The following is a 144,179-nucleotide window of genomic DNA, read 5'->3' as shown; positions in this document are numbered from 1 at the left end:
CTTCAGAGAGTTTAAATCTCACTAAGGGAGCCCTTTCATTTAAGAGACAATATCTGATTGCCTGTAAAGCAAAGATCAGTGTTGATAGTAGTTAAGAAATTCGAATTTCCACATCAATACTTGAGCCATATCAGCCTATGACTGGCATAATAAATGATATTACAGGCATGTATTTTTTGTTAGACAAAGATGCCATCTTGTGGCAGAATGTCGGAAGTTGTATCAAACAGTTTTAATTTTAAAGGAGAAACGAAGTCAGATTTTTAGCAATATTTCCATTATTGTTTGTTGTACCATCATGCATTGAACTATGATCCTTAAATACATACATATTGAAGATATCTGATAAGTTAGCAAGTGAATATTAAGTCCTTAAGAGAAGGCACTTATGACAAATGCCTGATGGCAAAAAGTGTTCAGCATTGGGAAAAGTGTGATAATTCTTTCCTCTAATAAGAAGTCAGCTTACAATTAAAAGACCCTCTTTATTAAAAAAAAAAAAAGGAAAGGATGTTTGTTACATTTCATTCTCAGAGAGGGGGTTAAATTACTCATAGATTTGTCTTACATCTAAAAACTGATAATAACATAAGATGAGACATTAGTGACTACAGGAATCAAACTAATTATTACTATTCCTATTTATCTTTTCTTTTACCATGCAGTTTTCTCATTTACAGTAGCAATTTGTAAATGTTGCAAATATATGTCCTCCATAAATACACAGACTGTGTATCACAATTAAAATTTGCTAGCAAGATATACAGGTTTTCTAAACAGCCTAAAAATGAATAAAGTTATATCAATAATGTTTTGATTGACATTAATATTTAGATTTTATATGATTAAAGGAGAGGTGAAAAAGGAAAATAATTGGTGCATCGAATAGGTATCAGAAGAATAACAGTAATTAATTGTGCACAGGTGGACTTGAAGAAAGATGCATCTGTCACACATTTCTGAAGCAGTAGGGAAGTCACACAGATATGACAGCCTGTGTAATCACAATATGAGTAACTACCAAGGAGTCATCTTGCTCTCAGAAGTGTTTTTCACTGAGTCTTGCCAGCTACTTTTTTGCCTTTAACAGAAAACAGTTTAGTGTTTAGATAAATGTTTGGTGTGTTTTATGAGGTGGATTGCAATTCAGAAGTAAATGACAGAAGATGGTAAATTAAATATTATTTCAGTAGAAACACCATTAGAGAACACCAACTTTACTCTTGCTCTGACTTAAAAATCAGGTTAGTCCTACTAAGAATTTTGGAAAGAAATGAGTTTTTAGAGATTGAAAACATTAATAAGGAATGGCACAAATACTTGTGGTTTACTATCTGTACCTTCAAGAACTTAGTATAACAAACAAAATGTCAAAGCCATACATTTTAGAATTTTTATGAAGAAATAGTTCTTTTTCTGTATTAGATGGTAACCTAAAAGACTCCATTACAATGACAGTTTAAAGTGAGGCAACAAGTCTCATAAATTCAGGAAAGAGATTACATATTCAGATGAGCTAACAGTGAAATCTTGTATGATATTCACAAGGATGAAAAATATTCATGGAGAATATAAAAGCAGAATTAATTACTAACAAATCTGAAAGTAAGAAGAAGTTACCTCTGTCTGTACATTAGGCTATAATCTGAAGAATTTGGTAGTTATTAAAACTGGTCATAGAGTAATCCCTATGTTATGGAATTCTTCATATGATTTTGAGATAATGAATCATTTCTAATGTTTAAGGTATGTAAAAATATTGTGTTGACTGTGTATGACATGCAAACAGTTAAAGTCCTCAGAAATCTATGCAGATCAGTCTGTAATTATTCATATCTATATTTTCAATATCTGACTTTTCCATATAAGAAATGCTCACTTTTATCAAGCAAGGACATGGCTATTATACTTTGCTTTAGTAAAGAGGTTGCAAAGTAACAAATAGTCTTCTCCTGACTGATATCCCTGTCACTTGTTCATCTAGAAGTATCATGGGAATATTCATACACTTCAACAAGAAAGAAGAGAAATTGGGCTGTGAGTTGCCAGTGATTCTGTCAGGTGAGCACCTTATTTTGCCACTTTAAACTAAGTTCTTTTGAAAGATCACTTCTGCCACTCTTCTGCAAATAGCGAGACAAGAGCTGCTGTTTATCAGCTGACTTTGGAAGAGTCTTTTTCCAGCAGCAAAGCAGCTCATAGATCTGGTTTGTTAAATTATCAGGACACTTCAGCCTAACAAGCTGAAGCACACTCCGTCGAACAGGTAAATATAAAGCAAACAATGATGTATTATCTTCTGCAAGCTCTTCTGCAAGCCAGAACAGCAACTTGTCCCACAGGGCCTCTGAAGGGCAAAAATTAGTGAAGTAAGAATAAATCTTCCTTTTTTTTTGAAAAGCTTTTTAAAGATGGAGGCTCGGTGGTAAACTCCCTGGCTAAATAGGAGGTGTTTTATACTTTGGTGGAAACATCATCCCCTCTCATTTCCAATGCCATTTTTGGTAACTGCTCTGCAGTATGAATTGAATCTAGTCAAGAGCAGATTCAGCCATGATGTATAATTTTTGGAAGTGGATGGGGAAAGTTAGCAATGAAATAGAAGGGTTTTAGTATTTACTGCAACTGATTCATCAGTTATACTGGAGCTTTCCAGTACAAACTGGATTTCCTTATACACAAAATTATATGCTCTTAAAGCATCCCAACACAACAGTATCTTACAAGAGCTGTTGCATTTCCTGGTAAACAGATCTCTTTTCCTTTGATTACCTCTTAACACATTAACTATTTCCTTTCTGAATACAGCCTTTTCAAGAGTCAGTAACAGCTGAAACAAACCCTGGAATTAAAAAAAAAATAGCAAGCATGGGTCTTTTTAATATTGATATTAATTTAATTGTTGTTTTCTTACCTGATGAATCAGAAAAAATTCTTTTTGTGCTTCGCGGACAGTGGATCAATTTTTCATGCTATTAAAGAAGTTGTGATGAGGAAGGAGAAATGATGATGAGTAAGAGGTGAGGCATATGATTTGGGAGTGGATTGCAGTAAAATCTTGGGGATTTAACTCTTAGCATTTAAAATTACTTCTACTTAAATAGAATATTTTTGTCATTATTAAAAACCAATTAACACCAGCAGCAGGTATAAAACAGTATATAGCTATTAAAATAAATTAATAAAATTTTCATTTATTAAATGGGTGTTTATTGTCTCTTATAAAAATTTCATCCTTTATTCTTGTTTCATTATCTTGGGAGCACAGAATGAAAAAGTCAGGGTTTTTTGTAATTATGAGCAACAAATCTAGGAGCAGGTTAATGGTTAAAAATTGATGATTTCTTAACACTACTACTTTCCACTTATTTGTAAACATGGAACTAAATATTTTAGTGAATGAAATTTTGTTAAATTATTCAAACATTACCTTTCTAAATGCTCATTTAGTTCAAAAGATACAAGCCTGTACTGTGCATTCTGGATAATAACATCATCAAAGACCTTCCACCCCTCTTCTTTGATTCCATGACCTAATAATTTCAAAGTATCACTGAGATTGTCCCCACTTTTTCTCACAGAAGTGCTCACAGCCCTGGAAAGCCAAATAATTATAGAAAAAATAATATTAAAATAGTTCTTCAGAAAGAGTAAGCTTGTATTTGTAGCCGTTTTCCCCTCTGCTGTCCTTGATGACTTTTTCTGGTTTACCCACCTTGCTTACAATCTGTATCTGGAAAGATACTCCAGAGTATGTGAATGATATAATTATTTCGAGATTTTTTTTCTTCAATTCTCCATAAACTGCTGAAACATAGAGATTTTTTTTTTCTCAGGGGTCTCCGTATTTTAATGCTTTTTTAAGACATGCCAAAAAGCCTAAGTTTTAAAAATATTGTACTGCAAACTTTGGAAAAATCTGGACTTTTATCTAGTGCATAAAACTGACCTACCATAAACCATTGTGCCATGCATTTTGATTCAGGCAACCATTGGAATGTGTGGAAGTAAAAATGAGAAAATTCAAAGGTCAGACTCAAATCAACTTGGTGTGTTATGAACACATCAGCTTTAAGTCATGTCTATTCTTTTGTGTTCAATTTTTGACTTTGGTGAAAATGCCTGAATATTTATTGGTGAAAAAACCTCACAGTCTTCATTCTGACTCTTGCTAGAAATGTAGTGGACAGCATATTTAAAGAATAACTTTTCTGGTGAAACTATAGCATGAAAATTTTGAGGGTTTGCTCTAGTGTTTCTAATAAAGCTCATAGGTATTGCAGTCTATATTAAAGAACAAACACATTTTTAATACGAGAAATTATAAACCAACAACTATTAAAATTCATTGATTTTGATGTTTTAAAAATGGTGAATTTGAAGTGAGGTTCTTACCGGGGATGGTATGCTGCAGCAACCCTCTTTACTGTAGCACTAATGACTCTTGCATGTTCTGTCTCATCTCCTTGCCTTTTTTTGTCTGGTTGAGAGGACAGGGTAGAGTAATAGTGACTGAGCTGTTAAAAGGTTGGGCTGAAGGATGCTGGACATGAACCAGTGTACTAGTAGATATCACTAAGTGATACAAATCATGTCTTGCTTTCAATGCTGACACCAATGATGGCTCAATTGGCTGAATCTAAATATAGAAAGAAATTGTATAATCAACTTGCAAAAAAAAAAATCTTCCATTACATGCCTGGATTTTTTTACAAATTGGTTTATCTTTTGGAGTTGGCTAGGCTATCACAGAAGAGTCAAGCTCCTCTCTTTAACCCAAGAAGAACCTTACCCAAGTAACAGCACTTTATACAAAGCTCGGAAAAATACTTGAAAGTCATCAAAAACTGGAACTTCTATTGCCTAAAATATTTACATTGTTTTGTTCCTGATGTGAATTCAAGTTTTGAAACTTATGAACTTCCTCAGATTTTGAAAAATTTCTGACATTTTTCTAATCTGTATTTTTTCATAATTTTAGTTTCTTCATACTTCCAAATTAACATCTTAATGGAGAAAGGGAGAAACATAACTGAAGTACAGCTTAAGACTATACTCAGCCTAAGAGTGATACATGATAAAAACCTTTTGTTGCACTTGCTGGCACCAAGGAGAAAAATGGTGAGAGGAATGAGTCAGGTGAGAGAAATGGTTCCATTAACTTGACCACTGGGCCAAGCAAAGTTTTGAGATGACACATCTTCATTGAAAATGACTATATTTTCTGAACTATATCAAACAAAGGTAGATAGGTATTTTTTATCTAAAGATACCCCTGACATGTGGTTTTAACAAAGCTAACAGGAAATCTGCATGTACAGGATGTGAAGCTGCAACCACTTTTTGTAGATTTCTGATATTGGAAGAGATTGCACTTTAACATCATTAGCATACTCCAGGACTGATCAGATAACAGGTTTATGGAACAAATATCACATATTTCAAGCTTACCTTTAACTGCATATGTGCTGGAGAACTGAATGCTTCTGGATGGTAACAGAAAGAGATTCTAGAATCCACATTCAGCTTTTGCAAGAGTCCTACCTTTGGAACAGTAAATGTTTCCTTCTTTAAGCATGACAACACAGAAAAAAAACAGATGATAAATTTTCACTTCTGCAAAGCTTTCCTGAATAAAGAGAAAATGAGGTTAGAGTATTGGAGGGAAAGGAAACTGTGTTTCACAGTTTGAGAAGGCAACATTCTCTATAGAGCAAAGTATGAAATGAAAATAAATTGATTATTATTGACACCTGTATGCCCAAGTACCTGGTGATCTCTAGTCATCATGTGACGTTATTCATATTCCAGTGTATGATTGGAGTGAAATGAAATAGACTTATAAACTGGTTGTTGTATTGGTCCAATACAACACTTCTGCATTTAAAAAAAGAGAACCATCCTGTGTTCATTTGATATAGAGTTTGTACTTATTTATACTCATGGAACTGTGTTACTTTGTTGCAATCTAAAAGGACAGAAATTCCCCCTAAGTTTTACTTTTATCAAATAATGCAATGCATTGCACTTATTTACAATAATTATGAAACATTTTTCAACCATTAGTATTGTGGGATCAAGCATTTGCTTAACACTGTAAGTGAAAAAAGAATGCTATTAAATACTAGTTTTCAAATAGTATTAGTGCTTGAGAGAGTAGAAAGAAAAGTTCTGTTTAACCACACATAGTGGACAATATAATTTAATAATGACAACTCCAGAGCTAATGAAATAATTTAATAATGAAAACTCCAGAGACTTAACTGGGAACCTCAGATGATGCTTTTGCAATACTTTGATGAGAGTTATTCACCTTATGGTTTCCTTGGTATCGTTGCAAAGAAATAGGAGTTACATAGTTTGACTGTAAGTTGGTATCTGTCACCTTCACCATAAGCTCCTGATAATTTCCTCTGAAGCATGATGCTAATGGGATGGCAAAATTGATAGGGAAAAGTAGATTTTCATAATCATAACATTCAATACTGATGACATTGCAGACCAGCTCCTCCGAATCATCCACCACCAAGGAACTAGTGTCATTGAGTATATTACACTTCAGATTCTCCAGAACAGTTGCGGGGGCTTTAATAAAACAGCCTATTTCCTGGGGATTTTTTCCACTCCCTTTGACTAGATATCGATTAGAAAAAAATTTGTATTTCCAGTGGAATAGCATCTTGTATTTTTAATTAAATACTTCAATGTAATTATGTGCTATAATAAAGCATAAGAATATAATGCAGAAAAATATTTTTAAGAATAAATTAGAAAATCATAAAAAATTTTCTGTTTAGCCTGTTTCAGAACAGCTTATATGAACAGCTTGATGAATTGTGGTCCTTTCCTACTCATTTCCAACAACTTGAGGATTATTGACTTTACTGGCTGTGACTCAGTCCCTCTCTGCCATCAAAAAAAAAAATGCAAATAGAAACTTAGGGTTTACTTTAGACCAGAGGGAAAGATCCTTATTGCACGTGTTCAAATTGGAAACTGCTGTTTTGTGCACGACCAGCATGTGTTCAGTACATGTATATTGAGTTTCTGCACTCACACGTTTATAAGTTAATAAGCAATAATTATGTACATCTGTTCTTAAAAAAAGGAAGAATATGTGCTTACTCTTTGTTCATTCAGTATCTAGATTTTTGTACTTCTTCTGAATCACTCACAGAAGGATTCACATCAGGAAGATCATAGGTTTGTGCTGAAGATGTGAAGATACTTATGTAATTTCTAAAAATATCATTATTTTTTTCCATTTTACTGTCTTCCATTTTCTCTGTCAGTTTGTGGTCTTCACTTTCTAGCCCTTTTAAATTGTCCTTGACTACTTCCTTTTTCTCCTGTTCAAAATGATTTGTGATGCTTCTGTCATAAATGTCCTTCAATGTCCCAGACAGAATGTCTTCCTCACTGCTTGTAAGAGCATCCTGAAAAGCCAGTTCTGGAGGCTTTTCAGTAACAGAGCTACCTCCATGAAGCTTATCCTTTCCACTGCACTCTTTTTTCTCTCTAAAAGAGACAGTCAGGAATTGGTGTTCACCATCTTCCTTTTTCATTGGAGATTCTCTGCTGGTGTCCTGTTCTTGAGCAGATTTGTTTACAGCTAAGGATGCAATTTTCCCACAGTTTTAATTTCAGTTGTGTGGGTTTGATTAACATTTTGACTTTCTGTCTTGTTCAAAGAAGGAGTTCTTTGGAATTGCTGACTGGAACTGGAAGATGCTTGCACAGAGTCTGTTGCTTCTCCTTCCAAACAACACACATCTGTTTGTCCAGAAGCAATTTCACCAATCTGGTTCTGACAATCACCATTTTGTCTGCAGCTTTTGGCATAAAATACATTTTCTGCCTCTTGAAGGTATAAGATTCTAATTATCAAATCCTCCTTCACTTTCTGCAGATAATCTATAACTCCATTGTATTCTGAGGCAAAAAATAAATAACCAATTACATTTTGCTATGAAAGCTAAACAAAAAGGTGAAAACTATTACACACATATTTATTGAATTCCATATAATCCCATAGTACCATTCAATACACGAAGCACACTCTATTTTCTGGCTTCCATTTAATGTTTTTGCATATATTGCTATTCAGGTGAAGTCAATTTCTAAAGAAATGAAAATAGACAAGTACATTTTTGTACTTGTCTAAGAACAACTGTGTGTTTATTTGTCAAAATTTTACTCTGGCAACTCTAATGAACACTTTTCTAATGATCAGACACTAGCTAAATTCTTAATGAAGGTCAATCCAAAGCATGGTATTGATAAAATATAGTCAAATCAATTTGGGAAGATCTTTAAAACTAAAGATTATATTTCCTGAAATTGAATCCTGTAAGATTCTAATGCATAGGTCTCTAGCAAGGCTGTTATACATGGACCTAATTTTAAATTCAGACCATAGAAGCTCTGAATTTTTGCTATGAAGAATAGATGATAACACAAAACCACCAGCCCACATATAATACAAGGTCAGCAGTTTGTAATATCCAGTTACAGGAATGGTGAAGATTGCCCTTGCATTTAATTAAAACCACTTTGTGAAGAAGAATGCACAAAAAGCACACAATCCCCATGTGCCATTCATGTAAGATTTTAACTAACATATTTTATGATCCCTTATTTTTCTTATCTTGAATCTTTTCTTAGAATTTTTTCTAGATATTCTCTCCAAGGATTTAAAATATATTACTTAGAGCTCTTCCTGCATCTTACGCTGTCAGCCTCTATAACTGCAGAGATATCTTCACTAGTTAGATATATTGCAAACCTTGGAAAATTTTTTGCTTATTTCTGTTTGCGGCATAAGATCCTGGATAATTTTGTTTTTCAGGTTAAATCTTGTGAAAATCAATACAAATAAGACAATAGTACCACACAGTATGGTGTGCTCTCCACTTCCAATGTACAAATACAAGGAAAGGAAAACACAAAGGGCTGATACAAGTCCTACAGGAAGCCTTTGACTTAACATTTGCTTTTTTAATAATGTCATATGACATAAATACCTCAAGGTTTTCAACTTGGAAAATAATTTTATTACGAATGCCATCACATATCAGTGAGTGATATTATGTGATCTAGATAGGCCTCTCATCTCTATTTACATCTGATTCATTTAAACCTACAAAAAGTACAGCTCAGAAGAGATTTTTTTTTCTTATTTAACTTGGTCTGAAAAATATTCCTTTCTAATACTTCCTCAGTTTCCAAGTGACTTATTAGACTTTGACTATATTTGAAAAAAAAAAAAAAAGAAAAAGGAAGCAAATACATTTTTAAAGTTTTGTTTACACTGGTAGTTTCAAAAAAGAAATATTATTTTACTGTTTTTCCACAGGCACTTTTACAGTAGTGAAGAAATTCTATAAAGTTTAACAGGACTGAGAAATAAAAGGATTGGAAATAACAGAGCTTTGTTTGCAGAAGGGGTTGTAAAAGACCACTTTCCAGTTTCACTATAAGGCAAAGTTCAAGCTTAGGCAAAACTGTCAAAATTTACATTTCCCCCCCTGAATTTTACATTTTCTAAACAAAAAAAAAAAAAATCCTCAAGCAAATTGTACAGCCCTTTAAACTTCCCTAAAATCAAATTTGAAGATAAGAGGGTAATTCAAAGCAATGGCATTTTCCTATGCTGTAAATGTGACTTTTCTAATATGGGCAAGAAAAGATATGGCCTTGTAACCTTATACTATCCAATTGTGTCACATGGAAAGACACTTTTTCCATTCAGTTACAAGGTTAACCATGAAATAAGTCTTCTTTTGTGGTTTTCCCCTTCCCCCATTTCTTTCCTAACACTTTGTTTTCTGTGCTTTTTCTGATGTTTGATAACACAGCTTTAGAAATACAGAGGTCATTTATATGCAACTGTCTCCAAACATCTTTGCTGAGTGTTTTAAGGGAATGTTTCAGGTGAGGAATAGCAGTTTTTTGGAAGGAAAATGATTCTTGGAAACCTGACAAAAGATGAACTTTTAAAAAATCACATAAACCATGAGGCCAACAGGACAGTTAGATTGCTTGGAACCTAGAAAGAGGCTTTTTAAACCCAAATATTTTGTTATTATTACAGACTTTATAAATCTGTAGGTTAAAACTCAAAACGACAAGCATAGCTAAACATTTCTGTCTGTAATCTCTTTCCTTCTCTCTCTTTGCATCACAGAATCATTGTAGAATGACAGAATAGTTTGGATTGGAATGAGATGATCTTTAAAGCTCTTTCCAACCTTCCTTCTTGTCATAGGCAGAGACACCTTCTAGTAGACCAGGTTGCTCAAAGCCTCATCCAGCCTGGCCTTGAACACTTTCAGGAATGGGACATTCACAAATTCTCTGCCTACTTCTCCCTCTTCTCATTACTCTCTAAGTAAAGAATTTCTTCCTAACATCTAATCTAAATCTCTCTTCTTTTAGTTTAAAACTGTTCCCTCCTATTTTCACATGATATGTAATAGTGTCCATGTAAAAAAATCACTCTTCCTCTTTTTTTAAAAGGCCCTTTTAAGAATTAGGAGGATGCAATAAGGTATCCCCAGAGCCTTCTCTTCTTCAGCCTGAACAACCTGAACTCTCCCAACCTCTCTTAAAAGGACAGATGCCCTGATCCCTCTGATCATCTTCATGGCCTTCCTCTGGACCTGCTCCAACAAATCCATATCTTTGTGCTGGAGACTCCAGACCTTTATGCAGTACTTCAGGTGAGGACTCACTAGGGTGGAGTAGAGAGGGAGAATCACCTCCCTTGGCTGTTGGATACTCTTCTTTTGAGGTTTAATGCTGATAGACCTTTGATAGAAATTTTAGTTTTCTCTTCTTCTTTGATAAATGCTGTTAATGTGTTGAAAATTGAGGACTGAGGAAAAAAAGTGTGAGAATTGGCCCTGCAAACAAGGTCAGAGAAGAAGGAAAAGAAGGTACTGCAGACATGGGGCAGAAATTCCCTTGCAGCCCACGGGAGACCAGACTGGAGCAGATATCCTGCAGCGTGAGGAGGACCCAATGCCAAGGAACGTAGATATTCCCTGAAAGAACTGCAGTCTGTTTAAAATCCAGTTTTTCCTGACAGGAAATGCAGACCATGGGAAGGACCCACAGTGGAGCATGGAAAAGAATAAGCAGGAAGGAGTGTACAGGGAACTGTTATGGACAGACTGCTGCCCTCGTTTGCCATTGCTGTGCACTCCTCAGGAAGGTGAGGAGGTAAAGTAATTGGGAATGAAGAAGTGAAGTTCAGCAAGGAAAAAAGAAGGGGTGGAGGAAAGGACTTGTTTCAGTGTTTTGCCTTTGCTTCTCACTATCCAGATCTATTTAAATTGACAATAAGTTAAATTAATTTATTCCCTAAATTAAGCCTATTTTGCCTATGATGGTAATTTCAAGTGATTTTATCTACATCAACTCAGGATTTTTTTCCATCTTATTTTCTTTCCTTTTCCTGTTGAAGAGGGGGTAGTAAGTTACTGGGTTGGCATCTGGTGTCTGGCCAAGATAATCCAAATAAAGTATAGTAAACATAAAACTTCGAACAATTCTGTTTAGTTAATTTTACTTTAGTAATTTTTTTGGTCGCATAATGAGAATTATGAGTCTCATATTGAATCTCATGGAATGGACTCAAAACCCATGTGATACAACTGTGGGAATATGAATTAATTTGGTCTAATGAACTACCAAGCACTGAAATATTAACAAATAAAAGTTAAGGTCCCCCAGCATCGTCAGACAGAACTCAGCATCTGATATACCCAGTGTGCCTGCTTACAGATAAGTCTTTCCATACTTGCCTGGACTTCCAGTCTATTCCTTGTGTTTATCATGGAGAGCACTCAGCAAGTGGCAGGTGTCTTGAATAATTTCTGTAACATTCTCCAGCTGCTGGCTGAGAGATCTGCTCAGGTCTTTTGCTAAAGAGGTGAGTCCAAGCACATACTCTTCCAAACTTCCTTTATCCAGATCACTTTTCAGAAGCACATCTCTTGCTTGAAAGTTCAGGTAAGAGATTTTTCCTAGGACTTGTCCTGATTTCCCTGCAAGTGTAATCTTACTTTCAGCTATATCCATTTTATGTTCAGAATATGCTACTACAAATTTTTTTTTCGCTCAAACTCTTCTACAAGTTGTCCTTGGTTCAGGCTACTACACTGTTTAGCATTTCTAGCCTAAACTAAGTACTGTACTCCACAAAAGTGCTGTATTCCACAAACCAAACGCTAGCTGAGAAACTCTGAGCTGATGTTGAGTATTGAAAAGTTACTAGGTGACAGGAAAGAGTGGCTTCCTGTCACTCCTAACCACAGGCAAGGATTGCCAGGAGACACCAATGTACACCATGCACCTTTAAGAGAGGTTATGTAACTCAGTTATGTAGCAGTGACTTCAAATTTCAGGATATCTGAGCAATTTCTTACTTTGGTGTCTACAAATGATTAGCACTTACGAAATCAAGTTTAATTGGTTATTTACAATTATATACTTGCCAACAATGAAACACAGACACACAGAATCACTAGGTTGGAAGAGACCTTTAAGATCATCGAGGTGTTTAGGCCATTTAAGGTGTTAGGCCATGCTCTAACACCTCAACTAAACCATGGTACTGAGTTCCACACCCAGTTTTTTTTAAAACACATCCAAGGATGGTGACTCCACCACCTGCCTGGGCAGGCCATTCCAGTATTTGATCACTCTTTGTGTAAAAAACTTTTTCCTAATATCCAACCTATATTGGCTTTGCTGCAGCTTAAGGCTGTGTCCTCTGATTCTGTCAGTTGCTGCCTGGAGAAAGAGACCAACCCCTACTTGACTGCAACCACCTGTCAGGGAGTTGTAGAGAGTGATAAGGTCACCCCTGAGTCTCCTTTTCTCCAGGCTAAACACCTCCAGCTCCCTCAGTTGTTCCTCACAGGGCTTGTGTTCCAAGCCCCTCACCAGCCTCGTTGCTCCTCTGGACGCGCTCGAGCATCTCAACTTCCTTCCCAAACTGAGGGACCAGAACTGGACACAGCACTCGAGGTGTGGCCTCAGCAGTGCTGAGTACAGGGGGAGAATGACCTCCCTGCTCCTGCTGGCCACACTACTCCTGATACAGGCCAGGATGTCGTTGGACTTCTTAGCCACCAGGGCACACTGCTGGCTCATGTTCAGTCAGCTGTTCACCAGTACCCCCAGATATTTCATTTTTAAACACAGGATTCTATACCAGATCTCATGACAGCAAATGAGGCAGTAATGGCCACTTAAATTACAGTTGACTCTTCCAGGTTTTTTACTCTTCAGCAGTCTTAAAGGGAATGTATATTTAGACTGTTTGGTGATCTGATGATCAGCATTTGAAGGTCTCTAAATTCAGTGATTCATATAGGAAAACCATTGTTTTAGTTAAAAAAAATAGACCCCACATCCTATCTTTATTTCAGTGCCAGTGCTGGACTAAGAAAACCTATTTACTATATTTTGCTATCAATTCACTGTTTCTCCTTAGCTGAAGAATGGTGATAAATTATGTAAATGGAATTTCTTAATCTTTGGTGCCATTCACTGAATAGTCTTATAATTTAAGGCTCGTGTTTATGTACCATATTGACAGGTAATGTAACCTGTCAGTGTAATGTAATGTAATGTAATGTAACTATATGTTATGTAACCATGATAATGTAAATATAGTCTTTGGGAACAGTTATGTGTTTTTTACTTGACACAAACTCTTGTCCAAAGAGAAACAGTTGCTGCAGTAGTAGTTTCCAGGGCTCTGCATGTCCCTGTGGAGTTTCATGGTCCAGATCAGCCCCACCTGGTGAGTGCAGGTGATTAGCTATGACATGCTTTGAGGCTTTCTGAACACTACAGATTGCAAAAGAATATGTTGCTACAATTAGTAGCAACAGTTTCTGTAATTGGAAGACAGGAAAGGTAAATAAAGTAGGCAACACAATGTACTACAGTGTATATTCTCTGAAAATATATGACTGCATATTAATATATAGTATAGAGTACACTCAAGAAAATAATGTAATATCACACGTGAAATCAATGCAACATGATAAAGAATTTAGTATAAAGGTTTTTAGATAAAATAAAAATTATATCATACAGTAAATGCTGGAGTCACTTTAATCTTGTACATTTGTGAAGTTAATTCAGCCTGGATTAGGTACTCAGATGATGTACAGTGCAGCTCACCAGTTATAATGAGGACGTTGAGACTTTAGGAATAAGCAGACTTGATAAGTACATTATTACTCAATTCTCCAGCAGTCAAGTTTAACAGTGAAACTGTAGTTTGTTCTTTCAGCCTTTACTGCAGAAAATCGGAGCAGAGGAAAAAAGACACAGGTACAAAGAGACACAAAAAGCCACTCCAGGGATATCTGATCAGAAGTATCTCTAAGATTTGGCCACTGCTGGGTTTCAGCCTCGCTGGAAATCCCTGCCTGAAATACATCCTTTAACTGAGAAAGAATCAGGCCCACAGTGGTAGGATGAAGACACAAGCTGTCATGTTATCCACTGCCCATGGACATGAGTTAATTACTATTACAACAACAGACACAAGAAGAGACATGGGTGTCCAGCAACCCAACTGTTAAAGTAGGGCCCTATGTCCAGGGGGTAATGTAATGCAAAAGGAAGAAAAGGAATATCATTTGAATATCATATATGTAAGAAATAAAAGTTCAAAACTAATTGTGATAAATATAGCATTGTTACTAGATTTTGTTTCTTTCAGGTCTTGTGATATTATTTATTTATTTATTTATCTATTTATTTCATGTGAAAGAACTAATAACAAAAGACCTGTGCACTCATTCTCCAAGTTTAGTTATCCACTGAAATTTCATTTTTTAAGGAGTGATCTTCAGCAAACCTACATCAGCAGGAAAAAAAAACCCAACAAATTGGAAAAAATTGCTTTGTGCTTGATTTTGTTTTAAAACAATTCCTATTCCTGAGTTACATCCACATTTAACTATATCCTCTAAGTATTTGAAACATCCTTTTAAAAAAGAGCTTTTTCATCCATATTAAATAATAGCCTTGGATATAGGAAGAACAAAATATCCAATTTAGAAAAATAAGGATCAAATCATACAGTCAAATTAAATTACCCTTTAGCAGATGTTCATGTTCTTTTCAAAATCTTAGAAGTGTTGCATAGCTGATAACAAAGGAAGTGGACTTTTTTCTGCTAGGAAAAGAGATTGGAGTGTATGGTGCAGATCCAGAAAGTTCTGCCTAAATACTCATATAATTCAAAGTTCAGTATGTGACAATGAATGTATTTTGGTGTGTCTATTAAAATTTGAAAATATGTGTAATGGTTATTCTTCCCATCTCTGGTATTCCAAGGCCCAAGTTAAAAAGCAATAGTAGTATAAGAAAAACTAAGAAAGTGCTACAGATGCACTGTGCTGTAGAATTTTTATCATATGTTCACGTGAATACTTCATTTAGCTTTCTATTACAGTGACCAGTGCTGGTCACTGACATAATCCCTTTGAAATACATAACTATGAAGTAATTAAAAAAGGTATCTCTCTTTGAGTGCAGTCACAAGACTTGACTTTAAGCAATCTTAACTACAAATCAGGTGTTGAACAGCCTCACATTAGGAAAAGCAAAACTCCAGAGTTGAGGAGGGAAGGAAATCTGAGCTACCTACAAAATATAATGAGAATGAAGGAGAAGATAAAAATATCAGTACATAATCAAATCCATAAACTGCATTATCCTATTTACAGTCTTCTACAGGAAAGAATCTTGGAAATCCATCTGAAAATCTACTCTGCCTGAAATCCCTCTTGAACTGTAAAATGCATAAGTATTACCCTAATTATAAGCTTTAAGAAAAAACTAATTCTTTAAAGAAAAATGCCTTTTTCATGTGATCAGCAATAGTATTTTGTAGTTATTAAACATACAAAAACTGTAAGCTTTTCTCTCCAATATTGAAATAACACTTCTTTAATTGCAATCTTAATTAAATTTTAGAAAGGGAGAGGCTAATGAAACATTACATGAAAGTGTTGTTTTTTACTTGACAATGTTTCTTTCTTTAATGAGAAAGTCGCAGTCCATTATAGTGCTGTCCTCAATACTGGAGTTAAACCTTCATTGCTCTTAAGAGATACCTTTGGTACAAAGAAACGTTTGAAGGAAGCATGACATTTTCTGTACAGAATAAGGTGAAAAAGATAGAAACAACTATCTAGATATAGAATGTTGTGCTATCATCAATTTCAGTAGATTAATATAAGCTGAGTATTTGAATGAGATTTCTTAAATGACAATCTAATTCAAAATTGTAGGCAGAATACTTATGCCATCATTTGTTTATCTAAAATAACAAAGGTTGCTGGTAGTTTCGGTACTAACTGGTACTACCCAGGTAGCTTGTCTACTTTAAACAGCTGGAATTTTACCTTTGAGGCCGTTGCTCAATTTGCTATTTAGAAAAGTGACAGAAAACCAAGGAAACTGTTTGTGAAATGGGATGTATACAGTAAAACGTCAAGGACTTGACACCACTCAGCTTCTGACTTAACCTAGTAACTTAACAAGAAATTATTCATGGACAGATGAGGTACCTTCACTTTGAGTTTTCTATTCAAGTGTTATGTGTATACACAGTAAACTTCCAGTTTAGCATCAGAATGCTGGGAAGTGAGTCAGCTGTCATGAGTTGCTTTCTTTGGTTGGGCAGAGAGCAGTGAGGAAAAGAGAAAACAGAAGAGAGCGAACAGGTTGTCCAGGGAAGTTATTCCAGAGAACACTATCGTTGGAAGTGTTCAAGGCCAGTTTGGATGGAGCTCTGAGCAACCTAGTCTAATGAAAGGTTCTCCTGCCCATGGCAAGGGGTTAGGACTAGATGGTCTTTGAAGTCCCTTCCAACTCAGGCCATTCTACAATTCTATGATTCTATGATAATGTGTTTCATCAGACCTAAATAGGAGTGTGAAACTGTATTTAACTATAGACAATTTCAATTCTAATTGTACTACAGAATTTTTTTCCTCTAGAAATAGTGCTGTCTATCATATTTCATTACTTTCCATAACAAATTTGCTTAAGCAACAAGTAAAATGAAAGAGAGAAGCAAGTGCCTGAAATGGTGACCTTTAAATCTAATAACATTGTTAAAAGTGTCAATTGTGGTTTCTGTTGAGTTTGAATAAGCCAGTGCTGTGGAGATAAAATCTTAATGATGTGTGATTCATCACAATTCAATGAACTGTGCAAAAGATAAATACGGGAAAAAATTTAGCACTTTGATGTGCAAGAAATTTCCTCAGAGGGATTTATTTTCAAATAAGTTAAAGAATGCTCCATTAAACTTCTGAAACATGACAGTAAGAGATGTCAAGGCAACCAAATCCCCTAAATGAGAGCAATAGCAAAGAAATAAAAAAAACCTGAACATGCCACATGCTTTGAAGATGCATTTGTATTCAAAAACAACTTGAAAACCTTTAAATATAAATGAGAGACAAAAGAGCTGGAATAAGGTCCCACTTGGAACACAGGTACTCTGAGAAAAAGTATTAAAGCCACTAGATTTAGATTTTCTTGTGACAGATTTCTTGGAGAAACCCTAGTCAGCAACTAGAAGCCTTTCATTTACAGCAGGAGCTTAACTCCCTTTCATTGCTAGAATAAATTGTCTGCTTTCATTTCTAGGCTTGTGAATTCAATAAAGGAGTACAGTTGAAAAGATTCTCAGCTTGTCTGTAGGTTAAAACATGTACCAATTCCTAGGGAAGTGGGGGATCACCAGCCCATAGGGCTGTATCCAGAGGTTTGGGTGCAGGCCTAGGATAGGACTTGGAGTGGGTTAGTCCAGGCAAGTGTCTGTCCAGTATTGTGTGCTTTGGCAAAAGCAGATAGAACCTTCTTAACTTCCTGGAACTTCATGTTGTCCCAGGGAATGTATTGTGAATTTCTATCTTTGCAGACTTGTGTTGAAAGTGAAGTCAAGTTCAATGTTTCTAATTCACCCATCACCACTATATGAGCGGTTGCTAATTAGAGTAAATTTTACTGTTGGTTTACATGTAGTTTTATGATAATTAAGAGTATGTCAATTAATCTAATAACTTTTTGAGAGAATTTTGCATGTGCAGTTGAGTGTTGTATACAATATGTAAGCCAAAAAAATCATTCGGACTTAATTGTCACCAGAATTGGTACAGGAAAAGAAAACATCAATATAGTGTAAAAGTAATTAGTAAACCGTACTCTGTGGGGTCACTTTTACACATTTGTTTCAAAAGTCATAAATCAATATCAAAATAGCAAAAGGGACTACTTCATGAGTCCATCAGTAGTTTTAAAAAAAACTTACAGAACAAAACAAAAAGCAGATGGCAAAACTGAATATCATTCTGTTATTATACCTTTATAAAATTACATTATTAGCTTATAAAATGACAGTCTAAAATCTATGATATGGTACAGGGAACTATCTTACAAAGCTTCCAGGAAATCAAACTGACTATTAATTACAATAAAATATGGGGTATCGGTCAAACTGGCTAACAGATCTGAATAAAAATGGGTATTCAGTATGACATACAAAAGTAACTGACTTATAATACATTAAGTGGCTTAGAGGAATCCCAAGGACACATATACAATTGATAAAAATGCAAAAACTGAATTTAACTCTAGTGCTTATTCTTATCTGCAGTCCTGTCATTTTTCTGAAGCTTTGTGTAATTTTGTCTTACCCTGAGTGAAATATGTTACCTCATGATAGAACCCTGCTTATGAAAATTGCAATGCATTATTTAATTTTCAAGGTTAGTTTTCCTGATATTCTATTAACAATATTATCAATGTTATACTCTAACAATAATAGTGAGGTTCAAATCATAAAAGGCCTAGATATTCACCTGCTGGTTGATTGAGGTGTAGCTAACATTTCATTTCTTATGATGCTTCATGAGCTCCAAAATCTAAATATTTAACCTTCTCAACATCTTGAGGAGACTGGTGGATGAATTTTATTACCTCTCCTTTGAAGAGGAGTAAATGAGACTGAACCAATCACAGAAGACCAAGTTCAGAATTTAGACCTTACAATATTTGAATTTGGAAAATGTCTGACTAGTTTGAAACAGTTCCACTATAAGCTTAATGAACAATTAGAAATGTGGCAAGCATCTATTCTGATGTATGACAAACCACACAGGGTGTGGAAATTTGGAATATATTTATATCCTAAGGATTAGCTGCTGTATGGTTTGATGATATTATTCCATCTTAAACACCAGCTTTCAGGGTTATTCTTATGGACTGATTTAAAAACAAAACAAAAATAAAATCAAGTTAATATCAATCACTGGAAAACAGGCTTTTTAAAGGGCTTTGTAATGATAAATATGAGCTGGAATGTATTCCTAGCATGTTTACTATGAATGACCTTCTCATATGGTTAAATGTATTTTAGGATACAAAAGCCCTAATGCCCTTCAGAGAATATGGCAGAAGTCATGCAGCTCCTATTTATAATTAATTTCTAGACTGAAATTTTGTCTTGATCTACTAAAAAAGCCTGCCTACCTAACACTTAATCATGACAGCAACACAGAAACTCAAAGGAAGAGGAAATTATCAGATAACAAAACCTCTGCAGTTTTCAGGCCTATCAGCAGATTTTTCAAAACTCAGTCTTATCAACAAGTCTTAGAGTAGTACTCTGCCTTATGTAATATCCGAATTACACCAAAATTAGTAAGATGCAATTTCCTGCTGTATTTCTGTAAGACTTATTTTTTACTGTCATGTCAGAAAGCTGCCATTCCATGCTTATCAGAGAACTAAATGCTGGAGATAAATCAGAGACTTGACAGCTTTCTTAAAAGATGATATATTTTGCTACTAGATTCCTAACAGAGTAAAACACCATATATAAAATTATACTATATTTCTAACAAAGAATAAAACGTCTTATGGGTTTGTGTGGTACCAATAATGTAACTTAGACATACAAAATGTGTAAAGAAAAGCCCCTAAACCCCTAATAGCACAACGTGACTTAAAATGATCTTGTGTATATTGCAATTTTTCTGGACATAATGCAAACAGAAGTAAGCACAGCTGGGTATGTGTTTAATGCTTATTTCTCCCATTCCTTGCCCTCTCCCCCCCAAAAAAATGCACTGAAAAAATTATCTCAGTTCTTGTGATCCAGTACTGTGGTCAAGGAAATTTAGTCAGTAAAACTCCGGCTGAAACACAGTGTGTCATGCTGCACTCTGAGGGAAGATACCTCTACTGTACAGGTATAAATAAATGTGCTGAGGGCAGTCTCTTTCAGCGAGTTCCACGTATGGGTTTGACACCCATTTTTTAAAGACAAATGCTGAGCAGACTGTTATCTATAGTCTCTGCCACTGGCTCAGTGACATGGGCAAATCACATGGGTCCCTGGAAGAGGAAGAAAAGTGGGCTTTATAGGACTTGGGAACTTCTTGACAGAGAAGAGACAAGAGCTCAAGACTTTTAATCAATGACCATACCCTTAGACTTGAGGAGAAAGAAATTCTAGCCCACCACAAACTGCTAATTAACCGAATTTTTGCAAGGTGAGGTAAGCCTTGAAAAGGAGGCCAATCTTTTGTTGTTTACAAGGCCTGAATCTTTCAAATAGTTTAAGTAACTGTGGTTAAAATTCCTTTTCAAAGTCAGTATTCATTGGCATTCCTACTGTTCTAAAAGGAAGCTAGACTTAGCTGGAAATGTTAGGCAAATCTGGGATCAGATGACTCTGTGAGTCATTAGGTTACAATCCAGAAAGGCTATATCAAAAAAGGGTGTTAGTATAATTACCTGAATCACCTCTCTGCACTCACTTGGTTTGGAAACATATCAGCCCCTTAGCAAATAATTGGGAATGACAATTCTTTGTCTGAGATAGATGCAGCAAAAGCATTAATAAAAGGATGAGCAAGAACACAATAAATTTTTTTAGACAGTCAAAAAAGGCAAGTCCAAAAATTTGCTTGCATATAAAACGTTTAGGAGGTGATTTTTTTTTTTTTTTGTACACAAATAATTACATATCTAATAGTTAGAACTTGCAACTTTGCAGCTGGATGTTCAAAAGTGCTTGGGCACTGGTGGAATTGGTACCGTAATACTGAACTGCAAACTTCTAATCTGGTAGTTTTGGAGAGTGAAAAAGCTGTTTGCATTCAAAATTGTGATCCTGAAACCTCACTTTAGTACCATGGCACCAACAGTTTTTAAGAGTCTCCCTACTAGTAAGGCTATATTTAGTGTGTAGAAGCAGTCTTAAAAAGAACCCAGGTTTACTTGCTCCTAAATTAGCACCTTTATAATTGGCCTCTTTATCTCAGTATATCTTTGATTCTGTTTTGCTTTGGTAGGCTGAGTGGCAGACCTCAGATTTCAGCTGCAACACTGCAAACCCTCTGAAACCTCCTTGGATTTAGACAAGATGAGAGTTGCCACTTCGAGAAGTGTATGTGTATATCCACATTAAAGTACTTTCTGTATCATTCTGTGTAACAAAATGCTGGTTTCATCTGAGTGGCAGTTTTTCACACACATGGGTGAGTTCCAAGAATTGGTGAATTCTTGTAAGCGCGGTGACAGAGGCGGCGCCGGGACGCCCTTTGCTCACTGGCCTGGCGGGAAGGGAAACTCGCCGCCTGCCCAGCCCGGGCTGGGTAGCAGGGGACGCCGTGGGAAGCGATGCGCCGGGGCACACAGCACGCCGAAGCCTGCCAGCCGGTTTCCCAGTGGCTCCTCAGGAAATATGTGGCCCGGCCAGAACGCCCTGAGCCAGGCGCGGAGGGCGGCGGGCGCTGCCGGCGCGCCCAGGTGCGGCCCCTCCTGCGGCAGGGAGGGAGCGAGGGAGGGAGGGAGCGAGGGAGCTCCGCGGGCGCGGCCTGCCGGGGAGCAGCGCGGGGGTGGGGTGGGGTGGGGTGTGGAGACAGCCCGGCAGGAAGGAAGGAAGGGAGAGAAAGCCATCAAGAAAGTGAGCGAGCGGGGAGCCAGCCGGTGGGAGAACTGAAAGTTGGAGCAATCTAAAGCCCTGCGCTTCCTTCTTCTGCCTCCCTGTCCCCGTCAGCCGCTGGTAAAGGTAAGGCGGGCTCGGCAGGCGGGGTGTGCGGGGTTTTGGCAGGGTCTGGCCGCTGCCGGGCCGGCCGCTGCCGGGGGTGATGCTGCGGCTGCCGGTGCCGGCGGCAGCGAGCCCCGCGCTGCTGCTGCGCGCTCGCTGGAAGCTGCCGGACAGTGCCCGGTGGCTGGGGACGGGCATGTCCCAGATGAGCGACACATACCGAAGCTGGCATCGGACTGGAAGTAGCAGGTAGAAAATAAGGCGTGTATTGCTGTTTTCTTTGTAGCTTCAATTGTTTCAAGTGTTTGTATGTAAATATCACGCCAGAGAACAGTGCTTTACTGTTGTGGATTTATTTACTCTATTAGTCGATTTTTTGAAGGCAGACGTGAACCGACCTCATGTTAGCTGCCATTATATATCTGGAAATTTTATCAGAAAACTTAAAGTCAAAGAAGCTGTACCACATGATGGAGAATACGAAGTGAAGGGTACAACACCCTCGTGCTGCCCCTGCAACTTCCCAAAGTTCCAATTCCACCCTGAGTTTGCTTATTCATGCCATGCAGTTCCGTACTCCGCGACTCTGCAAGTTGTTCCACTGGAATTTCTTGCAGTATGAGGTTTGAGTCCGAGGTAACGAAAGTTGCTGAGCCTATTTCTAGAAGGCAAGTGCTCTGAAATAAAAGAAAAAAAGAAACAAATAAACAGTTTAACAGAGGATGTGATTAAAGTTATTTTGTAATTATCCTCTAGGTTGACCTATGCTTAGTAACTTCCTTGTATTGGTAGAGGCAATAGTTCTATCGCAATTGTTGCAGTCAGTGTCCTTTTTTTTTTTTTTTTTTTTTTTTTTTTAAGCAATCTATATGCTGATTGTATAATGTAGGTTTTGGGAAAGACCTTTAATCTACAATATTTTCTATGTTAATCTTGTCAGTTTGTGTGGCGTCAGTTGCAATGTGAAGATGAAATTTACTACTTGCAGATTTCGTTCTGCTCCATGGTAAGACCTGTTGTACTGTTTGTTGGGGTTTTTTTTTTTTAATTTTTTTTTTATTTTAACATATTCATTAGAATCTTAATCTAGTACGTGGTTTAGCAGAAGTTGGGAGCAAGCCTGAACTTGCTTGTGTTTGTTGAACTGATTGCTCACAGTGTGATTATCTTGCCATGTACTTTTAAAGGTTTGACAGTTTCTTCAGGCTTGTATCTGTATTGATATTAAAAATGAAAAAAAACCCTAGTCCCACTTGAGTGTTTCTGTGTTCACCTATAACCTACTGTTCACATATTTCACTATTAAAATTTGGGTTGCTTGCTTACTTCAACAAAGATTTGTCTATCTCCCAATCAGTTTTTTCTTCAAGACTTTTCAACTTGAAAATTCAGAATGAAAGAATTTTAAAACTAGTAGATATAGCTTTACAGAATATTAGATGCAAGTGCTTACCCTCCATGTGAGGAAGGGTTCTGAGAATTATGATTGCCATTTTTCTTTGATGCTATTTAGCAGTCACTTTTAGTAAAAGAAAAGAACTGTTAGGCCACTCGAGTTTTTTTGCCACTCCTTGTCTAAGTCCCTTCCATAAGATGGGAAAAGGAAGAAATTGACAATCAGTTTGTAAGGAAAAACATCTTCTATGAAAGAATGTTGGATGATTCCATATAAGGCTTGAGATGTGCGACACACATTGCAATTCACCTGCCCCCTTTTTTCTTAGAAGAAAAGGCCAAATGCTTTTCATTGTGTTGCTTTTTTCACATAGCAGTTTAGGTGTTTTGTCCCTATTTTGATAAAATGGAATGGTCAGGTGTCTTCCAAGAAGTTTGATGTTTTACTTTTTTTTTTTTTAATAGCCATTATAGCATTTTCCTATTTTTAGTAACCATGTTAAGAATGGTGATTTTTTTCTTGATTACGCTACTTAAGAGAATATAATATCAAAACAAGAATCAGTTTTATTTAAGCATATTCAAATTCCCATTGTGTTTTTTTTTTTTTTTTTTTTTGTTTCTTTGTTGGTTTTTAGGTTTGTGGGTTTCTTTTTTTTTTGGTATTTATTTCTAAGTAGGAAAAATCTGTTTTGCCTTGCTTCTGAGAGGAGATTTGTTTTACAGAGTGTATGCAGCCATGTGCATTAATGCTGCTTACAAATGCTGAATTTGTGGTGGTAGAAATATGGATGTAAAAGAGAATGAATGTATTTGTACAAATGTGTATATGCCACTTCATTTCTAATACTGTAGATTCTTTAGGGTTTATTATAAATTACTTTGCAATCAAAGCTAAGGAGGAGATTAAATTATTTTTTAAATTGATAAAAATCATATCAATGGAATAAGGTGGTCCTTGAGTTCTGTATTCTTGAGTTCAAATGTTATAAAACATTTTAAGAAGTGATTACATATTTATGTTCTCGCCTGCAAAACGCTCACCAGTGTGTGCAGATTTGTTTAGCAGTTTGTTATGTTAATCTTTATGTAAGCAATTAAACCAGATCAGATGTCAGTATAACCCTTTGCTTAGACCCACAAAATAATATGTAATCTTAGTGGTATTTAACTAGTTGCATAGCTAGGCCAGATCTATAACATATCTTCAGAAATCTTGATGGATACACTGATAGCTTCTGCCATAGACAACTACAGAAACAGAAAGTGGCTGGGGCTTTATCTTGCAGCTCTGTTGGCATTTTGTGGTCAAAATGTCTTCTCAGCAAACAGTTTCTTCCTTCCTCTGCTACGTGCTTTGTTCATAAAATACACAGCAAAACGTAATCATTCTTATAGATTTGGACACAAAGTTTGTTCTCTGCTAGGTAACTCTTTGCAATGGTATGTGGTTTTTACAAAGATGGGTTAGAATCCAAATAGCTGGTAGCACATGCCTGTTTGAGTTCCTAAAGTAACAACACTGGAGGTGTTCCAAAGCTATTGCATGTAGAAAAAACAGTATTAAGATAGAGAAGAGAGAATGTGTGGGTATAAATATTTCTGTTTATCTATAACATATATATTTATTTAAAAATATATAGCTAAAGCTACTTTCCCAGTTGCATTTTTTGTTATTATGAAAGGTGGAAGGACTGACAAGATGATACTGTCTGAAAATGAGCATCAACACCTTAGGGAAAAAGTAGCCAAATGCTACTTGACATGCTACTTGCTATCATGAAACCCAGAACTGTCTAGGAAGGTGGAAATGGCTGACATAACCACCTGCAACTGCAACTTTAAAAGCCTTAGACTGATATGCTAACACTGTAGGGGATTTATATACTTGAATATGTGTGTGGTTTGGTTGTTTTTGGAGTTTTTTGGTGCTTTTTTGTTTGTTTTTTATTTCTTCCCCCCCCCCTTGTTTGTAGTCTTTTTTATTGTGTTTTTTATTTAATTACTGGGTATATGAAAGACTATTTTCTGGCCCAAACACTACCTGTCTGATTTTTTTTTCCTCTGGTAATTAATTTCTGTACTAATTTTTTTTCATTCTGTACTCAGAATCTGAGAATACATAGTCATCTAGTTAAGAGACTATACATTTACATTTTCCAGGGTTTAGAGATGAGTGGTGGCCATACTGTTGAATTTTATCCGTTATGACCACAGGCTGCTGTAAAAATTTTGAGGAAATGCTGAGTTTTCATTTTTTAAAGTAATTATGAAAGTTTATATAAGCATGCAGGTTAGGATGGGACAAAGGTAAATAAAAAAGTGGATTGCTAATCAGTTTAGATCAATCTAATTGAATTTAAATGACTTAAAATTTTTTTAAATGAGCTTTTTGAATTTAAATGACTTGGGACTCTTTAAGTGAGGGTTAACTCTGTAATAAAGTTAATCTCTCTTGAGAGATTGGTATCTGATTGACTTTAGAGTTGTCTCTCTAAAAGGTTTTAATTGTATCAATTTAATATTCAAGATAAGTCACTTCTCAGAATTGTGGGTAGTGAACAAAGCCAATAAAAATATATCCCAAAAAATGAAGCTTGAGACTAGGGATAATCCAGTGATATATTTTAAATAAAGGAAAATTTATAGCAATTGATACAGTAAAAATGTAGGCAATGTTTTAAGCCTGAATTCTAGATCATAAGTACTGCATTTTTTGTCATGAAATACTTTGAAGAATTAGGTATCAATGCCTGCTACCACAGACAAATTCTGGGCATAAGATTTCTCCTCTTTCTAAATGCTACTTAAATCTTAATGCTCTTCCACTGAAGCTGTTCTTTCTTTTCCAGGCTGCTTAAGGCTAGTACCTGCATGCCAGGACAGCTGTTACAGTCAGCAGGATTCCCCAAGGCCAAATTACTCTTTGTACAGAAAGAGAGAGGTGAAAAACCTGTTGAGTGTTGCTGATCTTAAACCTTCTTTGAAGAAATATGATTTCAGGCTGCTTCAAACACCTTCAGAACAGTAGTGTCTGGATTTTGTAAATTGTGAATTTAGATATGGCCCTGAAAGAAAGAATAACTCAGATGAAACTGGAGTGGAAGAGCTTAGTTGGAAAATACTAAGGAAAAATTCATGGACAGCCAGAACTTGCCTGTGGGGTCATGCCTGTTCTATTTGTGGCAAAAAGCGAGCTGCTTCCTTGTCAGAGTTGGGTTGCCTGTTTGCTGTGTTCCTGCAGGACAGTTTGTTTGAAGGGCTGGGTCTACTGTTGCAAACCATGTTATTGAGTATAGTACTTGTTCAGTTGGGTTCTCAGTGGAAGAGGGCTTGAATGCATGGTTCACATAGACAGTAATTACTCTAGACAGTAATTTTTCCTTTGTTTCATTGCAGGTGTGTGTCTATGTTAAAAGGAATTTGAGATTGGAAGATAAGGGAGTTGAAGCCCTATTCCCCAATTAATTGGTGCTAGTGTGGAAATAGGAAAGTTTTAGGTTCCAGTCGTGGTCTTGGATAACTCTTTCTTTCCCTGATATCCAAGTACTGTGTAATAAGAGAGTGTGTGTAGATAAGTGGTTCATTTCTTAACTGTTCATTTTAATGTTTAACTACTAGGAATATGTGTTTTAAGTCTGTATTACTTGTGCTGAGGCACTGATTTTGCTATTTTCTTTATATAGGCTAAGGTAAAAGGATGGGTTTATCCTTGTTGAAATTATTGGATACAAACAATTAAAAATACTACTGTTTAACTAACAGGCAGTCTTTCACAATTTTATTCAAGGTAATTGTGAGATTCAGGTGAGAATTTTTTTATTGTCCTTTTTCTTTTCCATATGCTTGCAGTCTTTAAAAAAATAATTTTGAACTGAAGAAACGTGAAGAGGTGTCGTGAGGAAACGGATATTTTCTGCTGGCTGGTGGACACCAAATTCAAGAGAGTTTTCTTGCTAGTGAACATGCATGCAACCTGACTATTTCTACATGACTGTGTGGGGCAATATACGGAATGAAGTCATGTCATCCACAGGCAATGGCACAGATATTGAAGAATTTTTGGTCAACATTAACCTTGCACAGTATCTTCCTAACTTTAAGAAATATGGCTATAACACTGTGACAGATTGTGTGGGAATCAATAACAGTGTGCTTCAGCAAATGGGAGTGTTGCCTACAGGGCATCGCAGAAGGATTCTTAAACAGTTAGACAGTCTTTCAGAAATTCAAGGAAATTCTCTTTTCCGTGAAAATTTAAAATTCAAAGACATGAAAGGTTTGGAAGAGAAGCAATATTCATCCTCAGATCAGGAGTCTCCTGTAAGCAGTTCAGGTGTAGATCGGATACCTGCAACATCATCAGAACAACTTCTTAAAAAATCTCATGTCAATAAGGAAAAGTTTGAACTTGCAGAGCAAAACTCAATGGAAGCAAATGATGATAGCTTTACAAATTTGGATTTTTCTAGTTTATACCAGAATTCAGACAGCATACTAAAAGCTGTCAGTCAAAGTGGAAATATGAAGATGAATACTCAGCATGATGCATCACTGACAGAAGCTGCTGCATACCAAGCTGATGAGCACTTGACTGACCCTTTGGTGTTCCGTGATCCTCCTTCATTTGTTCATTCATGCGAGACAAATTGCAAGGAAAATAAACAGCAGAGGTTTGCAGATGAGGGTGATTTATCTGACTGTAAACCAGATTCTCCATTCTATAAGTTTAAAGGAGAAATGATAGACAATGACTTATATGATTCCTGTACACTGAACTGCATGAAAGTATTTCCAAGAGCAAGCCGATCTTTTATCTTAAGGCATCGACCTGTACCAGAAATTCCCGAATCAAGTAAAGTTCAAGCTTCATCAAGGTAATTGCTGTTCATTACTAATGAGAAATTAGTGTTATGGGAGAACTTAAAATTTGGAGTTTCTTGATTTTTTTTTTTCTTATGTCTTTTTTTTTGGTGTGGATTTTTTAATATGTGCTGTAAATACACTGGATCTGATATGAATGTTACCAAATTAATTGAAGAAGGATTAAGCTTCAATGTACTTTAAAAGCAAAAATGAGAGTGTAATTTTAGAACAGTGTGTCCTTATAACTGCCCCAATTTTCTCTGCATCTACATATTAACAAAGAAAGGGATCTTTATTGATTTAGATATAATTCCTCAAAACCATTATATAAAGCATAAGCAAGAACTTCAAGATGGCTTTTGGGTTAATTTCTGAACTGGTAGTCGTTTAATTGTTAACTTTGGAGAATGAAGGCAACCATTTATTCATATTATGTGTTGGCTTTTGCTGGTGGTCTCATAACAACAAAACCTTAGCTTTTAATGATATTTCTAGCATAAAAATAGTTCCGAGACATTCCAGCAAGGGAAAACAGCAGTGGAAAAAGGAAGAAAAAAAAGATAATAGATGTGAAAAGTTTTTCAGAGTTTATGGAATCTTTTATTTCTAAGTATTCAGGTGATGTGACTGTGTATTTTTCTTCCTTCAAAATGGTTGAGTTCATAATTTGAATTCAGAAATTACTGAGTGGCACTTATTTCTTGAATAAGCATTAGTTGTTGTAGCTCATCTGTGAAAAATATGATAGAATGTTGAGAAAAATATCTGCTGTTGGGACTTAATTCAAGACCTATCTTAATAAAAATATAATTGTTGGAATGTTAAAAATAATAGGCTCTGAATATGTAGTCAATCACAATACAATATTACAGTCTTTAAACAAAAAATATCTCCACACAGGTTAATTTGTAATATATTTGGATGTATTTAGTAAGTTGTAGTTGTCATGCTGGTGACAGGTGTCAAGTTGACAAGTGTCTTAAACAGAAGAAGAATTAATGCAGAGGTATATGCAAAGTTTTGTCATTAGGTTGATTTTTTTTTTTTTTTTTTTTTTTTTTTTTTTTTTTTTGAACCACAACCTGTGCCTGGAAGGGACATGTCTTAAGAATGTTTTGTATCTATCTTGAGTTTTTCATCTGCATATCTCAGCAGTTAGAAACATCATCGAGTTTGTACATGCTCTAAATGCAGGGGTTTCCCAGCATTTATAAGTTTTTAGATTACTGAACGATGTCAAAATTAATCTTGTAATACAATTGTTTGAACAGGTGGAGAGGCAAAGATTCTTTGCAAAAGTTAGTGATTTTTTTGGTGTGCCTTAAAAACTGCTTCATTGGTGTCTTCTAAATTACAAAAAAATGGTGCTCATTGGAACTTAAGTATACCTGTCTTTCGGTGAGGAGCAGATTTATGTTAACTTTTGTAGAGTGATTATCCCTACTTCATTTAATAAAGCTATTCATGCTGAGACAAAATGGGATTCTTAACCTAAAAAATAATAACTACATATTAAAAGAGTACTCTCACTGTCTTTTGAGAAACAGTCATCCAGTTGAGAGAATATGCTGTATTTGTAGTCTTCCCACCATTGGAGTAAATCCTCCAGTTCCCAGTCTGTTAGTGATTGGTATGTGACTGGGTCACTAACTTCATTTCCCACTATTTTGACTTGTGAGCTCCAGTATCTTTTCTTGGTCTTTATGTTCCAGTTGTAGCAATACGGAAATCCTGAGGGACCATTCTGTCTGCCAAAGATCGAGGCTAAACAAGAACTTCACAGCAGAACTTAAACTTTGCAGAAAAATTCTTGATAACCTTTCTGACAATCTTTTCATAGGGGCAGAGAACTAATACAGAACTTTAAAATGGCATTGTGCAAACATCTTTAACTTCAGGAAAGATTGTATCTTTCTCACAGAATTGCATAGACAAGCAACCTCAGCCGGCCTTATTGGCAGATATTGGTTTCATCCTTGTTACATTGTATTAAGGCTATTCCATAGAGGCAGAGAAATCCTGCTGAAATCTGGGAAAGTCAGCATTTCCTTCTAGTCATTCATGGATATTAGTCATTAAATTTTTATGCAAGGAGTACTTTTCTCATCACCTCCTGTGTGCCTTTAGCACAAAAAGTTCTTACAGTGGGGTCTTCTTGTGCCCCGTAGTCGGGCTGTGACAGTATCATTTTTTATTACTAATAATGCACTTATCTCCCTTCCAATTTTATCTGCTTTTCTGTTCCTCACTTCTGCTCCTGGCACTTGTCTGTGACAAAGCACGCTGGCATCTGGAAAGACACCATAGCATTTTAGAAGCTGAAAATACTTTGGGTTTATTTCTGACTTGAATTATGGCACTACACTGTGGCAGCCCTGTAATACTGGGGGGAGCAGAATTAAAGAAGGATAAAAAGTGACAATTACACATTTTTCTTAATAGTGGAGTTATTGTGCAGATTTTAGTACTGGTTTTTGTTGCTCAGTATTGATGTGCAGTTATACTAGATTATATTCAGCTGGACTTTTCCTTATTGTATCATTATGAGCTCTCTCTTGTTAGAGAATTATTAAAGATCAGTCAAAAGGTGTTTAAAACCACAAAGTGAAAAACTGAAAATATTGAAAGTATTGCAATGGATGGAACTAACCATTAATGTGTCTTTAGGACAAGATTAAACATAATTAGTTTTGAAATAGTTTTAGAGGTTTTGGATACTTTGGGTAATGTCAGCTAGCAGTCACTCTTCTGTGAAATAGTTACCATTGCATCATTCCAGGAAGCAATCTGTTCAAAGAAAAAGCTGAAGGAGACTTATAACATGGTAGATCTGATTTTTATACAGAATAATACGCAGATAAAATTTCAGATAAATATTTTTTTCATGTCATCCATCTTTGCTACTTGTGTTGTGCGGTAGTGGTGTTGTTCTGATTCTTTATTAAAAGAAATAAGAAAAACTAGACCAAAATTCTGGGCAACATCCTGCATATGGGGGACAATATAAATAAGTAAAATAGATAATGGTGCTTGGCCTGAGCAGGCACCATTTTTTTTTCTGCAGCTGGCAGATGCTATAGTTGGAATTTCTTGCTTGGTGCTAATACCCTTTAGACTCCATTTCTTAACATACAAGTGGTCAAGATTGCTAATGAGGTGCCAGACTTGTGTTGCTGTGTATCTGTAGCACTTCTGTGTTCTACCACACAAAATATTTTTTTTTTTTAGGAGAAAGAAACTGCTCCCTCTCTTTTCCTGTGGTAAAGTATCATTATTACTTTACCTCTGCTAACAGTCTATGAACCCCGAAGCTTTAACACAGCATGCTAGAGCAGTTTTGATATGTTTGCATTATGGGAGGGTTAAGTCTTGAGATAGAAAAGAAAACATGTCTTGAATGAGTTTGAAAACAGAAACTTCTTTCATTTAAAGCACTCAACAGATGAATGCCAAGTAAAGACTTTGAGGCACTGACTGCTTGCACTGACCTCCTTCCCTCACTTATTTGAAAGGTGACAGGAGTATATTAAATAAACCAGCTTGATGCAAAGTTTTAGCTTTCCAGCTTTTCAGCATTTAGCAAGACCAGTCACTGCCTCATCACATCCTTTCATCCTGTTTATGCATAATATGGCGTGCTAGGGAAATGTGTGCAGCTTGAGCTGCATCCAGTACCTCTTAATATATGAAAACAGGGAGTCTCAATGACCACAGCTGTAACAAAGTCAACATTGAATAATAATTGAAATTATTATCCTGTCTTTGAAAAATTAGCACACTTTGTGTTTGGCAGACTGCTTGCACTAATCTTCCATTAAAGAGCAAAATAAAGAATATCATCAGTCTTGTGTGAGGTACTCAATTTTTTAATTGAAAAACTTCAAGAGAAGAGGTATTCACTTTCTGAAATAGCACAGAAAAAGTCATAGATTGATACAGTTAAAGATTTTTTTTTCAATTTTTTTCCTCCAACAGCTCTCTTCAGTATTTTTCCTCTCTTTTAATCCAGGTATTTAATCTGTACAACAACTAGATTACTATTCTATTAAGCATTCACAAATTATTATCATTTTATAGCTTGCACTGTAGGGTTTTTATGACACATAATCTTTCGAGTATATACTCAAAGTGAGCTCATTTCATTTATTTTCTATCTTCAGGCAGTTTTTAATTTACATAAGTTAGAAATTTGCTTTCAAAAAATGACAGGTGGGTGTATTTTTGAATGCTGGAAAAAAACATATAGTTGGTTTTTCAGCAGGATTTTGTGCCATGTATACATAAATGTAGGTGCATGATCAAAAAGAATACACAAGTCCTGAAAAGTATATGGATTAAAAAAAAAAAAAAAAGTGTGGGGTACTTTGTGTGTGTGATTTTTTGTTTTGTTTTTCTGGGGTTTTTTGGTTTTTTTTTTTTTTTTTTTTTTTTTTTTTTAATAGCTGACTTGTTATTTTTCATTACCTGGTAAAATTATCCATCCACCCTGAAACTAAGCAAATGACTCACAGTTTTATATAAGGAAAGCCTCCATAATTTTAAAAGCTCTTCAAGTCAAAGCTGTTTATCTGTAAGTCTTAATTTAGTTTAATGCTCCTAATACCCTTCAAAAGATGCCAACCTACCAGCAAAAAGTTTGATCTGTGTTGAAATGCACGAGGTTAGGCTTTGGTTTTTTTAAAGCATACTAACTTCGTACAAACACATGAAATTAGTTTGCTAATGGAGATTCAAAAAGTGTAACTACATGAATTTTAGTAAAATGTATGATGAAGCACAGACTTTTAAAGTATTTATTGTAATTATGACTCAGGAGAGTAAGCAAGTATATATGGGAACTAGGCCATGATCCACTCTCACTGGCCAAACTCACCCTATGTTTTCTAAACCCAGGATTTTATAAAGTAATCATTGGGGAACTTAGTTTATGTAACCTGAGTAACATTTGAAATGTCAAGTAACTTTGCAGGGTGTGGCTTCTATCTTGAATTTAATCTAATAAAATTTTTGAGGCAGATTTAGGTGTGGAGTAAAAATTATGTGAAATAGTGTTTCATGAATGCTTGACTTCTGTCACAAAGAAGCATCATTTTGTAGTTAGGAGTCGTTCAAGTTGGACTTGATGGGACAATAGGTCTAAAGTTCTAAATGTAGCTTATCTTAAAATAATAAAATTTCTCAATATGTTGAAAGAGGAAACAAAAGTTAGGAGATTGATATTATTAGTAGAAGACAATTGCCTTTGGCTTTAAAGGATGGAGGACCCACAAACTGTAACAAAAACCAATAAGGATCTTACATGGCATTTATAAGCCTCAGAATATTCTATAAGGATGCATGAGAACCTTCAGTACTCTTATTTTAAACAGAGAAAATGAAACTAAGAGGAAAAATTGCTAATTATGTTAATGGGGGAGTTTAGAGCTTGACTGAAAAGATCTCTAATCCAGACTGCTGGACTAGTGAAGGTGGGTTAGACATTTTCTAATTCACACATTTTTCTTCCTATGTTCTGATTATAAAGCTGTCTTGACCTGAAATAATAATAATAGCAATAATATTGCACTATACTTGAAATTACTGAAATACATGGGGCCAGCACACCACTAACAAAATGACTTTTCTGCTGTGCATGGAGATACCTTCTTACCCATGTATAAAATGTGTAGGGGTTGTCACTGGCAGTTGCAATGCAATGCCATTTTCCTCTTGGTTTTAAAACTTTGTGGGGGGATATAATTCACCTTAGAAAATCAAAACTTTACAGTAATTTCTTTTCAGTTTGGGAGCTTTTTTGGATTCTCAGGCCCCTTACAAATTTAAAGTAGATTTTCATAGTATGTCCTTTTTTAAATACAGTCATTGGTAGTCATTGTGAAGGAGAAGGGAAGGGAAATTTGGGGAAAACTCTGGGATTTCCATTCTTCAAACAATCTAAATGTTTTTAAGGTCAATTCAGAACAAAAAAAAATTTGGGATGTCTGCTAGGATCAGAGAAGTATTCAGTGTCACAAGGAGAGGAAAACATAATATTGTGTGACTTTCAAAATAAATCAGAAAATTTCCCAAGATTTAAAATCTATTGTTTCTATATTTGTATATAATTTTAATTGTTTAACTGCATGAGATGTTTTTGTTTATTTTCTGGGAAATTTCAATTAATGTTTTCATTCTGTGCTTTGTTTTGTTCAAGTTCCCTTCAGAGAAGAAGAAATATGGGCCTTATAAATATTTCTTGCACTGAGAAGCAAATTTCACAAAACAGTGAGTTAAGCATGCTGATATTTACATCTTGAATATTAAGGAAAAAAAAATTGGACTGGTTGTCTAAAATAAGTATTACTTACCTATTTAAGAAATATTGGGCATCTCAAAGGTCTAGAATAACTGATTTATGTGATAGCAGAGTATTTAATCAGTTCTGCATTTTTACTTATTTTTTGGTTGTGACCAAATAAAGTAAAAATTAGAAAATCTACTCTGTAAGCTGCATTTATTTTAATACACCTTTTTTTTAGACTACTGTTTTAAGTTTCTAATATTAGATACAGATTTTTTTTAGCAGAGTTAATTTCTTGAAAGAGATAAGTGGTGTATTCCTGACTAATGCTGCTTAATTTGTTTTTAAGTGCTCATAGCTCCTGGAAAGAACAGGAAATTTATTGTATTAAATAGTTTACTGAAGTGTTTCAAAGTCTTGTGCAGTCAGCTGGAAACTTCTTTCATATTTGAAAAATATGTCTTTTTTGAAGTTATGTGTATTTATTTTAAGCAAATACTTGGTGACAAAATGAAGATTTTGCACAAAAAAGTTGTGTGTTGGTTTACTTTTGGTATTTTTTTAAATGTCAGAATAAAGAGCTTTGGAGCTATTGCTTCTTAGACTAGACAACTGAAGGTTTTTTTATTTTAACTTGATGCAGGGTAGGAAAGAAGACAATGCCTGTATGTAAGTTACATTCAAATTACATAATAATAGTGATAATGTCTGTGGTAAAAAGAAGGTATTTGGAGTTCACGTAGAAATTGGACATTGTTTCTTGTTCCTCAAAGTTTTTTTCTGGGAAGGACAGGGAAATGACAAGCTGAAAAATCTGTGTCCCTTGTTGATTTTATTCTGACTTTAGCAGAGCATTTGTGACTCACAGTAGAGCACCGAGTGACTGTATCTATTTATTTATTTATTTATTTGCTTTAAGACACTTCCCTGGAGGAAAAGCCACCCATTATCTCTCCGTATGGGGAAACCTTTATTTGTGACAGCGCTAAAGATGCTAAAGTAAGTTGAGAAGCCTGAATGTATATAGTGTGTCTTCACTTTAATCTTCATTCTGGGTATTTCATACTGGCCTTAATTCTTTTTATTTTGTGCTCTTTTAGTTGCCAGTACTTTTTCTGTCATTTTAGGTATATGCAAGGGGTTTATGACATAAGTATATGAGGATTAATGACTTTTGTTAATCTCGAGAAACACTTTATATGTTCAATAGTAATAGGAAGCTGCAGTGTGTGTTTTGGTTGTTTCTTTTTTTCTTTTTTTAAGCCAACATAGGACAGATAACTGATTTTTTTTTTTTTTTACCCCATTGGCCAGAGCCAATTTATGTACAGTTCTTTGTACATAATTGAGGGGATGCTGTTGAAATTTGAAACCGTTAGAATTTACTAAGAAGGCTAAAAGTGGCTTTCTTCTCATCTGAGAATTGCAGATCAAGACTGGATATCTCTGCACAGACTTTTGCATATCCTGTGAAAGCAGCTTGCACATTAGGTTAGGTGATATGGTGGTTGCATTTGGCCATGCCCTTTTTCAATTCCTGTGTATGAAGGTTCTCAGGACTTTCTAGTTCCTACATTGTATTTTTCATGCATCTCCTAAATTTGCTGTATTCCCAGAAAGTCACTTTTCTTTTAGGATTCTCTGAAGTGAATGTTTTAGTTGGGGTCAGTAGTTGATGGTGTGAATGCCACACATGATATGTGGACAGACTTCTGAATCATGTGGAGGGAGATATGAGAGGTAAATTAGCTTAGTGAGGCATCTGCCAAATGCCATGAATTTCCAGCTCCTGCTTCTGTTTCAGGAAGAAGCAGACCAGAAATTGTTGATTGTGTGATTACTTATACTTTTTCCAGCCAGTTTCAAGCCACAAGAATTAAAGATAACAAAATTCTTCTGTCTTGGTCTTCAATCTAATGTTTAATTTTTAAATTACTGTAAACTATTGACTAAAATAAAAGTACTCAAATGGATGTCTAGGGTTTTTCTTTCTCTCATTCTAATTTCTTTAGAATTGATCAATAACAGCAAATGGTTCAAATTTCATCTTCTAATGAGAGTAGTTTTATAGGAAAAAAAGCAGTCTTTTCTTGATATATACTTTGTTTTGGACTATGCTTTTTAGTTGTTATTGAGCTTTTAACACAGTACACATCAAATCATGCCTTGTCTTTCCTACGTGTTCTTGTTATGTGCATGCAAAGCTTACTTTAGAGTGTTCATTTTCTTTCCTTGAATGCAATGCCTAGTCTGTGCTAATTATTGTTGTCTGTGCCAATCTCTTTAAAAATTCAAAATTTAACTTCGTTGTAGTTTTTTCAGTGGTCCAAGCTGATTTTCTAGAAAAAGTTTCTTAACCCTCTTGTTACTTCTTAGCATTATTCTGTACATTTAATTGAAACGGTTGTTTATGCAAAAGCATACCCAGAAAGGTTGTTAGCACTCTTTCTTATCTTACAAAGGCACAAAGTACAAAAATACCATGCTGTTAAACTGGATTAACGGCTTGAAACTACATTGCTGTTTTGCTGGTTGTAGAATCATGATTATTGCAGTATATTATGACATCCTTTACCTGATCTGAAGATTGGGATTTTAATATCACTTCCATGTATGTGAACAGTTTCTTGTGTTATGTTTATCGCATGCCTGCTGGAAACTTCATAGCTGATTTTAGTTCCATTGGCACTTAATTGTGGACAAAGGTCATAAAGAAGAACTGTGAAACAAACATCTTGAGATACATTTCACTTTTGACGCTGTTGAGCCAGGGACGGGCAAAATGACTCGTACGATTTCAGAAGGCAAATGAATGTTTATTCAAAAGTACATCTCTCTTTTATAGAGCACATAGTGAACCATTCCTTTGGTCTTAAAGTAAAAACATTTCACCTGATTGGTACACTGGACTTAGGTCAGTGTGGTAGAACATATCTATAAACAATATGAACAGAAAACAAGATAACAGATGGTTTACATTCCTCCCGGACTTTTTCCCAGGCTTAGCCTGGCAGAAATCTTTCTCTTTTTCTCTCTGACGGAACTGAGAATATCCATACACTTTCAGATTTTTTTCAGCAGAAGCAAATATCCTAGGAACAAATAAGAATATTTGGATAACACTGTAAAATATCTGAGATTTTAGAGCTTGTTGCTGCTGCTTCATGTTAAGTCATGAGACTATAGTTTGTCCATATAGAATAAAAGGTGTCAAGTTGTTATACATACTGACTGAAATTTTCTTCTAAGGGCTTGTACGTTACCCTTCCTTCTGTTTCACTGGTGTAAAGAAAAGGCTTCTGTAGGTTTTTATGAGGGAGTTACTGTAGAAATAGGTAATGAGTCACTACAGACTGGAAGTAAGTGAGCATGAGAGAACAGGGGAATGAGGGTTATAAAGAAAGTATGCCTTTGATATGGGTCAGGAAGAAAGATAAGCATAAAGAGAAACCTCTGAAGAGCAACCTGAAGAAGGAACTGTTTGGTTTTTTTTCAATACTGATTTAAAAACACAAAAATCCAGGTGTTTTAGCGACATTTTATTGGTGTGTCTAACTAAAAGAGTCAAGTATATTAGAATTCCTCCAGAAGAAGACTGAATTCTAATGAGTTTAGGCCTCTTAAGTGAAATACTGGCTTTATTTCTTGCTGTAGATAGACTAAATTAAACGTGCAATCTGAGCTCAGTAAATTTTGTGAGCTTCTGAGTATTGGAATTCTATGGAAGGCTGGCTGCATTGCATTTCATAAGAAAATACTTTGTATAATACCTCAGACACTTGAAGGAGGTGAGGATTTTGTCTTGTATTGAGCCTGAGCAACTTGCAGGATATTTCTGTAAATGGGACAATGCAAATGCTTGGATTTTCATTTGTTTGAAATAGATTTTTGTGAGCAAATAGAACTTCCTTTACCCACAACCTATCTTCATTTGTGAACTTTTACATTTTAAATTCTACTGACAATAGAAATGCATTTCTTAGTTATTGCTTGGAAGTTATATGGCTCTCTGAATTCACTTGCTCAAGTACTGAAGATTATGGCGTGAGCACAAGCAGGACATCAAACTGTTGTTGAAATGGTTCGTGGCAGGCAGGAAGAGGTACTACCATGTAGCTTCAGTGGGGATGGATTTCAATTGTATCCTGATAAACAAAGAAAGATAAAGGATACTGGCTATTTTTACTTTGAAGATGTTTCATGCACCATGATATTAGCCTCTTAACTATTGTGCAGAAGTGTGGCCATTTCCCCTTCTTTTGGGAGATTCCAGGCAATGCAAATACTTGATAAACAATGGGTAGATTGTTTTTGGGTTTTCTATTTAATTTCTTTACAAGGTATAGTGATGCTTTTTACTTAGTTTTTTGTAGGGTTTGTTTGGTTGGTTTTATATGTGTGGTGGAGTTTGTATTGTTTGGGGTTTTTTTGTTGGTTTTTCTTTGTTTTTGCCTGTTTAGCTCTTCAGCTACAGCATAGTACTGTGATGTGTGGGTGGTTAGGTTTTGGTGGGGTTTTATTTTTATAATGGGTCTGGTTGGCAGAGGAAGACAGTTCACCTAGATTTATTCTAGCATCTGACTGATTTCTACATTTTTGCTGCACATTTCCTCTGCTTTGAACTATGTCTTTTTTTAGTCTTTCCATGTTGCCAAGGTACAGTCCTCAAGTACAAGATTAGGTGCTGCTACTCAGAAAACAAATGGCAGTGTTGTGAAAGCTTATCCACTTTGTTTCTGCCATTGTTCAGCTTTGTTGCATACACATAAAAGCTTAAATGAGTTAATTAAAACACTTCTGTCAGAAAGCATGAAGATGTTAAATTTAGGGTTTTTTTAAGGAAGAAAGACATATTGAAAAGCTTAGTAGTGCAATATGATTGTCAGATTAAGTTTAGGAAGTGTGAAATATAATGTTCGCGAGAAGTGTTAACCTTGACATTTTGTACACTGCAAGCAGTTTACAAAGCAATGTGATAAAGAATTCTAAGCAAAAGTTAATAGATGAGCCTTTTTGGAAGAAGTTCTTGGCAAGAAACAACCCAAAAAACCCCAACTAGATATATTCAGTATATCTGAGTTCAATGTTGCTGTAGGATTTTGAATTTGCCATTATTTTATCTTTAGTGTTCTGTGAAGGCTGTACATGTATTCCAAGAAGAAATATTGTTATGAAAGATAGGCTAGCAGTGGCAAATCATAAATGGTACTTAAGTTGCATATAACAAGTGGCTCTTGAGCTTAAAAATATTCAGTTGTTTTGGTTTAACTGGGGTTAACTAGAGCAGCTGGTAACTAGAACACAGCTGCTTGCTCGTTCCCACTGCAGTGAGGAGAACTAGAAAACAAGTAGCCTCTTAGATGGTGGAATAAGACCAGTTTAATAATTACTACCAAACAAAATGCAATAATAATACTAATGCTGATAGTAACTAGTGGAAAGGAGAGAGCATGATGCTCTGTGCTGTGGAACATCCCTTAGGCCAGTTTAGATCAGCTTTCCTGGCCATGCACCCTCCTGGCTTCCTGTGCCTGTGCTTGCTGTCAGAGCATGGGAAACTATAAAGTCCTTGACTCAGAGTAAGCTGTACCCAGCAACATCAGTGTGTTATCAACATTATTCTTATTCTCAAATGCAAAGCATAACCCTGTACAGCTGCTGGGAACAAAAGAAACTCTGTCCCTGCCAAAACCAGGATGTCAGTGATGCCTCGAGAAAAATCAGAGCAGTGTTATTTCTATATACAGAATCTCTTATCTGATTTGTTTGTATCAGGTGTTTTGGGTCATGCTTAAATGTTGAAAATAACATTTCTTAGAATACATAAATCAGCTTTCAAGTGCATGTTTGAAAATGGGGGAAAGAACAGTGTTGCTAGCTAGGCTGTTTGTGTGTGATTTGTATCTACAGTAATTTAAATATCACTTACTTCTTCAGTACAAATGTTAGTTACAATATATTTCTTTTCTAGGAACTTCATGGAAATGAATCCATGGCTTGTGAAAATAAATTGGATCTAGGAATGAATGAAGAATATTCTTCCAAGAATCTATGGTATTAAATAAGAATTACTGAGAAACTCAAAGTGTAAAGAAGAAAATGCTATTTACTGATGTCACAAGTGAATCCCTGGCTCTGAGGGCACAACCATGACTATATATTTTTTCTTCTGTTTGCGGCTTTAGCCCATCCTGTTTGAGGCAAACATGGAAACTGTGGCTGTTCTGAGACTCTTTAAACTAGGTTACAGAATCTCTTGTCAATTTGGAGAGCGTCCGTGTTTTCCCCAGTTAGAATAAGGAAAACCAAGTTTCATTTTTGTGTCTCATAGCTAACTGTGTCTGACTGCTGTCATAATTTACTTTGTCATTAGAAAAAAAACAACAACCACACAATCACAAAACTAAAACACATTTACCACTCCTGTCATGAGACAGTGGCCAGTGGCTTGATGAAGTGGGAACTAATGTGCTTCTTAGTTTTCCAGTCTGCACCAGGCTCCTGTTGAGGTGGGAGAGGGAAGAGAGATGTTATAATGTAAGTCATCAAAAGTATTTAAAAGAGCAAAGCTAGTTTTCTGAGGAGGGAGAATTTATTTTTAAATTTCTGTTCATGCTTCCAAAGGAGTGTTATCTTGGTACTGTTCCTGTTGAATGGAGAAAGGAGGATTCAGGATGGTCATAGTTATAAGATAGATTGTATTTAGCAGGTCTGTGGTTCACTGTGTTTATACAAGTTATAAACATACTTATATGTTACCAGTATTTGTTCTAATTACTAATTTTATGTACTTGTGCATTGTAGTAATACATTTTAAGAGTAAAATTCACTTTTTCTTTCCAGTTACTTTAGTAATCAGAAAGAGAAGACAAAAGACTATACAAAAAATGAATCCTTGTCTCAGGAAGACCCATCATTAACACCAGAAGAATCTGAAAGTGAATCTGTATATTCTACTGTGGAACAATATTCTTTGTCTTTAAAAAAAAAGAAAAAGAAAACCAAAAGACACTCAGCATCTTGCAGTAAGATACAAAGTGGAGATTCTGATCGCTTGGCCATTGAACAAATGAATTTTGGGCAATTTGGTGGAGATCAGACTTCGATTGGAAATGAATCAATAACACCATATGCTTGCTTTTATGGACCATCAGTAAAGAAGGTTAAAGCAGGATGGCTGGATAAATTATCCCCTCAAGGGTATGGTATTTGCAGTGGTTATTGTGTAATTGTGACAATGTATGTTTGCGTGAGAGATACTAAGTTTGTATTTAGTCACTGCTAAATATTTGTAGTAGCAGGGGAAAGGGAATTGTTTTCATTGAAAGACCACCAAGCTTTTGTGAATTTAAAAGTTTTTAATGACGTTACCTATCCTAAAGGTTTTTTTAGGAGATGTGCTTAGGGAAAATATTTTTCTTAAAACTGTTGATCTCCACTCATGAGCTATAGTGGAAAAATACAGAAAGAAGTTGTGCCAGTGTTTCCAGTTGCTACATTTTTGCTGATGTTTTGTGGGCCACAAAGTAAATGAAAACAAGCTCTGATTCTGAAATACTACTTTACTAATTTGGCCATGGATTATAATTTAGTAATTAGTGTGACTGGAGGCCCTGTTGTTTTCTGCCTGTGCTACTTGAGCTTTGAGTTTAGAGTTCATCTGGGCTGAATTCCTCCTGTTTAATTTATTTTTGTGCCTAAAATTTGATGGTAGATATCTGAGCTCAAGTCTTAGGATTACAAATAATAAAGAGAAGGAACCACAATAGAAAATGAATTCTCTCACATTTGGGAATTAGATGACAACAACAACAACATATCTTATATTTGATTTGTTATAAATTCTTTGTTTTATTTTAATTGATTTTAAACTCCAGCTATCATTAGACTGTTTTTCACTAAAGAATGCTTCATTAGCAGATCTTCCATCATAAATACTTGCTAACTCTGTAGTTCTTAGAACTTCCTCCTTTTAAATTGTAGTTTTCAGTTTCCATTTTTCTTATGACTTATGTTCGTATGAATTCTGTGAATCTTTTTTTGTATTGAAAGTAGCACAATTTTACTTTTTAAGTCTATTTCTGCTCTTCATTAGGACTTAGCATCTAGAAATTGAAACTGTTATACTTGTTAGTGCTATAATACATCTACTGCACTTCTATTCAAGCCTCAGTAGATCTGCATTCTTTGTTCTTAGGACTGTATATTGAGCTGTCCTGAAAGGTATTAAAGTGTTTGGCCTTTCCTTTGATTATTTGTTGCCATAATAATCATCAGCAATATAATTCAGTATATATATTTTTTTAGTGAGAAATTTATGTTATTAAATTGTTTTGGAATACAACCTTATTTGAACTCACTGGAAGAAGCTCTGTTATACAGCAATTTCCATTTTTTTCTTGTTCCTTTCTAGTGAATCTGATTTGACATTATATCTTTTTTTATTTTGATTTTGTGTTGATACAGTGATACATTGTTGAAGGTAATTAACAAGATGGAATAATAGGTTTAATAAAACTCTTTTACCATTACAGAATTTCAATGTGCTCAAAATTATTTTCTTTCCTTTTTAAACTGTTTTGAGCGTTTGACCCACATTTATGGATCGCCATTGTTCACATTTACTAAAGAATCAAAGAATAATTATCCAGAGTGCTTCCACATTTCTTTCTTTTTTTTCAGAATTATTGGGATACTGAACACTTGGAGAGCTGCAGTTAGCTGTAACTTTTGTTTTATTTTACTTACAGGATTTTTTTTAAACACTTTTGGCAGTTAGCTAGCAGAGTGATGAAAAGTATAATTCTTGATTCCAGCTGGCTTGTCTTGCTCTATTTGAAGGGATAGAGTTGCGAACAAGTTATGAAAAATTCAAGAAAGTGTTGTGTGAGAATATATTATTTGGAAAAGATAATGAGTTAACCACAAAATCAGTAGTGGCTAGTAATGAATAGAAGAGTTGCATGGTCATTAGCCTTGATCCTCTGACAGTCCACAGCTACATTTCAAGGACTTTTTCTCAGGGGTGGTTCGGTGAATGATACATTTTTGTTTCTTTTACTTACAATACTATTTCTCAAACATCTGAAGAATTAAAAACATCCAACCAAATTTTAAAAAGAATTTTTTTTTCAAACTCACAGTCATATTTTATTTCACTTTCCATCAACAGAATATTTCCTTCTGTTCTACACCTCCCATTATTTTTATAAAGCTCCAATTTATGGACATGGAATAACTGGAGGTACCATAGCCTGTAAACAGAGATGTCCTTGTCATAAGCACAACACTGACATGGTCATTTGAGGTTCTCAGCTTTCATTTTTGGAAAGTATCTTAATAGAGCTTGTGGCACTTAGTTATTCTCTATGTTCAGAATATTCATTTGAACAGAAAGCTAAACAAGATTTGACCTTTCTATAATTTGTGATTGAGACATTCTTAAAACCAGTGTTAGCTGTATATTAATTGTGTTAATTTTTGATTCACAGCAAACGTGTGTTTCAGAAGCGCTGGGTTAAATTTGATGGACAGAGCATTTCTTACTACAACAATGAAAAGGTAAGAGACATGTTTTGGTCATGTTTGGAACAAAATGCATCTATGTAATACACAAGGTATTGTAATTAGAATCTGAATAATTAGAAATTAATATCCATCTTAGGTTAATTTTCAATTCTAAAATACTAGGGTGAGATGTAATTGAGCATTTTAAGGTGTCCTTGTCTTCATGTATTGTTCATCCTATTGTTTCCTAGAAGGGCTTGTATTACTCACCTTTCCAGGTAGATATCATCTGATTTTTTTTTTTTTACTTTAGTGAGAGACTGAAACTGCTGCTGTTTTCAGAACAGAACAGGATCATGCTAAACATTTTTAAGAGATGTTATTTTGATGGTGTTTGCAATGTGTCTTGTCATGGGAACCTAACATGCTGGAGTTTGTGAGAGCAAAATTAAAAGTAGCATGGAAGACCATTAAAAAAAAAAAAAACAACAACCCAAACCTATACCCTTGTCGACCCTTTGATTAAAAATGTTGTCTTTTTCCTGTTTGTCTTCCATGCATAATTGCATGTCATGGAACTAGGTTAGGTTTGAACTGGAATGTTCAAAAACAGTACTACAATGTATCTGGCTGGTTTTGTTTTTGTACCTGAGGACTGAATCTTGCTGAAATATTTGCAGACTTGTGAACTGCTTTGATTAAAGTAATTCACTTCTCATATGTGATACAAAAATGCATTTGTAAATCATGGTTTTTAACAAAGCGTATATTCATTGCAATTCTCTTGGAATTCCATGTAATTACCCTTCAGAGCACTACACAATTCTTTTTCTTTTGCTCTGTGGTTTACTAATTAATTTTTCCTCTTGGAAGTAGTGAAGATCTTCTTAGACTTAAAAGTGATAGATGATTGTACAATATGCATGTTAAGGGAAGCCGAGGTTCCCTTCCATGTGCATATGTGTTATTTTAAATGCTGGAAACCATTTCCTGTCAAAGATGCATATTACATTAGGAAGAAAATACAGTTTTAGATAAAAGTTCTGAAACAGTATGCTGATTGGTGGTAAGAGACCTAGAGATGGCTTACGATGGGGCGAGGATCTAAGAACTGAAGCAGGATGAGACTCTGTCTTCTGAGGGGCTGGGGAACTGAGAAAAAGCTCAAAAATTATTTAAATTGATATTTTTGTTTACTGACTGCAAACTTGAAACAATCTGTTTTACTTGCTTACTTTGCTTCACTTGCAGAAGAAGACGTGATTTTGTAGGTGAAGGGGACAATAGAATAAGGAGAATAATGTTTGGATTACAGTGACAAAAAATGGTACCCCTTTGCAGTGTATAGATCCCACAGCTTCAGAGGAGCAGAAAAACAGGGCTAATCATTAAGAAAGACTTGAAAAAATACTGCAATGGGATTTGCTTAACACTATCTGTAACATAATTAGGGAAAAAAAATGCTAATAAAGAACCTAGTCTTTTATCTGTATTGGGAATTTTTTTTCTTCCTTTTGAAAGTCACTGAAAATGTTACTTGGAGGTCAATTGTGCTGGAATAGCACTTGTTATGAGTCTGTTTGTCATAAGAGATTCCAGAAGTATTCCCTTCTGCTGAAATGAATGTTTAGAGTGTCAAATGAGATATAGGAAGCTACCAACTCTGCATCCTCTATTTAAAAGGTCTGTGTGGTAGGTTAAGCTATCAGCAGCTTGGCAAACACCTGTGTTGAAGCCTCTTTGTCTCACTTTTCCTGGAATCGGGCTCCAAGCCTCACACTGGGTATTGAAGGAGATGCTGCTTGGTCTCTGTGTATACAGTTTGACCAAATCTGGGTGTCTGACTTGTTAACTTGGTGAGTCACATACGTGAAGAAATGTTATATCTGAGAACTGCAAGGCCTGAAGCAAAGTCTGGGAACGGAGGATTTGTTGAAACTCAAAATGGTTTGCAGATAGGAGGAAAACATAGTTGGGTACCAGTATTTCTTGGTGCCCAATGAGATTGTGCTGAATGAGAAGTGGTGTCATTCAAGAAAATGAGTTTTTGGTGCAATGGTATCTGCTGGATCACTGTCTCCACACCTAGGGTGTTCGTATTTCATATAAGATGGATATCAGCATTTTCCTGCTGTTGCTTGTGTGTTGTTACCTTGACATTATAAACAGCTCTTTGCAGACCCATCAAGACCTGTGTGCAGCTTGAGCTCCTTGCATGTCCCCCTTCCTACCTACATAGCTGGCCATTTATATATTTAAATGGGGAAGTTGTTGTTTTAATTTTAGAATTTACTGGCAAGTTCTGTCTGTTCTAATCTGTGTTTGTCTTAGGACGTTCCTTCACAGACAAGCTTGTTATACTTTTGGTTTCATATAAAAATTAAAAGTAGTTCTCATACTCATCTCTCAAGTATATCATACTTGATATTTTTCTTATTATAAGCAGAGAAGGTTAGACTCAGTGGAATGGAACTGTTTATTTTACCCGGAAACACTACCAATATTAAATAGCTCTATTTGTCATTCAAATTGGGAGCTAGAGAGGAGTGAGGTTCTCAAGAAGGGGAAGTGTACTACATGGGTAATGAAGAGTGAAATAACCAGAGACTATAGAGGGAAGACACAGAGAATATTATTCCTGAAAATGCCCATATCACTGCTTCTTTGAATGATTTAAACACCAATTTTATACATATTTTTCTAACCTTGTTTTAGTTGTGTATCAACTTCTACTTGATAGAGATATCTACTTTGTATCTGCATACATGAAAAAAAGATTCAGCTTTTAACAAACAGCATCTGACCTAGGGAAAGTTTTGGGTTGAATCTGTGTTGCTGTCATTTCTTGTGTGTTCCTGGTCCTGAGAAAGCTGATGTAATCAGAGCAACATCCCATGTGGCTTTGTCTCAACAGAGTGTGGTTAACTGAAGAGGAGAAGGTAGAATTTGAGTTGCTTTTTCAGCTACCCTATATGCACAAGTTTTGCTTCAAATTTCTTCCTACTTTTCGCAGAAATCTGATGTTTTACCATGCACTTTAGAGTAAGGCAAAAACTGCTGGTTATGTTGAAGGTTTTTATTTAAAACAGCTTAGCATCCCTGACAAATGTATTAGTGATTTAGGAAAAAGATTTCACTCTTCAAGTGGAGAACTTCAATATTTTCTTGTGTCATAGTACAAGTGAACATTATAAAGAGCAAAATTCACTGCAAAACAGATGAATCACTGTCATTCTGGAAATAGGTCATACTTAATCAGTTGTGGAACTAAACCAAAATACTCCAAAATGGTATTTTCCAGGGTCCATTAGCTTGTCTCTGAATCACAACTGTCAAGGAGTGACGTGGGGCTTTACTTGAAAATTAAAGTTTCTGCTGAACCAGCTGATTTAAAAAAACCCACCCAAACATTTTGCTTTTTCCTACTTGAAATTTTTTTGTCAGAGATTTCCTAGCAGCTCTAAAACTAGTTTACACCACTCAGTAACAGGACAAATAGCTGTGAAGTTCTTGGCTGTGTTTGTTTTGGCTTGTTTTCTATATTCTTAAATAATTAACCTAATTTCTAGTCTGGAGTATTTCAAAGAGATATTGTATCTTGATCTACAAGAGTTTTGTAACAGGCTTTTTTTTTTTTTTTTGCACATGAAAGAAAAGCTGCTGCACAAGAAAGGTAGATTGAAAATTATTATGGTTTAAACTGTACTTGAAAATATGTATGCCTTGGAGAACAAAGCTTTAAAAAGGATGATGGATGATTGTTTAAATAGCAAAGCAAAACTATGCTCAGCTTAAAGGGAAATTAACTTTTTTTTTGAGCAAATGAAATAAAAGAGTTGTAATTTCCAGCAGTCTGTTATTCTCTCGCAGTAGTACCAAATACAGCCAGTAGATGCCTGCAAACACCGTAACATATTTATAACTGAACACTTAGAGAAACAGTACATGTAAAAATTTTGTTGTACCATGGAAGGATCAGTAGTTAACTTAATATCCAACCTCATTAAAAATATGTTAAAATCACTCTTTTAACAAATATAGCCATAATGAAAATAGCTATGCAATTCTATCTATGGTCGTTCTGATTATTCCTTGTGTGTAACTACAGTAACATGCTTGCTTCTGCTGTGTTTCAGTATTTCTGTTTATTTATCTGCTAAACTACGTTTGCTGACATGTATTAGCACCTCAAAGTGAAACAACAGTAGTATATTAAACTCAGTAAACAAACAAATGATGCAGTGTATCATCCGTTCCTTGAGTGCTTGTATGAAGTCTGTTATAATAGTTTGTACTTTGGGAGGGAAGTTATTACAGCACAATTTCTTTACGTGGGGATGACTCGGACTATTACTGCATCTGAATCATAAATTTTACCAGTATATCTGCGTTGTCTTGGTCAGAAAATGAATTGATGAAAGCACAGTGGAGACAAGAGCAGCGTTAACTCTGGAATCCAGAAATAATGCAGATGTATTTCTGAAGGGCATGTCTGCTTCAGCTTTCCTTCCTGTCAACCCCCACCTCAAACCCTTAGGTTAATTATTTTAAAAGGTGAGCTACTTGAAGGAAGTACTTGTAGCAGTTCCTTTTTCCCATCTTGCATTTGTGTTCCATTCAGTTGTCCTAATACCTAGTTGGAAATCTAAAAATGGAAAATTTGAAAATTTCCAATTTTCTAATTTGGAAAATTTGTGCTGACCCCAGATTATTGTGGTTTAACCTCAGCCAGCAACCACGCCCCACACCCACTCACTGTTCTCACAGTCAGGATGGTGAGAGAATCAGAGAATAAACATGAGAACTTGTGGGTTGAGATAGAGACATTTTAGGAGGTAAAGCAAAAGCCGTGCACAGGCAAACCAAGGAGTTCATCCACCACTTCTCATGGGCAGGCAGGCGTTTGGCCATCCCCAGGAAAGCAGTACTCTATTCTGCTTAATGGTTACTTGACAAGACAAACTCCATCACTGTGAGCATCCCCCAGCTTTATATACTGAACATGTGGTATGGACGTCCCTCAGGTGTGCTGGGGTCAGCTGTCCAGGCTGCATCACCTCCCATCTTCATGGGCACCCCCAGCCTCCTCGGGGCTGGGGTGGGCCAAGGAGCAGAAAAGGCTTTGATTCTGTCTCAGCACTGCTCAGCAGTAGCTGAAACATCCCTGTGTTGTGAACCCTATTTCTATCATCAAGCATAGCCCCTATCAAACTAGCTACTATGAAGGGAAATTAGCTGTATCCCAGCCAAAACCAGCACACACATATAGCAGAAAAGCACTTACCTGATCCAAGCTAGAGGATTCTTGTTAGCAGTGGCAGGACAGTGTATTTTTATTTTTCATCACAAGTGTGATGCCCTTGTTTGCGTTCAAATTTAGGGATAAAATCAGTGAATTTACTTTTCTTATTGGCTACCCACTGAAGTGGCAAACAGCAAAACAGTTTGGAATTCTCTGTCTGGATAAAGTATAATATTTTTTCCATGTCTGAGTCTATCATACAAGTATAATAATTATATATTTTAAAATTATTTTTCTGTGAGAGAGTAAATGTAATTTACTTTGGCATAAAATTGTAAATTGAAGTGTCATGCTTGGCAATGTTAATGCCATGAGATAATTTATTAAGTTGAATCTCAGATATGCACAATGTATCCCATCATGGGATTTTATTCTATTTTAGAAGGTAGTAGGTGTGCATAGATCCAGAACAGTGAAGTTGGTGATAAGTAAGTATTGAAGGGGTTAACTTAGTTATATTACGTGTGGTGAACTCCCTAAACATCATGACAAGTAGTGTTACATCAGAGAAATTTAAAATTCTATGATAATTAAATATTTTGGCTGCCTTTTTATTACAGGAAGTGTTCTCTAAAGGAATAATACTGCTCTCTGCGATAGCAACAGTAAGAATTCATGGGGAGAATAAGTTTGAAGTTGTCACATCCCACAGGACTTTTGTTTTCCGTGTGGATAAGGAAGGTAAGTAGAAGATGTGTGTTTCTAAAAATTGCCAAAAAGCCATGTCATCACTATTGATAAATTCTGTCTGTGAAATATAGCTTGTTATATTATGAAAAATATTTCTAGAATCCAGTTAGTTTAAGTTCATAAAGTGAAACTGGAGATAACTTTAAACTTTGTAAGAACAATGGAAATTGTTGTACAATAGTTTTTTTCAAATATCAAAATGATAAGATTATTTTCCTAACTCTTCTGCCTCCTCCTCCATCCTTCCCAAAGATTAATTTGTTTGAATATTTCTCAAGTCTCACTAGCAGCTCTTAGAGCCGGTGTGCTCTCAGACATCTCTGAGTCACCACTTGATAAAAAATTGACAAAGAGACAATGAATGATGCCTGGGATGTGATGCTGTGATCAAAGGAGATCTGAGATTTTCTGTCCTATACGGTATTTTTAGCCAGGTGTTGATAGAGATTACAAATGTAAATTGTAGCAAGGAAGTTAGTATGCCTTCTAATTGAATGCTTCATCAACCTACAGCTGTAATATGTGGAATCACTATCAGTGCATGTGTGATTTTTTTTATGGAAACAATCAAATAAAAATGAATGCCTAGAAAAAAAGAATTCTGCAATATGTATTTACAGCAGTACATGCCAGAGCCATTATAGCTCAGGGGTCTCTCAGCATTTCCATTATCAAATCCCATTTTTATGGGTTATAGTCGGTAGTAAACATTTGCTGCAGGCTGTAACAGGAGTGCAGCATCAGTGAACAAATCCTTCTTATCAGGTTTGGCTCAAATAATTTCAGTCATTTTTATGCTCTTAGCTGAGTTTAAAAATATGTATTTCTTTATTATTTTTGCATTTCTCTTCTACATTTATTTTAATTTTTTTTTCATAAATTATAACCATCTTGGTGCAATACGTTTTGGAGGGCTGCAATATTTTTGTAGACCTTTACCTTGGATACTGTAAAAATGTTAAAAACTTATGCTGACTTGTAAAATATATTCAGAGCAACCACTTGTTATACATGAAATTCCATTTTCATACTGTATATAACCATTTTAGGACATAGTAAGATGTCTGTAAAGCTGTTCACTTAAGGTTAGAAATGCCTATTGTATAAGGAATGTGGTCCAGAACTGGATGATGTATTCCCAGTAAAGTATGTAAATAACCCTGCTTGATTTCTGTTACATGCAAAAACAAAAACTGTTACTTGATGCTATTACTTTTGTGGATTTGTGTTTGGGAATTGTTCTGGGACTATTCAAAGCGTACTTAACTTCTTTAAAAGATTTTGAAATGGAGACTTTTATGTGTATTTTGAGATACCAGAAATGCATTTCTTTTGGATGGATTTAAAAATCTAGAGGGAAAAGCACTATATAGAATGGTTTGGAAAGTTTAGGGGCTTTTGGGGGCAAAATAAATAAGCAAACAAGGGATAGCAATGAATTACTCAGATGCAGTGAGATTTGGTTTCAGCAGAGTGAAATACCTTTGAAAAAAAAACCACTTCTAGAGTAATTTGATGCCCTCAGCTATACTAAAGTACTTTGAAAAGATTACTGGAGTATTTCAAGACAGCATATATGTATTTTAAAGCAAAATTTTTTACAGGAACACTTGGATCACATTCCCTGTGCTAATCTGTCAGGTTGCTATCTTCCTTTTCTACAAAGTATTTTATGATACCTAAATTTGTGTATTTGTTGCTGTATGTTGCACATATGCCATTTATGAAGTAAGTACGTTATTATTTCAGTGGTGCTCCCTGCAGTCTTCCACGCTAATTTTGCCAGCTTTATGCATACTGTGTATAGAACTTCCAGTCCCTCCTTTCCCCCCCTCTACCTCTCCCCCAATATATTTTGTGATCTGGCTTTCAGAGCAAACAGTAGAAGTATTCATGATATTCCAATTGCATAAACAAACTTAATTCATTTGGACTACTCAGCATTAAGGTATATTGATCTTAGTCCAGTCAAATGTCTGAACATAGTGAATGAGACTGAGAGAAACTTTATTACTTCACCTCCTTGTGTTCATGTATTTGTAAGATGTTGCATTAATAATGTATGCAAAGATGCTCAAACACACACTTTCTTAATTACTGATTACCCTTGACAATGTCAAGTTTAACCACCACACCTTAATGGAATAGATTGTAAATGACCACATATTTTTTCTTAAAAGCATGGCCAAGCATGGAATAGCACTGGTGATGATATGCCTCTTCAGTGACTGGTCATATTTAGGCTCCCTGGTTTCTGCTTACATAACTGCTGTAATTCTTTCCCATTGATCTGGCTTCCAGGAGGTGAACATGCCACCTGTCTGCCACCTCAGTCTTTAAGCTGTCTGGAAAAATGTATCTCAGAACTAGCAGTCATGATTTTAAGAATCACGATCACCAGTTTGTTTGGATTGGTGTGTTGATTGTTGGCAGTTAATTGGATGGCTGTCCTTCTGACACCTCCACTGATACAGAGTCTCATTCTTTTTATTTACACCTCCTCATCGATGTTTTCTTTTATTTGGCATAGCTGTTGCATCAACCAACATAGCAACAATGTTGTGAAAACCAATGTGTAGAGAAGAACGAAGCTGCTGCTTAACCAACTGTCTTTGATTTTTTTTTCTTATTTAGAAGAAAGAAATGACTGGGTTAATACGATGCTCAATGCCTTGAAATTGCTGTCTGATAATAACTCTCAGTCTCGAACTTCTGTCACCCCTGAGAAAAGTGGATATCTTGAGCTGAAAGGATACAAAACCAAAATCTTTATTCTACTTCAGGGGAGTACTGTATGGATCTGCAAAAATGAGCAGGTAAATTTTTCATGTGCTTTTTTGTGAATGAAAGCTTATAAAAATGGTTTAAGTAGTGAGTTGGAAATTGATGGCTCTTTGTGAACAGCTGCATTTCAATATAAATGCATATCTCTTTATATGTAGTACTTTATTGCTGAAATTCTGAGATGGCTTCACAAAGCAGGCAAAGAATCATTATGTCTGTTTTACAATAGAAAAAAGTGAATATATAGTGAGGTGAAGTGAAAAGCTCTGAGTGTCAAAACATGTTAATGTCAGGGCTGGGATTAATTCACTCTTAAAATGTGGGCCACAAGCACTCAACTTAATCAGAAGGCTTATTTTGTGCACTGGTTTCAGTGTTTTATAATACACTGCCCTGGAAAGTGTGCTATATAGAAACACATTGTGGTATTTAACTGATACTTCAGGGAAATGTTCAGAAATTATAATCTTTTTGTTTCCAAGATTAGAGACTGGCCAGATTCTGTTGTGCACTGTAATATTTTAAACAAATCCAGTATTAAAAAATGTGAAGTAGGCCTATCTTTTCAACTTCCAAAATCTAGGGCTTTTAAGTTTTGTTTTGGACATGACTACAGATTTTTGATAATATAAAGTGGAATTCTCAAGGGTGCTGTAGGCAGGGAATAAATGGGGACAGTTGAGTTCAATGAGTAATTGTGTGAACTAGTGGAAGAAAAATCGATTGCAGGGCATTAAATGGCAGGTGCTATTTCTTTGTGAGGCAATTGATTACCCTCAAGTAGCTGGAACCTGGGATGGCATTGAAGGAGGTGTTTTTACATTCTTGCCTTGTTCTGTTTCTTTCAAAGTTGTGTAGAGGCAAATCCCTGTCTCAAATGTCTCTCTTGGAGTTGATCTCACTTCCTCTCCTATTATCCTCTGTGTGAAATTATTTAGGCGTGCTTGAGGGTCCACATAATGTTTGATATAAAATCTTAGCATTCTTTCCCAGGCTATGGCAGGAAATTAGAGACTGAGAAAGACTTGTTTTTTTTCTGCTTACTGTACTTCAAGGAAGTTTTAGTTGTTAGGTACATTCTTTGAGGTCAGTCAACAGCTAAAAAATCAAGAATGTTGTTATTGGGTTTGTATGGCAAACCTGAGGAGGGAGGACCAGCAGAGACAAAGTGTGATGAACTGACTAAAACCCCCCATTCCCCATCCCTCTAAGGTGGTGAGTGGGGAGGGGCTACAGAAAATCAGGAGCAAAGTTAAGATCATTAAGAAGGGAGGGGTGGGGGAAAGGTATTTTAAGATTTCATTTTATTTCTCATTATCCTACTCTGGTTGGATGAGTAATATAGCATAAAGATTAAACCGATTTGTCCAAGTTGAGTCTACTTTGCTTGTGACAGTAATTGGTGAATGATCTCCCCCTGTCCTTACCCCATCCTTCAATATTTTTTATATTCTCTCTTCCCTGTCCAGTTGAGGGAGGGGGGAGTGATAGAGCAGCTTTGGTGGGCATCTAACATCCATCCAGGATCACCACAAACATGATACAGTTTATGGGTTTATGCTGTTCTGTAACTATAACAAAACTCCATAAATTATTTAGATATGTAATATGATACCAAAAGTGTATTTGCTGTATGTCATTTGAATTTAAACCCACAGCATATTTTGTTGAATGATCATCAAGGAGAGAAATTTGTCTTCATAGCTGAGCACAATACTCTATATATACTGAAATCTGTAGGCCTGATTATTATAATGAATAGGTGACCTATCAGTTAGTATGTTTATTTAAGTTCACAGCTCATCTTTAAGGAGGAACAAAACCAAGATGCAAACACCACCCCTCCTTTCTGAGACCCTGAATACCACTGACGTGCTCTTGCATTTAGAAAGAGTGAAATTGACTGACTTCATAGTTGTTGCTTGTGAGACTCACACCATGAGTGTGCTCAGTGTTACTCTTCTGTCATGGCACTTCCAGGTATTCTATCAGTGAGGGTCCATGGAAAGCATTCCATTCCATAAAAATCTTCTTTTTGTGGATGTTCATTGTTAACGAGCCACTTTTCCTTTCAGGACTTAGGCTTTTTGAATCTTATGCCCCTGAGTATTTTGAGTGGTCCTTGTGAATGTTCTGAGCTTTTTTGGTTGAGGAGTAAAGATATCCAGACTTGTGGAGCAATTTCTCCTCCAGAGTGATAGGTCATTTGAAATTAGTTATGTCCCTCTTGAGTGTTGCAGTACCAGGCATCAAATTTTTGCTTTTTCCCTTTGTTCTTAGTCTTCTTGAATATAACTGTTGGGAGCATTTTTCTTGCCTCCAGTAGTGCTGTGAGCTTCCTCTGTTGACATGGGGCACTCCCAGCTGTGCCCACTGTGCTGAGTCAGTTTTTCTGACTGTGTGTTGATACAAAACAGAGCCATTTACTCTTGAAGGGTTCTTGATTGCTCTTTTCTGCATTTTCAGAGTGCAGATTATATGATTCAGATACCCTAAGACTGCTCCCCTCCCCCATCACTTTGTTTTTGCAGATTTTTCTAAATTATTTTTGTATGTGCACACATGTGTGTTGGTTCTATTGCTTGTGCTGTTGTGCGGCAGGTTGTATCTGCTCTGCCCTTTCAACATAATGCATTTCAAAATTGCTTTATGTGATCATGAAAGCATATCCTTATACAGCCCTTTTACTAGATATTTATTCTATTCTACTACATGGATGCTCTGCAAAGATCACTGACTGCAGTACAGCAGAAGGCAAACTGAAATCAAGCCCTGAAACAGAATGGTTAGAAGTGCTGCCAGCCTGTTAACTCCTCCTGTGTGTATGAATATTGTAAACAATGGTGCAAAGCCATCTTCTTCCCAAAGCTTACGTATCTAACCCCCAGAAAATTAAAATGGTCCTAAGATACTTCTTTGCAGATTCTGCATTTGAACAGTACCCTTTCTTCATGCAATTTCTGGATGTTTGTGAATCAGAAGAAATACCTTCTGTCTTTAGGCTTTCAAAGTCTTTCAAAGCCAAATTCTTTGGCTTCCTCTTGTGTTTTAATTTCAAGTGGAAAACAGAATTATTTTTACTGCAGTACTGAAAAAAACCATCACAATACAGCAATAATCCATTAGAGGGCGATGTTGATCAAAAAAACCCTTCCCTGTCTCAAGTTTGCAGTTGAGCCAGTAATTATTAGGCAAATCTGTCCAGGGATGTCCTCAAATCCTGTTCATATTGGAATTCACATCCACACTAGACTCCCAGAGAGCCTTAGAGAGGTTTATTATAACTGCAGTGCTAAAAGACACCTATTTAGACTTCTTACAATGTTGAAATGAGATTGGATCGAGCTTATTCATTGATTTCTAATAAACTTGATAGAGGAGAGTCTGCTGTTACTTTAAAAAAAAAACTTCTTAAGTGTTAAAAGTGGAGAAGATCCTAAGCCAAATGCCAAATCGTAACTTTACCACCATGAACTTTGTGGAGTTCAGATTGAGATCAGAACATCATGTCTCAGGCCTCTTTCTAGTTAAAAAGTGATTGGTTTAGCTTGAACTTGTGGCAGTGATATAGTGCTAGTACAAAACCATCAATTTCTTTGACTCATGTAGTGTAAATTTCTTAAACTTCCTCTCTTGAGCAAAAGTGAAAAGTAAATCGTACTGGATCAATTTGTTCAACCTGCAGCTTGCTGAAATTCCCATTTCTGTTTCAAAGTCATTCATAATAAATAAAAACGCGTAATCTGATCATTCATGGCAGTTCAAACATTGGCTTGAAATGTCAGTCTGCAGTGGCAGTGCCAGCCTTCCCTTGGTTGCCATCAGAAGGGCTCTGACAAATGCTTGTCTGGTCTGCTTGAATATATCCCCTTTGTTAGGCTGTATTTAAGATTTACTGCTATCTAACGTCAGGGAGAGCCTAGGTGTCATAGTTTTTGTGCTAGAATTTGGCTTGGAAAAGAGGAATCAGGATATTCTTGTTACTGCTTTGGGTGGTTAGATCTATTTAGCTAGGATATTTGAGGAAACTTTGCCAAATATATAGATGGGGGACTGGTATGGCTGTGTGCCATAATAATTTGTGACAAGCTTTCTCCATGCCGGACTCCAAATTAAAGCTACAATGGTAATGAGTATTGTCTCTGTTATGTGTAAGCAATAATATACATTACTTATTAAAAATATCTTGTTTTATTTTGGGTCAATATTCCTTTGATATCAGAGGGTATTTTGTTTTGTGAAAGATTTAAATGAATTGCTCTGTGGCAGATGGAAATGTTTATTCATGTTGAATGAAGCAGAAAGGGTGCCTAGTAATTTTAATTTCATCTGTAATGCTAATGGTGCATTTAAAGCAAAACTGGACAATACCAAAGGATGCATTACGAGAAAAGATACTAACTAGGCAGAAAGTGGCAAAGGGAGGGATAATGTAGAGAACTGATACAAGGATAGCTGAAAGGGCAAGCCAAAGCTGATGCTTGAGATTGGCATCTTGAAAGAGAGGAAGTGATGTGAATGTCAGTGGAAGGAAGCAGAAGGGATGTGTGCATGAATCTCTGTCTGCATAAGAACAGAGATATGTTCTTATCTCTGTTAAAAAAATACCTGCTTAAAGTGGAGCATTTTTGAGCAGCCTGATTTAGTTTTTCAGGGGGATTGCGTTAGATAATCTTTAAAGGTCCCCTCTAACCCAAACCATTCTATGAGACTGTGAAATACAGTGCCAGAGACATCGTGGTTGGGATTCAGGGGCAGACTTGGAAGTATTTGGTATGCAGCAATGGGAATCTATAATGATACTCTGCAAAGGGGATTGTTTATTAGGAAATGTTCTGGTTTTGCCTGGAGAAAATGGAATCCTGATTAATGATCAAGAACATAGTGAATGAGAGAGAAACTCTTTTAAAAAAAAAGTGTCTCTTAAGAGCAGTCAAAAGTGTTTAACAATGAAGGTTACCAAAGAAGAACACTTAAATGGAGTCCTGAAGATGAGTACTAATGATTGGTTGTCATGCTAAAGCATCATGAGAAATTCTTTTTAATGTATGCAGATTCTTTGGTGTATCATCATGATTATATTTGTGAATATGATGAGTACAAGGTGATGGAAAGAGTAATACAAGAGAAAACTGGGGAGAGGACTTGAATGCGAGTTGAGCAGAAATGAAAATAGTTACAAGTTTTGAGATCTAATGAGGAACCCTCAGAAAAGCAAGTGAGTTTTGAAAAGGAGGCTAGGGAAAAAGGGGAGTAAAGGCAACAAAAGGAAGCAGGAGGGGGAGCAAGAAGACCATTTAGATGGCTGATAGAGAAGGAGAGAGAAGTGCCTGGTGTGTATGGGGTGTGGCAGTGGAAGGAGGGATTACTGAGAATGAGACAGCAAGAAGAAGCACAATCCTTGTAATTGTGTTTCTTCTGTTCCCCATTCTTATCCCACATCCTCATCTCCCTTGCCCCAAGAACATGTGTGCTTTTAGGGATTTTATAATGAAAAACTCTTGTTGTAATAACTGAGAAATTCTAAAGAAACTGAGATGTACTTGATTGCTAGCGCAGACCGTGATCAAACATGGTTACAAACATACAACTGAGGTTGTCCTGGAATGCCTTAAATAGGTGGAGGTAACAGAAAAACAAAAGAACGTTTGCTCTTAGTTTTTTGATTTGTTCCTGGTTTGCTCTTCCTTCATAACAATACAAATCTTAGCAAATATTAAAAAGCAAAAACAGAACAACCCAAAAATATACCAAATACATTGGAGGGGGACTTATATAAAGAAGTGTTTTAAGGCAAAATACACTGATACTTTGGTGACCTATAGTGGAATTGAATGATCCAGCCTCTTTTAAATATAGTTGTTTGCATCAAGGTGTAGTTGGGATGATAGATTAAGGTTACATCCATATTTTCTAGCAGTTCCTTGCAGAAAATGCGTTCTGATTTTCCACACACAAAAACATAGCAACGATCAGTTGCTGTGCATGACATAAAAAACAACTGAATAGGAAATAATTTGAATGGTGTAAGAAAGCTTTAAATCTTTGTTCTTGCTTGTTATTATACAAAATTAATGATTACAAGAAATTGTGCCAAGTGGGGAAGATTTGTTATTTTTATGACAATTACTTGTTCAGTTTTAAAGTAATTGCACCCCTACTTCAAAAAAGATTAAAAAATAGATTTAAAATAATATGCTGCTAAAGTGGCTCAATCAGAGAAGAAAACTGTGTCAATGACCAACTTTATAGGGAAGATCTGCATTTTACATTCAAAAATAATTTTGTGTGATGTTGTTCTAGGTTGTGGAAAATATTAAAGAACATAGAGAAGGGCATAGACAGGACTTCTGTCCAAAAAAAAAAAAAAAAAGTGGGAGTTAGTTTAAGTACTTCTACATGCAGCTGAACTTTGAGGATTTTTTCCTGCTCATTTTTTTAATGCTAAGATCTTGTTGAGATGTAAGTACACCTAAAGCAGTCATGAAACATGGTAAAAAGCCTAATGCTTCCACAATGATAAAAAGCTTCCTGATTAATCTGATTTGGAGTAAAGTTAGCAGTTTTCAGTAATGCTCCATCAAGCTTTATGGATGACTAATATATATATATATACATATAGCCACCTACCTTATTCACTAAAAAATTAACATTGAAGAAAAATGGTATTTGTTTAAATATCCTGAAGATTTTTCATAGTGGCAGAGGATATGCATAAGCAGTAGAAGAAGGTTTCAGGTCTACTTGCTATGAGGCTATAACACAATTAATGCAATGTTGGGAAATCATTTACTTCTAAGAGTATTGGAATTTCCCAAGACTGTTGTCCATTACTATATATGTTGCTCATTTTTAAGAACTGCTAGCTTGGCTTCAAATCCCATGGTAAAATAATGTATTGGTTCAAAAGCCCTAAATAGAGGAACCCAGAGCATTGTTATGGGAACTTCCTTTTATTATTGTAGACTGGGTTTGTATTTATCTTTTTATTTTAAATCCCATGAGAAAGTTATTTTTACATTCAATTAATCAGAAAGGTTGTATAATCAGCATATATCTGGATATATACACACTTAAAGTCTTTTTTTTGTATGTGTGTGCAACAAGAAAGTTTGAGGTGACAATGACACTGAAAAAGAAAGTATTTTTCAAGAGCACTTGTATCTCTCTTCTTTCAATAGCTTGATATACTGTTGAATTAAATGCAGCTAGAACACTATTTGATTTCTGTTTAATTGTAAACATATTAGTCAGCTCTCATAGGAAACATGCTGAAAAATAGTCAGTAGCTTTGGTTTGCTTTTTCTCTTTTAAATTGAAGGCAATGTAAAACAATTTTTCTACATTCCTCTGTTATTTCTATGCATTTGTCACAACTGGTTTAGTTTACTGATTACTTTTTTTTCCTCAGCCTTTTTTTCCTATACTTTATTTCAACTATTAAACTAATTGACATAGCTAAAATATTAATACTTACATAAAATTACATGGCTGTTACAGCAGTGAAGATCAGAGCATTTCAACATATCTTCACAGAAATATTTGTCCCACAAACTTAGGTACAAACATGTTAAGATCATCCTAGAATCATCATAAAATGGCTTGGGTTGGAAGGTGACCTCAAAGGTCATCTAGTTGCAGCCTCCCTGCCATGGACAGGGATACCACCCTCTGGACCAGGGTGCTCAAAGACCCAACCAACCAACCCAGCCTTTAAGACTTCCAGGGATGGGGCATCCACAGCTTCTCTGGGCAACCTCTTCCAGTGCCTCACCACTTTGACAATAAAGAATTTATTTCTAATATCTAATATAAACCTACTCTCTTTCAGTTTGGATCCATTCCCCCTTGTTCTGTCACTACATGCTATTGTTCTGTCACTACATGCTATTGTAAAAGTCCTTCTCCATTCTTCTTTAGGTACTGAAAGGCTGCAGTTAGTGTTACCCTAGAGCCTTCTCTTCTTCAGACTGAATAATCCCAGTTCTTTCAGCCTTTCCTCATAGGAGGTACTTCATCCCTCTAATCAACTTGGTGGCCCTCTTCTAACAGGTCTGTGTCCTTCCTGTGCTGGGACCCCAGAGGTGGCCGCAGCACTGCAGGTGGGGTCTCACCAGAGCAGAGCAGAGGGACAGAATCCCCTTCCTCCCCTGCTGCCCACGGGGCCCTGGATTCAGCCCAGGACACGTTTGGCTCTCTGGGCTGTGAGTGCTCATGGCTGGGTCATGTCCGGCCTCTCACCCACCAGCATCACCAAGTACTCCTTGGTAGGGCTGCTCTGGATCTGTTCATCCCACAGCCTGTGTTTATACTGGGGGTTGTCCTGACCCAGATGTAGCACCCTGCTTGATCTCATTAAACCTCGAAAGATTCCCGTGCGCCGACTTCACAAGTTTCCCCAGGCCCCTCTGGATACCATCCTGTTGCTTGAGAGTTTCAACTGCACCACTCAACTTGATGTCATCCTCAAATTTGCTTAGGGTGTATTTGATCCCTTCATCTATGTCATTAATGAAGGTATTAAGTAACGCTGGTCCCAGTATGGACCCCTGAGAGGCACCACTTTTCATTGATGTCCAGTGGGTGTCTGAGCCATCCAGTACCCTCTTGATGTGATGTTTCAACCAGTTCCTTATCTGCTGAACAGTCCACTCATCAAATCAGGGTCTCTGCAATTTTGAGAAGAGATGTTGTGGGGGACTGTGTCAAAGGCTTTACAGAAACTCAGAAAAATGACATCTGTGACTCTTCCCTTGTCCACTGATGTAGTCATTCCCTCATAGAAGGCCACTAGGTTACTTAGGCAAGACTTTCCCTTGATGAAGGCAAGCTGGCTCTCTCAAATCTCAATCTTCTCTTCATCTGTTGTCACCAGACTTCTTGATAGTGTGATTTCCATGTCATAATTGGTTAAAAATACTGTAATATGCTATTGCAAATTTTTGTTTCGTATATAAATTCTGTTACCAATCTGCCAGGTTTGAAATCCATTGTAACTCAAGTAGATGTGGTTTCTGAATTCAGTCTATACTTCCTGTGGCAGAGCTCAGACAAGTAATGTCACAGAAGGGTATTTTTCTTTTTTGGTACATTGCCTGTATGATAAAGGACTAAGTTTTATGGCTATCCTTTTGTGCAAGATAACAGGTGGGCTTATTCTTTTCTCCAGACTGAAGGGGAAAAGCAATATTGCTAAGACTAGGATTTGCCTAATCTATGACTAGTATCATCAGATGAGTGCTGGCAGTCACTTCATGATGATTAAAATTTTCTCCTTGGTTGCAAAACAAAATAAAATGGATTAGTGTGCACCAGCAGGAGACCAAAGAACATGTCTGCAATTCATTAATGTGCCCTGTAGCTAACACTGTAATGTTTAGAGCTCTAAGCACTTAAAAGCAAGTGATTGATCATAATGCATTTACCTTGCAATAGCTGATCATGTAGGAAATGCACGTGTTCATAAAGACAACAGTTTTGGAATTCATGGATTTCTGTAGTTACTCAGTGGTGATTTTCGAGATTGGGTGATCTTACTTCAATCTCTGTGGGACATCAGAGTAAGGACCATTACAACTTTTTGAAAATACCCAGAATTTGTAGTACCCTCTCCCTTTTTTCCTCTTCATACTTTTTCAGCTTCAACCCCTTTTTGTACAAATGCTTAATTCAACAATGGACACTTGCTCCAAAACTCTTCTTTTCTGCACAGTGTGGGCCAGAAATGGGAACAGTAGTTTTGGTGGCAGTGCAGAGAGAGTAGGTTGGAGTTGCTATTGGACTACTAAAATAATTAGGCCATTGGAGTTTTTGTTAGTTATGCGAAGTGAATAGTTTAAAATAAGAATTATAGAGATGATCCTTCAAATACTAAGATCCTTAAAAATACTAAGATCCTTAATATCCTTGTAGCTCAAGTGACATTTTAATATTTTTGGGCCATAAATATTTTTTTTTCATCTGTGCTGGTTTCTTGATGTTGTTCGGTGCAGTATGGTGTTGTTCAGGTAATAAACATTATTTTTGATATTCCACAATCTTATATCTACAAATTTTAATCTAAATAAATGAGCCATCCTTATAGCAAAGGAAGAGAATTTATGATTTACAGCTTAGTATGAATGTGGGGAATACCCTAGTGTGCTTTCTCAGCAATAATTTCTGTCCCTGGTTAATAAACTGCTAGGCCAAAAAATTTGAACTTAATCAACTCAGACTGAATTCTTTCTACATGAAACACTTCAGTGTCATGGTTATTAAATGAAATTCTCTCTCTCAAATATTTTGCATACAAAGTAACATCTTTTTAGGGATGGCATGTTTAAATCTCATTCATTAAAAATCAGTATCTTAGATATATTTCCAGAAAGCTTAAATCAAAAGTTACTTCCATCTCAGCACATGGGTCAGGACCCCTCAGAGATGCTTCAGAATGATTGATTGATAGCTAACGCTTTTAAAGAAACAGGTGAAAAAACTTACATGCACTGAAGAGCAGAAAAAATCAAGTTTTTTGGCCTCCACTTAGGATGGAAGGCTGTCAAAACGCTTGGCTGTGAGCATCCAGAGAACCATTTGAACAGGCCTGAACAATGGTTGAAAGAAAAATATATGGAAAGCTATGTTTCAGGAAATAAATGTAGAAATAATCTTGCTTGTATAGTGAGTCATGCCTAGTGATGTACGTTAGTATGTTCTGAACATTTAAAATAATTTTTGTTTGGTTTGCCTTGTTTTTCTTGATTCTTTTGTTCTTCTTTGTAGACCTTTTTATTGTACCTCTTTGGCATTTTCAATAAAATTACTTTGAAAAAAAAAAGCTGACCCAAATAATGCAATGGCTGAGGAATATGTTTTACTCATGGAGATAAATACTTTCATTGTTGACTTTGCTTATCCTTTTGGGGATTCTGGTATGCAGTATTTAATTATTACATTAAATAGATTTTATTTCCATTTCTTGTTTAAGGTGAGTTAGGCTATTAAAAAAATTGTACAAAAAACTCCTGCTGCTATCTGTGGATATGTCTCTTTTTCCATTATCACAAAATTATTTGTCTTGTACCAGCCAATGTTTCCTAATTGTAGATATTTCTATGCTCCGCAGGCAGGCAGAGAGGAGTCTGTATCCACTATGCTGCATTTGCCCACATTTATCCTTGTCTGTGGTTTAAGACCTTAATACTGGTCTTAAGACCAGTATTCAGACCTGTGTTAAAGATACAAGAATGAGGTTTAAAAAGGATTTGAAGCAGAGTGGCTGCATTGGTATAATAAACATGGCTTTGTGTCCTGTTTCCTGGTTCACAATCAGCCTGTCTGACACTTATTTGAGAGGCTCTGCAGGATGTTGTATGTATGATGTTTTTTCCAGCCAAGGGCTGTTATTCCTTGCCATGGGGTCATAAAGAAGTTCAAAGGCAGATAAAATGACAGCAGTCAGCAACAGCAGCTCAGTTCCTGCAACACAGGAGTAATTGCAGCCCATTATTATAATTGGCTGTCGCTTCTTTCCCCTGAAGGAACTGAGCAGCTGCCAGTTAAGTGGGCTGCAAGAAAACTGATGAGACGGGAGATGGCGGTCATAACAAAAGATGAGAAACTGATCAAGGCAAAATTCGTTAGTCCTAAGTAGCTGTAAGAGAAGAGAAGGAGACAGTGCTGTGAGTGGTCATAACCCATGCCCATGTGGGAGATGGATTCTGACTTCCAGGTTGGTTTGTTTCACCTTGCGCTTCTTTTTTCACAAAGAGAAGCAAGGGGGAGTCTATGATCTTCCATCTTATGTTGTGCAAAATAAATCAGCCACACAGCAGAAGGCAGGAACCTCTTTATGGGACTTACCTAGAAAGGGTTTATTCAGCCTGAGTAAGTGCATCAATTGCTTTTTAGTGTGTGCCTCAGCTAAAAAGGGGATGGTCTACAACTCGTTTGGTTTTGTTTAACCACAATGTGCAGTTGGATGATCCTTAGGTACTTGCTTATGGTAAATATGTACAATTAGCAGTGTGAAACTTGTGTGTCTTTAGTGGTGTTCTCAGCAATAAATGCTAATGTAGAAATGGTAGCATGACACGTAGAATGAAAGGGTTACAGCTACACAAACTGTGTCTCAGACTGTTTCTTCATCTGTCTCTCACTTATGTGGTATGGAATGTCAGTGGAGATGTAGGGGAATTTTACAGGGAGAAGAAAAAGTAAAGGTTAATAGAGTGCACTGTAGATACAAAACCAGAGGATGTTATCACAGTTCTGTGTGATTCTGTGGTGCTCTTCAGGTCTTCTAATTGTGCAGGTCTTTTATCCTCACACCTAAATTTCATTCTCCTATACTGCATATAGATCTATTTTAAAATGAACCTGAAGAGGCATGTGCAAATTTTGTTGTAGCTGCTTGTCTTTTTAAATAGAAAAGTTAAAGATGCATTGCATTTTCAGTATTTATGGGGCTGTGTAAGGAAAGCTGTTTCTTGTAGGATATATACACAAGATACCTGGGGAGAATTTCATCTATTTGAATGACAATTGCCAGCTTTTCTTTTTAGTGCAGTATTTTGTTTCATTCCTGATTCTTCTTCATCCTAGTTTCTTAAATGATGCGCTCATGCTGAGATAATATACCTTCTTGTAAGTTCAGTGTGTTTCCAGATTGCAGCTGCCCATTCCTACTAATATAGAAGGGTTTTTTGGTAGATTTCCTGTTCTTAAAAATCTCTGTAGCATGTTACAACCCTTCCCACCCACAAATGGTACAAAACGCTGCTGCTGGGTTTCTGAATATCCTAAATTGGAGTGATTTTGTAGTTCTTGTTCTATTTTTACTCTTTGTGACATTCTCTTTTATGTGTTATCTTGATCAAGTCACTGCAATTTTCATGCAACTTGTGTGTGATGAGATGCATCTGCACAGTTTCACTTATGAGCCAGAACAGCATTTTTATCACCGTGCTTCCCCATGGCATGAAGTGGGTTCGGTTTGCTGCTCTCTAGGTCAGGATGTTGCTGTATGAGCAGCCTGTAAATCAGTGCTTCTGTGTTTGCTTTGGTTACTTTTCCATTAACAAATTGCCACTACAGGTGCTGCTCTTCACCAACCACTGATTTGTAAAGGCATCTTGGCTAATCTGAACATAGCAATACGTGTTTCAGAAATTATTATTTTTTTTTATTACTGCGTGATTTTGAAGGCTATTCTAGCACAACAACTGGGAAAGAAAGAAGTTGTAGTCTAGGCCTGTTGCCCCTACCCAAGAATGTGCTCTCAGGCAAGAGTTAACATTGCTGTTGGCGAGTTTCATTTTTTCAGTTTCTCATTAAATTCAGGTGAGTGATATTTATTTCTTGCTTGTAAGGATTTGGGCATGAGTGAGAGACTCGAGAAGCGAAAAGAATGTAGTAGACAGGTGGAATCAGTATGCTACGAAGGAGCCATGCATCTGTACCTTATTTTGGGTCCTAAAAGACCTTCCTGTGTTGGTCAGTGGGTAACAACAGGAAGCTTAAAGAAACAAGCAGAAGATACTTGTGTAGAGATAATTTGTTAAAGATTTAATTCTTAGTGTTCTTTCTATTAACTGCCTGTCTAGATAGTAACTTAGAATATAAAGTTTATTTGAAAGATGTATGTGGAGGGCTTTTTTTAAGGATTTTGGTTTCCTTCTAATTTCTAATCTGTTGAAAAACATTTTTTCGAGAATGGTTTCTCTATATTTTTACAGATAATTTGTCCTTTTCTGTTAGATATTAGTCTTTGCTCCTCATTATGAAGAAAATAATTTAATTAAAAGCTTGAATTTACTTTATTTTTACATAAGGTGCTTTTAGCTCAAAATTTGTGATGGGAGGTGATATTCATAACAAAATTAAATTACATTCATTATGATGAACGCATTTTGTTTGTTTCAAAGGGTATATTAATTCTACACACAGTCCTGAAACATGAGTATAGTGCAGATATTTGGAGCTGGATCCTTCTTTAGCTGTGATAGCTGCCCGTCTTAGCTTTGATCATTGTAAAATCAAAATTTTTTTTAAAAAATCACTAAAATCAAATAGCAATGGCTTTTACATGGACTCAAAACTTATTTGCAGTGGTTTTGCTAGGAATTCAGTAATCTCTGTAAGTATTTAATACTGTAAGCACTTCAGTATTTAAGTTGTGAGAAGTAGATTGCTTATTTTAAACTGTATTGATTCTTGAAACTCTCTTTTAAATATTTACTTTTATACTAACTGTCTTTTTTAATGTGGAATCACTACCTTCATGGCATATAGCCTAGGCAACTATGAAAGGGAATAGCTGCGAAGCAGTAGCTGTATGTGTGTCCATAAGTGATTTTGCTTTACAAAATTTCAGAACAGTTTCTCTGCATTTATCTATTTTCATCTTTGTCTCTCAGAAGCAAATTAGTATGAGTGAATCTAAAGCCAGCAGAAGAAAATATTTTCTTTATAAACAAAAACCAATAAACCAATCCCTCAAACAAACAAAACCCCAAACCCACCCCACTCTATTTTTGGCAGAACTAAATTTAAGGAGGATACCTTCCCAGGAGACATAATGCTGAAATGAATGAGTGAGTTAGGAAGGATTTGGCTTATAAAAATCTGTGGTGCAGCGTTGCTGTTGTCATGACATCAGCCCTCTCTTGGTCCAGGCAGAGAAGAATGTATGGCAAAACGGTCGGTGCTGCTGTCCCTTCACTGTTTTAGAATAAGTGTCACAGAAGTGGGAAGAAGTCACAAATCATAATATGGTCTCCTTAGGTTTCTGTTTCTAAGCCTTAGTTGTATGTTTGTACTTCACGTTGGCTTCTAGTAAAGGTTTGAACTTCTCTGAATTCTGACACATTCTTCAAAGTTAATGAATATGTGTGCACATTCTCAAAATTTAGATCTACTAAATATTTAGTTATGTATTTCACAAGGAAAAACATTATCTTTTTGGTTCAGGTAGTCCAAAAATATCTGAATTTCAAATTTTAAACAAATCCAAAATTTTATGGTATTTGATGTTTCCTTCCTGCAAAGGTGAACATTTATTAAATAGATGAGAGTTTATGCTGTCTGGCCAAAAGCTTTTGTGAGGGTCTGTACTCTCCTTGGCTAATTTTTTTCCTTTTAAATTTAAGATCATAATGTCAGCTGTTAAAGTGAAACATTTTTCTTCATGGCTCATTAAGCAGGATGTGTCTAAAATCTCCCAAGCTGGAAAGAGTGGTTAGCACAGTCCAGAGCTCTCCATGTTTAATGTAATTCATTCATTTATTCTTAAGAGGTGTGTGGGCGTGTGTGTGTTTTCCATATACACCATCTCCGAAGAGTAATTCAGTTTGATAGGATCAGAAATTTAAACTGCTCATTTTATCGACATCAGCTGGAAAAATCCCATAGGGATCTAGTTATGATAAAATGGGGTATGTTTGGAATATATTCATATAGCCATAAATACAAATTTTAAAGATGTGAACATGTCTGTTATAATTAGTGCTCTTTGTATGGTACTCTAAAAATTGTCGAAACTTAAAAAAAATTAATTTCCTTTTGTAATTATTTTGAGCCATGCAGATTACTTGGAAATTTGGTTTGTGAGTAAAAAAAAAAGCTTTGGAAAACTTTCTCCATCAGGAAATCCTATTTTTGTTTGTGGTTATTGAAATATTATGAATTATGTTAGTTATTGATTATTTCTACTTGTGCAATATCACATCATAGAATTAAATTTCAATTTATTAAATAAAGAGGTAGTAAATAAAATAAGAAGTCTTCATATTTACTGTGAGGTCCGTTTGTCTTAACACCTTACTCTTGTAGTCAGTAAGTAAAAGCACTGTGCTTGGTCATTAATACTTTTTGTCAATATCATATTTGTTTATCACCATGGGCAAATTTTGGAGGAAAGCAGACACTCCATTATTTGGAGGATTTCTTGGTTCATTAGGGGAATTTTGCCAGTGGGGATGTCATAACAGTTTTTTCTCTTACCTAGTGGCAACTGTACTAAAAGGCCAATCAAAAGGTTTGTCATTTTTGCATAACAACTGTTGTAGTTTTTAAGGTATTGCAAAAATGGTCACAATCTGTCTGTCCTGTAATAGTTCAAACACTTTTTTAGCAGTTTCTCTGGATTATCAATACATAACAAGATCCTTGGTGTGTATGCAGAACTTTGGCAAGAAGATTATAAAGATACGAATTCAGAAAATCACAGCTGTATGTGGTATCTTAAAATTCACTGATCCTTCTGGTCTCCAGACAGCAGTCTTGCTAAATCTAAGAAGGTTTCCATTTGTGAAGCACTTCCAAAGAAGAGTCCAGATGGCTACTTAAAATTGTAATAGTAATATCTATGTCTAAAAATGTCCTTGTATGAACAGGAGTTGCTCTGGGTGCTTATTGCAGGGAAGTGTTTAAAATGGTGTATGAATTTGAGATGGTGATTATACAGATAGCTGCTTCAGCAAATGAAAAAAAAAAAACGGTGGAAGAGCTCTAACACTAAAACTGAGGAAAATAGAAGCATTTCCACGTAATTTTAGAATTTTCATATATTAAACTGGTATCCCTTTGGGGTGAAAAAGATGTGAATTGAATAGCAAGAAATGGGTTCTAAAATGGAATGGGTTTCTATGTGTCAGAAATTGTGCATCTTAAGGAACATGATTGCCTCTTTAAAGAAGAGACAATATTATGAATAGCTATTGGAATTAAAAGTAAAGGTGAAAGCCTTGAATATAGGCTGTACTTGCTCCTGACAGGCTTTGACTTTTATTTACATGTTTATTTAGCTGTACCATATTTATGTCATCTCATGATTTTTCATGAAGCAGCAAAAGTAAAGATCATAGCCCAGGCAGCTGCAGTGGCTTCAGCCTCTGCAGCTAGCAAGGTGCTGATTTCTGAATGAGCTCTGTGCTGCAGAGAAGCCCTGCTGGAAGGGAGTTACTGTAGTTGTTCAGACTGGAACTTTGCCTACACTTGTTTTCTGTGTGTATGGTGGGGGAGTGGGGGACATAACACAGAAAACAGGTTTCTCTCTCTTGCTTGGGTACCTGTCAGGGTATTTGGGAAGACAGCAAGGAAGGTTTTGTGTGCAGTATTGCCAGCTTGCTTTGATGCTTGGTTTTGTCTTGTATGCCTCAGATGTGAGACTGTTGCTTTCCTAGTATGTTGAGTGACAAGAAGAAGAAAGCATGTGTCTGAAGAATGGAGTATGGTCTGAATCACACTTTCTGGGATTCAGAAAGCTGAGCTCTGAATTGTGGAATAGTTGGAAGAATTCGGGTCCTTCAGTATATTTCTAAAGCAGGAATGCAAATGACTTACAGTACCTTTAAGTCAAGAAATCTACTTTCCACTGATAACTTAAACTGCTTTTGTTAAAATGTACATCTTTATGTAGAATTCAGGTTCTTATATTGAACTTGCACACGTTGTTTCTGAAGTACATAATTTGCATACAAACAAATTATTTGTAATGGCATGGTTGCAGCATGGATTGTTTCTTCCCCCTCCCTTTTAGCATGTTTCAGCACAGGTGAGAAATGTATATATATATATTTGGAATTACAATCTTTTCTCTACTTTCTATTGTCTTCTTCTCTCTTTGTTTTTGAGCATTAAGAAATAGAAGTTCTTAATTTATATGTTTGTGTTTGTGGCTGGTAACTTTGACCATCCCCTTCCAGATTGCATCATGTTGTCTCAACTCACTGTGACCATACACTAAAGCCTTTTCTAATGAGACTGGACAGTAAAGAAGAGAGGAAATGTGGACTCTGTGTTCTCTGTTCTGATCTACTTTCCTTAAGTCTTACTAAGACCTGAAGATTAATTAGCTGCTATTATGTTGAAATTGATTGAAGCCAAGGATCTGTCTAGAGTAAGAGCTTACTTGGGGTTACATGGGGAGACAGATGCTCCTGTATTATATAAACCTAATTTTTTGAAGAACTCAGCTAAAAACTTTTGATAACGTTACCTCAATTACAAATTTGTGCACCCCTCTAATCATGAGAAAACTGGTCTTATTTCTAAGACCTTAATTTCACTCGATTATAATATTGTGCAGTAGATTTCCTTTCACAGGATCACTACCTCTTTCAGTGCATTGTCTATTTAGTAATTGTTTGATAATTTTAATTTCTTTTCATGGTGTAGCCCATGCCTTTTTTGTAGCACACAGTTGAAAAGTTCCTTACATTCAAATTAACCCTTCACTGATAAAAAAATGTTCTTTGAGGAGCAATGAGGAATTTATTTTTCATTACTTCCTATAAGGTAATGGAACATGATTGTCTCCTCCATATGACCACACAGTTCTGAGAAACATTATTGAAGGATTCAAATATCCATATATTTAGCATTTTCTGTTTTTTCAGTCTTTTATGGGTGGTTGAGAAGGAATAGTTCTCTGTCAAACTATACCTGCTCAAAATACTGCTTTCTTAGGTCTTGGCTGGAGTTCCAATTGCTCAGCAGTTCTGCAAATCAAACCCTACAGCATAAAGTCAGATACCAGGAAATGAAAAACGTGCAGTGAAATGACTGTATGCTAAGGCTTTGATTTACACTGAGTAGAAACTGGAAAAGGCAAAGATAAGAGCTAACTCTCCCGTATAGTATTCAAGCACTTCAGTTATGTGATCTTCCTCACCTTTTTTTTTTTTTTTTTGTATTTTGCAGCCCATAAAGGAAGGGAGCTTTCATCTTCATGTGTCCTAGATCCATCCCATACAACAAGCAAGGCATGGGCCTGATGGTGCATAATCAAGCAATATAAAATTGTATTGATATTGCAAAATACATACACATAACTGCTGAAGTGAGGATTCTGAATGGTTCCTGTAGTAAGTGAATAGACACATCTGTAACTTAAATGAGAAGTAACATCTAAGGTTGTAACTACCTTAGAGTGTTCATCAGAAAGCATTTTTTAAAGTAATTTCTTAGTTACTCCCACTTCTTATGTATTGGCTTTCATCATAAAGCCATCTCAAAGTACAGGTATTACATTTTTTAATAAAGAAATGGTGTGGAACGGTACAGAGAGGGAAGTATTCCAGCAGTATATCCAAAATATTCCACTGCAGACAAGCTTACTATATGGCACTGAATAGAGCTAATCTAAGTGACCCTTCTTGTCTTTTGCTGTCTTCCTTCTTTGTAACCTCCAAAATTTTGGATGCCAGGTTGCCATTATAATTTTTTTTTCAAAAATAGTGTGAATCATTTTTGTTCTCTAACAGGGGAAAGAATTTTGCTTAGTTAAGTGAAGAACTTAAAACTGATGATGTGACTACCTCACATATAACAGATGAGCACCCAGCTACAGAACTGACATGCACGGACAACTGGAATTCTAGCATCTCCTTGCTCATCAGGGCTTGAGTTAGCAACCTTCATGTTCTTTTAACATTATTTTTTGAGCGTGTAATTATATACTGTATGCTTCACTGTGGTTGTATTTTTGGACTTCATTAGAAGACTGTAAGACAGAGTGCATATGTGTGGTTTGTATTACAATCCACAATATGTAACTATCACTGGAAATCTATATTTAAAGTTTTTGGGCTGTGATGGGGGATGCAGAGAAGCCTGATGAAAAATAAATGGGGGTGCTAATCTCAGTACATATAGAAGGAGGGGAAATCAATAGAAGGAGGGCAACGAGGCTGGTGAGGGGCTTGGAACACAAGCCCTATGAGGAACGTTTGAAGGAACTGGGGTTGTTTAGCCTGGAGAAGAGGAGGCTTAGAGGTGACCTTATTGCTCTCTACAACTTCCTGAAGGGAGGTTGTAGACAGGTGGGGGTCGGTCTCTTCCACTGGGCAGCCACTGACAGAACAAGAGGACACAGTCTCAAGCTACGTCAGGGAAGGTATAGGTTAGATATTAGGAAAAAAATTTTCACTGAAAGAATAATAAAGCACTGGAATTGTCTTCCCAGGGAGGTGGTAGAATCACCATCTCTGGATGTGTTTAAAAAAAGACTGGACATGGCACTTGGTGCTATAATTTAATTGAGGTGTTTGGGCATAGGTTGGACTTGATGATCTTAGAGGTCTCTTCCAACCTCATTATTCTGTGATTCTGTAATATAAACTTGTGTAAACTTAATATCATCAATGCAATTTGCATTACTAGTCACTCTTTCTTAAACTCTTTAATATGTAAAAAGGTCTTAATTTTTCATTAATATGGAAGCCAGTTTTTCCCCATATTTCTTTTGCAGAAATTAGCCCTCCTTAATAGCTGGAAAGGCTAATGCCTCCAAATAATGAGGGGAGGAAAGAAACTATGAATGCTTCATCTGAATATTCTAGTTACTGTCTTTTATTCTCTCTGGAATAATTTGGTTGTTTGGAAGGAATCAAATACCATGGGGTAAGAATGAAGGAAAAGACTAAATCATGCTAAATTGTTAAGGGAATTTTCAGATCTTGCAGGAATAGTGTAGTTGTCACAAACTTCATGGTAACCTTCCCAAGGTAAATCTAAAGAGCTGTTGCAAATTAAATGGTAAATTCAAGGAACCATGTAAGGTCTTGTTTTGGAGCTCTGATCAGAGATATTGTGATTAAAGGTCAAGAATGTTCTAAATATGGGCAGGAGGACAAGAGTCATTTTAGGAATAATAGGAATAATCTTTTTATAAATTAGTGTCAAGGTTGTCTGAAATGTACCTGTTAAAAAGGAAACAAAAAAGTGTGCATTTATAAACACATACATATACATTTGTGTGTGTAAATATATCTTTATATGTAGTGTAATGTTCTTGATTTGTTACCTCTTATCACTGTTAGGTATCTATCTGCCTGCACATGCTTAAATATTACATGTCCTCGAGATCTGACCACCAAAGACACAAAAAGCAAATGCACCATGATCTCATAATACACAGGAAGGAAACTGATGTGCAGTGAGAATACTCAGTTGATGCAGAATTTCCAAAAGTGCTGTGTTCCCACCACATATCAGTGCTATTTCTGTACTTCAGAGTTTTGTACTTCTATATTCATTTTACTTCAAAATAAACTACAAACATATATTTATATATTAAGGTATATACTCAAGTATATATATGCATGTGTGAGTATGTAGAAACATAGTCTCTTGAACTCATGTCAGCAGTTTTCCTTTTGCTCTGCTGTTGCTGTTATCCAGTTAGTCCTCTACCAAAAAAGAAAGAGATAAAAATATGGATTGATATTTCTAATATGCAAATAGTAGTTAGCTAACCTTTTATTTTCAGTATTTATTTTATTTCAGTATTTTAAGTTAGTTGACTTTTTATGTGAGGAGTATGGGTAAAGTTATAATTGTGACTGCATTTTTTTGGTTTCATTTTTCTGAGATGTTTTCTTGATGCAAAGATTTTTTTTTTTATTCAACTTCATACATTGAGGACCTAATATTAGATCCATGAAAGACAGTGCATGCAAAGACATGATAATAACTGCTGAAACAGTAAATTCTGGGGAACACAAGCAGCATCTCTAGAACTCCTGTGTTCAGATGAATTTTGGTTTGACTAAACCAGTAAGGATGCCAGCCCTAGTGTTACTGGAACAAAGCCAAGTGGAAGGAAAAAAATAGAAAGAAAAATAAATTCCAGTATACTGTCTGGGTAGGAGAAGAGCTTTTTTAAAAGTGCCATTTTCTGGAGAAAATGTGTTCACTGAGAGTCACAAGGTTCAGCCTCTGATTATAAATTTATTTATGAGTTGCATGCAGAAAAGTGCCCAAGTCTGGCTTTTTAAGACAACATACCGAAAGTTTGGTGTCCAGCAGCTCTGAAAATTTCACTTGTTCAGATATAGTTGTATGATTTTATACATATATACTTTAGTGTTCCTTAGCCTTGGTGTTTATTTCTGTCTCTGTGAAACAGTGGTGGTATGTTAGAAAAGATATGAGACTAATTTTGAATCTCCTTCAATTTCATCCAAAATAGATTTGAAAAAATGTTAGTAAAGCCTGTCACAGGGCAGCTTTTGCCTATGAAACGATAATAAAGAGGGCAGTTTTGTGCACTGAGAGGCATTTTTTAGACACATGTTAAAGGTATGTTTAAAAATAGAAGTTAAATAATTTCATGATTTATATACAGATGACAGATTTTCGTAAGTTATGTCTTTTTCAGACAGGGGTGATAATGACAGCAACACTCCTACAGTATAATCATTCACCCTTCAGGAAGGAGCAACAGCTAATCAGAAAGCCAGTGCTCTTCTTCATATTTTTAGCTTTCAGTTAACTGTGCTGTTTTGTGGATACTTTTGATCTATTATTATATCTATAAAGATTTTTTTGGGTTTTTTTAAAGTTCTTGTAAACTCATGTTTCAACCTTTATTATAATTCATGAGGATAGTATAACTAGAGACATTTAAGTCATATCTATATTTAAATTTAAAAAACCCAAAAAACCCCAGCCCTCATCTTTCTCTGTGCATTTTTGAATCTTAAACTTTTCTTTCTTTGTCAGAAAGCATCGTTCAGTTCAGTGTATCTGAAACAATGAGCTTTCAGTGGGTAGAAGCAAGACAATTCTTATTCTGAAAAGATGCTGCTTGCTTTTGCTGTCGATATTTTTTGTATAGTTCTTGAATGGCCCTATTGTCCTTCTGTGCACTCAAAAGTGAATGAATTCATCTTCCAAAGTGGTGCACTTCTTTCTTCCCCGTACCAATTCCCACTTCTGTGTCTGAAGTAGAGAAGACTGCACTCCTGAAAGCATATAATTCTGAGCACTGAAAATTAGATTCTTGTGTACCTGTCACTCACAAAGCCAGGTTTATGCCAAGTGTTGTGCAGTTACTTTAAGTAGTTTGTTTGGACCATTATGGAAATAACTTCGCTCTGGTGTACCAATGAAATTGCTTAATTGGCCACCATATTCTGTTCTGAAAAGTAGATTCTAATTTCCTCATGTTTCTGACATTCCTCACACTGGAATTCAGTATTGTAAGTTCTCATGCCATTGCTGAATGTAAAGCATAATGGGTTATTCTTTCTTTAATGGGATTGTTCAGACACTGGGCACATGTGCAAATTTTGGAGGGTTGGTGCTGCACATAAAGGTAAAGACTTTCAAATTAATGCACTTTGTTTCTAGAGTGCTTTCTTGTTTCTGTATTGTTGAATGTAGTACAGCAAAGTTTGGTGTCTGTTTTCAGAGATGCTAATGTGTGTGTGTGATCTTCATGTGGCAGGTTGCTTCCATGCAGCTTACTCCGTTTTGCTCCAAGAGAAGGAGGTACAACCAGCTAGAAGGCATTAGAAAGAGTCTGAAAGGAACATAGAATAAATATTTTCAAGAAGGAACATTATGGAATAATTAGGTGAATGAAGCTTAGTTAGAGTTTCTTTCCTCTTATGTTATGTAATGAAATTCTCAGTTGTCAGGCAAAAAATTGAAAATTCTTAGTTGTTAGGTGGGCAATATACATATACAAAATGACTTCCCTTTTTTACAACCAGTATTTGGGAAATTTATGAAGTAAGATCCTGCAGAGACCTCAAAGCATGTTTTTGTTGGGCTTTTTAATTCTTTGAGGATATGTCTGTCAGTGGTTAGTAAGTATAATTTTCTTTGCTGCAACTGTTTTTTAGGGACTTTTAAGTGCTTAGATTGCTGGAAGCTTTTTTGAGAAGATGAGCATGTACCTTTTCTTATTTGCATTATTTTTATGACTGTCAGCAGTAGGAAGTGCCTAAAGGGAAGCTACTCTACAGGGGAACTTTTGATCTGGCTCAATAAGGTAGTTATTATTTTGGTCATCTTTGTTAATCATTTACCTTCAGTGAACTTTAATCTCGACCTAGAAGTGTATTGAACACCTTTTAATCATGGCTTCTGGTGGTTTTTCAGCTGTTATTTAATAAACAAAGAATGCATTGCACTGTGCAGGTTCAGGGATGGGCTTATTACCTCTCATTTGAAAACCAGGATTTCTTAAGGCAAATTATTTTAAATAATTTGAAATATTTGAATCAACAAATGAAACTTGCAACCAATTTATATCTCAGAAGCACGAACCATTTAATTCTACAAAGGTGTTGGTTTTGGGTTGTTTTGGTTTGGTTTCTTTTTTTTTAATTTCACTTATAGAAATGAAAGTTTTGTTTTTTTCTATCCTCCGTCTTTTCATTTTTGGTATTTCTTGCTCCTCTTTTTCTCACTGGTGATGTGAAGTTAAGAATGCTTCACTGCTACAGAGGATGCTGTCAAGTTCACACTCAAAAGGAGGTGATTCTGCTCACTCTTTTCCCATAGAGGGTGAATTAGGGACGGTGTAGGCTTAACAGAACTCTGCTCTCTTCTGAGGCAGGCGTGTCAGTATGAAACCCCTTGATTTATAGGCAAATGGAGTGGGGGCTGAAGATGAGGGGAGAGAATAAAAATGTCTATATTACAGGATAAGAGGGTAGAAGAAAAGGGGAAATATTTAAACATATTTCTATTTTTTTCCTATTCTCTAAAATAAATGATATGAGGAGTGGCTAAGATAGATTAGTTATTGAAAAGCTACTTTTTATAAAGGTCTGTGTCGAAATTCCCACCTAGTTCCCCACTGTTACTGTCAAAGGTAATGACATGTTAAAAAAACCCCAAAAATAAATTCTTAATAAGAAATCTCGCAAGGAAACATTAGCTAACTTATCTCACAGTATATTTAAGTAATAGGAATTCTGTCATTCTAAAAATCTCCTCTTATAATGGATGTTACTATGCTTTTTGGGGCATTATGCTATTCAATGCCTCGTGTGATACAATTGATACTTCTGCTTGTGCATAGACACACATGTGTATGTATCTTTTGTCAGATGTAGCCTTAGCAATCCTGGCTAAAATGATAGTTTTGTTTGTTCATACCTGAAATAGGGAAATAAAATTATAAGAGTTTTGTGAAGTATGTTCTCCATGTAGGCTTTAGTGCTCAAAAATATGTGAATCTTACAAAGAGAAACTTGTCAGTGATGCAGGTTTAAATATGTATTAACTAGAAATACAGTCCTTTCTTCAGAGGCAGGCAGTTCTGAAGCTTTTACCCTTCAGTGCTTTTATTTTTATCAGTCTGTACCCATCTACTTGTTATGTGAGCTAACAGTGAACATGTAAACGGTAAGATATGTGAATTTGGCTCTTTGCTTGGGCGATGCAGCTTGGTTTTGTTTCTGATTTATTTACTGTTTTCAAGAACTATGCTAATATTTCCAGAAATTAAACTTGTGGAAGTCACTGCCTTGAGATGAACATGTAAATAAATTTAAAGAAGGAAATGCTGATGGTGTTCCAAATACATAAGAAATAATGTATGTATTCATCTGATTCTCCAAAATCCATACATTTTGAGAGGCCCTTACAGGAGCTCAGTGTGAGCTCACATTTTATTTCCCAATCTGTCAATACAAAAGTTTTTATTTTTAGTACATTTTTCCATGCAGCAGGAAAAAAACCCTAACAATTTTACTTGGTTTAAGGCAAAAATACTTTCTTATAATTGAGTCAAAACTAACCCTCTGTCTATTTTAGCAGCTGTATAGGACTTTTTTTCAAAGGCATGTTTAGCTATGTACTACATCAGAAGCATAAATAACCAAAGGTTTAAGAAGGAATTTTATACATATTTAGTTTGTTAAAATACTCAGTTTTAAAGCATGAAAAACTGCTGTCAGTGAGAAGGATTTAGATGTATAAAGTTTATTTAGACACTTAAGCATGATTTAAGCTAGATCCTTCCAGAATTTTGCATTCACATTTTAATAATATCTATTGTTTAAACATTTTTTTTTAATTCTTTCATTTATTAATAGTTGGAGCATGCATTTTTACTCCTACCAGCAATCAGTTCTAGCAGTTGGAAACTTACTGGTTGGACAAAATTTAGTGGAGGCTTGTTTATCCATTAATAAATTAGTAATGGCTTATATGTTATGGTAAAGATGTCTATTACTGATCTTGTTTTTTCTGGACCATGAGGAAATCATTTTAGTTTACATGTTTTGTTCTTGAATGATAACCTCCTAAACTTTTATTATCTTTTTCCTAGGACTTTAAGACAGGATTTGGTATCACTTTAATCCCTATGAATGTGGCAAATGTGAAACAAGTGGATCGGGCTGCAAAGCAATCTTTTGAAATAATTACTCCTTATAAAAGCTTTAGGTAAGAACTTGAATATTTACTTTACAAAATATGCAATTAACTAAGGCACTAAAGAAATACTGGTTTTATACTGCAGTGCCATAGCTAGTTTGGATGAAAAGGTCATGTTTTTATTAAGGATGTTCAGCAGTGTTTAGAAAAATGGGAGGATTTTCTTTGATTTGTTTAGTTGTGTGCTTCATCTGTTAGCTTCTGACTAGGCATATTATGCCCACAGGTTCATACTTTTATGTAGCCTTCTTTGTTCATTCTGTGCAAGGGCAAAAGGAAAAGAAAAAGATAAATTAATTCCTCCACTTTCACAAATAGACTTCATCCTAAAGAATAATAAACTTCAATAGTGAAATAATGCCACATCCATTTAGTCTTATGCATTTTATTTGAAAAGAAGCTTTCATGTGCTATCTCTTGTAGATATTCTTGGTTGAAAGTAGTTGAAAGTTTCACTTTGGCTGATTGCTGAGACTTGTAATGATTTTTAAGAAAATGAAAGTGCATGCTAATAAAAGCCTTTTGTTAAGTGTCGTAGTGTTTCTTAAATGTTGTAATGAAGGAGGAAATTTCTTTGTTCTCCTGGGATTGCAAATGTTAGGAAATACATTCACTCTCAGTCAACTAGCAGGTAAAATAGTCTTGATCAGCAATTTGAATCTGTTTCTACTTGGTAGATAGCTAGTTCTTTGATTTTTTTTCTTAAGACATGACCATGTTGATGTTTGTTTCCTATTTAACTTTTACAAACATAAATTTAAATGAAAAGCAAGTAGTTTTTTAACTCTCAGTAATTTTTAAAATTTTCAGTAGTTTAAATTCTCAGTAGTTTTTTTATTCTCATTTATTTCTCCATGTTTCCTTATGTCATTCTATGCTTTTGTTAAAGTTCACTGTTTAAGTTTGGTAATTGGTAACATAAAAGGATTGAAATTAACTCAGTGATGTTACATTAATGTTACAAAAGCTACGTGACTTATACTAGTAGTGGTTTTGTTGAAAACGATACTAAAACAGACAGAGTTTCATTGAATTTAAAAATAAAAAATAATATATTCCATCTTAGGATTTATATCTGTGTGGAGGAAAATTTTTGACTGTGATTTCAGGTTTAAATGTAATAAATAAGGAGGCTACAGACCATGTTTAATTGGGCTTTAAAATAAAGATCAATAACACAGAAAAGTCAATTGTTTCAGCTTTACAGCAGAGTCAGAAAAAGAGAAACAAGACTGGATTGAAGCACTCCAGCAATCAATAGCAGAAACTCTATCTGATTATGAAGTAGCTGAGAAGATTTGGTTCAATGAGTCCAACAGGAGCTGCGCTGACTGTAAAGCTCCCGGTCCTGACTGGGCATCCATCAATCTTTGTGTTGTCATTTGTAAGAAGTGTGCAGGTAGAGTAATTAATGACAAGCTATGTGGGTTCTACAAAATGTCATATTTGCATATCTATGTATGTCCTTGAATTGGTGGTTATTTGTATTTTTTTTTTTTAATTTTTGAAGTGTTATTCTCATGGAAGGTTTGAGAAACAAAATTTGAGCATAACTTTTTTTTTTAATGCCAAGGTCAGCCTTATTCTAAAGCACTTCCATGCATAAATGACATGTCTGTGGTGATTGAGTTCTTTCAGTTGAATCATCCTTCATAATTAGTGGAAATTAAGACACACTAACACTTTATGGGAAAGGAATGGCTTTTGCAAGGCTAGATGCCAAAGAATAACAATTTTTAGTGTATAAATTTTGGGTGTTAATTTTGTTACATCTGTACATATTTTGCTGCCAATAGCTTTTTCAGATGCTACTCAAAATATAGTTCTGTCATGTTTTATATTGAAATATGTGCTTAAGTGGTAGATTCAAGGAAATATTTTATAATTCTAGGCTTTCTTTCAAACCAAGCTATCCCAAAAATAGTCTACATGAGACAGCCTACTTTGTTTATTCATTACTATCAACTGAAATTAACTTTTTTTTAAAAAAAGCGGTGTATTTTCGATGCTTTTATTTAATACTCAAATGTCAAACCCAACCTTTTGTAAAGATATCAAGTAGAATAAATCTGGCGTCATCACATTTTTTTGTTATCTAAGCAGAAGAGAAACCCTGTTTAAGTGCCTTAGTTAAGTAATGCTCTTGGATTTTCAGGACAACACAGATCTTTAGGACCAAGAGATTCGAAGGTCCGGAGTCTAAAAATGGATGCCAGCATTTGGAGCAATGAACTTATTGAGGTATGTTGTGATATTCTAACTCTTTTTTCCACCTTGAAACCTACTGCATGAAAAGGAGGAATTTACTGCTTTACTCACAAGAAAACTGAACATACAACTGCTAAACAATATGGTGCTGTTAAGTAAACTTGATGTTTCTGTGCATCGTGTACCTCTGTAATTCCAAATATTAACTTGTTTTGCTAACAAAATGTACAATTTCTCTTAGTATTTCTCCAAGTATCCAATATTTTGGGGGGAAAAAGAAATAAAATGCTTTTGGATAGTTCTCATGTTGAAGAAAGGGGAAAAGAGAGGAAACTTGTCACTACCAGCTTAGGTGCTTGGGATGGTAAAAAGTGGTGGTGGTAAAAAGTGGTCCTGATAGAAAGGGTTGGAGCCATCAGTGTTTTCTTTAAAACACATGCTATTCTTCTGTGAACTTTAACTAATGTTTTCTGATATATAATAAAGTGTTATAACTGATTAGCCTTGTAAAGCTTAGCTGCTGTTGATGGTAAATGATAACTGCAGGCTTTATTATTCATTTGTAGATGACCATAGGCAGTGACTGAGAGATGCTTCTGACTCCTGAAGGAAATTTTCTTTTCTTTAATAACTTTATTTTTCAACTTTTAGCAGCTGACAAGTGTTTGGGACTAGCTTCATGTCCTTCATACTGTTTTGCTAATTTATTCCCTGCATCTCATTCAGCTCTTCATCATCATTGGAAATAAGAGGGCAAACAGTTTCTGGGCTGGAAATCTTCCTCCAGGTGAAGAATTACATATTGATGACCCTGCAGAAAAAAGAATAGCATTCATTACACAAAAATATAAAGAGGGAAAATTCAGGAAAACACCTTTCCACTACAAAACCAAGGAACAGTTGAATAAGGTAATAGAGCATGATTAAGCCCTTATTGCGTTTTGGATTATATTGTATCTGTGTGCAATTTGGTCATCTTGTTAAACTGGTGGGAAATTAGTTCAGTGTCCTGAGTGACATTCTGACACAGTTGAATAAGGGTTATTTAGGAGCCTTGGCGGGAGTCATTGCATGACTACCTAGTTTGTTTTTCCTGTTAGTTTATTTGAAGAAGGTTATTGTAGTTCTTCCTATGTTTTCCTTAACCATCAAAATATGGATCTTTATTTTAATGTAACTGTAGTCTAGGGATGCAAATTTCCACTTCACTTCTTTAGATTACTTCCTATATGTTTGTCTGACATCTAACATTCAAATACAGTAGATAATTCATTGTTATCAACGGTGAAAATAGCTCATACACACTTACATAGACGCTTGTAGCTTATTGGAAATTAAAAAGCTGAAATTAATGATTGAAAATTTGTGTTCTCTACTTTTACAAAAATAAAAAATTCTTTAGAGTTGTAAAGTTATCAGAGTCACTCTAAAGTTTGATGTGCATTTGACTGAATTCTAAGATCTGATGGTTTGAGTTGTGATTTTTCAGGGTTAATAAATACAGAAGAGTTTTAATGCATTTTGCAATTTAATGCACTCAATTACATGACTCAAATTGTCTCAAAGAATATACAAAGATTGTTGGGTTTGTTTTTTGTGGGGAAGGATGTATGTCAAATAATAATTTGAATACTGGGAAAAGTTACCAAATTCTCTATAGAGACATGAAATTATGTAATAAGGCAGTCATTGCCAAGTAATTCTAGAACTTCTACTGAACTGTCTTCTCTGTTATCTTGTGCCTCCTGGGTGCTTATGTGTTTATTAGAACAGCTAAATTTTGTAGGAATAATCTTCCTATTTTGACTGACTTCTGCTTTAATCATTTAAGAAAAAGTCAATCTTTGACTAAATAACTGAAATAAATATTAAATCATAGAAATTTTAATGGTTGCTGTAATTGTGAGCTATTTTTGGTTTTAAGGTTTTAATCTTGTAGAAGAAAAAAAGTAAGTTTATCATGTTTGTGTATACAAAAAAAAGGAGACTCATGATTTAGGATGTGGTGAGATGTTTCCATTTCAAGGAAGATGAACAAGTATCAAGATACAGCTTAATAAAAAGAGTAAAAAAATCCTAATATATTTTAATCTTAATATATCTTAATAATACATCTTGATAAAAAGAGTAGTTTGCCTTATTGACTGATGGTAGTTTCTAAAAATCTACCTAGGAATTTCAATATGTGTCCTAGGAATGGAGTTTAAGAATCTAATCACATCTCTTTTGTTGATCTTCTGAGGTCTGAAATAGTAAGAGTTTTTTCTTCAGTAGTTTGATGTAAATATACAGCAAGGTTCCCCTCCAACTGTATTTACTCATGTTATCCTTCCTAAGTGGAATTTGTGAAAGCAACATTTTGCTGGGTTTGGGGTGACATTTTGGGATATTTTTGTTGCTGAATTTTTCAAGATTTAGACCATACTTCGTGGTTTCTGATACTTCTCAATGTTTATGGCCTAGCTGTATCAGAGTTGAAAGGATTTCCATCTACATTGCATATATGTCTCACCAGTAACTTTCTAATTTAAAGAGAATTCCTGTTTCCCCTCTCTGTTATAAGGCCTTGTGTGCTGCTGTAGTCAAGCAAGATGTGCTTGAAACTCTGATGTTGCTCTTCAGTGGGGCTGATGCTATGTGTGCCACTGGAGACCCTGTTTACAGCACCCCTTACTTACTGGCCAAGAAAGCTGGACAAAGACTGCAGATGGAATTCCTGTACCATAATAAGTTCTCAGGTATGATGCATTTCTTTCTTTTGATCTAATTTTTTATTCTGAAAAAGAGAAGGAAATAATTCAGAAGCAGAATTGGCTTTGCTTTGAAGAATAGTGGTATATCAGAAGGGCAGTTGTGATAGCATTAACTGTATTTTATTAGTGCCCAATTTTAATTGTGTGCAGGTTTGCTGTTTTGCTCAGACATCATGCTTAGGACTTAGACTACATCATGATAAGTCATATATCTCATACCCTTAATTATAGCACAGGAAAAAAACATCATATTCTCTGCTAATATTATCAGACTTTTACCTTGAGAAAAAAAAATGGGTACATAAATTTAACATATGTCTAAAGAATTCATCTAGCACTTTTTCCTTTCTTTAAAGAATATGTAAATTGATATCTACCCTTATTGCACACAGACCTAGCTGTTTTTTCACAAACTCTCCTCCCAAAATAAAACTCACCTCTTGAACTTGCAGTATGATCTATCCAGAAACCTCTTTTTCCCATCACAGCTTCTCTTGCAGCTTGGAGCATATGATAAGCTTTGGCTTGGAAGTGAACAATTCTGTTTGCAGTGTGTGGCTGCTATGAGGGTCTTGGAAACACAAAGCTGCTCTTTACAGTAAATATATTGAGGTGCATGGGTGCTACTGAGCTTTTCTTTTAAGAGCACTGGACAGTATCTGAAACCATCAGGGGCTGAAAGTTCACATGCAGATCTGCACTGGAAAAAGACAAAAAGACTATGTGGATGTAGTCCTGGATCAACTTTCCATTGGCTTGTGTCACTCTGCAAAGTGACACTGCATAGGCTGAAGAAAAAAAAAAGGATTAGTGGGAAACACAGGAATGAATTAAGGCTTCCAAGGGCAAACACAGTGTCTTAACTTCTGCCAGAGTACTGCTCAGGCCAGTGCCATGCACTGGATCACAGGATGTTAAGTTCAGTCAGGTGCAGACATGTATATAGGGTGGTTTTTTTGTTGCCTATGGTCTCAAGTGGTCCTAAGGTTACAGAGAGAGAAGTCTGCTTGTCTTAGTCCTGTCTTTCCTACTTTTGGCCCTCCAGCCAAGGCAGCACCATCATGTTCTTATCCTTATGGAAGGGGAGATCAGTGTATGTTGATGATTATTCCCAGAATTATTGTTTGTCTGCTGCCAGAGTTGTTGGTAAACTCTACATAAGCCCTCAAGAGGAAACAATCTCCTGTTGAAGTATGTTACACAAGGGATGAAAATCGAAGTTTGGTACATCAGAAAACGGTATTTTATATTACCTTGGCCAGCAGTGGTTGACAGTGGCGACATTGTAACAAATGTGAACCAGTTTTCTTAAATGAATATGCTTTCTAATTATAAAAATAAAACCAGTAAGTTTTATCAGTGTTGTAGTAAAGATACTGCAGAGCAACCACATATTTGCAGACCTGCATTAACTGATATAACTGAAGATCTGTATGTGTTTTACTCCTTTGTCTTTGAATAGATTTCCCAAACTATGATCCTTGTTTTGAAAGTGGCTTCTCTGAAGATTCTTCACATTCCACCTTTCTTTGTGAATTCTTGTACAAAGTTTCTTCTAATGTGGCTAAGCTTCCTACAGAGAAGAAATTAAAAGAAGGTATTTAACTTTTAATTTATGTATTTGAATAACACATGAATATGTATGATTTAGATTAATTTTATTCTTTTTAACTTCTTGCATTACTTTTTTTGAGATAAAATGTCTTTGATAAGAAATGTCTTCTTTTGATTCAGTAGACCTCTTTCAGATAAAGAAAATACTGTTTGTCTTGATCTCTTCATTCAGTAGTTGACAGAGGAAGAAAACTGAACTTCTGAAAAATTGTTCAGTTAACACTGTAATTGATAAATAAAAAACAAACAGAAACAATTCTAGCTTTAATTATATTTAGATTAGTGCCAAGAATTAATTTTCATCTAAATGATTCTATTACAGAAATCATTTACAAGTAGCACTGAATTTTTAGTACGGTATTTCTCAAACTCACAAATTTACAAAACCCTCCAAGTAGAAATGAGCATCTACAATGACTCTATGACAACTTGAGCTTTATGGGGTGATAATGCATGTATATCACAGTAGATATACATGGCCTCCTGTGCATATCAGTTTCCTATTTTTTTTTTTTTCTGAGATAGGGTGTTATCAGATAATTTTCCCCTTTTTCTTCCCATTTGCCTGCCTGTATTTTTCTTCCACCTAAACAAATAATACAAATTTTTAAAATCTGTGGTGATTTATTATTGAATTTATTGCTTCTAAAATCCTTACACAGCATCCTGCACTGGTGTGTACATATTTTTGTATGATTATGTCCGTATTCTCATGGCATATGCCTTTAAGATTCTTAGTGGACATTAAAAGCGTACTAAAGCATAGAACTCCTGTTTAAATATGCTTTTGAAGAATCTATATATTAGTGTGGCTCCAAATTCTTAAAAGCATTGGGTGATAACTGAACTAATGCCTGATCACATGCATTTCTTAGCATCTTTGCAGTTCTTAACAAACATGCCTGTTTTGACAGAGGACTGCTGCTGGATAGGACTTTATCTGGGATTGCTCTGAAATTGCTCTGAGCTTATTTGGGAAACAATGTAATAACTACAAACCTCCTTACTACTTGCTCCAAGTTCAGGCCTGATCTTCCATGCTGTGGCTATCTGTATATATACATAAAGAAGTTTATAAAAAACCCCAGACAGCAGTGCTTAGCCAAGTGGAGAGCAGATATAAGGCAATCTCTTCCGACACAATGGCATATTAGAAGTGGCATATTTGTAAATACCTGTATAGATGGAAGATTTGGCTGAAAGTACTCACAGAATGACTTCTGTAGTCCTTTTCAGGGGAGATGCACTTTGACTGAGCATTGTTAGTAGGATGTCTTAAAATTTATGAGGAAAGCCCTCAGGCAAGAAATTTTGATTGTCTTCCATTTCAAGTCTTTATTGGACAGAAATGAAGCTGCTTTGAAAGTTTATAGTCTGTTGCTTAGCATTGCAATTACTACTTGAGAGAAGATATAATAAATGGAAAGGAACCAGATTTCTGTCAGCTCAGGTTTTGTTCTCTGAAACTGTGATTGTGTCTTGAAGATTGTAGACGTTCTATTGTTTGCTTTTTTGGGTGTGGGCATTTGTTTGCTTTGTTTTTGTATTGATGTTGAATTACCCATGGGTTTGTCAGGACTGGTGTTTCTGGGATGGGCTCTTTAGAGATACATAGGAAGATAGGTTTCCTGACCATTTGCAGTTCAAGGAGACAAATGGAACAAGGGAGGGAGATGTAATGACATCCTTTAAAAAACAACAAAAACCCCTGCAGCTTTGAGAGAAACTACTCTTGCCTTAGGACTCTAATCAATCTCTGCCATGTTTAAGAAGCAGTATGACAGAAGTACTTGCTATTCAAAACATAAAATATATAATCTTTCTTTTTCTCTTCTTTCATTACATCCAGAACTGTTTCTAAATCTCACTAATATGAAGTAATACTCATATTTCAAATTACTGTAAGTGTAAATATTATTTTTCCTTCTTACTCTCTTTAAGAAGTAATTTGAGGGTTAGCGTACTGAGATGTGGGACAAAATGTTGGTTCCCTCCTCTGCCTGTAGATATTAAAATAAGATCATGTTACCTGAAAAATCTGACCTAACTATCTAGTTCTAGAAGAAAAGAAGTCCTGTTGAAGCAGTTCTGACTTGCTGTGAACTAACTGGGGCCTCTGCAGGCCAAAAAGGGAGCACCATTCTTTCACAGCATTTAGACAAATTTGGGGGCTTTTGTTTGTTTGTTTGTTAGTTTTTTAATGCTGTGTGTGGATAGGGCTCCAACTCAGAATCCCGCGAAGCTGTTTAATCATTAGAATTAAGTTCTTCTGCAGTGTTAGGAATCTCTGAGGCAGTTGACAGCCTTGCCTTCAGCACCGAGGGCTGAAAATTTAAGTGCTTGCTTATTGTCACAAGAAATTGTTACCCCTTTGTAGACTTGGCCCTAACGGTAAAAGGACTCTGAAGGAATCATTCAGTGCTGTGAATTAACCAATGTTTTATACCAACCAGGTGGAACACCTGGAAATACAGCCTTGTTTTTCATTATGTGTGTCTCAGTACAGGAGAGAGCCAACTCTGTGTGTACCGCTCATTATAGCGGCATCAGTGTTTTCAGCAGGGGTGCGTGCATTTTGAGGAGAGTTGTTGTTAATTAACAGCTGTTGATATCAGCAGGAAGAAAGCTCAAATGTTGGTGCTATTCTGATGTAGTGGATCAAAAAGTAAAGCTTAGAGATTTAGGGGCTTGAGTTTGATTTTGCTTTTGTTTCTGGTGTAAAAGGTTTTATGGAACCCTTTAAAAAGCCTCACTATTGCAAAATTGTCCTTGAGAGTTTAATAGTTTAATGAATATTGAAGTAGTGAGCTGTTTTGTAGAATAGGTTTTGGAAGATGGGGGGAGGGAAAGCTGGGGGACAAAAACCCTGAACATTCAAAACCTTAAAATTTGGTGCTCACCTCCCATAAGCTTATACGTTATCAAGCCATTTATCTTATGTTTATTTTAGTACTTAACATGTGTATTTATACAGTATCTAGATAGTACTAGATAGCAAATAGCATGATACAAAGAAATATTAATAAATAGTACTAAAATATTTATGAAATTAATATAAACCATATAGAAAACAAAAGAAAAAGCAATTGGATGAAATATCAGATAACATAGTTAGTATTTGCAAATTACAGGTGGTTTTTTGGTTTGTGTTTTGTGGATTTTTTTTGCCAGATCTGTTTTACCAAATTCTCAGAAGTACTTTGCCAGCTGTATAGTAATTTTTAGACTATGGAAAATTAAAAGAGTATTTTCTTTTAGGATTCATTCTGCAGTAGTGGAAACGGATGCACATCAGATTTTGTTCTAAGAGGTAGACATTATCTAGAATTAATTCATGATTATTTTCAGTAGCAAATAGATATTACTATGCTATGTCGTGTGTTGTATTCATATTTGAGGTCATAAGAGGAAGTAAACATTTAGTTGTAATTAAATATACCAAATGATTTATTGAAGGTGCTCTGCAGACTTTTTTCTCCATCTTGTGTGTGGCTGCTATGAGGCTCTTGGAAACAGAAAGCTACTTATTTAAAAAAAACCCCAAAACTTAAGGAAATCTGACCTTTCTATTATTTCTTTAATCACAGATTGCAACAAGAGATGGTGCACTTTGGAAAGTGGCTTTCTGAGCTACTATGAAAATGATAAAACTACCACTCCTAATGGTATGATTGACATCAATGAAGTTATCTGTCTTGTAGTGCACAAGTCAGACTTCTTTTTAAATAGAGGGTAAGCTCCTGAATTTGTATTTCAGTAAACAAACTGTTGATTTTTTCTTGAATTTTAAATAGGCAATTTAGAAAAAAAGCTGGTTTTATTTGGCTTCAAGACATTAGTGCTATGTGATATTTAAGGATTTTTTATAGTGATACAATGAAAATATTAGAGTAATTTAAAAAGACAGCTTAAATTAGATACATCTGTGTATTTTAAAATCTGCAATGCATATTCTCAGTGCTTGAAAGGTTCCATGATGATAAATTGAACAATTAATACTCATTTTTCTTTCTGGGATTGACCTCTGCCCCAAGCCAAAATTCTTGCATTGCTTCTTCCTTCTAATGCAGCAGACAAGAGCTCTCCACAGTGCTTCTGGATTTGGTCACAGAGGTATTGGTTTTTGAATTCCTTTCATTGCTCTGTAGCTGAGAATAATAGTGTAACTGATGAACATTTTTAATTGGAAGAAACCAGCTTTTTTTTCTGATGGGGTGGGAGGTCTTGTTTTTTCTTTTATAACTCTCTCACATCCCATTTGTTCATGAAAAACATCACATGGAGAGTGACCTAAATCTGATTCCAATGATACTCAATTTCTTTAGTGCAACATTTGTGCAATATGCTTTATATTTATATAATAGACTCCATAACACTTTCTTTTATTTTTGAACCTGTGTACATGCACCTAAAATAAAAATAACTTTCTATAGTATGATACTGTAATGCTTTTAGTTACAAAACAAAATTGTATGCAAAGAAAGCATAGTCTATTCAGTAGACTTCTGAAAAAGATAATGGGAGTGAAGGACTTAGACTACTACAGGGGAGAGAAATCCTGAAACATGGTGATGTCTCAATATGCTATCAATATGCTATCAAATACAGAGAAGTGACCTTCGCTATTCTGCAGTACCTCTATGATAAAGAGAAAAAATCACTTTTTTCTTCCATCTTCAAATCTAACCTATTGCTTGTTGCTTTTCCAAATGGTTCCATCTAGGGTAATAACTAAATTAAAAACCATGTTGGCTGAGTACTTCACTAATATAATAATTAACTTCCTGTTGTGCTTGATCTGTGATTGAGGAATTTTATGAGAAATTTTATTTAGATCTGGTATTTCATGTAGTGAAACAGCTGGTCCTTAAAAATGCCTATTCTTTTAGTCAGATCTAAGTGTTTATATAATTTTCAATGTGGCAATTGAAAATTATAGAAGTGACTCATGCTCAGTTCTCCACTTTTAGACAAATCTCAGTCTTCAGCATTGAAAGGAAAAAGAGTACTCCGTCCATTTGGCATCTAATGAGAGGTCACAGACAAAATCATACTATAAATTGGTGAACCAGAATTTGTAAGTTAAAGAGTGACCGACCCCAACTTCAGCACAATATTTGCTCTCCAGATTCCACACCAATTTAAACTGGTTTGCGCTTTCTTCTTATTTGTCCATTAAAAATTGAACAAATAGGGCTCATCTGCTTAAATAGGGGTATAATTTTTAAAAGGAAAAATACCCAGGAACCTCCCTTAAGAAAACTTTTATGCATTTCTTGAGCTACAGCAACTTCAAAGTATTCCTACTCTTCTTAGTGATGGCAGGTGATACAGTGACCATGCCTTTCACTCCAGCAGATTCAGGCTGACAGGAAAAGCCTCTTCAGTTAAAGGGCAGGTGGAGGGCAGGAACAGGTTGGTGACAAGAATAATACTCTCCATCTATGAGTGTTTTCAAGGCTTCTCATTGTGATAACACCTCTTTGAGCAGGAGATTAGACCAAATGACATCTAAAAGTCCCTATGAACCAACAATTCAACTTGTTTTCAGCTTCCCATTCAATAAGTTGTTATATTGTTGTTCAGCTTATATTAAAAATAGAAAAAAAATCTTCTGAATGCATCACAAAAATGTGCTTGATCAAATAACATGAGCTTGCAAAAGCAAAAAATTCCCTATGCATTTTTAATGATGATATGTAAACATTTTTATGCATTTTGGAATTATTCAAAAAAACTATTACACCATAGCCTCTAAACATGTGTTATTGACCTGCAAAGTACTTTGATCCTGTTGTATTTTAAAGTGCTTCATTATTAGCTAGGCTGTACTTGTAATATTGGAGGAGAAATGTAGATGGATTCCATTCCATACATATGAAAGAATGAAAAAATAGTGAAATAAGACACTCGTATGTCTACTCTTTTGGAAACTAAATACATCTTTGTTTCTTCTCTTACTTGCTTTAGGGACATCTTTACATTTGAAATATACTTACTGTCAGAACGTGTTTTTCTGTTTGGAGCTGAAACTACACATTCACAAAGAAAATGGACTTCAGCAATAGCTAAGGTAATACTGATAATTATCTTTTTCAGTTAGGCCAGGATCCTTGGCAGAAATAATAAAGTGCCATTGTTAGCTTAAAATCTTTGAGAAGCCATTATTGATGAATACTGATCTCTCCTGCATGTAAAGGTTTCTTGAGCAGCAGGAAGAAATAACTTTTGTGATTTAATGTTTGAAACAAGATAATAAAATAATATGTGAAAGGAATTTAAGCAGCATTTTAATGCTGATCTTAAGAATATATTAAACATGCTCCAGTATAAAGTCATGTACTCTATGAGTATATTTCAGCTAAGTTTTTTATGGTTGCAATTCTATTAAATTTATTTGCTGAAATAGAATTCATAAAGTGATGCCATATTTTATACTATTCCAAATGTTAAGACTCAAATTACTAATTAAATCAATGGTAATTTAAAAGCAACAATTTTTGAATTGTAGAGCATGAATGGAAAAAATGTTAAGTTTGATTTTATATTTGAAATTTAGTGTATCTATTGGATTATGAATGTGGGTTTTATATCTCAAAGTTTTGTTTATCTTTTTATTGTGACCTTCTTCCTAGAATCCTGTAGATTTGCAATATTTTGATTTTGTTTTTTAGGGGCAGAGGGTTTTTTCTTCATCTGACTCACCCCATTTTCTTTGGTAGCATTTTGTTCCCCCGGTGGCTGAATCATTGTTGGAGCGAGACTGTGACCTTATTGGGCAGCTGTACTACAAAGATTGCCATAACCTGGATCAGTGGAGAAAAGGCTGGTTTGCTATAGAGAAGTCGAGCCTTTATTTTTGTCTTGAAATGGAGGATGCTGAAGAAGATTCCATATATCTAAGGAGATTGCAAGAACTAAGTAAGATCATCTAGTATTCAGAAAATATTCTGTGGGATTAATTCACCGTTAAGGACATTTTTATTACATTTATAAGTAATAAATATTGGGGAGCTCAGTAACTATTCCTTTACGAGTCAGATGTTCTTCCAATTCTTATCTAAATATGGGGCTGGTTAATTTCTGTCTTGGGTTTTTTTTTTTCGTACTTTTTGGCACATGCCAGAGAAATTTTTCACAGCTTTAAAATGAATGATGACAGTTTTTGTTCCAGTTGCAGCAGTATCTTTCTTACAAGAGTACAGAATTGAATAATAATATACAACCTTTTGGGATTATTGTCTCATATTTTTGACAGGGCAGAAATATTCACTGCAGAACACATTCTTGAGATGATTGACAGGTCTAGTTTTAAAATACTCAAACATAGTGGAAAATTATAGTTCTCTTGGAAAACTGTTTCAAAGACTAATAGACTTCTTCTCCTATAGTAAAAATATTTGCTCAATATCACGATATGGAGAGATAAGAATATTTGTGCAAATGGTCTTCTATCACCAATTTTATATAATTGTTTGTAATTATGCTCTGAACCCACTTTTAAGCATATCTGCCCTACTTGTTTTTATATTGAACAAGGCAATATGTTACATAGAAAAATACATATAATTTGAGGTTTATAATAAAGTAACATAGAGAAGATAATTTAGCTCTTTATTGATGATACTCTTTATAAATGCTGACAGATTGTGGACTGTTTTGCAGGAGCTTGCCTAAATGCCATTGGGTTTTCTACTGTTTATTTACTGCCACCTTATATTTGGTGTAAATAACACCATGAAGGTGGTTTTTAATCAGGAGTGTTTTTATGCTTCTAGGTTTCTTTAACTTGTGAATACTTTTGATCCTAATTCAGAATTAAAAGATCAGGCATAAGGAGAACTGTTCCTGATATTTTTTTGATGATGCAACTGTAATTGCCTCTGCCAGAATCATAAGAGCATTCAAAATCTGTGTATATTATATCTCATGTATAAAAATGACACACTTTTGACTTTCAGTTGAGAATTTGTTTTGCTTGGGGTTTTTAATATTAGTTGTATTTCTTGGAAATATTATATATCCATACTCTTTTCTTTGATTTCTGCTTTCTTCAGAATATATCTGCTCCACTATTAATACTAATTTGTGTAAATTAAATTTGAAAACTAATGAATCATTTGTGAAAGTGTAGTAACTTAACTTCTTGATATTTGACTCAGTAAATATAGGTGAGGCTAGGAGTCTGTGTGATACAAAAACAGCATATAACATGCATTGTGTTATTGGTTTTCATTGCTATTTAGGACTTGACTCTCTCTGGGAATTAGTTGAAATAAGGTGTGGATTATATATGACACACACTTTGAGAAATTAAGTTTTCAGAATTTCAAATTAGTAAGCAGGTTATATTTAATTTACTGGTTTTAATTTAGTGCATGGTATAGTTTTTAATCAGTGCAACTGAAAGCTATCCAGATGTATTTAATGTGTTATGTACAATGTAGGTGTTTTACAGGCTGCTTTTTTTAGCAGGGATAACATAAGGCAACATAAAGAAGGGTGGCACTGATCTTCATGCTAAACAGATAACTTGCAATGTCTTATTGTAAATATGTGCAGCCATTAAGGTGCAAAAAGTAAATGGATTCCAAAATCCAGCTTACTTCTGAATCATTATGTCTTCTACAACTTGTATTTACAAGTTGGGTATAATAAAACACTGTAGCATGTTTTCACATTAAAAAGTATGTTTATATTTTCTTGATAATGTTTTGTGTTACTTTTTCTTTTAAATGTAAATGTGGTGTGGTATTTTGTGGAGGTTTTTTTTTTTTCTATTATCAGCAGTATTCTTTATTTGCAGAGTTTAGGAATTCCATGCTCCTTTTGCCACTGGAGATCACTTTGAAAAAAACATGTCAGTCTGTATGTGCATGCATGTGTGTGTTTGTCTATAAATATATGTCTGTGAGGGTAATATGAATGTGTATGTGTTTTGTTTTCAGCAACCAGCAGTGTGATGCAAAATGGAGAGAGAATAGATGTCCTGCTGCTCGTTGAGAAAGGAAGGTAAGGTTCCTATCTGAAAAAAATATTTGATCTCTTTTTATAGTGATATCTTAGCATTATTGTTGATAAGTTCTGGAGTTTTTTCACTTAGGGTTGCTAGCAAGAGAGTAAATTTGCAGAGTTTTTAAAGGAGGGAATATCTTTGTGCATTGATTACATTTTATGTCTGGGTCACAAAATGTTAACAAGCACTATTTAATTAAAAACTGTTTTCCCACTGAGAAAATTATTCCCAGATTAGTCTGCCAATAATGATTTCTTCAAAAGGAGATAACTCCTTTACGCTGTAAAAAAGAGTACCTCTTCGGAGCTTTTACTACAAACTATTTGAGATTTTAATCGTTCTTATGTCTCAGAATTCTGTATCTCAATCTGCCTAGATCAGGTTTGAGGGGATATGAATGAGTCCTCTGCTTAATCTTATTGTAATATCTGATCTCAGTTAACAATATACTGTCTAGGAAAAAGCATACTTACAAAGCAAACGTGATCCATATCTGCTTCCAAGTAAGTAATATTTGGCCGAGCTGACTGTGTCGTATTTATAATGATAAGGTTGGAACTTGAGATGAGGTAGGTATTTCTGCCTCAAATATTCAACAAATTCAAAGATGAAAGTAAAAATTGTGGAAGACAATTCTTGGTTTTTAATAGGTTGAGGCTGGTTTTATTTCAATGACAGGTTATTGGGCAAGAGTCTGTCTAAAGTGGTACTCTACTTATACAGTCTTTTGAGCAGCCAATAGTAGGTTAATAAATGAAGGGTGTTTTTCTCTTTGGCAAACAAAAAAACTTCCTTGATACTGTTGATGTCTATTCAGAATTGTAGTAGCTTGTCAGAAATGCATTGTAACTTGAGTGTTCTGAATTTTAACTCTAGGGTATTATATAAGTTTCAGAACTGAGTAAGGCTACGCAAGTTAGAAGGAAACACTTCTTCTTGTCTTTTTGGGAGGGCGTTCTCTTTTGTTTTGGGTTTTTTGTTTGTTTGTTTATTGGTTTGATTTATTTTGGTTTATGTTTGTTTGGGTTTTTTTTTCAAAAAAACATCTTAAAAGATGCAGTGTTAAATAAGCTACATACACCAAACACGGAACCTGAGGTATCCTCTTCAAGGTGCAGTCCAAAAGATGGATATAAACCATGCATATAATTTCATAGGTATTAATGCTGAACAAAACTTTTAGCTCCAAGTCAGGGTTTATAATTTATTTCATTAGAATATTTCTTTCAAGTGAGGGTAGGTTTTCCCTGAACCACTTCAGTAGTTTAAGGGAAATTCTGGACTATTTGAAAATAATTTCAACAGGGACACTGTCTGATTTAAGGTGGACATGAATATATTTAATTTTTCTTCACTGAAGTATGCCATAAGGAATTTAAATGCATAGTCTTCACAATATCTTAAGCATGGAAAGCCATATGGGGGTATAGGCTTTGGCATGGTGATTGTTTTTTAGGATATTACTTCAGAACTATCCAGGTGTGCAATGCAGTTGTATGAGATGGCATTTTAATGTGATAAGCAATTTAATGTGTGTGTGGAAGATGATTAAATATAAAATCACCTTTGTCTTTAGACTCGATTACTGTAAATGGAAATAAAGCCACTAATCCTCTTTGTGCTCCTCCAAGCTCTAGATAAATTAATACCTTGAGATGTCATCAGCATCAGCTAAATGAAATGTCAAAGTTTCTAGGTTTTCCTATTCTGTCTGTTATTTTGTATCAGTGCTTGTCTAATGTCAACTTTGGCACAGATTGATCACTTGGAAGAGACTCTGTGTAGCTGATGACTTGTTAATTTGTTAGTCACTTAAATGCAGGATAAATTATAAAATAAAGAAAGGGTACTATTGACAGAATTGAATAAAACAAGTAAGATTTTTCCAGAATTTGGAATAATTTAGGAGAAAAAAAAGATCCAATGACCATAAACCAAACCAAAAAAGCCACCCTCCTTTGCATTAAAAAAAAAAAAAAGTGGTGAATGCCTTAAAGTGTCTTGTTAAATTTTATTAGAAAACTTTATGAAAATTCCTTGAGGTATTTTTCTACTGACTTTCCGTTTCTTACATATACTTATGTCTTTTGTTTCAAGTCTCAGTCTTTGGGTGATTAATTAGGGAAAGTCACACATTTACATGTATCATATCTTCCTGTTTCACACCTTTTCTTTTACTTACTGTAGGTAAAAGAATGACTTCAGTTGTTACAAATGGACTTCTCACTTAAAACTGATTGCATATGCAAATAAACATTTTCAGAAACTATAAAAACTTCAAGTTTTACTGCTGAAATTATTATAATGTCATAAATCTATGAATTCTTGATTCTTAAAAACATAATAAATTTGGGATACAAAAATTTAACAATTATCTGATACATGTCTACTCAGAAGAAGAATTTACAATTAATTTTGGGACATAATGTACATAGTACTTTAGAGCATGTATAAAATACAAGAATTCAGAGACAATACCACCAAAAAAGGCATGTGAGATTTTCCCAAAATGTCTTAAATATTAGTTCAATCCACTCCTACCTTTTCTTTTTTTACCACCCCTTCCTTTACCCTGCTGTCTTCTTGGCATCCTGCTGTTCATTTATTCTTTATATGACATGTTCAGCTGATGATGTCTATCAGCTCAGAAATAAGAGGTGGCAATCATACCAGGTAATAGCATATCATCAGAGGCTGATCCACACTAAAAGGTCTCTGAAACCACAAGATTGATCTCATTTGAAGATTGTTGTCTTTTTTGAAGCTCAATGTACTCAATGTTTTGAAGCTCAATGTAAATTTTCATGATAATTCTAGATGACTTTTAATTCTACATTTTTTTTTCAGATCTCATGCATGTTAATGCTTGTGTTTGTGTATCTTCACTAAAGTAAATTACAGAACATGCTCTTTTTTTAACACCTACCTGAATTTTATTGCATTCTGGTCTCTATTGGAGCATATTATATGCACTGCTAGAACTGTATCTAACTCAGCTTGACTTCTCACAACACTGTGCTGTACAGTTTTACACCCTAATCAGATGGTCATTTGCCTCTTCTTGCTTTTCACTTTAATAGTTGAAATATTCTAGTTTCATAGTTGAAATGCTTCTTGACTTCTTGCTAGAAGTGGCAAACCATTTTAAGGTTTTCTGTGTTTGAGGCTTCCTTTGTCACTCAGAGTTGTCCTCTGATTTGATCCATATTCAGTTTGGATTTTTTCCCTTGATTTCTGCATTTTTAAAATGCTTGAAGTGACTGGCGATACTTGACCTTCTGTTGCTATCCAAACAGAAGTTGCATAGCATATTAGTGAAACAGCTATTCACGTGTAGTTCAGCAGAGGCCAACAGAGGGATCTGCACAATGAAAAGAAGAAAGTTGTCTGAAAACATCTGTATACAGTAGTTTATATATATATATTTTCTATATGTAGAATTTAATGCAAAATCTCTAATGCTACACTTTAAAGAAACAGTTATGCAGATAGTTCAGTTTCAAACATTTCTTATATTCCTCTGAAATAATTTAATCTCTCTTAGGTGTCAGTGAATGTTTTCAGACCTTAATGTAATCCAGATGGTGCTTTTCCCCCCTGTTATGCTTCTGATGTAGTTAGCTGTTTCTTATTATGGATAATAAACCTTCCCTACATACTGGCACAATTTCTTTAGGCTGACGGTTCATTCAATGCTTTATTCTTAACTCTTGGATGATAGCAGTAAGTTTTCTCATAAAATGCAGTTATGGGCACAAAATTCTAAAATCCAGAATTAATATAAACTTAAGAGTCAGATGAAAGGACTTATGCTTCCAATATAGCATGCTGGATGTAAGACCTTTCGAAGGGTCCCTTGAAGAAATACTGCTTGGTTACATTTAACAGTAATTTTTAATGGAACATCCATGCTTCAGTTGCAATTTGATTTTCCAAAATAATTTCATATCGATATTTACATTCTTAGTACCTCTGTTTTCAGACAGGTAAATTAGAATCATGTGGGAATTGCCAGAGGGCACTGAGTTGTGCTGATGTCTGTTTCTCACTCTCCCTGCCCCCTTACCCAAAATCACCTATTAGCACTGCTTCCTATTGTACAGCTGTGCAGCAAAGCTTATAGACATAGATAAAGCTAAGGGACTTTGCAGGATGGGTTAAGGAGAAATCTTTGCACTCTTGTGGATGAAGTGTGGTTGCATTTGTTGTCTGTCTGACTGCTGGGGCAGAAGGATGTGCTGGTAATCAACAATAAAGCTGTGTAGGTAGTGGTAGCTTCCTCAATGTTGAGACTCATTGATCTGCTGCAGTCACTTGTGCCAATTCAATTCTCTCAATTCACTAAGGCAGAAATCTTCGTTGGCAGGCTGCCTTGTTTGTTTGAATACTTAAATTATTAATTTCTTGGCTATGGACTGTATGTGCTTCACACAACATAGTAAAAATTCTGCCATTTTTCACCATGTCATTATTGCTAACTATTTGTTATGAAATGTGAGATCTTTATCAATTTTTAGAACTGAAAACATAGCACATGTGTAAACATACTATAGAAGGCTGTGCATTTGTATTGAAGGAATGCATTTTGCTTGAGTCTGTGGAAAATAGTTGGTAATCTGCATGGTAGATCTTCATAAACATTACAGTACAAATTCTTTCAATCATGATTGCTTCTATAAGCTCTTTAAATTTCTCAGTTTTGTGCTACATGGGACATCACTATATTTCAGCCTGTGTTTATGCCTAGTCTTAAGCCTTGGGTTTAATATTACTTTATATTTTGATAATGACAATTAGTTCAGTGAGAAATGCATGTATTTGTTACTCATTCTGTCTGAAAACTCTATGAAAGAGATGAACACAGAGGTTAAATCTGCAAAGTTATCTCCATTGTTTCATGAAGTTCTGTAGAAGACTTCTACTGTGCTAGAGGAAAGTTCTGCTCTTCTGCTGGGAATTATTTCCCCTGTCCTCTTCATTAATTCCAGGTTCAAGGAGATAAAAAATCCTTTACAATTAGGGGAAAAAGAAATTGTTACGTTTGTCTGGAAGGACTAAACTGAGAAGGACTGTTTTAAACATCTTATTTTTAAATTGTTTATGTTTTTCTGATTTAAATTTATTCCAGGTGTGTTCTCTCTCAGCCAAAAATTATTGAGGTTTGAGATGAGCTTTTTAAGCCACTTCCATGGGAAATTGACTGAGTTCTGGAATGTGTCTGGCACTAGTTTATTTTTTTTCCCCCTTCTTTGCTCTTGTGGTGCAAACGTGTCTCTGATTTATCTTACTTTTTGATGCCACCACTCTGGAGATTTTTGACTGGGCAAGTATAATTTTTTCAAAAATAATTAGTTGCCTTCTGTGAAGAATCCAGGTTCTGTGATAGCAGTATGATTTTCATATTTATATTTCTTACTAGCAAGTTCTCTTTTTGTGTTGGTCCCATGGAACTACAACTTAAACAAATACCACATTTTCTTTGCTAATTATTAAGTAGTCTCTTCCTCTGTAACTGAATTGAGCTCAACAGCTTCTCAAATTTTAGCAAACAGTGAGAACATCATCACTTTGTACTTCTGAAATCTTTTTTTCTAATGTGATGCATTGAGGGGAAGATGGAAAGATCCATAAAATACAAGGTGATCTTTTCCACATAGTTTAGGTATTTCATATATCACAACGATTGATTGACAGGCACATGATTAGACTTTCGTATCTCTATGAAAAATGCTGATAAGTTCATATGACCTTTGAAGTTCAGTATGGTATTTTTTCTCTCCTCCTCTGGTATCAATTCATTGATATGCAGCTGAGTTGCCCTTTTCTTGTTTAGAAGTAATAATATTTTCACTTTACAGTATGTGCTTTCTGTATATATTATAATTCTTTGGATAAAAAATAATCTGTTGAGACTTCCATTTATCCTTTTGCATAATACCATAATGTGAGTCCTGCTGTTCTGCAGGGGAAACAAACACCTAGTAATATGCATATATATGTACATTTCTTGTGTTGGAAAGCACCATAAATCTTTATAAATCATTGTCCTAACCTCTTCTGGTCTGTGAATAATAGTAGGAAGCAAGTAGAGTATCTTGCACTGTCAAACTTTTTTCTACTCACTTCAAACCTTTTACCTTCCTTGTATATGTATGGCAGTAGCAATACCAGAAAATGTGGTGATGTATTCTTTGGAAGGCATTGTTTGAGACCTACCTGTTTTGAAGGAAATTTGACAGCACTGACTTAGGCTCTCTCATTTTGCTGCAAAAATAGGAGAAGTTTTTTGAAAATTATTTTCCTTTTTGGTAGTGGAAGAGAGAGACTGTGTTTCTACTATGCAGGCTTATGTGGTCATTAACATGACTTCATTACTTCATTTGAAGTAATGAAATAAAGACTTCCTAAAAACATGATCCAGTGGGATGAAATATTTTAGTGTCCTCTACGCTGCTGCTCTATGGCTCAGTCTGTATGGTGGATCCTGAGAAAAGTTCAGATCCTGGCTGTGTATATGTAGTACATTGACTGCATCCCCACTTCCTACCAAGGTAGGAGTGCTAGAATGGAAACATTTATAAAAGCAAAATTGAAAGATATTAACAAAAAGAAATGAAATTAAGTATTCCCTCATAATATAAAATGCTTCCCCCACAAAAAAAATGAAATAATCAAAATAAATGTATTTTCTATTTACATGAAATTGTTTTTATAGAAGTTCAGCAGAGCATTTTGACTTATCCTAATTAGCAAATAAATTATCATTAGAGAAAATTGATCCCTTACATGTCTTTAGTGGGAGATAAAACAACGTATGTACAAAAGTTTGCTTACTATTTAAACACTTCAAACACCTGTTTATTACACACATGCATATGGTTGGACATACCCCCTTAAACTGTTCAATTTTGATATTTTCTCTTAGAAACTAGCTTGTCAGGGTGCCACACAGAAGATTACTGTAGCATGCTTAAGTAAAAGAGTCAAAACAAGGTTGGGCTTTGAGACACAGGCAAAGTGTTGCATTAATTTATTCTGCTTCAACTCATAGCTTTTTCATATATGTTCCTTAGCTATGTGGTAAGTGGGTGATCATTTTGATACTACTGTACGGAAGGGAGTTCAGTATGTCTCAGCTACTCTATAGAAGAGGTTGGTGAGTGTCTGGGGTGTTTTGGGGTGTGAATACAAAAGAAGGAAAGCTTTTTCCAGTGTTGAAAGTTGTCTCTAAATTTGTTTCCTTCTTAGCCATGGCTTGGACATATGAATGCATAATGTATGAGCAAAACTGAAGAAGAGTAATTACAATACTGGAAGGTTCTTTCAAAGGCTTGTGACAGTGTTTGTGGATCTTCTTTCATTTTTTAATGGTACTGGTAATACAGATGAATTTGGAAAAAAAAAAAGATGCTGTAACAATAGACCACTATCACAGCTTTATGTGCTGAAAGGTGCCTTGATGTCTTACTCCAAGTATATATATTTTTTTTTTTTTCTTTTCTGAACATCTGCTTTGTTGCCATGGTACAATAACATCAGTTTTTAATTTCTTTCCTGAACTCAAAATATTTTTATAATTTTCAGAACGCTATACATCCATGGCCATACAAAGCTGGATTTCATGGTCTGGTATACTGCAATTGAAAAAGCAGCAGGTACAGATGGTAATGCACTACAAGATCAGCAGCTCAGCAAAAATGATGTCCCTATTATAGTGAACAGCTGCATAGCGTTTGTTACACAGTATGGTAAGTAGAGTGGATTTTATTCAAGCTAAGATAATTTGTATAATACCTAAGTGCCCCCAGAACCAGGTACTATTGAATGAGTTTATACATTACTTAAAGTAAAACTATGCCCCTCATTAGCCTTGCCATTCTTTAATGGGATGGTGCAATACACTACCACATGGCTGAGAATGGCCATTTTGGGGAAATACAGCTTGGTAAATGCCCTTTATAGACACTTTTTTATTTTAAATTTTGTGTTGTTTACCTTATGAAACTCAGCCTTGGGGTTCACTGCCCTAGTGCAGGCAACTCAGCCCAGAAAATAAACTTCAAACCTGGAAAAGCTGTGGTCTGAACACATCTTGGAAGCTGGCATTAACTGGAGTTGAGTTCAGTCTTAGGCTGCTGTTTTTGCAGTGAAATAACCTAAGAATGTATAGTTGGTTACCATTTATTTAAGTAAATTTTGCCAGCATATCTTTCTGTGGCATTAGGTTATATGCAGATGATGTTAGTGTACTTTTACTACTGCAAATTCATGAGTTTTCTTGTGAGATTGCTACATGCATATCAACCCTATACAAATCTGTCTTTGGGATAAACGTGTCTATAACCTCTGTCAGTATGAGACCCCTAATTTCTATTTGAGTCATTGAAGTTTAACTAAATAACCTTCGGACAGGGCAACACTGCAGTATTGTAAATAGTTGTATTGTGGTTACACCTAGTGCCTAAAAGTAAGAAAAACAGCTTTTGCTAAATTATTTTGAATGATTAGCAATAGAACTCAAGTTTTAAAAAACAAAAGTTTTAACTACAATAACATATGCAGTGATTGAAGGTAGTCATGACTTCATTTTAAACTATACATTTTCTTTTTAATTTGACTTCAGTATTTTTTTTTAAACATATAAGAATAGTAGCTGATTGGTGTCTTCTAGAATGTGAGAAAAATCAGAAAAAAGGGTATTTTCTACTAACTTGAGGCTTTTAAGAATAAAATATTTCAGGTTGGGTGAAAGCAATAATACTTTGAGTCTTAAGCTGAGTTCATCCATAGAGTAATAAAATAAAAGGAGTTTTCTCATGAAAGCAGCTGTGTTTTATGTGCAATATAATACCTATAATTGAAACTCCTTCTCTTTGCTGGGCCTTTTGACAGTACTGTTTTAGGAAGCCCTGAAGAGATTTGGGGATTTGAAGTGCTGATAGAATGCTCTTGAAATAGTGATCCTAGGCTTGCTTACTATTATGATGAGTATTTTTACAAAGAGGTCTACTTGGGTATAAGAAGACTTGGCAGTGTTTTCATTAACAAAGGGAGTATCCGTAAAAGTTTAGAAAGATACTGTTAGGAAATGCAACCACATATAATTGTTTGGCAGCCACATATAATTTCCATATAAAGATGTCTGGAATTTTTGAAAGAATTCTTAATTTTACATTAATTTATTTTTCTCTCCTGTATTTTTCTGCCTTAGGTTTAGGTAGCAAGCAAATCTATCTTAAGAATGGTGATTCTTCCAATGTAGCCGAACTGCTGGAAAGCTTCAAAAAAGATGCAAGAAGTGTTAAACTAAGAGCAGGAAAACATCAACTTGAAGATGTGACGGATGTACTGAAAAGTTTTCTTTCTCAAATAGATGATGCACTTCTCACTAAAGAACTTTATCCATTCTGGATCTCTGCATTAGGTAAGGCATTCAATAACATTCAATACATTAAATGTTATATGTACATTTTCCAGTATCAAATTTGAGAGGGTTAATTTACTTACCCTGTGTCAACCTATGTTATTTCATAACTGGCAAAACAATGCAGTGAGGAAAAAAATATTTGAGGCATGGTTCCAATAGACACATGTTAATCAGAGACGATTTTTATAATGTTCTTTTAAAATGTTAGTTTCTATATTACAATATTTGCAAACTGCAAGAAACAAGTGGTTTCCCTGCCAAACTGTGCTATAAAATTGCAGGCACAGCAGTAAGAGATGCATGGAAAATGCTGACAGAATGTTAATTTCTATCTTAACGCATAGGAGTCACATATGCATATTTCTGTGTGGCATGTTTTGTCTTTATAAAGAGATATTAAAAACATATTCCTCTTTGATTTTATATAAGTTCAACTATATGGATATTGCTTTAATATGAGCCACTAGACATTCAGGAAATTAAAATATTATCAATATTACATATTTTCAACCTCTAAACTCAATTTCAAAGACTAGAGGAAAAAGTATTAAGAGTTTATTCACTTACCACATGATTAATTGCATCAGAAAACATAAGTTCTGAGGCAGTTTAGATTTGTCAGATCTTTTTAAAGGTGTTACAATGATTCCCCTTCTTGATCTCTACACATGGCTAAAATTCTCCTTCAACTTTACAACAGAAAATCTTGTCCTGCTCAGTGATACAGAAAGTACTTGTAGGAAGACTAAAACATTTAAGGAAATGGAATAGAAGGCCTTTAAACTGTTGTTTTGTTATTTACTTTTTCTTCCAATTACCAAAGAAACCAAAACATAGTCAGTAGGTAGTAGAGAGCACCATCAATCATCCAGAAGACTTCTGTGCTTTCTTTTCAGAAACTTGAGAGAAGCAAGGGATTGAGAAGGAAAAGCAAACTAGCTAAATACAATCTGCATTAACTTTGTTTATGCCCTGAGCATAAGGGGGCAGCACAGGGCGGCAGACTTAAGGTAGAGAGCGGTGGTTGTGTTTCAGATACTGTCATTCCCAAAACTGGAATTCCTGCCATTGACCTTGCCATTGTTCAGCTATATGTAACTTATTTATCAGCCCTTTCCCCTCGTGCTCCTCTAATCAGTCTTATATATGCTTAGATCCTTAAACTACTTTGTGCCTTCACACACTTTTCCAGTAAATATTTAAAATATGAATAGAGCTTTTCCTTTCTCATTGCTGGTAACTCTTAGAAGTACATTTGCACTTGTGCATACACAGTTGCACGCATACATGTACATGCACAAACTACAAATTATATATGCTTTGAGAGAAAATGCAATTGCTGTTCTGGGCTTTAGTCTTAAAGAGTGGCAAATGGTGCTTGAATATAGAACTGTCCCTCTTTATTGGTGTTTCTCTGAACTGGTGTACAATAGTAGATTTTTTTAATAGTATATTGTCAGCATTGCCTTTATGAAGAAGAGGTTGATTTCGTAAATAGCAATTTTAAAAGACTAGATGGTGCTGATACAATTAATGAGAACTGCTGTTGGTTTTTAGTGTGCATTGTTGTTAATGCTTAATGATTATTATTTTCTGGCAGATACGCAGAATGAAAAGGAGCGTGTGAGGAAGTACAGAGCTTTTATTCGGAGTCTTCCACCAGTCAATAGAGCAACTTTGGCTGCTTTAATTGAACATCTTTACAGGTCATTGCAAATAATGCATTGTAGCAGAGAAATTCTTATAATGTGTTCTCAGTATAACTCTACAATATATGAAATGTTATTCGTTTCATTAGCTAGTAATCACAAAAGCTTATCTAGTTGCAGCAATTAATTACTTTTGAATTCCTTTAATTGATAATGTGTTTTTTCTTTGGTTGTATTTTTAGCAGTAGATATCTATAAAAATCAATGCATTGGAACAGCCTTACAGAGAGAGAGGGCTGCCAGTGTATGTGTCCAAATAGAGTAATTTTTGATGTAGCTTCTTTATGCAATTTCATTTTACTCCAGTCTGCTAGTCTTCCAGAGGATTGTTGCAAATGGTTCTTGAAATTAAAATATTTTTTTCAGTGAAAATGTCCTTCTCCACAATCTGTTTTGCACATAATAACTTTGAGAATTACCTACCCTTTCTGTTTTTCATCAGTGCTTCATTTTACAACTGAGGTAAGTGGTAGAGAACATCCAAAATACAAACTTGTTTAAACACCAAAGGTCATGACTTATTCCTAGATCAAATAAGGGCCAGAAAATGTGTAAAAATAAGTGACAGGATGATTCTGAGGTGTCTTGGTTAAATAGTACAGGTCTATGTTATATCATCTATTGAACAAGTCAAATTGTATTTTTGGTGAATTGCAGTGAGTATAGAATGTGTAGAAACTTCTCTTTACAGCATGTCGTATTTGGAAATTATGGTACATAGACGGGTACATAGCCAATGTAATTTAAAAATACTTATGTGATTATGAAATTGATTGGTGCCCTTATTTGGATAAAGATTGTACTACATCTTGTGTTTAAAAATGTTCCAAGCTGTCCAGTTAGAAATATGATGTTGCATTTGTTCTGAAAGTAGTATGAATTAATGCATTTAATGGACAAAATTCTATGGTAGTTTAAAGTGTTTGCCTCTAAAAGAGGGCATGTTATGTAAACAACAGAACAGATACGAAAGCTTTACCATAGGGATAGGAAGTAAGAAGGACCTAATTTCTTTCCACATTTTGTTTGATCTTTGATCTCAAGTTTGTAGGATATACTTACATTACATAATATAGTGAAACTGTATTTGGCATTGGTTTGGCCTCACCTGGAGCGCTATGTGCAGTTCTGGGGTCTGCAGTTAAGCATATTAAGGTGTTTGAATGCATCCAGAGGAAGGCAACAATGCTGGTGAAAGGGCTGGAAGGAATTGCCTGTGAAGAGTGGCTGTGGACTGTGGGCTTTCCTACTTCGAGAAAAGGAGGCTGAGGGGTGACCTCATTGCTCTGTGCAGCTTCCTGAGAAGGGGAAGGGGAGAGGGAGGTGCTGATCTCTTCTCCCTGGTATCCTGTGGTAGGGTGCATGGAAATGGTTCAAAACTGCATCCAGAGAAGTACCAACGTCATCAGGAAGTGTTTCTTACTAAAAGGGTGGTCAAACATTGTAACAGGCTTTCTAGAGGGATGGTGGATGACCCAAACCTGTCACTGCAGATGGACAGTGCCTGTAGCAACATGCTTTAGCTTTTGGTCAGCCCTTAAGCGATCCAGCAGTTGGACTAGATGATTGTTATAGGTCCCTTCTAACTCAGGTATTCTATTCTGGTTTTATTGTTTTCTATTCTAAGTAGTTTTGATATCACTTGAAATGCAGTTAGAAAGTTTTCGTTTCTGTGATTAGAAATAATGTATAAACACATATTAAATAAATAAGTAATAGTACATGTTTTCATTGCATTTCATGTAGTTACCTTTTCTGAAGTGCTCTCCATATTCTGTAAATGAGCCTCAGACAATCAAAGGAACAATGAAACTGTCTAAATATGTTTATTTTTCCTTCAACAGGGTGCAGAAGTGTTCTGAAATTAACCAAATGAACCCTCAGAATTTAGCCGTGGTGTTTTCTTCATGCTTCTTTCAAACTAAAGGCCAAACTAGTGAAGAAGTCAATGTAATTGAAGATCTAATTAAAAATTATGTGCAACTTTTTCATGTAGGTATCTTTATGTGTATCTTATCTGCTCAGATGTTAGAGATTCAAAATTACAAAAATCTGCTTTAAAATGGTCTTCCTACTGGTTCAAGAGCTGAGGATTTAAAGGATTTTTGAACTCTAATTCAGTGGATGTTTTTCTTTGGTCTGCTTTAGAATTTATTTCCCAGTTAGTTTAATCTGTGTAGGAAAGACTGTTTATGGGATGCTGTGTGCTACTGTTTTCCAAAATGATGCTCATTCTCCTTGCTGTCGAAAGCTTACTAAATTTAAGAAAATGTTATGATTATGACTATTAAAAATAATGCTTCTAATCAAATTTTATAGGCCTGATCAGAAGTGAAGCATGGAAGGATTTTGTGTTCTTAGTCTCTGAGCTGTGATTACAATTTGTTTTGTTCCTTAGACCCAGAAATAATGTTAAATCCAATTGGACAGAAAAGCCAACAATTTGTATTTGCCATTTTGATTTGGAGTTGACTGTGCCACTATAACATTGTTTTGCAGTTTTTCATTGATTCCTCTCTGTTTCAATATCCAGTATTCCGTGACGTTTATAATAATGAGTCCCATCATTGAAGAGCTGTTTCTGACTGATAGAATATTTTGCATACCTGCTTCTATGAGAACATGACTGGTGATATTGGCAATTGTTACCATAACTATTATTAATCACTCCAAAATTATTTGTTTATACAGATAAATGAAGACCAAGTCAAGCAAATGGACATAGAGAACAGTTTTATTACAAAGTGGAAAGACACTCAGGTAAGTGTCCAGTTAGGCATGGATAAAAGGGAGTGAGGCCTTAACATCTCTGCATATAGGTGTGGGTGCTCTTCTGTTCATCACTGACACAGCATCACCCCATGCACAGTTGCTAAGTCATGCTTGAACCAGGTGCGAGATAAAGTGGCTCAGCTCACCTTCTTACTCTCCTCATCAGTTCTCCACAGCAGTTTGCCACAGGCTTCCAGTTAGGGTTAAAACAATTGATGTGGTGCAATTGAGTGATGTAACAGCAGCACTGTAATCATGTAAGTGTCATGGGTAATTGACAACTTAGGCCTCAAGCAGCTACAATTAAGAATTTTAAGAGTTCTTTACATTTAACATCTAATAGTCGGACATCATTGCATCAAAATGTGTGCATATATGTGGGAAAATCAGTGATATGGATACTTAATACTTTGGAACATATAGGTTGCCCCAGTACTATTATCTCTGGTGATACAGAATGTTCAGAGAACAACTGAACTGAATTTCTGCTGAATTATTCAAAGTTCACATGTCTGAAATGTCACCGCAGTTCTGTTCCAGGTGGCACTTCATTAGTCGCTTTTCATTTTCTGTCCACCATATACTTATGCCAGCTGTTGCAGTAATTTACATCACATTTTCTCTCCATACGGCTGTTTATGTGAGCCCAGTGGAAATCATGTGTCAGCTTCATTCTTATTTCAACCTTTTTCTGTAATATCATCTGAAAAGCAAATTTTATAACTAAATGAGCCTTTTTGAGTCTGTGCCACTATAATTAAACAGCTTTCTTCAAAGTAGCTTTGTAATGCTTTTCCTCACAAATGTTTCCATTAGTTTTCTGTTCTCAAAGACGAAACTAACTTAAAAGTTGCTGTTTTTCAGAATGTGAATGTTCTTTAAAATTCAGCCCTGCCAGTTATTTTTCTATAGGAATGTAATCTTATCTTCTGTAAATTGGTCAAAATGTATCTCAAAGCTCAACTGTTTATATATATATACATATATATATATATATACGCACACATATATATATATGTCAATATATATATGTTTCTATATATTTTTCTTAACCTTTTCTTCCGTTTGTAGTAGTATATAAATAAGTAGCATCACTATCAATACCTTTATCAAAAATGAAGACACAAATTGTTATCTTAGTGTTAATTTGATTAATAATTCTTTATATTTGCCTATTAATAGAACGGTACACCTTCTGGTGAGTCCTTGTTTCTGCCTTAGTTTTTCTTCCTATGCTCTGATCATCACTTATTTTTTAGGAAATACTTTTTGGTACTGGAGATGAATTGCAATCTTTTGAAGATGCTTATGACTTTACTAAAAGGGAATTAGAGCAGGCAAAATATGAGACATTTTTAACTTTAGAAAAATAATTTCTCATCTATGAAGATAACGCTATTGCCATAGATGAGCAAACCTAGTAACAATGGAAAATATTACATCCCTTCTTATAAATCATAGCTTTCGTCATGATCATAAAATGTTGGATTTACTGCCTTTCTAATTTCTTTCTGAGTTATTTGTTGTTAGACATTCTTAAATTACATTTGTCTTGAGTATATGAAATTATTATACATGTTATAAATTTGCTGTATCTGATTATTCCACATTAGCCTTGTGTGCAAAGTCTAGCCTTTTGTCAAACAAATTTGAAGATCTATATTTAACAGAGGTTGATATCAAGAACATTTGTTTTAATTCCTTCTTTAATTAGGTAATGACAAGTTTTCATTGTGATTAAGAATCATAAATACAGTATTTGTAGTAATGAATTTTTATTTTCTTGATAGGTACATATACCTGTGTGGCTGAAATAGTCTGTTATTTGTAATTTTTCATCACACTTTTAACTAAGTCATTTTGGGGTTACAATCCTTTTTCATTGTTTTAAATTCTATTAATCTGTTTTGATTCTGAAGTGAACCTGAGTAACCTTCAAATCAGAGTTACGGGTCTGGCACTTTAAGATACTGAGATACACTCATGTCTTAGCCTTTGTAGTCTTAAATGTAAATTTAAAATTTCCATTTATGCCATGTCTCCCTTAGTTTTCCTGCTCTTGAATGTATATTTGTAAATTAATGTTAATTTTGTTTGGTATGATTGTGTTGAATTTATTCGGGGTTTGGATTTTTCTCCCGAATCTGTGAATCGGTATTTTTTTCCTTAGACTAATTAAATAATTGTAATGTCCTTACTTAAAATGGTAATTTTTAGCAATCAATTTTTTTAATTCTTTCTTTTTAGGTTTCCCAGGCTGGAGATTTGCTTATTGAAGTATATGTGGAAAGAAAGGAGCCAGACTGCAGTATTATAATCAGGGTTAGTGTATAAAAATGATACAGTAATTTTTATTACGCAATTTTTCTTGAAGTGTATCACATTTATTTTAATACATGTTTTTGTATAAGTACACAATGAAAGTATGAATTTATTTTTATCTCTGCTGTTTTAAATATTTTGTTTTAGAATTTGCTGTGTTGCCTATATTATGTAAAGACTGATAATTATGCATTTTTGAATTTTTGAGAAAAATTTGAAGAAAAATGAGGCAATTTTAAAGCGGAGTTGTCTTGTTTTAGTTTTGCTGTAGTATACAACAGTATAAATTTTCCCAACTCTGCATTAACAAATACACAATGAATGTTGGTTTTATTTGATAGTTAAGACCAATGAAATGACATTCCTCTTTTCTTTTTGTCTGTGGATTTCTTCTTTCTTTAAGTGTTAAGAAACCAAAGCTTGTTACTAACTATAAGAGGGATTTTTGAGCTTTCTATTTAGAAGTGTATTTAAACACCTGCATCTCCATATAGTAATGTTCTGTTACTTTTTATTACACTTCTGGTTTTGTTTCCTTTCTGTTCTGTTCAGCACATCGCTCCCAAACACTTTTGTTTGTACATATAAGGCGTATGTGTTATACATAGATGGACATATGCACATAAGAAATGCTTTTTAAAATAGAAATAAAAATGGGAATATGCATCGCTAAGATAAAAAAAATGGTGCTTCTCTAATGTTTATCTTTGCACACCCAAGAAAATATATCAAAGCTATTTTTTTCACAAATTTTTCTGGGGTAAAGAAAATGAATTTAAAGCTACCAAGTTAAGAGTCATCTTAAAAATATAACTTAATCTTATATAAAATATAACTTAATAATGTATAATCTTATAGAATAAAAAAAGGAAAACTTGCTGGAATCTGAAGGATATTTTATGGGCTTCCAGCTCATATATTTACTATCTTCTTCTTTTTTTCTTTTTTTTTTTCCCCTTAGGGCAATTGCAGGGAGGAAGACTTTGAAAAACTGTATCAGAAATCAGTAGTTGAAATGTACTATAAACTGACTCAATTTGTATTACAGGTATCACCTTTGATGGAAGCAGAGGAATTAACTAATGATGTTTTAGGAATCAAAAACATTATTCCCAGCAAAGATGATATCTGGGCTGCTTTTGAAGTGCTTGAAAATGGAGAATTAGGTTAGTGACACTTAAATGTATGTGTGTCAATCACGTTTTGTTATTTTAATTTTTCAATATTTAATATCATCAAAAAGCTTAGTTAAAAATTTCATGAAAAAAGAAATTGTCTTCATGTCAATAGTTGTTGTGGCAACTCAACTGCATGATTTCTTTCTTCACTTTGGCAGAAATGATGTGATGAATTGTTTTAAACTACTTATAAATTAAGGGCTGAGAAGGTGTTCTTTATGTCACATTGCTTTGCAGTTCCTTAATCATCAGCTATAGAAAAGTAGGTCTTCCCAGTAAGTCTTAGAGGAAAACCCTATTTTCATAAGAATGTCGGGACTTGATTTTATAAGCAATAGTGCTTTCCAAAAAATAAATCAAGAAAACACATCATGCTTAGGAGAAAGGATCTTTTCTATTTTGCTCATTCAGATATTTAATGTACGTAGGTACAAAAAGGAGGCATAAAGTGTCTATATCTTTACACACTTTAAAGCGTGTTTTGGGGAAGTGGCATTATGGTGTATCTAGCAGAATCTTGAAAAAATTGTTTGAAATATGGTTTTGCTCCCCCCAAAAGCAAATGTCACATGGCCACAATATTCATGGATGGTGAAGAGGCTTTAACATTGGGAATACTTTATACATGCTGGAATGTGTTTAAAATGATGGAGAATTTTATTGTTAGAGATTACTAAAATAACATAAAGTAGTAGGGTTTTTTTTTAATTAAAACATATTTTGATGAATATTCCCTAAGGTAATCTTAGGGAATTTTTGAAGAATATATGGGGAGAGAAATATGCAACATCTGCTTGCATTTCCTAGTAAGTTGTTGCTCTTAACTATTTTCATGTTACAGAGGAAGACAGTGAATCTGTTTATTTCTGTAGTGAAGATACCTGTTTTCAAGTCAAGAAAAAAAAAGTGGACAAAATAAGATTACTGAATATTGTTTGAATATTTTTTATTAGTTTTGTTGTACTTGATTTTCACATGCATTTTACTAATATTGCTTATGTACTCAGTCTAAGCCTAGCAGTATAAAAAACTAGGATAGAAGTGTTTTCTCCCTTTCAACTGAAAATAAATTATCATGAGCCCTCTTCACATCTTACAGTCTGCTGGTGATGCTGTATAGAGATGTAATACAGAATTCATTTCCAGATTCATAAATGTGGGTTAAAACTGAAGAAGAATGCTAGCATCTCTTATCTTTAGAAGAGTCCTGATAATTCCTACAAGTGCAGTACAGTTCATATTTCTTTAGACTGAATAATGGAAAAAAAAATTTAATTTTATTTTCTTAAACTTGATATATGACACTTACAGGAACATGAAAACTAAACTAGATATGGCCAAGAGAACATAAAAGTAAATAAACAGATAGACCCCACAACATTATCTTCAGGTATTTAGGTACAAAAACTAATGTTTTAGTGGGGTATGAAAATGTTGTCTGAACTAATGACTGTGGAAGACAAACAAAATTAAGCTAAGAGTGAGACACTAGAGGCCCTACATAACACAGTAAATATGGGCAGGACATTAGAGTGTATCCTACTGAAAGAAGAGTTTCCAACACAAAGTGAAATGGCACACCAGTGTTCTACATCCAGAACAACGAACCAAAAAGCAAACTAAATTGAGTCGTAATTCATCACGTGACTCCTGTCAGTAGTGATCGTGTTGATGAAATTTGTTCTTCATGGATCCCTTTCTGGAAGAATCAGTGCATCAGAACAAGTGAATTACTGTTTCAAAATAAAAATAATGTTATAGTAAAGAGACACTCAGGTAGACTCCTATGGCTGAACGTAACAGATCTGCAGAGGGCAGGAGCACAGAGAAATTAGTTCTAGAAAATATTTGGTCCAAATGTGACACTGAAGAACTAAAAGACTACTCGAGTCTTTGCTCCTGCAAGTTGATTCTACTAATGTCATTTGACAAACAGCATGAGGCATTTACAAATCAGTTGAGATAGTGACACATAACGACAGAGAAAAAGTTTGTATATTTGTTTCAAATGTACATCAGTAATCACAGTGTCTTCCTGATAAAAATTATTTTCTGCATTTTTCCTCGTGCGATCTGCTACCTGTCCAGTGCATGGTAGTGTTCTACTTGTTACACTCAACCCTGAACTTTTTTACTTTTTAAGTTTTTATTTTACTTTTTAATATGTACTGTAAGGAAAACAACCCCAGAGAAAGCAAGAAAATTAGAATAATATTTTATAGAAAGTAATTTTCTACTAATAGTTACTGTTGTTTAAGGTGAAAATGACTGGTTTCGAATATTTACTAGCATATGATGACCTAAGTGAAAAAAAGGGTAATTGAATGTATGTGTTGACTGCTTGCTGTTCAAAATACTAGAATTGCAATATTAAAAAATCAGCTAAATTATTTGAATATACAAAAGTTGCAATAATTGATGATTTTATCAAGCCTAATGCAAAATATTTAATACCATATGCTTTTACAAAATAGGGTGTATATAACTTTTTTTATAATATGTGATTGATGGATAGTTTGTAAATGAGGTGTGTTACCAGTAAAATATCTAATGGTTTTCAGCATGATGAGGTTTTCAGCATGATGATTTATGTACCATGTAATCCATGATGACAGATGGTCTTAAATGTAACTATAAATAAAAGTAGGTGTTTACTGTGGGAGTGCTGGTGTTCTAGGAAGATGTGGTGATTTGCCAGTCTATTGCCTTTGATTTGTAAAGTTCTTCTCCTTAAAGCGGATTTTCTCTTTTGTACAAAGGCATCAAGTGTTCAAGCTTTATCACATCAGAGTCTAAAATTTCCCAAAAAATCAGAAGTTTGACCATTTAAAATAAAAGGGCCGGAAGAAGTAGTGTTAATATAGGGGTTGAGCTGCTATTTACAGAATGCTGTTCTTGTTAGGCTGCTTTGGTGTCATGTCTGAATAATGAAATCTTTATATGGGTGGTATCACATCTCTACAGGTTGTGTAGGTATTTTTGCATCCCAAAATAGCAGTGGTTTTTTCTGTCATGTAAGTGGGTTATTTGTGGCTGCTGCTTTCTGAGGCTCTAGTGTTCAGGTGTTCTAGAAAATACGTTCTGCTAGACTGTAGTGCTGGAGAATCCCAAAGCAGCTGTTGACATTTCATATTCATCTACCATAGCAGGAGTGAAAAATGAGATTATGGCTGCATACTTTGCCCTTCAGTACTCAAGGGACATGGCTAGACTGTATGACCCAACATGACAGTGTCACAGAAGTGTGACTTTTCAGGAGCCATACCCAGCTCTTCTCAAGACCTGACCCACATAAATTGGTATGCAAATGGGAACACAGATATATTTTATCTTTCTTTGGAGATAAAATGACATTTGAACCCACAAAGCCATTGTTAAGGCTTTTGTGGGTTCATGAATTGCAGCAGGTGCTTGCTGCTGAGCAGGTGAAAGCCTTCAGGGATGTGAATGTGTATTCCCCCACTCACATCAGTGTTGCATCAGGTTGTGCTGTTCATGTGACACTCAGATTTCTGCTGAATCTGGTAATGCAAGTTGTAGGGACAATTTGCAGGATCTTTTCTGCCTTCATTTGATAGGTGAACTGGGGTTTGTATGGAGTACTGGCTGGGCATTCTTACCACTGCAGTTTTTCAATTCTGGGCTAGGTCTCAGAGTTTCTCTTCTAGGATGGATGATGCCTATCAAAAAATGTGTGTTTGAGCATCTGAAGTTTTGCAGTGCACACATACAGTCTAGTCATGCCTTCAGTGGTAGTTAAATCTTGCTGCATTTCCTGTACAAGATTGAAATACACAGGTGCAAGTTTGGATATTCCCTAGCCACTGCAACAGGGAGAAGATCTAGTAAGACCACATGTTTTTCCCCTCTAGTAAAAAGAATCTAATGAAACTAGATCTAACTAATGTTTTAGTCTGCTTTGATCAATAACAGACAGTATAATCCATACCAGTTGGAGGCTTTTTTTTTTCACTGTGATCTCTCCAAATTCTTTGGTTCTTTGAATGCAGAGAATTGGTAGCCTTGATGTTTCATTTTCATACCAAGCATAGGCCAATAAGCACAGTACAGCTGAAGGTCTCAGTTCTGTTTGATCATATTTAGGCATGCCCTGTAATAGGTCCTAACTTCTGTATTTAGTTTGAAAGCAGTGCTTTAGTGTCTTTACATTTAAAAATTTAACATTACAAAAGAGTCATTGAACATTTGACTACTGCTTGTTTAGTTTTATATTCATTACCTCTGCAAACACTGCCAGCAAAGGTATTGTCAGTGAAGTGCCTAATTGTCTTATTTTGAAAGCAGTATTTTTCTTCTATAGTTCAAAGTCAACGAGACCTTGTTGTGTATAGTCAAATGTAACTTGTGAGGGCCTCCAATATTGTTGGGTTTTTCTTTTATTTTATTTCTAGTTTTTTGTGTTTTGTTTCTTTGGCATTTTTCAGAACGTCCTCTGCATTATACAGAGAATGTACTAGAACAAGTTCTTCACTGGAGTTCACTACCAGAGCCTGGCACTGCATACCTAATAATAAAGAGATTTCTAACAGCAGACATGGTGAATCTCTACAGTGGTATGTAATTTTTTTTATTTAGTTATTTTACATGGAAATATGAGGATGACAATTGTTTTCAGTGGAGCAAAGTGTCCCAGAACAACTGAATTACTGCTACTTCATAAAAGTTACAGATTTACAGAGGGTTGTGGTGACTCCATATGGAAACACAGAGATTATGAATGTTTGTTTCTACAAACTATAAGCTCTCCCATTGAAATATAAAAGTGTACAGAAATTCTGCAGTTAGTTCACACTTTGTCAACTTCTGCTGTGAAGCTTGGAACTGCTCTTATCTAGGACATATCACTGGAATATATTTATATAACTATGGTATACTAATAGAAATTTCTATTATCTAATCTGTTGCCTCCAAACTGCAGAGCTAATTCCACAGAATATTCTGAGTTAGAAGGAACCCAGAGGGATCATCAAAGTCCAACTCCTCACCTTACACAGGACAGCCCCAGGAATAACACCTGTGCCTGAGAGCATTGTCCAAATGCTTCTTGAACTCTCAGGCTGGTGCTGTGACCACTTCTCTGGGGAGCCTTTCCCAGTGCCCAACCACCCTCTGAGGGAAGCTGTCCTGATATCCAACCTAAACTTCCCTTCTAGAACTTCAGACCATTCTGTTATCCTGACACTGGTCACCACAGAGAAGAGATCAGTGTCTGCCCTTCTGCTTCCCCTCTCAAGGAAGGGAAATTTTGACTGCAGTGAGGTCTTCCCTCAGTCTCCTCCAGGCTGAACAGACCAAGTGCCCTCAGCCGTTCCTTATATTTGAGGGCTTCCCCTCAAGGCCCTTCACTATCTTTGTTGCCCTCCTTTGGACACTCCCTAATAGCTTTATAGCCTTCTTATATTGTGGTTCCCAAAACTGCCCTCAGCACTCAAGGTGAGGCTACCCCAATGCAGAGCACTACCCTCCCTTGGCCAGCTGATGATGCTGTGCCTGATGCACCCCAGGACAGGGTTGGCCCACCTGGCTGCTGACTCGCATTCAATTTTCTGTTGACCAGGGCCCCCAGGTCCCTTTCTGTGGCACTGCTTTCCAACATCTCATTCCTCAGTCTGTCAAGAGGCATCCAGGGTTGCCCCATACTAGCTGACATACTCATTTGAATGACATACTCAAGCAACTGAATAATTTGGAGAGTATGTGGCCTTTAAAAGGGAGCTGACACTTAAAATACAGATCAAGTGTAGAGTGAAAATATACAGTTTACGCATTGCCCCAGTCTTTTTTTTTTTTCCACATAATACCTGGCTTTGAGTTCCCTGTGTAATATGTATTATCTGCTTTGTGAGAAGTGGAAGTTTAGGAGTTCAAAAATTATATCCTGTTTTCAAGCAGTTGAAATCCTGTGTGCTATCACTGTATAATGTGTGATGGTAACAATGATGCCTGGTTTAATTTTCATCTTATTTTATCTAATGACTCATTCAAATATTTCTATCTTTTCCTCTCTTTCTCATACATGGAAATGTTAATCTTTCCATTCTATATATCTCATCTTTATTTCAAGAAGTAAAATTTATGCTGTTATGCTTATTCTTCTGAAAGTAATGGCCTTCTTCCACCATGCTTTATGCCTGTAAAAGCATATTTCACAAATGGGAATGAACCCGAACAAGTGTGCTGTTCATGACTTTTTGGTTGGGTTTCACCGTCAATAAATGTGTAATAGCAGATCGTGAATGGAGGGAAATGGCCTACTTCATTGATGTATGAACTCACATCACCCCACTAGGTATGTGTTGAGATCAGAAGAGGGAATGGGTCATAAGGATTGTGTGAATCACTGGTCTAAGAAACACATAAAGATTAGGCTAGTGTCAATTTACAAAATGTAGTAAAGGAGAGATCTGCTGCTATTTGCACTCCTTCCTGTCTCCTAGATTTTACATCCATTTGTTCCCCCAGCTTATTAGAGTAATTGTTTGCATCAATTCCATTCAGTTTGCTCTTAGTGTAGGCACACTGTCTTTTGACTGTTTACATTTATTGATGTTTTTTATGTTTGTTTTAAAATAATTAAAACCTTATCAAATAAATTATGTTGGTTTTCTCAGTGGTTTGAAAAGGAAAATTTCTGCCATAATGCAGACTTACAGTGTTGATGTCTGGAAACTCCACGTGGCAGAGTAATCTTGTGAATCCATCACTGCATGGAATGTCAGAATGAGAAAATATACTGAACAAAGTTATTGGGGAAGGGATGTTCCCAGTGTTTAGGGTACAAGGCACTTACAGTTATGGTGGGGCTCTCCATCTCAAAGTGCACAAGAAATAACTGCTAGCTTGAAGGAAGAGGGGGAGACCTCAATCTTTTCTGTCTCTTTCACTCCATATGTAGATAACTCCTTTTTACTGAATAATTGGGCTGAGGCCAGATGTCCAACCACTATGATTTGGAGTATGTTTTTTAAGAGTGGATTCAGCCCATACAAATGGGCAACTGGGTGGATGGATGTCCTCCTTCTTTGCAGTAAAATTAATAGAACTGTGGTCATTTAATGTTTATAATTTAATTGCATGAATATTCCTTGCTTCCCTGATTTATGTAATAATCTTAAAAAACTAATTATTATATTCCAGACTTTTTTTTTCCCTGTTAATGTTACTTGAGAGCTTTTCATTCTCAGCACTTTTCTCCTTTTTCTTCCCAAGTCTGTAATCTTTGAAATAATGTTGGTTCAATAGTGAGCCTAAGGAACAGATCTTTCAGCCTCATTTCATTTTGGCAACGTATCACAGTCTTCTCTGTTAGTGCAACTTTTCCCACGTTCCTTATACATAGTACATTCTTAATTTTGATACTTATTCTCATCTTGTCCATTTTAAACTATTTTCTCATATTCTGCAACTGAGATGAGCTCAGTTATTCAGAGCAGGGTGCTAATAACACCAAGGTGGTGGGTTCAATGGCCGTGTGGGGCATTGACCCAAGAGTTGGATTCTGTGATCCTGGTGGGTCCCCTCCAACTTAAACTCTTCTGTGATTCTATGATCCAAACCTTACACTGAGGTCTAGATGTATATTTTCTCTTGTATGGAAACCAACTTTCCTTTTCAAGTAAAAAATAGTTAGTTTGTTTGTATTAATGTGTTTCAGCAACTTTGTGGTGAGTTTTCTGCTTTATTACAGCTTTTAGTTGGTAGTTCCTGACAATTTATTCCATAGCTTTTCATGCTTGTTGTAGGAGCACTCTTCAAGTACTGCTCAGTAGGCCAAGGTGTGCACTGTATTTTGATATAAGAGATACTCAGGACAGCTTAATTCTATTTCAAGACCTATTTTCTTCTCCTTACCAAAAAACTTCTCATATTAAAGTTTTATTTGTTAGAAAACCAGATATTATTTATTTGTTAAATTTACTATAAATTCTGTGTATATAGGTCCTTGAAATTTTTCCAGTACAGTGTTGTATAATTTGAGTGGTAAGTATTGATTTCTGAGAACAGGGGCTATTATTCAGAGATAGTCTTTAAAATGCAAGCTTCTAAACCATAGGTGGGATCGATCCTCCATGGATTCAGTGTACCTACTTCCGAGCTGCAAAGTTCTAGCAAGTTTAGCATAGTTTGTAAATTTCATGTCTGAAAAACACATTCTCATTAGGACACATCCCTATTGTCTTAGGTTTATTTAATGAAATGCTGACTTCTATAGTATATGGAATATCATCAGTTTAGAGAATTATATTTTCCTTCTTCAGGCTATTCTAATATCTTTGTAAATATCAAGTGTTTGACAGATTTGCTGCCATAGGAGTGCTGTGAAGTTTAGAATTATTTTTTCTTATGTTGTGAGCTGTGTGCAGAAATGTGAAATCTTCCAGCTTGGTACAGATGTGGATGTATCCTGCTACTCTCATTAAGTACTCTTCTACATTTTCTATAGTGAAAAAAAAAAGAAAAAGATAAAAAAGAGCTTATGATTGTGTGGATAAGGACTCATGTTCTATTCTGAATATGAAATAAATATTCTTATTGGCAAAGAGACAATACATCAGTTTTTTTTAAATGTGCATGTATATTTGCACTTATAACTGAGGACTTCTAAGTAATTTCTGATTTTAATTATTGAAATGTACTGATTCTGGATTTAGATTCTTATTTTTTGATATTTTATCATGTACTGCTTCTTAAGAATAGATTTGATATCAGATGTTCAAAGTCTAAGTGGAATTTTAATGAAAAAAGCCAATTGAGTAATTGGGTAAGGATGAGATTTTCAATACATATTACACCCCTTTTACATCACAGTTCTTTTTCTTATCTTGAAAGTAATATAGTACAAAAGCTAATGGTATCACTCTGTGACTCCTAAACAAGTTGGTTCAGTATTTCCTAAATAAATGAATGACTTACAGGAGGTGCCTACACTTAACTAAAAGTAATAGGTGGTGAAAGCCAACATATGGCATAAATTGTAGGCATATAGTTTTTGGGGGTAAAGGAATTATTAATTTGCTAATCTGACTCCCTCTTCAAGGTGAAGTGGTATTGAGTGGAATAGAGGAGGAAGCTATATCTGCCTGCCTGCTCTCTTCTCATGTCTGCAGTCTGCTTCCAGCACTGTTTACCTCAGGGAGAGAATACTTCAGAATTCTGCTGAATTCTGTGTTCTGTCATAAAGACCGTAGGAATTATTGTCTTTTCCTTTGTTTTTCCTCATTTTAACTATTCAAGTGCCTTTTTAGTTTGAGTTTCAGTTTATATGCATGAGTCATAGCAGCATGGCAATGACTGTAATTATTGTCCAGAAGTTTTTTGCTGGGGAAGGGTAGTTACTGGGAAGAGCTGACAAAGTAGTGAAAAAGTATACAGATATTGAGCAGAATAGGAAACCTGAAAATACCTAGAAGTGGTGGTGCAGTAGTTTATGTGTACTAGTAATACTTCTTTGCATTGTTTTATTTAGGATTTTAAATTGCTGAGAATGCACTGAAAAATCTGATCTTTTAACACTGAAAGCCTTTGATAACTCTGGTATTTTTCTTTTTAAATAAAAACTTTCTCAGGACAAAGTTAATTGCTTTATATATAAAGCTAGCTGCAAAGTTTCTGTTTGGGTTTGTGTGGGAGGTGGTATTTTGTTTGAGTTTTTTATTAATTTTACCAAATACATGCGAGTTTGTGTGTATTTTAACACAAACAAAAAAATCCAGACAGACTCATGACAAAATCTGATCTTTATTGAAATGTTTTGCCTCTCAAGCACAGGGATTAAAAGTATCCATGTCATACTCTTAGTTTGAACTACACATTATATGCTGAAAACATTCTTTGAATTAAAATTTGTTGGTAGATTCTTTGCATGTTATCATACAAGTGAAACAGAGAAGACTTTTTTCCCACCAGTAATTAAAATAATAATGGCGTGTATACTTAAGAATGCCTTCCTTATGGATATAGAATACATTAATATGCAATATGTATTGAAATGTAATATATAGTGTATATATATGTGTATATTTATGTAATATAATTAATATCATTATTTTTATATATATATAGCGTAATACCAAATAAATTTTGCCAATGTAATTTTAGTTTTTTGTTATGCAGTAATACTTAAAAACTAGGAGCTTCCGCTGTTGTAAAATCTTCTAACAAAATGCTTTTTTTTTCTTGGTAGAGAAAAATGAGAAAGGTAGCGTGAAAGCAGGCAATCTGAAGTACAAGGAAGAGCCATCAAAACTACTGTCTGGAAACAAATTTCAAGACCGTTATTTTGTGTTACGGGAAGGAAACTTGCTTCTGTATAAGGATATGAAGGTACAACAGACAAACTCTCCAACAAACTTTGAATTAAGCTTTATTTTCTGTTTGAAAAAGAAAAGATCAACAAACAGATCAACATTTCTCATATTAAATGTCAACTTCTAGAATCTGGGGTTGACATATAAGATTTTTGTCTTGCTGTTTCACAGGTGTGAGTAGAAGTTTGTGTGTGTTTGTCATTTAGCTATTGCAGTTATGCATGACTATAAGCTTTAAAAATTAAAAATAGAACAATGGGTGTTTTGTGCTGACATTAAATTATTTGAAAACCTGCTGTAGAAAGCTGCAGCAAAAGTAATATGGAAATTAAATGAGTGTGTGCCATTTTTTTCTTGGTATTTCACAAAAAGCCCTTAAAAATTCAAACAGCAGGGTTCTTATACATAAACCTCTCATGATAGAAGAGATTCTAGGAAATAGTAACTCTCAATACACTAGGAAAATATTTCCCTGCTTCCCAATAACATTTTTCAGACATATTCTCAGTCCTCTGAAAGCTAGTATGGATAATTAGGTTACGTATACCTCAGAATTCCATAGAAGTGAATTTAGTAATGATTAATAGCAGGAAGGGTTCAGTTTTAAATATTTCATGGCAGTTTTCTTAAAACAGTGGGTTGAAGTGCATGCAGCTTGTATTTAAGTATAAAGCCAAATAATATTAATAAAGACCTATGTTTTAGTTCCAATATTTTCTGGTTTAAAAAAAAAATGAAAGTTTCAAGTGCTTTTATTTTTTGCTGACTGCTAGTTTTTTTCCCATCCAAAAAATTTAGATGTATATTGCTGACCGTCCTAAAGTACTTTTTTTAAGACATATCCCTTGCTCACGTAAACTAATGCACTCTGTCTTCTTGTGAAGCTGTGGATACAATCTTAATTAGAATGACCCCAGAATGTCACAAATTATGTCTTATAATTTAGTGCTAAAACTCAAAGTGGCACATATGTGAGAATAAATTAATCTGCCCACAAAACCTTAATTAGTATCTTGGAAAGAACTTATGACAGGATTGTTTTACCACTTTATAATCTACTTTTTTAAGCCATTCTAATTTATAAAAAATTGAATTCCCCAACTCAGGAGTCTCTTTGAACACTTTCTTGTAAATTACTTTATTTTTTTTAATGCAAATGGCAATAGTATTCTGATCAAATAGTGTATGAGTTTGTTATAGTTTTTTTGAGAGATATTAATCTACCATGAATAATCTTGGTTTAATTTTAGTCATATTTAGAAAAGAATAGTAAGAAAGCTTGACATTGCAGATGGAAAATTGTAGTTAATAAGGCCACATGTACTAATTAATTTATAAATTCTCATTAATAGCAAATTAACTTTGTATATGCAGGTGGAGATACATTCTGTTCAGTGTTTCTCTTGTTCAAGAGCAATTATCAAAAACATTGAAAGATTCCATGAATACTGTATGCTAAATTACTATATTGTACTAATTGACTGAAATAATTTACCCCTTTAATGTTCTGTTGCTAAGAGATAAGCTCACAGACAAAGAAATGGCTCCCTTAGGGTGCATTATTGTAAGAAGTGTGCAGTTGTTTAACTTAATATGTTCTGCAGGGGCATTTTTTCATCCCGGCAGTACCCTTTTTTTGAGCAGGAAGTTACACAAGAATACCAGCCATAAAACTGTTGTGTGTTTTGTTGTTTTCTTAAGTTCCCTTAAGTGTCTCTTTTTTCCCACACTGGAGTGTTAGAAATTAAAAGCTGCAGATTGGGAAATTGAAAATCCAGGGACAGTAAACACTAAGGAGTTGCTTTGTGTACTGGGATTATAAGATCTGTTGTTTGGTGCAGTTTTTTCTAAATTGAAAGCTAAAACACTTGACCTAAAAGTACTAAAGGAATGCTTTTGTGTTGCGTCAAATATTAGTTTTTCTCTGTAATATTGTGCATCTATTGTTTCCTTTCAGCATTTCATCTTTCAGTAACATTCAGTTCTCATACCTGTGGGTCTATGTCTTCAGTAGATTGACTAAAGGTAGTTTGTTCAAGAAGGAGCAGGCAAGGAACCTCAGGAAATCCTTGTCCAGCTTCCTGTGCAGAGCAGGGATAGCAGCTTAAATCAGGACGTGTTGTGCATGGCTTTGATCAGTTAAAGTCTTCAAAAACCCTGAGGACAGATAGCACAACCTTTCTGGGCAGCCTGCTGCAGTACCTGACTGTCCTCATGGGGGAAAGTTTGTCTGTCCTTAGATGTAGTCTTCTCACAATATAAAAAGCCTCATTTGGTCTGCTTTGTAACTTTCCTGTAGGCGCTGGGGGCTGCTGTTAGGTCAGTCTCTCCTCCCAGGGCATGTGCTCCAGCCCCCAGATGGCTTGGTGGGCCCCTGCTGAACCCTCTTCAGATGACTGATTCTCTTTTTTTTTTTTTTGTCTCAAGGGCCCAAAAGATGCAGTCACACAAGTAATAAGGAAAGGAGGAGCATCACTCTCCTCCACTTACTCACAGTGCTTCTGCTAGGAAAATGACACCACCTTTGCTGTTACGATACTCTGCTGGTTTATGCCCAGCTTGGCACCAACCAGCATGCTCTGGTCTTTGTCAGCAGAACTGCCTCCACTGTGTCACTGAAGAGATTTTTCCCTTCACCTTTGCGGGAGTTTGTATATATCATTGTTAAATTTAATGAGATTCCTGTTGTGCCATTTTGTTGTCCTGTATAGGTTCCTCTGAAAGTCACAATACTGGTGTTCTCCAGAAACCAGGTGGATTCCTTCTGTCTCACTGGGCTGCCCTTTCTGCAGATACAAGGAAGAACAAAGCCCTGCCTTCCCTATCCCCTGTCCCATAAAAGTCAGAATATGTTTTCCAGACACTTCTGTGGGTGTTTGAAGACATAATTTGCTTTTTTTTCGTCCTGATTTAGCGGCCCAAGTGGCCTAATGGATGAAGCACTGTCTAAACCAGGGATTGTGGGTTTGAGTCAGTCAGCACAGCTTCACCAAGGACAAGTCCTGCCTGACCAACTTAGTGGCCTTCTATGATGAATTGACTATGTCAGTGGACAAGGGAAGAGTTGCAGCTGCCATTTATCTGAAATTCTGTAAAGCCTTTGACACGGTCCCTCACATATTCTTTTCTCTAAATTGGAGAGGGATGGAATTGATGGAGTAGACTGTTAGTTGGATAAGAAAGTGATTGGATGGTCACATCCAGAGAGTAGCAGTCAATGGCTCAGAGTCCTGATGGATATCAGTGATATGTGGTGTTCTTCAGAGGTCCTTTCTGGGATTAGTGCTACTTAATATATTCCTTAGTGACACAGAAAGGGGGATTGAGTGCATCTTCAGCAAATTTGCAGAGACACCAAGCTGGGGGTGTGGTTGATACACCTGGGGGACAGGATGCCATCCAGAAGGGCCTGGGCAAGAATGAAAAGTAAGTCCATGGGAATCTAAGCAGGTTTATCATGATCAAGTGCAAGGTGTTGCACCTTTTTTTGGGTCAACTCATGGTATCAACGCAGGCTGGGGGATGAACAGATCCAGAGCAGTCCTGCCAAGGAGGATTTGGTAGTGCTGTGGGTGAGAGGCTGGATATGACCCAGCCATGGGCACTCACAGCCCAGAGAGCCAAACGTGTCCTGGGCTGCAGCCAGAGCCCCGTGGGCAGTAGGGGAGGGAGGGGATTTTGTCCCTCTTCTCTGCTCTGCTCTGCTCTGGAGCAACCCCACCTGCAGTGCTGCAGCCAGCTTTGGAGTCCCAGCACAGGAAGGACACAGACCTGTTGGAGCAAGTCCAAGGAAGGCTACCAGGTTGATTAGAGGGGTGGAGCACCTTGTCTATGAAGGAAGGCTGAGAGAACTGTGTTTGTTCAGCCTGGCAAAGAGACCTACTTGTGGCCTTCCAGTACCTGAAAGGAGCCTAGAAGAAAGATGGAGAGGGATGTTTTAGAAGAGTGTAATGCTGCAGAACAATACGGAATGCCTTCAAACTGAGAGAACATTTAGATTGGGTATTAGGAAAAATTCTTTACTGTGAGGGTGGTGAGACACTGGAACAGGTTACCCAGAAAAGCTGGGGATGCCCTGTCACTGGAGGTGTTCAAGATCTGGCTAGATGGGTCTCTGAAAAGCCTGGTCTAGTGAAAGATGTTCCTGTTCATGGGAGAAGGGTTGGAACTAGATAGTTTTTCAAGTCCCTTACAACCCCCAAAGTCCCAAACCATTCTCTGATCTGAAGAAAATTGTCACCATTCCATAGAAGAGATTATTTAACAGAGGGCAATCCCATTTCCCATCTTCCTTTCTTTTGAAGAGTTTGTGTTCATATACAGTGCCACATCTTCACTATTCTAATTGTGTTATAGTTTTGTGATTTCATGTGACCCTTAAGTTCTTAATCAGTCTGCTTCTGGTAATAGTGACTGGTACACTTTGTAAATAACAAAGAAAGAGACAAAATATTTTAATGATCTGCTAGAAAAGAGGAGTGCACTCCATGAAAGAAAGTGAACTGTGAAATCAGTCATGTGGCATTTTCTCTTTGGCACATTCCTGATACAATAATAAGAATCTTACTTTATTTGCAGACTAGCAAACCTGAAAAAGTGTTGCCTGTCAATTCTCTGAAGCTTTATCTTGGAGTGAAAAAGAAAATGAAGCCACCAACAAAGTAAGAACAGAAAAGAAAATAAACACTGTGTAAAAAGTATTGCAGTATCATCAATAAAGGGTAGCATAGAACATTGTGGAACAAGGAAAAGTCAAGAAGCCTATAGTAGTATGCTGAATTAAATTATCCCCTGTAACATTATTTGTTCTGTTCCTATATTTGTTTTCATGTTCCATGTTAACTAATCTGTGCTAGTAAATTACTTTATTGATTGGCTCTTTGTAATCTAAAGTGCATTTGTTATCTCTTGTGGGTATGGTCGCTCCTGGCTCACTTTGTTTTGTGGTATATGTCCTGCATGTCATTGGTGGACATACTTTCCTTGCACCAAGTAAAAAGAGAGAAGAGAAGACCAGTTAGTCATGGCCCTTACTGGCAGTTCCTGTTGTTCAGCAGAAGATTTTCCTTTTTCAGGATCTTTGTTATTTTGATGTTTCTGCTCGCTGAAGACTACAGTGCCCTTTACAAACATCAGTGACTATCTCTCAGGAAAAGAGCAGTGAAAAATGACACCTGTTTTTCTCAGATGTTTCCAGTTCTTGTTTGGTCAAAGCTTTGTGATACTGAGACAATGCACATAGGATCTTATCCCAGAGGGAGTCTAGGTTGGCTGTAGCCTTTAAACAGATCTGCTTGAACTTTTCCTTTACAGTTGGCAAATCAAAACACCCCAAAAAGGTCTGTGAATTTCAAAGCTTAGCCATGTTAAAGAAAATGTTGGTGGCTTTTTTGCATGCTTTTTTTTTAACCTATGTGCAGAATGAGTAGGTGATTAGTCCAAAATAGGAGTAAAAACATTATGTAAATGTGTCATTGCAGGTTTGTTTTTACCTTGAGGTTTATTTTTAGTCTACTTTCAAAAGAAGAGCTTACCAAGTCTCTTCTGGATCTCCAGAAGTGTCTGTTTGTCTCACCTCAGAGGCTTAATTGTGCACCCACTCCCTTTTCATTTGTCTAGTAATTATTAAATCCTTATAAAATCATATATGATTCCTTTTGTTTATAGTACAGTCATAGCTCTTTTCTCTCTGTGACTTCCACACTACAGTGGACTCTTTACCGGGCAGTTTTATTTGCAGCACCTTTTAGAAAGCACAACCACAGCAAAAATGAGGAAAGTAGTCAGCTGTCATCTGCAGTGTTTGCTATAACCATTTGTCTAGAACAGAAAGTTCATTAACTGTGAATCAATTCTAAGAAAATGAGCAAAATCCATCCTCAAACCCACAACTTTATTCTGGATTTGCAGTACACATTTAGACTTTGTAAATTAATTTTTTTTCAAATTAAGAGAGGACTATATAAAGGTAATTAATCTCTGCAGTTTGAGGAATATGTCCCTGTTTATTGAACTAATTTTTGAAAATCTTTCTTTCAGCTGGGGACTTGCAGTATTTTCTGAAAAACACCAGTGGTAGGTAAACATGAAATGTTTACACCAATGCATGCTTGGTGTAACTTCACTAATATTTTTTAAAATATTCAATTGCAAAATAAGAGCGTTTGAAAACTAATGGGCAATAATTTGCTTTCATGTTGAATTTTATCTTTGTTTTTTTAAGTAAAGAAACATTCTTAGTTGATATGTTTGGTTCATCTTTTGGGTTTAGGTGTCTGGCTTCCTTCTGTGACCAGAGAGCAAACGATAATCATAAAGTTAGAATGATAGATTTTAATCCTATGCACATGCTTAAAATGAAGCACAGGCATTGTCTTCAAAGTAGGTAAAGTGATAATTTGAAGTATTTATATATGCCTATTTTTTCTGGGTGTTAATAATACGTATAGATAGCATGAATGAATTTAAGCACTATTTGATGTAGTTTAGAAGCCTATTCTTTAATATGTTTAACTGTAACAGGAGTCTCCATTGTTTTTCATATTAATTATGTTAATTATGTGTTCTAGGTATATATGTTGTGATGGACAAGACGTGCAGATGGAATGGATGATCAGCATTTTTATGGCACAGGTACTAATCTGATCAGAAAATGTAATTTATTCTGCTGTTATGAAAATCCCATTAAATACATATGTGTTATATATAAGGTTAAGTGCCAAAGTTTCTGGAATACTTCATGCAATAAAAATGCCAAAAGATGTGTCTTCGTCCATGAAGACTATGAGTGCTCTGAGATTGATTACAAACACTAATTGTGGCATCGTCTCCCCATCCCACCCTGCTGTGTTGTAGAGAAGCTTGGTAAAGAAGGACAATTATTTCCTTTGCAGAAAGCTCTTTTGGGGGAAATTTTGGCCATTGACCTAAAGGGTGTGTCTGTGTGCAAAGCCGAGTGCTATTTCTCTGCTCACTAGTTTGGATGCTGCTAAAGTAGTCCTGAAAGAAGGGTGTAATGTTTAAAAGCATAGTGGTGTGAACTAGACCAATTGAAGAGCTGTGCCAATATGGCTTTATTTCTCTGGTATCCAGGTTTGTTTAGTTAACACTGAAAATTCATTGTGTTGGGTAGGCTTTATCCTAAATTAAGTACTCTTCTGCTTGCTGTGAGATTGTAAGGAGGGTATATGTTTGAGTGGCATACAACACATCCTTGGAAATGGAGTTTAATGTTTGCATTGGAGAAGTGGAAGTAAGCGAGGTGGGAAGAATTTTGCCTGACAGGAGACTGGAACATAGTTTAAGGTTTCAACAGGATTTTGTATCTGTGTCAGATTTTTCTTTTTCCCATGATGTTCGAGGAGCTTTGCAGGATATCACTGTGAATAAACATTGCTAGATTTATGATTACCTAGGAGCTTTGTGTTGCATAAAGTAGGTTGAGCAGAAGACTGTTGAAATACAGACTTAGTGACTTTCTAAAACAGAATCTGACTTTCATAGATAGTAGTGTTAGAAGTATAATGCGTGCCTTGAAAGTAAGACTTCCAAATTCTTGTCTTATTCAGCTCCCTTAGCTGAAATGACAGTTGTTCCTATGGAAACAGCTGGCATACATCTCATGGGCATAACATGAGCAGTGTCACAACAAATAGGCTCAGAGGTTATTGATATAGGAAACTTAGAAGTAACTCATGCAAGCTTGGTAACTGTTGAAGCCGTTTTGACATAAAATCACAATGAAGGTCAGTCTTAGGATTCTGCTCAGGCAGATGTAAAATACTCCTTTGACAACAGAGATAAAAAACTGGGAGCCATTGCTCAATGTCCAGGATAATTTTTCCTAACAGAAAAAAATGTTTAAATGATTTCATGTACATTAAAAAAATTCCTATGAATTCATACTATTATTTTTAAGACATTATTCCAATGAATGAACAGTGCAATGAATTAGCAGTAGTACATTGAAAGGGTTTTTTGGTTTGGCTTGATTTTTTTGTGGAAATTGTTGATTTTATTTTTTTTTTAACCAGTGTTCTGGACATCAGTAAAGTTGTCAGTCGATAGACTACATGAGAAATGATGTGCTAATGATGCGATTTAGTGTGTTGTTCTTACTGCAATCTACTACTTCGTTACAGAGAAAATCTCCTTAAGAATGCAATGCCTCATATTGGTAAAGCTTGCTGTAAGATTTCTAAAAAGTCTTGTACCTTACAGCAGCAGACAATTTTACCAAATTATCCCATTTCTAAACCAGAAAACTGTAAATGTCAACTGAGATTATTTCTAGTTAAAATTTTCAAGTTGAGACCATCTTTAGGGAAGTCAGCTTGGTTTTTTACTGTATATGTTGTCATTGTATTTGAACACATATGTTAGAGAGACTGCAGGCAGCACATCTTTGTGAGTGGAATAACTTAGACTGGAAATCAAAACATACTGTAAAATTGGTTTTGAAGTCTTAATACAGTGAAATTTAATGATCTTGTGCAATTAAGAGGGACATAAGCCAATATTACTGTGCTCCTCAGTGCTTGAGCAGACTAAAGTTTTATTAGTAATTAATATCAGTAAGATAGTATTACTATTACTGTTTTTTTCCTGTTGTCTGATAGTGTTTATTCCTGTAGTATAAATAGTGCAGAGCATATAAATAGCAAAGTGTAAGTACTGCTGTAATCTAGTGGCAAGAGTACTTTGATACAGGCAATCAAGTTAATGCAGAGATTATTAATCTTCCATTTCAAGCTGGTACATACTAAGTGTTTGAAGTAGGACCAAGGTTTCTTTCAGTTCTATGCAAAACCATCCTGAAAAGCATGCTTCTTGAATTCTATAATAGTTCTTTACAAAATCTCTTTAAGAGCATGCATAGCATACAGTTGGAAGTAATTAATTGGTATGAAGATGGACAATAGTTTTCTTCCAGGTTCTTTGCCTTTGATCAGCTGGAGGCACATTATACTACCATGAGGTGCAGCTGAACAGAGGGGTCAAAACTATGAATAAATACATTTTTTCTATGGCCTAATACATTACTAGTATTTCTGATATACTTTCTCAGAGTTCTATTCTAAGAAATGTTACAGGCACAAAAGAGAAATCAGGCTGTTTAGCTGACAGGGATGGTTTCCTTAGGCTTGCTGGGAACTAAGGCAGACAGTTTTCTTCAGAAGCTGATTAATGTTTCTCCATCACTTTCTGAGTTGTATTTGTTTTTTGTATCTTGATCCACAATAAAATGATTTTGGTTGGCAAGAGTTGCTGTTTCAGATAATAATTTCTCATTTCATTGGAAGAAAATGTTCTTAACTGAGATAACTCTTCTCTTCACTGGAGAGAACTTGTATCACAGACTTTTGCATCATTTTTGTCATACCATGTGTGAGAATTTTTTACTTCATGAAGATAGGAGGCTATAAAATACTTTTTCTAAATTTGGAACCAAGGCTTTCAATCTCTTGTCAGCCATCATGAGTCAATAATCACTGATTCTGATGGGTTTTAATGGTAATGCTCTTTTTACTTGCAGACCATGTGCAAGTATGATCATAGCCCCACAACTGTTTTTTTAAATACAGTCTTTTAAATACAGTCTTCAAGAGACTTGCTTCATGGATTTGCAGTCTTGGCTTGCCGGTTTCCTTCAAAGTTGTGCTGATTTAGCTGTAGGCCTTGAACATTCTCTTTGATTCACAGACTCTCATGCTGATGATTTTTCAGTAAAATAGTCTTCAAATACCTTGTCCTCAAATCTGTCTTTCTGGTTTTAATTAGCATTACCTGAGGACTGTGAGCTCATGTGCTCAAATTTGAAATGCTCAGTAAGTAATTTATGGTTTTTTACTTCCCTTCTCTTCCCAGTCTTGTTTTTCACTCAGAGTGAAACTTCACATTTTTCCCCAAAACTGACCTATTTCAGTCGAGCTAAAGCAAAGACTACTGTTTAAACCAGATCTGCATATTTGTAGATTGTGTTTTGGATAACGAAGTTGTTATCATAGGTTAAGCAATTATTTTATCTAGATTATTAACATAAATTTTCACAGCGTTGCAGAATCAATTAGTTTGGAAAGGACCTTTGAGATCATTGAGTCGAAGCTATTGACCTAACAGCACCTTGTCAACCAGACCATGGCACTGAGTGACATACGTAGTCTTTTCTTGAGCACCTTCAGGCGTGGTGACTGGTGACATTCCAATGTCTAGTCACCCTTTTTGGGAAGAAACTCTTCCTGATATCCAACCTAAGCCTCCCCTCCTGCAGTTTAGGATTATTTCTTCTCATCCTGTCGCTGGCTGCCTGGGAGAAGAAGTCCATCCCCACCTGGCTTACAACCTCCTTTCAGGCAATTGTAGGGACCAGTCAGTTCCCCCTGAGCCTCCTTTTCTCCAGGCTGAAAGCCCCAGCTCCCTCAGCTGCTCCCCGTAAGCCTTGTGCTCCACACCCTTCCCCTGCTCCGCTGCCCTCCTCTGGACACGCTCCAGCCCCTCCAAGTCTTTCTTGCAGTGAGGGGCCCAGATCTGGACACAGGGTTTGAGGCGTTGCCTCGCCAGTGTTGGGTGCCGGCGGTACCATTGTCCTGGTCCTGCTGGCCACACTGTTGCTGACACAGGCCAGGATGCCATTGGCCTTCTTGGCCACCTGGGCACACACTGGCTCATGTTCAGCAGCTGTGGACCAAGTGTTGTACCCTGCACTTTGGTCTTGAAACTCAACAAGAAACACATTTTGAAACGCTTGCACATTGAGGTAGTTTTATCTTAGTTCAGAAACTTTTGTTGGGACTCCTGAAAGCATGCTTCTGTGGAATTTTGAAATTGTAAAACAAGTCAGTATGTATGTCGTGTTTGATGATATTTTCGATTTTTCGGGGATACTGAGAATCATATTAAGGAAGGAAAAGTGTTTGATACATGAGAATAATTTAGAGACATCTTGGTTCTTTTCACTCAATATTGTGCAGCACTTATGAAATATTAACATAATTTTAAGCATCTTAGTGTTTTTCCCTTTCTCCCTCAAGAGGAGGGCATGGTATTGTGCAGTGTATAGCTTTTTCCAAGGGAGTTTTACATACCAAAGAATTTTGTATATTTGTGAAATTGTACATGGAAAATAAGGAATAATTTTGTTCTTCAGCATGCAGATATATGGCCACCTGCTGGGAAAGCAAGAAAACAGTCCATAACTAAAAGTCCAAAGATCAGAGGCTTACCACTAATTCCCATTCATCAGGAGAAGAACACTTGTAAAATCAGAGGGAATACAGAGGTAAGTGGGGCTTTAACTTGTAGAACTTTTAACAACAATGCTGTAATAAGTAGTCCAGTAATAATGAACTCCCTAGAGCTGGATAAATATAAAATGCAGATGCTCTTATTATCAATGCCCCTTCCAATATTTTGTCATTAAAGGAACATTTAGGACAATTTAATGTAAAAAAGCTATTGCAGTCTCAAGTTGCATAACCTCTCTGCCTGTTCAGTAAATAATAATGACTTTTATTTGTGCTTGTTTTTGGTTTTTTTTTTTGGCGGGGGGGGGGGGGGGTTTGGTTTTTTTTTTTTTTTTTTTTTTTTTTTTTTTTTTTTTTGAGTAGAGATTGTTCTTTAGGAGTAAATAAGACTTTTAGCTGGAAATATTATGCACATTATTACAGTATGGGTTTTATTTTTAATGAGATCCTTGAAAACTGTCCTGCATGCATATCTTACAATATTTTTTCTTCTCTAAAATAACTGCACAGTTTTAGTTATCTGCTCTATGAATATAATGGAAAAGCTCAGATGGAACTAATGTTGATACATTTAAGTTGTACTATTATTTGTCCCAAAGAAGAAGGAGAGGCTTTAGTTACAACTCTTTGAATAGACTGAGCTTTGTCACTACATTATGTGCACTAGTGATGTATCTGAACCTTATCATATTAGCTTGAGATTACTTTCTGGTATTCACATAGAGATAGTGATGCCTGTGGAGAGAACTTACTTGCCTCAACTCTAGCTGAGGTGAAGCAATGGAGGCACTGTTCTACTTGGGAATAGTAGTAGTAACGAACCTGACTGCAGCAGTGAATAAGTGTTGGAGCAACAGCTTGGTCCTTTGACTGCAATGTCCTTTGCACCTTTTAGAACATTTTGAAAGGAGGAGTTAATATGGGATGTGTTATCCCCACTAACAGAGATAGTGGTTCAGGTACAGAGTGGTAAAGTTGACTTTTTCCACAGTAAGCCAAAAGCAAAATGCAGGCGTAATGCTTTATATAAAAGACAGCTCCATCTTGTGTTACACTTGCAGAAATAATTTCTGCTCTGCCTAACTACAAGAGTATAAAACAATGTGAATATACATATTTTGTAATTTGTTTACAAACTTTTGTATTTTGTTTAATTTGTCCTTTTTGACCTTCTCTCAAAAAGTATTTTTGCAATTTTTAATAATTTCTTTCTGATGCTTGTATTTTCAAACTTCTTTGATGAAAGTAAGTCATAGTTCTTGTCAGTCAAAAAACTTCATAACCCTTAGGTGTCTCTCTTACCTGTTCTTTATGTAAGTGCACTTGAAACCTCTAGTGCATTCTTTGAGATGGCTACAAATTCAGACATTCTAGGATTAAAGTTTTATTGGATTTTGAGCTTCATATTTAAAAATCCTTAATGCCTTATACTACTGTATGTATCTTTTTTTTTTTTTTTGTGGATAATTTGCTTTACTAGGGAGGACTCTTAATGTTTTGTACGCTGCAACTTTGAGGAGGTCTGCATTGAAACATAAAATCAGAAATCCACAGTCTTCATTATTTATGCCATGACTAAATCTAAAGAATTTGTATGGAAAAGGTATTTGCATACTTTAGGAAGGTTAGCACAAAAATACATAATGAAAAATAAAAACTAATGCTTTTTTAACATGGAAAGCTAAATCTGGAATGAACAGTAAAATAGTAGTAGAAAGTATGTATATGATATGTTTTATTAAGAAGAAATATTATACAGCAGTGGAGTCAGTTTAAAAAAATGAACCATTGGGAGACCATGCCTTCAGTCTTTCAATGGATTTGAGTACTCTTCCAACATGCAAGAATATCTCAGTTTTAAAGCATTAGAAAGTAATACCAGGAACAAGCATTTTCTGAAATATGCTGGTTTATGGAAAATGGAGATCTATTTACTGATCAATGAGTAAACTTGTAGTAGAAATGTCATCAATTTATACAGGCAGGAATAGAGACTGAAAGTTTTCCAAAGTTTTTTCCAAGAAAAAAGTGAGATATTTGTGAGAGAAAATGACTGGGGTGAAAAAAACCCAAACCACTATGAGCTCAAAAATACCCAGAAACTGAATTTAATATTAATATTTTTTGCTAAAATATCTATTTTGAATGTCTGGTTTTTCCTCATTGTTGGAAGCAGTTTTATTGTGTGTTAGTAAGATAAATGTATAACACCAAAGGTTTGGGAGACTCAGTAACTAAGATAACAAATAGAACCAAGACATTTTGGTTATTTCTACTCCTCTTGTTGAACATGTGGACAGTGCATTTGAAATATGCATGTTTCTCATACAGAATCATTTAATTGAAATAGAAATATATTGCTGTATTTCTGCAGGAGGAAAAACCTTTTCTTTCAAGCACTATCAAATACACTGACTTATAATAGGTCATACAAGAAAGGCCCAAACCATTCTATAATTCTGTGTATCTAAACTAGCTCCTCCCTAATGTGTGAGTGGTTTTTAATGTTTGTTTTAACATATAGGAGGTATTAAGATTCCAAGGAACAAATTGCTCATATGCTGTGGATGAATAACTACATAAAAAATGCAGTAGAACTGAACAAGTTCCACACAGGAAATACGAAAAGACTCAAAGTCTCCCTCAGCTTTATCAGCCTTCTGTTTGTCAAGAAAGATGACACACATGAGAAAAGTATTCCAGGACCTAATTTTCCTCTAGAACTACCAGGGTTTTCCACAAAAGGAATGTTCTACCTACTGCTGCACCACCAGGATACAATAATGCAAATTTAGATGCTGCATCTGGTTTACCTTTAATTTTCTACAGCTTAAGAACCTGAAAACAGACCACCAATATGCAAATTGAAAAAGAAGCCAGTCTTTATAACATATCAGTTAGTATTTAACAGCTGCTCAAAAAGTTGATGTGATTGTTTAAAATTATCTCTCGTGTATTCATGTTGCTCAGTCATTATATTATCAAAACTGCAGTATACAGTTGTATTAATTCCACCAAACATTTCTAGGTCTTTAAGAGTATATGGATCTGCTCTAAAATGCTAAAATTTAGTCTACTGTGGTAGAATGAAAAATCAAATTGTAATTATATGAAAATAAATCTTCATTTCTTCATTGGCATGGTGCATGATTTATGTAAATTTCAGAAGTACCACTGAGAATTTGCTCACTGAAAATGCTTACTAAATGATAATATGACAATTGTGGTAATTTAAAACTGACTTTGCTGTCTCAGGTGTTGAGTAAAATTAATTTTTTTTCTTTAAAACTTATGTGAAACTAATGAGCAAAAATTGCAATCCAAACATTTTTTAATATGGTGTGAATGACCTTTTTTCTCTTTGCTAGTTTGGTAAGAATATAGAACTACAAGGTGGAAAATCAAGATTTGGTGAACGTCATGATAATGAACTTCTGGAAGAAAGAAAAAACTTGAAAGAAAAAGCATCTATTGTGGCACAATGTTTGGAAAGAAAGGAGGAGAAAGGGCGAAATCATGTAAAAACTCATCAAAACTTGATTTCTGAGGATGATGCAGGCTCAGGGATGACTGAATTACACCAAATACCACATAAGACACTGAAGAAAAATAAAAACAAATTTAACAAAACTACTTTGGAACTAGATAGTAAATTGCCATCAAATGTGATTCAGGAACTAAATACTGTGCTGCAGAAGAGCAGAGCACTTCATGAATCCTCCAGCTGATTTCCTGAACCTGAAGTGTAATACTTATATATATATGTTCCGTGTTATATATGTGTATATATATATATTTGTGTGTGTATTTTCTGTTCAAAAGTAGTCTGTTTTGATGTGTCTAGTTTGTACAGTGCAGAGGAAATAAGAAAATATAATTTGTTTATACGCAGCCATTGATTTTGTATGTGTGTATGCCCAATGTTATAATTTAAGACTGAACTGGGAGAACTGATTATGTGAAACTCCTGAAGTTTAGAAGTTTTCTGCGCAGTGCAAGGACACCAGGGTTTTGTCTATTTTGTTGTTGTTTGTGTTACATTATGTTTGATTTTAAGGACTGTCAAAAAGTTTTGCTGTTTATACTCTGTCCCACGTTATGAATACTGGAGAGATATTTTTTAAGGACAAGATATACTCTGAAATTCATTCTATTGACCTGCAATTTTTTTAATTGTCTAACACTATAAAAATTAGTAACATCGGATTTGAAATTGATTTTTTGTTGTTTTTGCTGTTTTGATTTTTTTAATTTGTGGTTTTGTTTTTAAGGAGAAAATTAATATTTGCTTCTATAGAATTGTCCTCTGACAAGGCATCATGTGAAGGAATCAAATGGGAGAGAAATGTAGTAGATGAGACAATGTATTAATTCTTGTATCTTGAAACTGTGTCTCTAGGGTGTACATCTGATTATTACATCTAAGTAATGAGACTATTGAGGAAGACAAAAAAAAGTCTTCAAAGCAATGTCTAATGGGTACATGAGTTGGGAGAATAGCACTGTCTCAGTGGGCTGAAGTACTTCTCTAAACAGCCCTTGCTCAGCTTAGGGTGACAAAGGCAGGCTTTTCTGTTTTCTTTGGATGGAGTTTGCTTGGTGCTAACAAAATTGCTGACCTCCCATGAATATTTAGTATTTAAATTAGAAATTAATTCCTTTAAGAAAAAATGGTGCCCACACAAACAAATCAGAATTGTACCAACATACCAAGTGTTAAGAAGTGCCAAATTCTAAATGGGGGAAGAGATTTACCCCTCTCTTTACCATGAGGACAAAAGTGATAGTATTCTGTTTGCAGGGACTAGCAAATGCTTGTCCTACAACTTTACCACTGCTCTTACGAGTGTGAGGGCTGGTCCCAGGGTTGAAAGAACAGCCTTGCTTGCTGCCTTCTGAGTATGTAGGTAACAGTTCCTGAAGATAGTGATGTAGCACAATACAGCTACTTTGATTTTTAGGCCCAGAGTTCCTTATGTTTGAAATTCAGCATTGCTTTTCAAAACAAAACCTATTCAAGGAATGAAATTATTCTTAGTTGTTTTGTAGATTTTATCTTCACTTATCCCTTGGGACTGCTGATTTTACTTTGTTCCATAGCACCTGGATGGGCAGAAGGCACTGCTGTGCTGAGTCTGTTTTCAGGTGTTGTAGATGCTCTCTGGTTAAGCAGCAGGATCAACAGACCAGAGCTCTAATGAGCTCACAAGGCACCTTTGCTTCAAGGGAGGCATTAATAAGAGCATCTGCTTGTTTTTGCTGCTGTTCCTTTTGTGGTCTGACTAGTCACACTGCCACAGATTTTCACCAGCCTTTTAAGAACTTACTGATGCCTTTAATGTTTGATTGGAATTGGCCAGATCGCTTAGAGTAGGAGAGAGGAAGCACAGAGGCAGTATGCTCACTTACTCCCTCCTCTATTTTTGGTAGTCACAGGTGCCCTAACATTTCTCACATCATTTGCTTCTATTCTTGATTACATTGAGCAGCTTAATTGGAAAAATAATTTGTTTGATTGAAGAAATTAGACAAGTGACTCAAATAATGTGTCTGGCAACTCTGCTAGGAAGCACAGAGAAAATGAGATCAAACTCAAATATTTTAGAGTAGTGTTTATTATTCTGGAATGTAGCACTGACAAAGCAAGTCTAGTCTTTCAGACTTTGCATCTACCTTATTTGAACAGTTGTTGAAACTGAAACAAATTTGTAGATTTTAATTTTTCCAGTGTCCTATTGACTGTTTTGCTACCTTCACTTTGTAATTGAGCCTCTTCTAATCATTGAGGCTCTGTCTTAAGAAAGCATATCAGCCTGAATTCAAATTTTATTGATTAAAGCTGGTGCTTAATGTTAATAAACATTCTTAAATGCTGATTTGAACTGGGGACTACTGCCAGCAGGAGAAATTGCTTTATTTTCTGTCAGGCTGGACTTGAATGTACTATTTACAGTTGTACTTTTATTTGCAGATATTTCTCAGTATTGAATTGTGGTTCTTATGTTGTTTATCTTTTTATTGGGACCTTAAGAATGACATTCACTTCACTGCTGAAATGATGCTTCATGCATCATTTAAGCCACTACACTAATGGAATAAATGGAGCAGTGGAAAGGTTTTGTGCATTGGAGTGAATATATCCATGAAGAAAATGGTTTATGTATTTGTATTGGTTCTAAGGACTACAGAAACATTTGTTCTATTTCAAAACCCTGTCACAGGTAAAATATTTGTATGACTGCTGCTAACAGGGCATAAAAATCAAGAAGATGTTTAATAAAATGTGTTTAAATTTGGCGTTATATATGTACATACACAAACACATTTATGTGCCCATTCACAGAGGCACACTGAATAGTGGCAGTGTTAACACACGTAAAATTTATTTGGGAAAGTAGAAATTAAATTTGCAATTAATTATTTTAAATAGGTATCAAAGTTTTGAAAAAATATCTGACACATTATTGTTGCACTACATGTTTCAGACTGATCTAAGAACTGCAGAATAAATGTGGTTTGTTGCAATATCTTAATGGCTGCTGATATTTTGTTGTTCCTGTGCCATATTGAGGACTAGTAAAGTGTAATTTTTAGAGAATTGTAATTGAATAAATGCTGTTTCTCAGAACTAGGTGATGGATTTTTTCAGAAAAAAAACCCAGTAAGAATGGGTTTTTGTTTGCCCATATGAAGGCTATTGCATAACTTGGTAAGAGCTTACTTTCTCATCTGCAAAATGAAGTTAAATGGGAGACTGATATTTTATGTATGGGCCTATAACAGTTAGAAGAATAAGATGAATATCTTAATAAATCTTAGTAAATCTCAAGTTCATCATTACCTTGTTAAACTTCTCCAATCATGACAGGTAGGTGTAAAGTTGACATGTAACCACTGTTTTTGTTGTTAAGATAATGCCTGTGTTCTGTTTGTTTGTGGGATTTTTTCACATTTATTAGGATGGGTGAGGGAAGAAAGTGAAAACCCAAGAAGAAATATGAGCTAGATGCTTAATTTTCTTTTTCTTTACTTAAGCTGGATATTATCTGCTATTTTAGAATTTTTCTTCAAAACAGATCTCTTTCTGAGGTACTATTTTGGGATGCCATTTCAAAAGAGCATTTTGACTAATAGGTTTTGTGCCTCAGCAGAGACTGCCTTAGTGTGGGGTCAGTTTCACCAGCTGGGATCTACAGAGTGTGCTCAGGCAGACCTTGCCTTTACTGTGTTACTGGGGTTGAGATGCAATTTTTGCATTAAAAGGTTTTGCAAATGTTATCTGAGAATCTGTCCAGTGGGGAAAGGATATCCCCAAAGATTTCTTCAGTTAATGGGGAAGGCTTGGCCATATCATTGATTTTTGTTTCTTCCTGGGGAAGAGCTCTGGGCTGTTCTGCCTAAGGCAAGTTGTTAGGATGCCTAACAGCTCTATCTGCCAGAGGCACCCCTGGGGTGCCTTTTGCTGTCATGTATTGGGGTAGTTATAGACTGCTCTGGAGATACAGGGTTTATCTGAGAGTAAAAGTTACAGGAATTTTATCTCACTGCTATGATTTTTCTCTCCCCTGATACAGTGCTGGCACAGTTTGTGTTCCTATGAGTGCTGCCAGGTTTCCACCATCTCCACAGCTCAAATTCCAGATTAGAAGTCTAAGAAAATATTTACATGCTCTGCTGGGGATGGATCTGGTACCTGCAGGAGTAATGAAGTAAGGGGTGCATCTCTCACTGGCTATGACACTTTGTTATAGGCCTACCCTGTTATATCACCACTCTGATTTTTATATCCTGTTTTCCAGTGCAGTCTGTTTCAGTGGGAGAGTCAGCTATCAGACTTTGCTTGAATTTGAACTACAACAGCTTCAGTTCTGCTTGAGTGCAAATGGAAACTGAAAAAAAAAAAAAAGAAAAAAGAAATACTGACTCGAGTCCCTGTTTGGAACATAGAATGCTTTAAAAAATTATTTTGATTTGGGCTACTTAAGAGAAAATTTTGGATTCAATAAGTTACATTGGGAAAGCTGAACTATAGAAACAGACTACCTTGATAGACAGGTTGAGTGTATTCCAAGTTGAATTGTTTGCAAGAATATGTACTAACTTGCAAAACTAAGCAAGATGTGGCAAGATTTCCTGAGAAGAGTCAGGATTCTCCAATACAGTATTCCTGATTCTGAAGAACCACTGGAAAGATTCTCTGTGCTGTCAAAAAATGATGTATTTGTCAAACTCACTTTTTCTTGAGATTAGACTGTTCTATTTAGAAAGGCAGAAAACAGTCAGTTTGGTGATTACACTGCTTTACTTGTGGCTCCACTGGAAATGGGATCCATCTGCAGCTCAGTTAAGGGGAAAAAAATTCTGCTATTTTAGCTCTTACCACTGCTGTAGCTTATTGGTTTAGTTATGTTTAGTTATTGTCTTTGCTGAAATTTCTTTGAGAATATTCCTGTTATGCTTTGCCACTCATTTTTCACTAGAAATTCATTATGGTCTGTTGTACTGATGAGGAAGGAGGATGTGGACGTTAAAGCCAAATAGACAACTGTGTCTTCCTGCTTACCTGTACTTTCACTGGTCTGGGTCACCGGCACCGGGACTGGAACCGGGAGCAGAACCGGCTCGGGGGTTACAGACACTGGCTCTGGGTCACCGGCACCGGGACTGGAACCAGGAGCGGAACTGGGACTGGGAGCTCCGCAGTTCAGAGTTTTGCCATTCAGAAATTTTGCTTAGTCTACCTGGCCTTACTTGAGCCCTGCCTCTTTTTGCTCTAGACTCTGTTCTGCATCTTAGTCTGGAATATCCTAATCTTTAAGGTGTTTTATATACACACTCCCATTCTGGCCTAATGTATGGTTCAAACTCTAGCCATTTCTGGTTAGATCCCATGACATCTCTAAATACTTTTTTTTTGCCTCTGCACACAGTATGTGCATTACAGTCCAGACCATCATGTTAAGGTTGCCTTAACCTTTCTTTTAAGTCCTGTTGGAGCTGTTCTCAGTGCTACCATAGAGAAAGGGATTTAGCTGAAGTAACCGACAGAGATTTAGATGTTGGGCAATAGGTATTCCAAAGTTCTTTAGCTCACTCCTCTGAAGATCTTCTGCATACTTACATTTGTATTCCTCAGCCAATCAGAAGGCAAACTAAAGAAAATGTGCTCTCTTTGCCTTTTTAAATTATTTTAGTTCAGTTCCTTAATGTTCCTATAATAATTGCTTGTGCCTGGTAATAATACAGTTTCTTGCAAACTATACCTTTAGCTACATAAAGTGTTTTCTTTCAGAATTTAATTAACATTGGTTTGTCCAGTACTGCAGACAGTTTCAGAACTAATAGGTTGAGGTTTGCTTTATGTATGAGTTTTATTACATTGTTTTCTCCCCATCCACATTGGCAATATGTTTCATTTAAAAGCAGGTAATTTCTTTGTATTTGACTATATTGGCTTTATATGTCTATTTAAATTACAGCCTGATTGAAATGTCATTTCTTCAAATAGATTGTAGCCATTAGCCTTTAGTTTATTGTGTCCAGCCTTACATTTGCTTTCAGATTGTCTCTTTTTCCCACTGTTTACTCATTCATCCTGCATATTCAGACTATTAAAGCTCATTAGATGATAAATATTTTAAACTGCATATTACAATTCTATGGTTTTCCCAGGCTGTTACAGGTGGAACATTTTTTACATGAGAATCCTTGCAGGCTTTCCTTCCGGAGAAAATCAGGTTTCATGAGAGATTACAGAACTTGGATGTAGGAGAATGTGTCTTGGAGTCTTGGTTAAATCATTGAGTAGAACAAGAGTACACTTTGTCCATAACCTGGAGATAGTAGGATTGGTTCCCTTTCTGTCACTTCTTGATCTCATATAGTGCAGCTTGTCTAGGTAAATGAGGTTTGAAGCTGTTTGCGTAGGATCTGTTCTAAAAACTAGAACACAGAAAGTCAAATATGAAGCATCTCTAAAATAGCAATAAATCTGACCATTAATTTAAGATAGTTTCTGGTTTTACTCATTAAATAGTAAATGCGTTTTCACAGGTTTTTTTCCTTCCAGATTTTAGAGAAATGTTCTCATTAGCTTGAAATTTCTTTGGATTTTCAGTATTAGTAACCAAGTCAAATTTAGAAAGTTTATTTTTCAAAACATAAATCTTGATACAAAAATGGTACTAGAGGTAATATTTTTAAAATGACCTTGTATAAGGGTTTGCTTTCTTTTATGCTAGTTATATCATAGCAGCATTAACTTGTTTAGTTCTCTCTGAATGGTATTTCTGGGATAAATGCATATCTTGTAATGATTATTGATATTTTTTAATGTCGGTTATGAAAAAATTTAAACGTTTTCCATCTATGACTGAATTAATAAAAAATGCAAGTTTACATTATTTACCATTTACTCTTGGGGTGTGTAAAAATAACCTGACAGTTACATTACATAAAATATTGCTATTGTGATTCAATAGCCCTGAATGTGTTGTTTACTTAAATAATGCAAC

The 144,179-nt window shown here is 35.4% G+C and overlaps 2 protein-coding genes across 3 annotated transcripts; one reads left to right on the top strand and one right to left on the bottom strand.

The window, feature by feature from the left end:
* Window positions 1–843: 843 nt before the first annotated feature.
* DTHD1 (death domain containing 1) lies at window positions 844–12,182 on the bottom strand. The gene is given in 12 exon segments (XM_068189212.1): window positions 844–2,347; window positions 2,915–2,972; window positions 3,306–3,309; window positions 3,431–3,595; window positions 4,396–4,489; window positions 4,492–4,639; window positions 5,452–5,596; window positions 5,598–5,629; window positions 6,314–6,641; window positions 7,126–7,624; window positions 7,627–7,932; window positions 11,808–12,182. Coding segments are annotated over 12 exon segments (2,346 nt in total). The 5' UTR covers window positions 12,085–12,182; the 3' UTR covers window positions 844–2,057.
* Window positions 12,183–27,357: 15,175 nt separating this feature from the next.
* Window positions 27,358–137,426, top strand: ARAP2 (ArfGAP with RhoGAP domain, ankyrin repeat and PH domain 2). 2 transcript variants are annotated; one of them, XM_068188843.1, is made up of 32 exons: window positions 27,358–28,380; window positions 34,563–34,633; window positions 35,569–35,648; window positions 40,621–40,703; window positions 41,493–41,849; window positions 44,141–44,210; window positions 50,019–50,139; window positions 52,783–52,964; window positions 78,989–79,104; window positions 80,295–80,494; window positions 81,251–81,336; window positions 82,030–82,212; window positions 83,867–84,041; window positions 85,519–85,653; window positions 89,258–89,402; window positions 91,641–91,743; window positions 92,393–92,591; window positions 94,619–94,682; window positions 102,271–102,434; window positions 103,898–104,110; window positions 105,714–105,819; window positions 107,667–107,814; window positions 108,514–108,582; window positions 110,842–110,916; window positions 111,965–112,082; window positions 116,540–116,668; window positions 122,299–122,438; window positions 127,001–127,083; window positions 128,462–128,497; window positions 128,992–129,055; window positions 133,569–133,700; window positions 137,043–137,426. In XM_068188843.1, the coding sequence occupies exons 1-32, from the start codon at window positions 27,473–27,475 to the stop codon at window positions 137,391–137,393; spliced, it is 5,106 nt and encodes a 1,701-aa protein (XP_068044944.1). In that variant the 5' UTR covers window positions 27,358–27,472; the 3' UTR covers window positions 137,394–137,426. The 2 variants fall into 2 exon arrangements, with proteins under 2 accessions (XP_068044944.1, XP_068044945.1); XM_068188844.1 differs by lacking the exons at window positions 127,001–127,083; window positions 128,462–128,497; window positions 128,992–129,055; window positions 133,569–133,700; window positions 137,043–137,426 and adding an exon at window positions 124,380–124,538.
* Window positions 137,427–144,179: the final 6,753 nt, after the last annotated feature.

Source organism: Anomalospiza imberbis, chromosome 4, assembly GCF_031753505.1.
Source record: "Anomalospiza imberbis isolate Cuckoo-Finch-1a 21T00152 chromosome 4, ASM3175350v1, whole genome shotgun sequence".
Lineage (NCBI taxonomy): Eukaryota > Metazoa > Chordata > Aves > Passeriformes > Viduidae > Anomalospiza > Anomalospiza imberbis.
This window is presented reverse-complemented; position numbering and strand designations above follow the sequence as displayed.

What these genes read in the sequence shown, in the direction of transcription:
- ARAP2 (XM_068188843.1), top strand. Translation starts at nt 27,473, where the DNA reads ATGCAACCTGACTATTTCTACATGACTGTGTGGGGCAATATACGGAAT. An exon ending in CCAAGGAACAGTTGAATAAG is followed by an intron (nt 82,213 to 83,866) that starts GTAATAGAGCAT and finishes CTCTGTTATAAG; the next exon opens with GCCTTGTGTGCTGCTGTAGT. An exon ending in GACTTCTTTTTAAATAGAGG is followed by an intron (nt 89,403 to 91,640) that starts GTAAGCTCCTGA and finishes TACTTGCTTTAG; the next exon opens with GGACATCTTTACATTTGAAA.